This window comes from Dipodomys spectabilis, unplaced genomic scaffold (assembly GCF_019054845.1).
Source record: "Dipodomys spectabilis isolate Male_0828 unplaced genomic scaffold, ASM1905484v1 ptg000080l, whole genome shotgun sequence".
Taxonomy (NCBI): Eukaryota; Metazoa; Chordata; class Mammalia; order Rodentia; family Heteromyidae; genus Dipodomys; species Dipodomys spectabilis.
The window spans coordinates 510,908-650,442 of record NW_024870757.1 but is presented as its reverse complement, the minus strand read 5'-3'; the positions used below and the strand labels follow the sequence as shown (position 1 = coordinate 650,442).

The 139,535-nt window shown below is 49.3% G+C and overlaps 6 protein-coding genes and 2 pseudogenes across 12 annotated transcripts in view; 5 read left to right on the top strand and 3 right to left on the bottom strand.

The window, feature by feature from the left end:
* Positions 1–593, bottom strand: part of Dprx (divergent-paired related homeobox) — a 1,955-nt gene extending 1,362 nt beyond the window's left edge. The window contains exon 1 of the mRNA XM_042683165.1: positions 566–593. Coding sequence (XP_042539099.1) covers positions 566–593 — 28 coding nt within the window. The remainder of the gene's footprint in view (positions 1–565) is intronic.
* Positions 594–6,120: 5,527 nt separating this feature from the next.
* On the top strand, positions 6,121–10,446 carry LOC122110581 (cationic amino acid transporter 3-like). Its single transcript, XM_042683164.1, has 11 exons — positions 6,121–6,490; positions 7,383–7,541; positions 7,689–7,863; positions 7,964–8,076; positions 8,204–8,426; positions 8,520–8,659; positions 8,766–8,868; positions 9,347–9,555; positions 9,766–9,932; positions 10,109–10,217; positions 10,343–10,446. The coding sequence occupies exons 1-11, from the start codon at positions 6,121–6,123 to the stop codon at positions 10,444–10,446; spliced, it is 1,872 nt and encodes a 623-aa protein (XP_042539098.1).
* A 17,671-nt stretch (positions 10,447–28,117) lies between these two features.
* Positions 28,118–72,713, top strand: LOC122110680 (zinc finger protein 665-like). 5 transcript variants are annotated; one of them, XM_042683286.1, is made up of 5 exons: positions 42,264–42,286; positions 45,336–45,434; positions 46,421–46,541; positions 67,883–68,005; positions 70,450–72,713. In XM_042683286.1, exons 2-5 carry the CDS (start codon positions 45,417–45,419, stop codon positions 71,820–71,822), a joined length of 1,635 nt encoding a protein of 544 aa, XP_042539220.1. In that variant the 5' UTR covers positions 42,264–42,286; positions 45,336–45,416; the 3' UTR covers positions 71,823–72,713. The 5 variants fall into 5 exon arrangements, with proteins under 5 accessions (XP_042539223.1, XP_042539222.1, XP_042539220.1 ...); XM_042683285.1 differs by lacking the exons at positions 42,264–42,286; positions 45,336–45,434; positions 46,421–46,541 and adding exons at positions 65,687–65,887; positions 65,964–66,062; positions 66,732–66,852; XM_042683289.1 differs by lacking the exons at positions 42,264–42,286; positions 45,336–45,434; positions 46,421–46,541; positions 67,883–68,005 and adding exons at positions 28,118–29,159; positions 48,466–48,469; positions 50,036–50,183 and having other exon boundaries at positions 71,049–72,713.
* Positions 72,714–74,802: 2,089 nt separating this feature from the next.
* LOC122110677 (zinc finger protein 660-like) lies at positions 74,803–83,910 on the top strand. 2 transcript variants are annotated; one of them, XM_042683281.1, is made up of 5 exons: positions 74,803–74,857; positions 76,652–76,758; positions 78,806–78,926; positions 79,666–79,794; positions 82,439–83,910. In XM_042683281.1, exons 1-5 carry the CDS (start codon positions 74,848–74,850, stop codon positions 83,884–83,886), a joined length of 1,815 nt encoding a protein of 604 aa, XP_042539215.1. In that variant the 5' UTR covers positions 74,803–74,847; the 3' UTR covers positions 83,887–83,910. The 2 variants fall into 2 exon arrangements, with proteins under 2 accessions (XP_042539215.1, XP_042539216.1); XM_042683282.1 differs by lacking the exon at positions 79,666–79,794.
* A 3,241-nt stretch (positions 83,911–87,151) lies between these two features.
* On the top strand, positions 87,152–94,437 carry LOC122110669 (zinc finger protein 2-like). 2 transcript variants are annotated; one of them, XM_042683270.1, is made up of 5 exons: positions 87,152–87,200; positions 88,552–88,634; positions 89,304–89,424; positions 90,385–90,513; positions 92,173–94,437. In XM_042683270.1, the coding sequence occupies exons 2-5, from the start codon at positions 88,617–88,619 to the stop codon at positions 94,053–94,055; spliced, it is 2,151 nt and encodes a 716-aa protein (XP_042539204.1). In that variant the 5' UTR covers positions 87,152–87,200; positions 88,552–88,616; the 3' UTR covers positions 94,056–94,437. The 2 variants fall into 2 exon arrangements, with proteins under 2 accessions (XP_042539204.1, XP_042539205.1); XM_042683271.1 differs by lacking the exon at positions 87,152–87,200 and adding an exon at positions 87,263–87,328.
* Positions 94,438–101,045: 6,608 nt separating this feature from the next.
* On the bottom strand, positions 101,046–104,120 carry LOC122110580 (vomeronasal type-1 receptor 4-like). Its single transcript, XM_042683163.1, has 4 exons — positions 104,048–104,120; positions 103,832–103,860; positions 103,672–103,778; positions 101,046–101,820 (listed from the first exon to the last, which is right to left on the bottom strand). The coding sequence occupies exons 1-4, from the start codon at positions 104,118–104,120 to the stop codon at positions 101,046–101,048; spliced, it is 984 nt and encodes a 327-aa protein (XP_042539097.1).
* Positions 104,121–126,630: 22,510 nt separating this feature from the next.
* On the bottom strand, positions 126,631–127,515 carry LOC122110579 (annotated as a pseudogene).
* Positions 127,516–128,397: 882 nt separating this feature from the next.
* Positions 128,398–129,814, top strand: LOC122110578 (annotated as a pseudogene).
* The last annotated feature ends 9,721 nt before the right edge of the window (positions 129,815–139,535 follow it).

The following is a 139,535-nucleotide window of genomic DNA, read 5'->3' as shown; positions in this document are numbered from 1 at the left end:
GAGGCCATCAATTCCATGCTCAAAACCTGCAACCTGTCAGGCACCCCTGGCTCACGCCTGTCATCCCATCCACTGGGGAGGCTGAGGTCTGAGGATCACCGTTCAAAGCCGGCCTGGGCAGGAAAGTCCGTGAGACTCTGATCTCCATTGAGCCAGACATGAGCAGCAGCAAGCTCCTACTTAAAAGGGAATGGGAACTCCCTCTAGCAGTTAAGGAGGAGGAAGATCTGGGATTTAAAGATGGCTGGCAGCCAGGCGCCCATGGCTCACGCTTGTCATCCTAGCTACTCAGGGGGCTGAGATCTGAGGACCAAGGTTCAAAGCCAGCCTGGGCAGGAAAGTCCCTAAGACTTTTAGCTCCAATGAACCACCAGAAAACTGGAAGTGGTGCTGTGGCTCAAAGTGGTAGAACGCCAGCCTTGAAGAAAAGAGCTGACAGACAGCACACAGGCTCTGAGTTTAAGCCCCTGTATCCACTCTCAGGGCATCACCCTGTCTCTCCGGAGCTTGTATTGGGTTCTGAGGGACCTGATGCACCCTCCCCTGTCTTCAACCCACCGCTCACCTTGAGAAAGAACCAGGGAGCCTGACATGGTGGTGCAGGACAGAGTTGTAGCCCTCAGCTCTGGGAATAAAGCCAGGCTGAGATCATCCTGGATTTATATACTGTACAGGGCAGAGGGAGCCACACCCTTAATCCCACCTCTTTGCTGTCAACCCCTACTTCCAGTTTGATGCCACGCCAGGACCCCCAGATTTTGTAGGTTGATTTCCATGTACTGGTACCACACACAGGGGACCTCTATCCTCACAGGGGGACCGCAGGTTCTTTCACTTTATGCGGGATTACATCCTGGCAAACGGACGGAGCCTTGAGTTAAGAGTACATCTGGTGGGGGGAAGTACCTCACACCTATAATCCAGAGGATCAAGGTTCAAAGCCATCCAGGTCAGGAAAGTACTTGAGACTTTTAACTCCAATTAGGCCACCAAAAACCAAATGTGGAGGTTGCAATTAGAGGATCAAAGTTTGAAGCCAGCCTGTGTGGGAAAGCCTGTGAGTCTCATCTCCAATTAGCCAGCAAAAAGCTAGAAGTGGAGCTGTGCCTAAGTGGTAGAGAGGGGTGGGAATGTGGCTCAGGGGTACAGTGTTTGCCTGGCATGCATGAAGCCCTGGGTTCGATTCCTCAGCACCACATACCAAAAAAAGCCAGAAGTGGCACTGTGGCTCAAGTGGTAGAGTGCTAGCCTTGAGCAGATTGAGTCTCAGGGACAGCGCCTAGGCCCCGAGTTCAAGCCCCAGGACTGGCAAAAAAGCAAAAAATACAATACATGAAGAAGAGGGCCAGCCTTGATTGAAAAAGAAAAAAGAATAAGTTCAAGTCCTTGAACTGACACACGCACACATTATATATATATATATATATATATATATATATATAATGTGTATATTATGCATCTTATAATATATAATATGGGAATATGTATATAATATATGGCATACATATACATTATATCATATACATTATACATACTCTATATAACATAGTATATATACATGGACTGTATCATGTGTATATACATATATGTATATGTATTTTTTGTGTAAATGTGTGCATATGTGTATACACATACGCAGAGCTTTAGGTATTAAATAACTATAATTCAGTATCTACCTTCTCTTTTGTGAAGACCTCAAAACTTACTAAAACATACTTTTTTTTCCTAATTATTTATTTTTGTCCTGGGGCTTGAACTCAGGGTCTGGGCACTGTCCCTGAGCTTCTTTTACTCAAGGCTAATGCTTTACCACTTTGAGACCCAGTGCCACTTCTGATTTTTGAGTGGTACATTGTAGATGAGACTCCCAGGGACTTTCCTGCCTGGGCTGGCTTTGAACCACAATCCTTAGACCTCTGCCTCCTGAGCAGCTAGGAATACAGGTGTGAGCCACCAGGTGCCCTGCTGTGATTTATTTATTCTTGAGTCAAGATCTCATAAACTGAGCCAGTCTGTGCCCAAACTGTGCATCCTTGGGCCTCTTCTGGGATTATAGGCTTGGATCAAGGTACTTAGGTGCTTTTCTTGTGTTAATCAGCTCTTAAATGAGTTTCCAAATCTAGCAAAAGAGCATAGGCCTGTAATCCCAACTAAACAAGAACCAAAATCTGAGGACAAAGTTCTCAGTCAGCCAGGGCTGGGTCCAAATACTTGTGATAAATCTGAATATAACTAGGGCTTATTGTTCTCTCCTGCTGTATTTTGCTTTACATACATACATACATATATATATATATATAGCTATATAGTTACATATATAACTATATGTAGTTATATAGTTATATTATTAGGGAGTGTAACACTTACTAAGGAGTGTATTAGGATATTGGTAACTTTGACCTGGTTGGCCTTGTACTTAAGGACATGCTGCTTCAGCTTCCGTGGCTGTGGTTACAGGCAGACCCACTAGGTCAGGCTGGTCCTCATAATTTCAATCAAATGTCCTCAGAAGTGCTTACCTGCATATGCAAATCACAGCTCTGGGATAAGTCTGCTTCTCAAGAGAGGAAAACCAGAAATGAGCCTGGCGCCGGTGGCTCATGCCTGTCATCCCAGCTACCTAAGAGGCTGAGATCTGAGGATCGTGGTTCAAAGCCAGCCTAGGCAGGAAAGTCTGCGAGACTGTCATCTCCAATTAGCCAGCAAAAAACTGGAAGTGGAGCTGTGGCTCTAGTAGAGTGGCCCACACCCCCACAATACTATTTGGTGCTAGCAGGGATGGGAGCTGGGGAAGAGACCCCCAGGGTGGTATGGAAGGCCCAGGAGGGAAGATGGCTGTAATCTGCAGCCCCAGCCTCAGGAAGACCACCGGGGTGTGCCCAGGGTGGTGGCATCTGGGCTGCAGGGGGTCCGAATGCCAGCTAGTTGGAGAAGCTGTCCTTATAGAGCATTTCTCTAGGGGCTGGGAAGGTGGCTCAGTGGTAGAGTGCTTGCCTAGCATGCGTGAAACCCTGGGTTCGATTCCTCAGCACCACATACACAGAAAAAGCTGGAAGTGGCACTGTGGCTCAGGTGGTAGAGCACTAGCTTTGAGCAAAGAAGCTCCGAGACAGTGCCCAGACCCTGAGTTCAAGCCTCCCTCCCTCCCCCCCAAAAAATATTTCTCTGGTTTTCATTCATTAACTTTATTTGGTGCTAGTCCTGGGCCTTGAACTCAGGAAACGGGGGCGCTGAGTGAGGAGCTGTCAGGTTCCCCTGGGGCCAACCCCTCCCCCGCCCCCCAGGCAAGGCCGCGAGACGGAGCTTGTCTTCCGGGCAGGGTGATAAAGGGGTCTGAGGGAGGAATCCTGGCAGACAGGCCAGCCAGCCTCATTCCGACACGCTTCGCCAGGCCTCTCTGAGGTCCGCCTGTGAGGCCTCCATCCTGCCCCGAGCCGGCTGGGGTCCCCGAGTGTCCGGAGCTGAACACGTGCAGGTGCGCAGGGCAGTAACCCACACATGTTGGGGGCCTCGGGTGGAGCGGGGGGGGGGGGGGGGGGGGGGCGTGGGAGCCTCTCGAACCTGTGCAGACAGATAGAAGCCCCCTTAGCGGGGGCCCCTCCAGATCTTGCCTGTGTGTTCCTTCATTGGGTTTCTTATTCTCAGCCTCTTGTGTAGCCAACGGGGTACAGGCTCAGCAAGGAGTGCCCCCTCTCCCCCAGTGGCTTGGCATAGACCCTACTTCATAGCTTCTTTTGATCTTGTGTGTGCTGGTATTGGGGTTTTTGAACTCAGGTCCTCCTCCCTGGGTGCTTTCTTTTTTGACTTGTTTTCCTCAAAGCTGGTGCTCTATCACTTGAACCATAGCTCCACTTTCACTTTTTTGGTGGTTAATTGAAGCTAAGTGTCTCACAGACATTTCCTGCCTGGGCTGGCTCTGAACTTTTGACCCTTAGATCTCAGCCTCTTGAGTAGCTGGGATGACAGGCATGAGCCACTGGTGCCCAGCCTAAGTTATAGATGTAGCTTGTAGATGAATGACAAATTCTGGGGCCTAGACTTGTTACTGGCTCTGAACTTGGAGGGGGTGGGGGTGTTGGGGCCAGAGGCCTTTGCCTCTTTAGCAGGCGGGTGGATTGCGTTAGAATGGAATTCAGGTTGCTTTCTTCCCAGTGGGGTCACAGGAATGAGGGGCATTACAGGAGGAGAAACAGTTTGACTTGGTTTCCCTCCACTACCGTAGGAGGCTGGGGGCAGGGTTTGGGTGTGTCTGGAGATCTTTAGAATAAGGGCTGCAAGGCTTCTCTGTGTCCTAGTTTCTTTCTTTTTTCCTTTTTTGCCAATTGTGGGGCTTGAACTCAGGGCCTGGACACTGTTGCTGAGCTTCTTTTGCTCAAGACAGGGGCTCTATCACTTGAGCCAAGCACCATTTCTGGCTTTTTGTGTTGTTGTTTTGTTGGTCGTGGGGCTTGAACTCTGGGTCTGGGTGCTGTCCCTCAGTTCTTCAGCTAAAGTTGAGTGCTCTATCACTTGAGCCACAGCAAGTTTTTTAAGTGGTTTATTGGAGATAAGAGTCTCACGAACTTTCCTGCCCAGGCTGGCTTTGAACTCTAATCCTCAGATCTTAGCCTCCTGAGTAGCCAGGATTACAGGTGTGAGACACTGGTGCCTGGCATTTGCTTTTAAGACAGTCTCATTCTGCAGTCCAAGCTGGTTTCACCATCTTCCTCCCTCTGGTCCCCCATTACCAGGATTACAGACTTGTGTTGCTTGAGTAAGGCTGCTTATGAGCATGGATGTTTCCAGTCTCTCATCTCCCTGAACCTGGGAGCGCCCCCCCATCCCAAACTCACCCCATCTCCTTTGGCCCCAGCTCCAAATTCTAATTCCGTTCCATTTCACGGGTAATGGAACAAAGCTCCAATTCCGGGCTGGGGTCTTGGGAATGTGGAGTGTGGAGCCCTGGGTTCCTCAAGCCCCCACCCCCGTGGGGGGGCGGTGAGGGTGAAGAGGGGTGGAGGGAGAGTGTGGCAGATCAACTTGGGAACATAAGCGTTTTCATGTCCCGGCCTCCCACCCTGGAGCTGCCCTGGCCAGGCACTGAGTTGGGCACTGTGCTGATATCTTCAATAATTCCTCCCACAACTTGGAAACGTGTCCAGCTGAGCATCCGTAGCTCCCACCTGTAATCCCAGCCACTCAGGAGGCTGAGATCTGAGGATTGCAGCTCAGATCTGACCTTCGAGGTTCAAAGCCAGCCCAGGCAGGAAAGTGTGAGGTTCTTATTTACAATAAACCACCCAAAAAGCCAAGTGAGCCGGGTGTCCCTGGCTCACGCCTGACATCCTAGCTACTCCGGAGGCTGAGATCTGAGGATCACAGTTTAAAGCCAGCCCAGACTGCACAAGAAAGTCTGTGAGACTCTTATCTCAATAAACTATTCAGAAAAAGCCAGAAGTGGGGGGGCGGCAGGGGGAGGATGGGAAGGGGAAACAAAGGAGGAGGCTACAATGCTTGATAAGAAATGTGCTCATTATCTTGCCCATGTAATTGTAACCCCTCTGTACAGTATTTTCACAATTAAAAAAAAAAAAAGAAAAGAAAAGAAAAAGCCACAAGTGGCGCTATGGCTCAAGTGATAGAGCTCTAGCCTTGAGTACAAAGAGACTCAGGGGCAGCACCCAAGCCCTGGATTCAAACCCCAGGACTTGCACTTTTATTTTTTTTTGAGGGGTCGTGGGTCTTAAACTCTGGGCCTGGGCATTGTCCCTCAGCTCTTCAGCTCAAGGCTAGCACTCTACCACTTGAGCCATAGCACCACTTCCAGTTTTCTGAGTGGTTTATTGGAGATAAGAGTCTCAGGGACTTTCCTGCCCAGGCTGGCCTTGAACCACGATCCTCAGATCTCAGCCTCCTGAGTAGCTAGGATGACAGGAGTGAGCCATCGGTGCCTGGCACTTGAACCCTTTTGGGTTCTGCTGTGCCTGAAGAACCTGAGGTGGACGCTGGGTCTTCAGCCCACAGTGCTGTCCTGACAGCATGAGGACAGCCGTCCCCCAGGGGGCCAGCGCCGTCCACTTTCAGTCAGCACCGTGTCCTGTCGTGTCTCCGCAGACCTCCCCACCCCACCGAGTGCCCAAGATGCCGTTTCAGGCTGTTCGCCACCTGGGCTGGAAGCTGATGCGCCGGCGGCCGCTGCAGCTGTCAGGCACCGAGAGCCCCCTGTCCCGCTGCCTCAACACCCTGGATCTGGTGGCCTTGGGTGTGGGCAGCACACTAGGGGCTGGCGTGTACGTCCTGGCTGGGGAGGTGGCCCGGGAGAAAGCCGGACCTGCCATTGTCATCTGCTTCTTGGTGGCTGCACTGGCATCCGTGCTGTCTGGACTCTGCTATGCCGAGTTTGGGGCCCGCGTGCCAGGCTCTGGCTCCGCCTACCTCTACAGCTACGTAACCGTGGGCCAGCTGCTAGCCTTCATCACAGGCTGGAACCTCATTCTCTCCTACGTCATAGGTGAGGCCTGAGTGTGTGGTGGGAAAGCAGGGGTGGAGGGTGGAGCTCAGGGTGGTCAGTACAGGAGGTCTGGGTCCCCAGGACCCAGGGGCTCCCATACCCCAGGACATGGGGACCCCAGACTCCCATGTCAGCCCACTCAGTGCTGCCTTGTGTTCCTCAGGTCCGCGAGGCCAGGGTTCCAGGTCTCAGCCATACCCTAACCCCAAGAAGAAGTTCTGAGGGGCTAGATATCTGTCCACTGTGTGTATGTGTGTGTGTGTGTGTGTGTGTGTGTGTGTGTGTGTCTGCTGGTCCTGCAGCTTCAACTTTTTGCTCCAGGCTAGTGCTCTACCACTTGAGCCACAGCTCCACTTCCAGCTTTGTGCTCCCTTGGACACAAGTCTCTTGGATTTATCCACTTGGACTGGCTTTAAACCACAATCCTCAGATCTCAGCCTCCTGAGTAGCTGGGAGGACAGAACTCCCAGCTCCTGTTTGTCTTTTTAATTGATGCAAAGGGGTGACACCGATCAAGATGCATGGTACTCACAAACTGTTGGATTGAAACTCCTTTATTTGTACAGCTACTTAAAGATAATTTTTAAAAATTGGAATAACTGCCAGGCTTTGGTGGCTCACGCCTGTAATCTTAGCTACTCTGGAGGGTGAGATCTGAGGATCACATTTCAAAGCCAGCTCAGGCAGGAAAGTCCATGAGACTCTTCAATTAACCACAAGAAAACCAGAAGTGGAGGTATGGCTTCAAAAAGGCTCAGGCACAGCAGTGGCACAGGCCCCGAGTTCAAGCCTTGAAACTGATAAAAAAATAAAAGTAATAACTAGTAACATACCCCATGGCTGCTCTCCTCTTCACTTCTGAGTGATGTGACCTCTTCTACTCCTGCTTCAGGCGCAGCAGGCGTGGCCCGGGCCTGGAGCGCGGCCTTTGACGGCCTTACCGGGAACCACATCTCTGAGGCCCTGGCCAACAAGTTTCCTCTGTCGGCTCCGGGCATCCTGGCCAAGTACCCAGACTTCTTTGCGCTGGGCCTGGTGGTGGTCCTCACTGGTGATGCAGGGGTGGGGATGGGCTGGGGGGGGGGAGAAGGGAGATGGGGATGGGAACTGGGGTGGGGATGGGCCCCACATGGTCCCCTACAGTGTCCCTAGGTACACAGTATCCCCTTCCTGACTGGCCTCTCTCACCTCCCCACAGGGCTGCTGGCGCTGGGGGTGCGGGAATCGGCTCTGGTCACACGCCTGTTCACAGGGGTGAACCTGGCTGTGCTGACATTCATCATCCTCTCCGGCTTCCTGAAGGGCAACCTGCGCCACTGGGGGCTTACCAGCCAGGACTACAAGCAGGCAGAGGCACGCAACAGCTCGTACAGGTGGGGTGGCTGAGGAGGACAGGAGGGGGGGGGATGAGCAGTGGAGGGGGGCAGGCCTGAGCACTGCACACCTCTATGTCCCCCCTGTTTCCCTCCACAGCTTGGGGGACCTGGGCACGGGAGGATTCGCGCCTTTTGGCCTGCCCGGCATCCTCCGAGGTGCAGCCACCTGCTTCTTCGCCTTCATTGGCTTTGACTGCATCGCAACCACAGGTAGCTTGGTAGCCTGGGCTGTGTGGGAGGGGGGAGGCATGGGCTGCCAGAGGCCAGCTGATGCTGGGGGGCAGGCCTTAGCATGCCCAGTGTAGGACCCTCATCCCCCTCCTCCCCCCGCCTGCAGGGGAAGAGGCCCGCCACCCGCAGCGGTCCATCCCGCTGGGCATCGTGCTGTCGCTCTTCATCTGCTTCCTCATGTACTTCGGGGTCTCCGCATCGCTCACTCTCATGGTGCCTTACTACCAGGTCCACACTGAGAGCCCACTGCCCCTTGCCTTTGTCTACGTGGGCTGGGCTCCAGCCCGCTTTGCAGTTGCAGTGGGCACCCTGTGCGCACTCACCTCCAGGTGGGAAGAAGGTGGCTCCCAGCCTCCCCAGGGGGCTGAAAGGGGGGGGGCGCCCCGTTCACTCCTATCCTACACAGCCCTGTCCATCCCCAGCCTGCTAGGCTCCATGTTCCCGGTGCCCCGGGTGATCTACGCCATGGCGGAAGACCGGCTCCTGTTCGGCCTGCTTGCCCGAGTCCACAGCCGGACGCATACCCCCATCCTAGCCACTGTGCTATCTGGGCTCATTGCAGGTGAGGAAGCATGAGTGCCCAGCCTTCTCCACGCGTTCTGGGGCTGGTGATTCCCTAGGTGGGTGTCCGGCCCATGACCCCCGGCCCCACCTCTCTGTCACTGCAGCAATGATGGCTTTCTTGGTGGAGCTCAGCGATCTGGTGGACCTCACCTCCATTGGGACCCTGTTGGCCTACTCCCTGGTGTCCTTCTCTGTGCTGGTCCTCAGGTAAAACCTCCCTCTGCCTGTATCCTGGCTCCTGTGATGTTGGCTTTGAGGATCACAGTTTGAAGCCGGCCCTTGGCAGGAAAGTCCATGAGACTCTTAGTTCCAATGAACCATCGAAAGGCTGGAATGGAGCCACGGCTCAAGGGGTAGAGCACCAGCCTTGGGAAAAAAGCTCAGGGACAGCACCCAGGTCCCTGAGTTCAAGCTCCAGGACCAGCATAAAAAACAAAAAAACAAAAACAAAAAACAAAAAACAGGACTGAGAAGGTGGCTCAGTGGTAGAGTGCTTGCCTTGCATGCATGAGGCCCTGGGTTCGATTCCTCAGCACCATATGCACAGAAAAAGCCAGAAGTGGTGCTGTGGCTCAAGTGGTAGAACACTGGCTTTGAGCTGAAGGGCTGAGGGACAGCGTCCAGGCCCAGAGTTCAGGCCCCACGACCAACAAAAAAGTGAACTTTGCATTTGTAACGGATTTAGGTACCAGCCGGACCAGAAGGCAAGTTCTGAGAAGCGAGAGAGGGACGCCGTGGAGATGAGGCCTGTGTCCCACACAGCCCCCCCAGAAGCAGCATCAGAAGGTGGGAGTGGGGGGTGCATGAGGCTCCTCAAGAGCCTGTGTCTCTCCTCGGACAACACCCCCACTCAGGCATCCGGCCGCGTGGTCTACATCTGTGCCTCACTGCTGGGTAAGCCCTGGCCTTTCTCCCCGCACCTCCTACAGCCTGTGGTGTGGGCTGTGTTTCCCTGAGGGGGGGATCTGGGGAGTGAGGGAAGGGAACCGGCAGTGGACACTGGAGGGGGGGTGGGGGCGGCACAGGCTGGGGGGAAGGGAGAGGGTGCTGGCAGTTGGGATATGGGCCCTGGCCAATCCACTTGGGCCTTGCTTCACCCTTCAGTTCTGTTGCTGACGTCGCTGAGTCTGGTCCTGGCGCAATGGCCCCAACAGCTGCTCTCTGGGGACACAGTAAATGTGGGGGTGGCAGCAGGGCTGCTGGGGCTCATGGCTGTGCTGACCCTCGTTATCTGGAGACAGCCCCAGAGTGGCGCCCATCTGCATTTCAGGGTAGGCCATGCCTGATCCCTCTCTGCCTGAATGTAATCCCGGAGGGGGGAGGGAGGGGAGGAGGAGGGAGGGGTGGGAAGGGTTTCAATCCTCTGCCCAGGCTTCCCACCCCCCCACTTCCCCCCCCCCCCCATGGCACTGAGGGGCCCGGTTTGAGCCCTGTGCCATGCTTGCAGGTCCCGTTCCTGCCCGTCCTGCCCTTGCTCAGCATCTTTGTGAATGTCTACCTCATGATGCAGATGACCGCTGGCACCTGGACCCGGTTTGGGATATGGATGGTGATTGGTGAGTGGCTCTCTGGGGTGGGGGAAGGGAAGGGAGTTTTCTGGACACTGGACCTTCCTGTCCCATGTCCCTCCCCTCCCTCCACGTGCTGGCTTTCCATTGTACTGCCTTGCTTTTCCTGCCAGGATTTACCATCTATTTTGGATATGGGATCCGGCACAGCTTGAAGGATGAGCCGGCCTCCAGCCCGCAGCATACCCAGGACCACCCCAGTGCCGCACTGGTGTAGCTACAGCCTCGGGACTCGCAGGACACACACAGTGCCCTCCTGTCCATCAAGGACGGAGGCTCGTGGGCCAGGCCCTGGAACTCAGGACCCTGCAGTGCCACCCGGAGCATTTTTCTCATTTCTGGGGGCTAGGGATGGAATTAAATGTTCTACCACCAACTGGTGGCACACCCGGCCTTCAACTGCCTTGCAAATGAATGAATAAAGATGGTGTACCTGGTGTTCATGGTGTCCTGGTGTGGCCCCTGGGAGTGGGTGGACGAGGTGGGCCGCTAAGCCCTCCTCCCTTGGGCAGCTCCCTAACCAGTTGCACTGGGCAGATCGTGGCATCACACGCATTTTCCCTTGCATCCCACTCACAAAGGACACGGTTGTTGTAATGCACACACTCTGGTGCATAGCCGGTGGACCCCTGCCGGGCCTGGGTGTGTCCGCCTGTCCGCCTGCTCGCGGTCTGGGGAGGCGTCCCGCCAGCCCTCAGACTCCCCCACTTCCCGGCCCGCGGAAGGCTCTGTGGAGGATTTCCCACTTCACCAGGGTGCCCAGTGAACAGGCAGCCCTTCCTTGTTTTGGCTGCTGGCCGCGCGTGGAGCAGCCGGGCCGTGTTTTACCTCCAGTCCGTGGCCCTGAGTGGCACCCAGGGCGATTGCGCCATGTTCCTGGGGTCCCGGGCAGCGTGGCGCCCCCTTGGGCTGGCGGGCGTGGCCTGGGGCGGGAGTCCCTGGATCCAGGGCGAAGGGATGCGGCGGGGTCGCAGCCCGGCGCCTTTCCCCACCACGTGGGTGAGCGTGTGTGAGCTGTCCCGTCCGTGCCGCGTGGGCACGCGCGTGCCGCGCGAGGTGGGAGCGCCGCCAAGGAAGGCCTGGCCACCGGCCCTGCGCCCTGCATGGGGGCAGGGGGCTCATGGGGATCGTGAGGCAGGGAAAGGTCCGGGCCGTGCGCGCGCGCGCCTTGCCGCGGTCGGGAACGCGGAAGGGCTTCCCAGCGCGTGCCTTGCCGCGGGGCGGCCGCGGCCGAGCGCGCGTGGGGTGCGGATGATCTGATCCCCGCGGGAGCCATGGCATAAGGCCTGCCCGCCATCCCTGTGCGCCCCACCAGGCCCTGTGTTGAAACACCAGGACGGGCGCAAAACACACAGAAACCGCGCTTGGAGGTCAGAGTCCAAACGAGTCCGAACAGAACCGGCACCAGTGCGCTGCTCGTTATCTCGGTAGCGGGCTGGGGTGGAACCAGGGTCTCCGGCCAGGTTCCAGGGCCCCGGGGTCGTCACGTAGACCCTGCCAGCCTGGGACGGCCGTGCTGCCATCCCTCCTGGGGCGGCCCGGCTCACTGGGGAAACTGAGGAAGGCGCTGCCGGGTCTACAGGTGGGTCCTCCATGGCCCAGACCACCGGCAGAAAAAAGCGGCCTGGGCGCCACCAACTCCATGTACTCTATAAACTTAATCTTGGGCGTTCGCGGTGCCCTGTGCCCCAGTCACCCCGGCGCCGTGCGGCGGAGGGGAGGAGGGAGGCAGGCTCCGGCCCGCAGCGCTCCCCACCCCCGCCGGGGGTGCGCTAAGGTCAGGGCGTGACCAGGGCCCCGGACCGGCAGGGCCGCGGGGCCGGGCAGCCCGGGGCGGGCGCCGACCGCGGCAGGCAGGTCAGAGTCACACTCACCCCTCACCCCGGGCGCAGGCCACCGCGAGCCCCGTGTCACGTCCCAGCGCAGGTTTCTGTGCACAGAGGTGAGGCGGGCCAGGGCCGGCTCGTCCAGAGTCGAGGTGGTCACGGCGCCCTGGAGCCGGGGGCAGGCGCGGGCCCCTGCGGGCCCCGCCTGTCCTCCCTGTGCACCCGCAGACCAGGGCAGAGCTCGCACGTAGTCACCCCGGACCCAGCACCAGCCAGAGGGGGGCTTGGGATGGGGATGGGAGGCAAGGTGAACATGCAGGGCGCGGCAGGGTTGCGGCTCTGCTGACAATGGCCGCAGGTTCCCCGCCCGCCCTCCATCCCATGGGGAAGGAATTCCTCTCACCGGGGGGCTTCAGCTTTGGGACGCTCAACTTTATCCGTCCAGAGGCTTTTCCTTTAGAACCCACAAAACCTAAGTGGGAGTGTTGTGTCCCTTCATGCTAATACTCTTGACACCAAACACGTCCACGCGTGTGCACGCTCACAGCCCGACCTGCGCCCTCGGCCTGGGCGGTCCTGCGCCGGGCACTGGGGCTGTCCACAGGTCCACCCACCCTGACCCGGGGTGCGGGCTGGGGTCCCTCAGCCGAAGCCCCCGACAATCGCGCTGTCAGCCGGGTAACTAGGCCGCCTGCGCCACCGTCTGGCCGCAGCCAGCTGTTTTTTAAAGATGAAGGAACCAACTCGAGCATCGAGGGCTTAAACTCGGGGTCCGGGCGCCATACCGGGTTCTTTCTCCCCAGGCTGGCGCTGCACCACTTTGAGCCACCGCAGCACGGCTGGATTTCTGCTGGTTCCTGGGAGATAAAGGCTCTGGGACCGGACGTCCTGCCTGGGCTGCCTTTGAACTCGGATCCTTAGATCTGATTCCCGAGCAGCTGGGACCACAGGCCTGTCCTGCACCACCGGCCGCACATCTGGGTGGTGGTGGTTTTTGGGTGTCGTTAGGGGCAAAACCTGGGGCCTTTCATAAGGACAGACGCTTCAGCATGAAGCCACGTGTCCCGGCCCGTTCAAAGTCTCTGTGTGTGTGTGTTTCCACGCGTGTGTGTGGCCGCGCATGTGCGCCAGCACAGGATGCTTGCCGACTTTGAATCAACAAAAAAGGCCGGAACGAGGCGAATCTTGGTGCAGCGCCAGCCTGGGGCAAAAAGGTAAGAGCCGGAGCCCAGGAACCAGGCCGTGGCTGCCACTGTGCACACGCCAATTTTTAACTTCTAGCTGTCCAAGGGCCGCCAGGGCCGAGCGGTCATCCCGCCTTCCCGGCGGCATTGCCGCGGAGCGCCATCTCGCGGAGACCACGGCTCTCTGCGTCCTCTGGGGAGGAAGTCGTTTATCCCTCGCCCGTGCCCTGCCCCCCAGTCCCTCACACCCCTCGGCCCCCCCCCCCCCCCCCCCCCAGTCCTGGCTGGCGCCGAGGCCACAGCCCCTTTGGAACCACGTGTGCCGCAGGCCGGAAGCTGTCAGGCACTTGCCGCGCAATGCCGCGGCTGGCCAGCGGTGACGTCCGCAGCCTCGGAGGCGGGGCCCAGCGGCCCCTAGTGCGTGTACTCCACTGATGTGGAGACACGTGTCAATGGTGCCCGTGTCACGGCAGGCGCCATTGGTAAGGAGTTACTCAAACCAACAGAGGCCACAAGTGAGGGTCATTGAAACCGCCCATCGGGAGGGGCCGGAAGCCGGCATTGTGGCGGCCGTGTTCTTGGACACCCAAGCCGGAACAAGGCTGTCCCGGATGCGCCGTGTCACAAAGGCTGCGCCCAGGGGCTCCTGGGAAATGCAGTCCAGACACTTGGAGGCGAGCGAGGAGGAAACCTACATTTTGTGTGTGTGTGTGTGTGTGTAAGTCATTTGAGCCAGTGAACCGAAGTGCTTCTAAGTCATTTAATGAATACAAAGTAACAACTGGGCCATGGTGTCTGGATGTGTAAATGTGCTTCCTCTTCAGAGTACAGAACTGGAAGTTACCTGCCTCCACCTGGAATCCATTAACCACATTCTCCAGCCACTCAAGGTCACCAGCAACATCAACAGAGGCCCACTACAAAGATGTCATTGGGTTAAGGAGCCGCCTGGGCCAGGCGCCTGGGCCCCGCTGGGCTCAAGCTGAGTCTGGCCACACGTGGGGTCCTCACCGGACAAACCTCACAGAACTCACAGGGGTGCTGTCCTGCCAAGCAGTCCGCAGGTCCATGCTGACCATACCCCCTCAGGACTCACATTGGTTACCCATCTGCAAGTTCCTCCCAGGCCCATGCTGGCCACACCCCCTCAGGACTCACATTGGTTACCCATCTGCAAGTTCCTCCCAGGCCCATGCTGGCCACACACCCTCAGGACTCACATTGGTTACCCATCTGCAAGCCTCCCAGGCCCACGCTGGCCACACCTCCTAAAGGCTCACATTGGTCACCCCATTGGCCTGCGATGACCACGCCCCCCAAGGCTCACAAAGAGGTGACCCCATTGGCCCAAGCTGGTCAGGTCTCCAAGAGCCCAAGCTAAGTGGGCCCCCTGCACCCCAACACAACTGCACCCATTTCAGAACCCGAGCTGCTCCCCACAGAAGCGCCCGTCGCCCAGCCCACCACCAACGGAAAATGATTGACAGTCATTCACTGCGCACCCTCAGCCATAGCTTAAATCCTCCTAGGCCGAGACCACGGGGATCCTCCTCTCCCCTCCCCAAACACCTGGAAAAGAACCAGTGTGCAGCGGCCTTACCCAGCCCACACCTCAGCTAAGGACAGATGCTGCCAGCCACTCTAGCTTCCATCCCTGCACACAGACCCCTGCCCTCCCATACCACCCCCGCCTTCCAGAGCCCTAAACGCCTGACCTCTCTGATCCGGCCCTCCCTAATGCAGGGAGACCTGTTTTGAGAGCGCCGCCATTGTCTTTCCACCCGCCCGGAAGACCGCGTTCCCAGTAAAAGACTACTGTTCCCAGTAAAAGCCCCAAATGGAGTTCGCTTTTCCGTCCTTTGCCCTCGTGACTCAAGTTTATTCCACCGCTCCACCGATGGTGCTGCCAGTGCTCCCCAGGTCCTCTCCTGCCCTATGGTCCCCTCAACGTTCCTTCCCGCTGCTCCTGTGGGAGAACCAGTCCTCCAACCAGTCCTCCAGCACTGGGTCCTCCAACATTTTCATCCCTCCCTGCCCACCCCCCAACACCGACAGCCACCCACCTCACCCCACACCGCCCACCTCACAACTGCAAGCAAGGTGGCGAGTTCCGGAACTCACTCTCTCCCAGCATGCAATGCTCCGCGGCCTGTGTCAGCCCCAGAGGACTCGGGGAAATGTAGTCCAACGTGCAGAAGTGCGCAGAACCGGAAGCTGTCTCTAGTCGTTCCCAGCATGCAACGATCCACAGGCCTAATGGCGTCGGCCTCAGAGCCCACTGGGAAATATAGTCCAATGCACAAAATACTCGGAACTGCAAGTAGGTCCTCACTTTCCCAGAATGCAACACTCCACAGACCTAATGGCGTCGGCCTCAGAGGCCGCTGGTAAATATAGTCCACTGGAAGGAAATTCATGGAACCGGAAGCGGTCCTTCTATCTTTCCCAGCGTAGAATGCTACACTGCCTCCAGGGGTCGCAGTGGCCCCCACCAGCCTCTTGTCTCCTCTTAAGAGTGTTTCCAGGTCCCGCGCCAGTGGCTCTGACCTGTCAGCTCAGGAGGCTGAGATGTGACAATCACGGTTCAAAGCCAGCCCGGCAGGAAAGTCCATGAGACTCTTCAATAAACCACCAGAGGGGCTGGGAAGGTGTCTCAGTGGTAGAGCGTTTGCCTTGCATGCATGAGGCCCTGGGTTCGATTCCTCAGCACCACATAAGCAAAAAGAAAAAAGCCGGAAGTGGTGCTGTGGCTCAAGTGGTAGAACACTAGCCGGGAGGCTGGGGGGAGGTGGGGGGGGGCAGGGAGAGTGTTTTCTAGGGGCTGGGAAGGTGGCTCAGTGGTAGAGTGCTTGCCTTGCATTCATGAGGCCCTGGGTTGGGTTCCTTAGCACCACATAAACAGAAAAAGCCAGAAGTGGTGCTATGAGAGGGGCGGTTCCTTGCTGAAGCCCAGGTCAGTAGGTGGCTCTGCTGGTGGAGATGGAGTCTCCAGAGCGAGCCCAGCACTCTGGCCTCACCTGGCTTCCAGTGACCAGGCCAGTAGCTGCACCTGCCATGTCTCTCTGCAGTGGAGAAGCCTCTCACTCTGATGCGAGAATTTCTGTCTCTTCACCTACACTTCTTCTAGCCTGGAACCCCCCTGGAACCTGGGGGACCCCAGTTTGTGGGAGAGGGGCCAAATTAGGGGAGACCCTTATTCCTCTTTGTCCCCTAGCATTGTCTGTCTGAAAACAAAAAGTGAGAGGGGACTGTTAGGTTCCTAATTCATTTATTGACATTCAGAGTTCACCCATTAAAAGACATTCTATAATAGATGGAATTAATAAAATTAATTACAATGAACTACATGTTCATACACCCCTAATGTGACACCTCATTAAAACACAGATGATACACACTATAGAACCTTGCAAATCTTCTCACAAAAGTCCTCTCAATCACAAATACTTAAGCTTATTAATTAAGCCTACTTTCCCTGGGCCTTAGAACTCATTGCCCCCAGGTTACATTAGGAAATGCAGGTTTGAAATACATTTAAGCTCTTTGGAAAGGATTTTTTTTCCTATTTTACTAATGACTGAAAAGATTTATTATCCCACAACCAATCTTATTGAAGCCTCAAATTTCCTCCTATGAATCTGCATCCACACTTCACTGGCCAGGCTAGTTTTTCTCCTCAGTGGCACACTGCCCAGAGGCTTCATTTCTTCATGTCAGGGCCTGGGCACTATCCCTGAGCTGCTGCTGCTGCTTCTTTTTTTTTTTTTTGGTTGGTCGTGGGGCTTGAACTCTGGGCTTGGGCACTGTCCTGCACTCCAGCTCCACGCTACTGCTTGAGCCACAGCACCACTTCCGGTTTTCTAGTGGTTTTATTGGAGATAAGAGTCTCTCGGACTTTCCTGCCCGGTTGGCTTTGAACCATGATCCTCAGATCTCATCCTCCTGAGCAGCTAGGATTACAGGCATGAGCCACAAGTGCCTGGCCTGAGCTTCTTTTGATCAAGGCTGGCATTCTACTACTTGAACCTTAGCTTTATTTATTTATTTATTTATTATTCTTTCAGTTGTGGGACTTGAACTCTGGGTTTCCGTGCTGTCCCTGCACTCTTCAGCTCAAGGCTAGTGCTTTACCACTTGAGCCACAGTTCCATTTCCGACTTTTTCTGCTTCTGGAGTGCTGAGGAATTGAACCCAGGGCTTCATGTGCCACTTCCAGTTTTCTGAGTGGTTTATTGGAGATAAGAGTTTCAAGTACTTTCCTGCCCAAGCTGGCTTTGAACTGTGATCCTCAGATCTCAGCCTCCTGAGTTGCTAGGATTACAGGCACGAGCCACCCACACCCAGCTGTCCCTCAGCTCTTCAGCTCAAGGCTATCATTCTACCACTTAAGCCACGGCACTACTTCAAGTTTTCTAGTGATTACTTGGAGATTAGTGTCTCAGGCTTTCCAGCTCAGGCTGGCTTTGAACTGCGATCCTCATATCTCAGCCTCTTGAGTAGCTAGGATTACAACTATGAGCCACTGGCGCCCAGCCTCTACCTTTATTTTTTGGTGATTAATTGGAGATAAGAGTCTCATGGACCTTCCTGCCTTGACTGTCTTCACACCATGATCTTCAGATCTCAGCTTCCTGAGTAGCTAGGATTACAGGCTTGAGCTGCCAGGGCCTGCAAAGTCCTTTCTTCTTGTAGGGTTGGTGTTGAACTAAAGACTCAAGCTTGCTAGGCAAGCATTCTACCACTGGAGCCATGTCCCTCGCAAATCTGAGCCTCCCCCTCCCTTCTTGCTGTTCCTGTGGTTTAAACTCAGGTTCTCATGCCTGCCAAGCCAAATGCCACCCAGTGAGTGGTGTGTATGGATTCTCCTGTACTTGAAGACTGGAGCCGTGGGTGGATGATGTTTATCTCCTTCCTTCCAGTGTTCTCTCTTCTGTAGGTGTTGGGATGGGTTCTAAAGCCCCAGCTGTTGTGGGAGGACTTTCCAAGTTCTCAGCATTTGTAGGTTGTCTTCTGGTGCCAGGGCTGCAGGCATGTCTCCACCAAGGCTTTCCATGCGTGACTCAGTCAGACCGAGACTGTCTTCATGTTTCAAGTTCAGCAGCATTGACAGAAGAGCTAATAATCTATTTGAGGACTAGAAACAAGTGTAAGCGAGTTTTCTACGAGGGAACCCATGTTAAGATTGTATTTGAATTATTACCCACAGGAGCCTCGGGCTACAGCTGGACAGCAGCCGGTGGGTGGGGCAGGGTGCACACTGGCCTCTGGGCTGCAGGAATCATCTACCTGACTGAGTTTCCTCATACTGGAGACCAAATATAAAAACAAGTGCCTTATAGTAATGTTTTAAAAATATCATTTCAGTGTTATGAAGGTGTTGAGTGGTTACCATTTCAGAAGTCAGGTAACTGTGTACATTTGTTTGTTTGTTTTTTGGTCGGTCATGGGGCTTAAACTCTGGGCCTGAGGGCTGTCCTTCAGCTCTTCAGCTCAAGGCAAGTGCTCTACCACTTTTGCTACAGCTCCACTTCTAGTTTTTCTGATGGTTCATTGGAGATAAGAGTCTCATGGACTTTCCTACCTGGGCTGATCCTCAGATCTCAACCTCCTGAATAGCTAGGATAGGATTACAGGCGTGAGCCACTGGCACCCAGCATGAGTACATTTCTTTTAGGACAATGTCACCCTTTCCTTCACTTTCAATAAACATTTTTTTTTGCCTGTCCTGGGGTTTGAACTCAAGGCCTGGGCACTGTCCCTGAGCCACTTTGTGCTCAATGCTAGCGCTCTACCACTTGAGCCACAGCACCACTTCCAGCCTTTTCTGTTTGTGTAGAACTAAGGAATCAGACCCAGGGCTTAATGCATGCTAGGCAAACACTCTACCTCTAAACCACATTCCCAGCCCCTCAATAAGCTTTTAAAAACATTTTTTTTTTGTATGTGGCAGTATTAGGGCTTGAACTCAAGGCCCTGTGCTCTTGCTAAACTTTTTTGCTCATCAGTGTCAGCCCTTCCTGCTTTTTTTTTCTGGCTAATTGGAGATAAGTCTTATCAGATAAATCTTTCAGGCCAAGCTGGCTTTGAATCGTGGTCCTCTGATCTCAGCCTTCTGAGGAGCTAGGATTAATGGAGTGAGCCACCAATGTCTAGTGATCCTATTAAACAAACAATATTAATTTAGACAGAAGACATTACTTCTGAATGTTTGCTGTGATTATATTTTTGCCGAGGTATTTTAAGTTTTCTATGGTGGCATTTTAAACTCCCAAATAAGATGTTTGTTTCAACCTTGTCCACAGAGTGAAGCATCATCATAAGCCCATAAATATAGATATTTTTCAAAACAAGCACATTAAAAATGATGGAACACCAGCCCTGTGGCTGCCATTTCAGTGCACACAGTGCATGAAAACCCAAGGTTTGCCAGAGCTAATTTCCTAAAATTGTCCTCAATTACTATTTGTCCTCCTCACCAGGATGCCAGTGGCTTCGCCTCATTTGTGCATTCCTGGATCATTTTTCCCAGGAAGATCTCACTTCCCAGGCTGCATAGCAGGCGCCTCCTCTTGGGGAAGTTAGGCCTCCAACACCTAGGAAAACACCTAGAGGCTAGAAGAAGCCAAGAGGCGAGGCCCTGGTTCCTAGCTCACCCCCAGAACTCTGGCCCCACCCCTCAGCACCCTAGCCCCAACAGAGAAACACTTGCCCAGCCCCTCCGCACTAGGGCCCACCTCCCCACATCCTCGCCCTAGCTCCGCCCCTCAGCCCTGGCCACGCCCTGGCAGCTAACTTTGGAGGCCTGGATTCTCCTATGGCTCCGCCCCCTTTCCACTGTCACCCCAGGCAGGCCCCGCCCACTCACTCTTTCTTGCCTATGATTGGCTCCTCGCCAAGGCAATTCTTATGAGGCCCCGCCACTTCTACATTCTATATTCCTTCCTCTCATCCCCCTCCCTTCTCTCCTGTCTCCTCTCCCTCTCTCCTCTTAGATCTCCTTTCTCCTCATGCTCTCTCCTCTCTCCTATTTCCTGTCCCTCTCTTCTCCTTACTCTCTGTGCTTTCTTCCTGTCTCCTCTCTCTTTCCCCTCTCCTGTCTTCTCCCTCTCCTCTCTCTTCCTTCCTCTCCCTTCTCCTCTCCCCTGTCTCCTCACTTCTCTCCACTGTTCCTTCTCTCCTCTCCCCTCTCCTCTTCACTTGTCCCTCTCTCTTCTCTCCTCTACACCTCTTCTTTCCCCTCTCTCCTTCCTCCTCTCCCCTCTCTCCCCTCTGTTTTCTGCTCTCCCCTCTCTTGTCACTCCTCTCCTTTCGCTCTGTTCTTTCTTCCATACCTGTCTCCTCTCCATGTCCCCTCTGTCTCCTGTTCTCCCTCTCTCCTCCTTTCCTCCTCCCCTCTCTTCTCCCCCCACACTTGTCTCCTCTGTCCTCTCTCCCCCTCTCCTCTCTTACAGCCTCTCCTCTCTCTCTTTCCTCTCTTCTCCCCCTCTCCTCTCTCCAGGTCTGGAGCCAGCCCCAGGACCAGCACACAGACACACAAGAAGCACCTCCCAGCTCTGGGCCCAGCAGCATGGCCATGGCGGCTGGCTGCTGGGCTGTGGGAATCATCTACCTATCTCAGACCACAGATGGAGTGGTGGGGAATTTCTGTCTTCTCTACCATTTTCTGCGCCTTTCCTTCTGTGGGTGCAGGTTAAGACCCACGGATGTGATCCTGCAGCACCTGCTCGTGGCCAACTCCCTGTTCCCCTCTTTAGAGGGGTCCCACAGACCACGGCAGTCGTGGGGTTTGGACATTGGCCCAGGGACTTTGGAAGCCAGCTGGTTCTGTATGTGCAGAGGGGGGCAGGAGCGCGTCCATATGCCTCCTGAGCGCGGTCCGGGCGATCACTGCCGCCCCCGGGGCCTGCCAGGTGGGCCGAGCTCAGCGCTGCAGCTCTGGATCTCGCCGGCCTTTCCACGGGCCTGTGTTGGCTCGTCCACTCGCTGGTAAATGTCTCTAGACGTGATAGGCAACGGGAGTCACAAAAATGTCACTCATACCAAAGATTTTGGCTACTGTTCCTTTCATTATCGTGATCAAATGGAGCACATGAAAATAGGGAGAAAAGGGCTGGGAAGGTGGCTCAGTGGTAGAGTGCTTGCCTTGCATGGCATGAGGCCCTGGGTTCAATTCCTCAGCAACACATAAGCAAAAAGAAAAAAAGCCAGAAGTGGCGCTGTGGCTCAAGTGGTAGAGCGCTAGCCTTGAGCTGAAAAGCTGAGGGACAGCGCCCAGGCCCAGAGTTCAGGCCCCATAACCGGACCCCCCCAAAAAATAGGGGGAAAAAACAAACAAACCTAAACACAAGCTGGGCACTAGCGGCTCACGCCTGTCATCCTAGCTACTGAGGAGCCTGAGATCCGAGGATCATGGTTCACCGCCAGCCTGGGCAGAACAGTCCATAAAACAGTCATCTCCAGGGCTGGGAAGGTGGCTCAGTGGTAGAGCGCTTGCCTTGCATGCATGAGGCCCTGGGTTCGATTCCTCAGCACCACATAAGCAAAAAGAAAAAAGCCAGAAGTGGCGCTGTGGCTCAAGTGGTAGAGTGCTAGCCTTGAGCTGAAGAGCTGAGGGACAGCACTCAGGCCCAGAGTTCAGGCCCACGAACGGAACCAAAAAAACAAAACAAAACAAACAAACAAAAAAACAAATTGTCATCTCCAATAAACTGCCAAAAAGCGGGAAAAGTGGATTTGTACAAGTGGCTCTGGGTTGAAGACTCTGGACCAGCACCCCCACTCCACCCCCACCCCACACCCCAACACACATGCTGATGCCCAGCTACATCTGCTAACCAGTCTACTGAGCCTGCGTCTCCTTCCCGGCAGGTCAGGAGAGAACCAAGGAAAACACCCAGGGGCAGGGAAGAAGAGAAGATAGACTGGGCCTGGTTCCTGGTCCTGCCCCTCAATCCTAGCCACGCCCACCAACACCACTGACTCACCTCAGGACCTGGCCCCGCCCAGGCGGACACGCCAGTCTTGGAGACTCCCCCTGGCTCCACCCCCTTGTCCGCTGTTACTTTAGGCAGGGTGCCGCCCCCTTGCTCTTTCTTGCCTAGGCCTGGCTCCGCCCCAAGCGACGTTTTTTTCTGGCCCTGCCCAGTCCCCGCCCACTCGCCCTCGCCCGCCCTCGCCGTGCCCCCTTCACGCCCACGCCCACATGTTCAAGTCCAATCCGGTGTTTGTCCCGCCCACGCCCGCGTTTCTCCCTCGCTGAGCGCCGCAGCTACTCTCAGACCGGGAAGCGGCTGGTGTGCTGGCAGGTCGCTGTGCGGACCGCGAGTCTCTTGGGGAAGAGTAAGTCTGCGTCCCGGGTATCCGCAGCCCCCAAGGCGGGATCGGGGGTACCTGGAGCCCCCGCGCGGCCCTCCTGCCCGGCGGCCTGGGTCGCCGGCCGGTCCTCCCTGACCTCCGCCGGCCTTGGCGCGGCCGCGGCGCCCGGACCTCGGCGTCCCCGTCTGGGTGCGCGAGGGGCGAGGGTGGGGTGGGCGCGGCCCCGGCTCCTCGCGGCCCCTTCCGCCCCCGGCCCAGGTCCCGGCCCCTCCCTCTGCCCCTGGCCCGGGTCCCGGACCCCCCCACTCCGTCCCCGGCCCGGGTCCCGGGCCCCCCGCCTCCGTCCCCGGCCCGGGTCCCCCGCCTCCGTCCCCGGCCCGGGTCCCGGGCCCCCCGCCTCCGTCCCCGGCCCGGGTCCCGGGTCCCCCCGCCTCCGTCCCCGGCCCGGGTCCCGGGCCCCCCGCCTCCGTCCCCGGCCCGGATCCCGGGCCCCCCGCCTCCGTCCCCGGCCCGGGTCCCGGCCCCCCCCCCCCCGCCTCCGTCCCCGGCCCGGGTCCCGGGCCCCCCGCCTCCGTCCCCGGCCCGGGTCCCGGGCCCCCCGCCTCCGTCCCCGGCCCGGGTCCCGGGCCCCCCGCCTCCGTCCCCGGCCCGGGTCCCAGTCCCTCACGATCCCCGGCCTCGGCGCGGACCCCCATCCTGGCCCCCGACTCCACCCTGGTCTCCGGGCACGTTCCCGAACCTCGGCCCCAGTCCTGGCCTCAGCCCCAGTCTCATCCTTCCACCGCCTTCCCCCCTACCCTCGGCCCCACCGCTCGGCTCAGGGTCCGAGACCCGACCCCGACTCTGCCCCGCCTCCGGCCGGACCCCCCGGTCTCACCCGGCTGCACCTTGGGAGACCCCGCAGCGCTGATCTGTGCGGGCCATTTTTCTTTTTCTTTTCTTTTTTTTTTTTTTTGTCGGCAGTGGGGTTGAGCTGTGAGGATGGAGGATTGAAGTCAGCCTGGGCAGGAAAATCTGACACTTTTTCTTTTAGGTCACAGACTGGGACTCAAACTGGGTACTTAATGCTTCTTCATTCACTTTTGCTCTTCACCCCCTCCCTGAGACTGTTATAGCCAATTAACCGATAGAAAGCCAGAGAGATGTGGCCCAAGTGGTAGAACACCAGCCTTGAGTGAACTAGCTCAGGCACAGGGTGCAGTGTCAGGCTTCTGGAGGAAGTAGGCAGCAAGGGGGTGGGGGGAGAGGGGGAGGAAACTGGCTGCTGCCTAGAAAGACCAAGTCCCTATCAAAAACACCGTCTGAGTCAACCATTCTTGGAGTGCACTGGCCTAAAACCGCCCGAGCTTGCAAAACAAGGTACATGCTACAAGTGCACACTCACTTAAAAGTTCTGCTTTTACCCCATCTATAGAAGCTCGGCTGCAACTGTACTCAGTGAGACCTCTCTGATACCAACCAGGGAGTTCGCTGGGAGTGTACCCCAATAAACTTTCCTATTAGTCTTTTTTTTTTTTTTTAGGGGGTCCGGTTGTGGGGCCTGAACTCTGGGCCTGGGTGCTGTCCCTCAGCTCTTCAGATCAAGGCTAGCGCTCTACCACTTGAGCCACAGCGCCACTTCTGGCTTTTTTCTTTTTGCTTATGTGGTGCTGAGGATTCGAACCCAGGGCCTCAGGCATGCAAGGCAGGCGCTCTACCACTGAGCCACCTTCCCAGCCCCTATTAACCTTTTTATTCCTCTCTGCGCTCTATTCTCACCTAAAACCTTACACCCAGGTCCTGAGTTCCAGCCCCAGGACCTGCATTCCCCATCACCCCATGAGGGCAGCACAGGACCATCTTCCCCATGGTGAGGTCCTCCCTGGGCTGGGGCTGGGGCACAGGGAGTGTATGTTGGGTGTGAGCATTAAACAGGATTTTTTCAGCACTCAGGACTGACTTCTGGAAAGTGATATCTAAGGAGGAAGCCCAGGGAGGAGGAAGAGGAAAGACGGAAAGACATGGAGCAGGGATGGCGACTGTGACTCAGGTAAAGCCGTGTGGTATCTCCTTCCTATGCACAGAGCTGGCCTGGGCGCTGACTGTGCTGGCGCCTGCCTGCCATGTGTGCTCATGTCTCCCATGCCTTTCCTCAGCCCTGTCCCCTCTGGATGTGGGCACAGGATGGCATCACTCACCAAGTGTTCCTGTGTCCTTCTGAAACCTCTCTGCTGGTTTTGTTGTAAACTTGGGGCTCTCTCTCTGTCTCTCTATCTCTTTCTCTCTCTCTCTCTCTGTAACCCCCAATCCTGGGATTGAATTTAGGGCCTGGGTGCTGTCCTGAGCTATTTTGCTCAAGCCTGGTGCTCTAAAACTTCAGGCATAACTTAACTGGAGATAAGAGTCTCCAGTTGGCTTTGAACCCTGATCCTCAGATCTCAGCCTCTGGAGAGACAATTCTAGGCAAGAGCCACTCATGTTTGTCTGCATTCTTTTAACACAGCTCCTCATATGCCCTCACTTTCTTAGAAGACTGCAGGGTTGTAAAATTCCACATAGTTTTTTTCCTTTTGGTTTCATATCAAAGTCACCATTACAACCTAACATCCTGAAGCTTCCTTCTGTCTCTGCTGTGTTGATTGCTTTGTTATGGTAGGCATCTGCATCAGTTTATAATTCTAATACTTTGAGTCTATGGATTGTGTGTGTGTGTGTGAAATGCTTCTGGATTTTCTCCTTGGGGATAGTTGACATTTGAAGACGTGGCAGTGGATTTCACCTGGGGGAGTGGTGGTGCCTGACCCCGGCTCAGTGCTCTCTGTACAGGGACATCATGCTGGACACCTGCGGGAACCTGGTCTCTGTGGGTGAGCACCCCTCCCTTCCTTGCACAAGTCGAGAGTTTTACTCTTGGCCTTGGTTTCCCCTGAATGCCTGGACAGTCCTCAGTCTCCATGACTAGATGTAAAGCTCTGTGCACTCAGAGATGGGAACGTGCTAACGTCACCTCCAGACTTTCACACCCATCCTTTGTCCTACTCCTATATGCATCTCCGTGTCCCACAGCTTAAGTGAACTTGTGTGCATGTCAGCTATGGCAGGCTTCTCTCTCTTCTGCTTTTTTTTTTTCCCCTTCCCTTTCTTCCCGTCCTTTCTCCACTCTTCCCTTTTTTCTTTGTACATGCTAGGCAGGTCTTCTCATCATTAAGCTATATTTCTAGCACTATGTCAAACTGACCTCCTTCCTTCCCTCTCTTTCTCTTTCCCTTCCTCCCTCCTTCTCTCCCTCCCTAAAGTTCTCTTCCTCTTCTTCATGTTATTTTATTTTTGAGAAAAGGTCCTGCTTTGTAGCCCTGGGTGACCTTGAACTTGCCACTGATCCTCTGAGTCCTGGAATTACACACAGATGATACCACACTCAGCCTATGGCAGACTTTGAACATACGGATTTCCTCGTCCTTCTGACTTGGTAGTTCTTACGTTGCTGTCTGCACATTAGAGTGTGCTCTGAAGTATTCAGATGGAGGCAGTCTGCTGAATGTGTGAGCTGTCTTTTGCATCATGTGTGATGTCCCCTTTTCCCATGAGCATGAGACTGGCGATTCCGGAGAGGCCACAGCACATTGTCTTTCTATAAACAGGAGTCTCCCCTCCCAGCCTGAGTGTGCTTTTGCTGTTGGGGCTCAGGAAAGAGCCCTGGGTGGCACAGAGCCATGTGACAACTCCAGGAGAGCTGAGTGGTTGGGAAGGCCCCAAAGAAAGGTGAGAACACAGATAAGAGCTCAGATGTATAGAGATGGAACTGGGGAACCTGGGCACAACTGGAAGTTTTCTGTAGGAAAACCAAAGTGTCATTGCTGTGAGCCCTAAAGGACTTTAGAATGTCCCCACTTGTGTGCTGTCCTGCAGAGTAATATGTCATTTTGTGTCTCCATTGTATTTCCTGTGTCCATTGAAGTGTTTTAGGTTGGCTCTCCAGCTAATGGTGGGTGTGCAGTACCCCAGCATTTTTTTTGTTTTTGTTGTTGTTTTGTTTTGTTTTGTTTTTGTGGGTCATAGGGCTTGAACTCTGGGCTTGAGCACTGTTCCTGATCTCTTTGGCACAAGGCCAGCACTCTACCAATTGAGCCACAGCGCCACTTGGGGTTTTCCAGTGATTAATTGGAGATAAGAGTACAGACTGTCCAGGCTGGCTTTGAACTGTAATCCTCACTTCTCAGCCTCCTGAGTAGCTAGGATTACAGGTGTGAGCCACCAGCACCTAACCCCAGCCATGAATTTTATTTTTTTAATTTATTTTAATTTATTTTATTGTGATTAAGTGATTACATAATTTCCCAAATTTCACAGTATTGTGGCATAGTGATGCTCAGTTAAAGTCACAAACACTTTCCTGGAGCAAATTGTCTATCACAGTCTGTAACATTTATGAGTTCTATGAGCTTTGCGATAGTTATTTCTTTCACATTGGGTGGTATGTACATTTCTTTTGCTTTGCATAGATAGCATCAGCTGTTCCCTCTTTCCCATTTGTTCCCTCTCTCCCATCGCTGCTATTGAGTTGCTTAGTTTATTTTGGTCAGTGTCTTGTGCAGCTAATGGGTCCTGCTGTTGTATGTTTTTTCCTGATTCCCTCTAGTTTTGTGTCATCTTCCTGGGTCCCCTCTGGTGTACACATATATACCATACATGTGATCAGCAGCATGGGGTTATTTAGTAGTGGTTCAACCAGATGAGTTGGAAGTTCTTTGTTAAGTCCTGTTAATTTTGTTGTATCACCTAACATTTTGGATTTAATATCCACTTATCAGGGAGACCCATGTCTGTTTGTCTCTTTCAGCCATGACTTTTATATGATGACTTCATTTCCTTCAGATGTACACCTAGAGCTAGATGGCTGGACATTGTACTTCGTATATTCTGTGCTTTTTGTGCAACACAAGTTCTTTTGCTTTTTTTTTTTTCTTTTCTTTTTTGGTTGGTTGTGAGGCTTGAACTCTGGGCCTATGTGCTGTCCCTGCGCTCTTCACCAGGCAAAGTTCTACCACTGGAGCCACATCCACTTCCTCTTTTCTGGTGGTTCATTGGAGATAAGAGTCTCATGCACTTTACTCCCTGGGCTGGCTTTGAACTGTGATCCTCAGATCTCTGCCTCCTGAGTAGCTAGGATTACAGGCGTGAGCCACTGGCACTGTTTTTTAAGGGAATTGTTCTATTATGGTTTACTTTTTTGGGTTTTCTTTTGGTAACTTGACTATCATCTAAATATAGTCAGCATGCATTGTACTACACAATTTAACACACATTGTTTTAAAATTTGTTTGCTGTGTGTGGGTGTAGGCAGTTTATTGTATATATTGATATATTGCAGGTGTTTTTGTCTTTTTTTTGCATTGTTGTATTGAGTTCTTACTTTTTCCCCCCTGCCTCTGCTTTGCAATTCAGATTTATCAGTCAATTTATTCTGTAAACTGCTTTTGGCTCTGATCATTATATTGTGTGATATGTAGCATTTTTTTGTGCATAGTCAATATGTTGTAAATAGGCTTTTTTTCTGTTTGCTTATAATATAACATAGGGCTTTTGGCAATTAGGTGTGTTGGGGGGGCGGAAATCCTGTCTTCCTGATGAGATTGGCTCAGGATGCACGTTTTCCTCATAGGTTGTTTGAAACAAGGCTTACCTTCTCTTAGTAATCTACTTTCCAATGAAAGAATGCTATTCCTTTTGTGTTCATAAATATTGTATTTTATGGAGTTCATATGGCTTGGTTCTGTGTGTGTGTGCGAGTTTTGCTGTAGTATTCTCTTTCAGGGTAAAATCCTTAACTCTGATTAATTAGGTGGAAATTTTATATCTTGGAGGTACCTCTCCTGGCTGTGTAATTAAAGAATTACCACCGAAAGCAGGCAGTGGTTGTGGAGAACTATCTCAAAGTCAGCCCTGTTCCCTGATGCATCACAGGTGGATCCACACTGTGGAGAAGCCACACTGCTGTGCTAAGTGTGGGAAGGCTTTCTCCTTGTGTTCCCATCTCATGGATCACGAGCGACGGAGCCATAGCAGCATGGAGCCATATCTCTGTCCACAGCGTGGAAAGGCTTTCTCCAGACGTTACCGTCTCGTGAATCACGTGGGACGCCATAGTGGCGAGAAGCCCTATGTTTGTGCAGAGTGCGGGAAGGCTTTCTCCACACATTCCCAGCTCTTGCATCACGAGTGATGCCATAGCGTCATGAAGCTGTACCTCTGCAAAGTGTGTGGGAAGGCATTCAGACACATGTCCAACCTCTCCGTTCACCGCAGGACGCACAGCGGGGAGAAGCCATACTGGTGTAGTGAGTGCGGCAAGACCTTTGTTGCGCTCTATATACACACCAATCACCACGCTGCGCACAGTGGGACGAAGCTGAAGATGTACCACTGTGCCAAGTGCGGGAAGACATTCAGTTACACCTCTGGCTTTGCCACGCACCTCAGGACGCACACTGGGGAGAAGCCTCACTGCTGTGCTCAGTGCGGGAAGAGGTTCATGCAGAAACATGGCCTTGTGCACCACAACAGGATGCACACCGGGGAGAGGCCGTACCGCTGTGCCGAGTGCGGGAAGAGGTTTACGGAGAAAAGTATCCTTGTAGACCACATCAAGGCACATAATGGGGAGAGGCTGTATGCCTATGATGTGTGCAGCAAGGCCTTCAGCACACGTACCTGCCTCAGAGCACACCAGACTGTGCATACTGGCCTCAAAGCATATAGGTATGACGAGTGTGGGAAGGCATACAGTCATGTCACCGGTCTCGCAGTGCATCGCAGGACACACCGGGGAGAGGCCATACGCATGTGACGCGTGCGGCAAGGCATTCAGCATGCACCAGACCCTCATCCAACACCAAGCTGTGCACAATGGCCACAGACCTTACCAGTGCACGGAGTGTGGAGTGGAGTTCACGCACGCCACACACCTTGCTAGGCACCATAGGATGCACACTCCGGAGAGGCCATAGTTGTGTGGTGAGAGAAGCAGAGCTTGTAATTCCCACTCCAACCTCAGAACCTGCTGTGCCAACCCCACAGAGTGCCAGCCCTGCAATTGTGCCAAAATATGGGAAAGCATTTGTGCAGAACATGCATCTTGAGTGCCACCACCAGATGCATCCTGGGGAGAGGCCTTTCATGTGGCACATGGATCCAGGTGTTCAGCTGAAGTTCCAACCTCACCAGCCATCACAGGGCTCACGCCCAGCAGAAGCTCACAAGTGACTGCAGCAGGGTGTGGTGCAGCCTAACTTGACCTCTTGAGGACTCCTCAACAGAATATAAAGGCAAGGATGACAGAACTGCTTGGTGGGAGTTCAGGGGTGCTGCTGAGTGGGGTGGGTCCTGCTGTCATCCTAGCAGAGGATGGAGAGTTTGAGGGCAGTCTGAGCTCTATAGCTGAGAACTGACTTTCTAAACAGTTTGTGAGAATAGCTGTCACCAAGAGCAGAACACAGGAAATCTTGTCATGCACACAGCAGAGGCTCAAATGTGCACCTCAGTCAGCGGACATGAGAACCAGCTTCTTTGCTGAAACCATCCCGGCAGAGCGCTCACCTCTGCACATGACTGGGAGCCCTTGGTCCCTTGGTTCTACACTGTGGACTTAGAATTCTATCTGCCAAAGAATGCCAAGCCGAGAATTGGTCACAGCAAGATACAGTGTACAGCGATGTCCAGAAGCCATGCGTTCCTGTCTCCCAAGTGTGATGATTCTGGGTACTGTGCCTTTATGGCTGAGCCCTGTTAATGAAATGCTTGCCTGGCAGGTTCTCCCCGGTGGGGTCGATGAAGGGCTGGTCTCACCATCTTGTGAGGATTATTTCTATGCAAACTCTGGGAAAGGTGAGTATTCCTTCTGAAATCCAAGGCTACACAGCGACCTCTAGAAGGGGAGGAGTATGGTGCAGAACAGATATGCAACATCACCCATGCCGCAGGCCTCCCTCCCCAGCCCTCTGTAGGGCGCCCTTTACCTTGACCCCTGCCCTCTGTTGGATGCTCTTCACCTTGACCCCATCTTCATGAGGACACTGCACAGCACCAAATGTGAGCTGAAGGGACCAGTGAGAAGTGAGCACAGCACCATGCTCTTGGAACAAGTGAGCACCAGGCTACACAAGACTCAGAGAAGTGATGGAGGTGAAGCAGGAGAATGGCGGTCCCTGCACAGAATGATGGTGGCTGTCCTGTAGCAGACTGCTGACCGGTCTTCTCATGAGACAAATTCATCTTGCTTTTGAGATGAAAGAAATTTCTAGAGGGGCTGGGAAGGTAGCTCAGTGGTAGAGTGCTTGCCTTGCATACATGAGGCCCTAGGTTCGATTCCTTAGCACCACATAAGCAGAAAAAGTCAGAAGTGGTGCTGTGGCTCACATGGTAGCGTGCTAGCCTATAGCTGAAATGCTAAGGGACAGTGCCCAGGCCCAGAGTTCAGGCCCCACGACTGACCAAAAAAAAAAGTTTCTAGAGTGGAGAATTTAATCAGATCTAGAATGAGGACTTTGGGGTACCTCTGTGTTTGAGCATTTTCCTAGCAGGTGCCTAAATCTCAGGGATACGCATACACACACAACCAGAACAGCATTTTCTTGAGGATAATTATGTAGTACTGCTGTTATTTTGTTACTCTATTCAGAATGTGTCCATGTTTTAGTCAATAAAAATATCCTTTCAAAAAAATACTAAGTGGTGCTGTAGCTCAAGTGGTAGTGTGCTCACCTTGAGCTGAAAAGCTGAGGGACAGTGCTCAGGCCCAGAGTTCAAGCCCCACAACTGCAAGAAAAAATACTGAGTGACTCATGATTTCTATCCAGGTAAGTTTTATTTCATTTCTGTCTAATTCTTCCTGACAGAAAACAATACCATTAAACTATATAAAAGTTCAGTATCTAGGATTGTAATTTGAAATCAAACCTGACAGCTTTGGGAAGCTCTACTCTGTCCCCAGTGCTATTCTCCACATTGTTAGGGTCCCTTGTAGATTAAAAAAAAAAAGCAATAGCACACAAGTGATAAAACCAGTGCCCAGCACATTTTGTATTGTAATGTGTGGTTGCATATCTAAAGTCAGTTTCCCATGAAGCAATAGTGATTAGGGACTGTTAGACACGGTGAGCACCTGTTTGCCCATCAGAGAAAACATAAAGGCTACAGAAACAAACATCATGAGTCTACTCCTGTTTGCTGTTTGGAGATTTATTCTTAAAAGAAGTCTAACGGTTCTGGCCATAAAAGAATTGCAAATCAAAATAAGATTTCATTTCACTTCTGTTCATTAAAAACAACAAAAAAGACTCACCAATGCAGAATATAAGAAACACACTGTGTGGGAATGCCACTGAATGCAGCCACTATGGAAATCAGTATGGAGGTTGTGACCAAAACTCAAAATACAAATTCCATATGATCCACACTTGGTCATATTCCTGAGGAAATGTAGGTCCAAGCTTGAACATCATATCCATTGCAGCACTATTCACCACAGCCAAGAAACAACCCATTTTCTCCATGGTGTCTGCAGAGAAATGAGCGACACTGGACATGGTTGTGTGAAGCAAAGTCAGCCAGGTTCAGAGCAGCAGAGTCACAGGCTCAACTGTGGATGAATGCATAAAGAAGATGTAGCCTATTTCCATCACAAACTACAACTAAACCAGGAACAAGAAGGAAATCCTGTCATCTGCTGCCACATCTGTGAAACTACAGATTGCTGTGGTAACACAAGAAGTCAGACACAGGCAAATACAAGTTCTGGAAATAACAACAGCATTGAGGGATGGTCAGCAAGACCAGAAGGGTCCAGGTGTGAGGAATGGGGTCACATGCAATAAGGTAGACCAGAAACCCATGTTGAGGAATCACTCCTAATCCTCTCCTGAGCACAGTGATGAAATGACCAGTTCAAAATCACCACTGATAACAATGCAAATGACTAGGGAATTAAAGAATGAAGTTACCTCCACTCAAACAACCACGTGTGAAAAATAGCTTGTTACCCTGCTTTGAGGAATATTCATCAAATGCTTACATCCAAGTCTCCAAATGGTGTCAATAGAGATGAAACTACTTTTTAGAAAAAATGATCATTAAGCCGGGTGCCAGTGGCTCATGCCTGTCATCCTAGCTATTCAGGAGGCTGAGATATGAGGGTCACGGTTCAAAGCCAGCCTGGGCAGAAGTCTGTACGACTCTTATCTCCAATAAACTACTGGAAAACGAAGTGGTACTGTGAGTCAAGCGGAACAGCACTGGCCTTGAATTGAAGACCACAGGGACAGTGCCCAGGCCCAGAGTTCAAGCCCCACAACTGACAAAAAAAAAACAAAAATTATTAGCAAAGAAGTCCTTCACAAAAATGTCTCATTCTAGTTTCTTTCTCCTCCCTCTATGTCTCTCTTTGGTGCCAGCCCTGGGATTTGCTTGATCTTCTGTGTTCCAGGTTGGGGCTCCACCATTGAGCCATAGCTTCTCCTCTGGCTTGTTTGGTGTTTAACTGGAGATAGGAGCCTCATGGACTTCCCTGCTCAGGCTGGCTAGGACTGATCTCAGATATCATCCTGAGTAGTGAGGATTAGAAGCATGGGCTACCAGCACGTAAATTAATTTTGTTTTCTAGTAGGGTAAATGATGAGATGAAGAATAGGAAGCAAACTTGGTAGGAAACTTCTGGGAACCATGGCTTACATGGACAGGAGAGACCCCAGGTTCCACACTCTGGGTGAGGAATCACCTTAGGAGCAGGGATTCCCGATTGAACCAGGTTGCATGACAAAGCTCCAGGGGAAGGATAGGAATGAGCTGGGGCAGTGAAAAGATCTGGAATTCTAGTACTCCCATCCTCAAGCCCTGCAGGCTCCCAACTTCCTGTCCTGGTTTATGACGAGGAGGAATCCTGATTGTCCAGGGGCTGGGGATGGTGTGTTCACATCTGAGTCTGTATAGTGACATTTGCCCACTATTTCATGCTGTCTCTGGCCACTTCCTCCTCTCCTCCTTAATCTGCACCATCCCCAGATGAGACCTGTTTCATCTTCCTGGTATATCCTCTGTGAAATGATCTGCTCAGTGTTCAGGAAAAGGTGGCATCCTGGGACCCACTCTGGCAGCCATTGTGTTGGGGTATCAGGGCATAAGAACCTATGTACATGTCACAGATGTTAATAGTTTATTTTTAGTCCATTATGGGACTTGAACCTGAGGCTTGGGTACCGTCCCTGAACCCCATTGGTACTAGGCTAATGTTCTACCAATTTGAGCTACAGCTCTACTCCAGTTTTCTGGTAGTTAACTGGAGATAAGAGTCTCATACATTTTCCTTCTCCAGGCTGGCTTTGAACAGGGAACCTCAGACCTCAGTGGTCTGAATAGTTGGGATTGCAGGCATGAGCCAGTAGTGTCTGGCTTATTCCTAGTTTAGATTTGATCTCACAAAGGAGAGAAATACAGCTGGCTTCATCCCTCAGAGCCTGTCTTACTTTCACTTGTCATTTCTCCAGGTTCACCCAATTTCTCTGAAAATGTCATCTTTTTTTTTCTTTTTTTGCCAGTCCTGGGGCTTGAACTCAGGGCCTGGGCACTGTCCCTGAGCTTCTTTCTTTTTTGGTCCGGTCATGGGGCCTGAACTCTGGGCCTGGGCGCTGTCCCTCAGCTCTTCAGCTCAAGGCTAGCGCTCTACCACTTGAGCCATAGCACCACTTCCAGTTTTTTTCTTTTTGCTTATGTGGTGCTGAGGAATCGAACCCAGGGCCTCAGGCATGCAAGGCAAGCACTCTACCACTGAGCCACCTTCCCAGCCCCTGTCCCTGAGCTTCTTTTGCTCAAGGCTAGCACTCTACCACTGGAGCCACAGTGCTACTTCCAGCTTTTTCTGTGTATGTGGTACTGAGGAATCAAACCAAGGCTTCATGCATGCTAGGCAAGCACTCTACCACTAAGCCACATTCCCAGTTCTTCTTTTTGATGAATAGATTTGGAATCCTCTTATGTCAGAGACAGTAGGACAGTATTTCCAGTGGGCTGAATGATGGATAGAGAATGTTGAGTTCCTTTGGCACCGTGCAGGCCTCAGATTCCATTCCAGAGCCTCTGGATGAGACTCAAGGAACAGAGAGAATGGGAGATGCCCATGTGTCTATGGGGGTGATCCTCTTATCCCAGACTGTGATTTGGGTTTCTGGGTAATCTGTCTCTTCTCTTCCATTATCTATTCCTTTACTACATGGGGAACAGGATGAGAGCCACAGACTTGATTCTTAGGCATTTAATTGTGGCCAACTTCCTAAGTCTTCTGTGTAGGGGTATTCCCTAAACCATGGTGGCTTGGGGCTAGAGAGATTTCCTCAGTGATCTCAGGTTGCAGCCTGGTTTCTTATCCTCAGCCAGTGGGCAGGGGGGTGTTTTCTGCAGGAAAACTAAAGTGTCTCTGCTGTGAGCCCTAAAGGACTTTAGAATGTCCCCACTTGTGCCCTGTCCTGCAGAGTAATATGCCATTCTGTGTCTCCACTTTATTTCCTGTGTTCATTGAAGCGGTTCAGGCTGGTTCTCCAGCTAATGGTGAGTGTGCAGTACCCCAGCGTCTCTTTTGTACACTGACTTCATTTCCTTCAGATACACACCTAGAGCTATGGTTGAACATGCCCCACTTGTATTTTATGCTTTTTCTCCAACACATATTCTTTTGCATTTTTTTTAAAAGAAGAAATACTTGATCATTTTATCATGAGTTACTTTTTTTTTTTTTTTGGTAACTTTACCAGCATCTTAATGTAATCAGCATGTATTGTGCAACATATCTACTAAACCCCTCTTGTTAATATTAAAATCTGTTTGCTATCAATGGGTGTAGGCAGCTTATAATTCATAATCCTGGTGTTTGGGGTTTTGGTTTCTTTTTTAGCATTGTTAAATTCTTTTCCCTTGTCTAACCTCCACTTTGCAATTGAAAATTGCCTGTTGATTCAGTCTGAATACTGCTCTCAGTACAACATATTGTGTGATATGTGGCATTTATTTGTACAAACTCAGTATGTTATAAATAGGTGTTTTTTTCTCTTTGGTTATGATATAACCAACTATATAGCTTTTGGCAGTTAGGGACCCAGTTAGGGTGAGCGGGGCGGGGGGGGAGAGAATCCTCTCTTCTTGTCCATCGACTTGCTCAGGATGCATGCTTTCTTCATAGCTTCTTTGAAATGAGGCTTTCCTTCTCTTCAGTTGGATTCCATATCATCCACTTTCCAATGAAAGAATCCTAATTCCTTTTGTGTTCCTAAATGTTCGATTTGATGTTTCTCAGAGTTCATACGGCTCCTTAGTGTGTGTCTAAGATTTGCTGTGGTATTCTCTCTTTCAGTGTGAAATACTTAATTATGTGATTAATCAGATGGGAACTTTATATCTTGCAGGTACCTCTCCTAGATATATAATTAAAGAATTACCACCCAGCACGGGCAGCGGTAGGAGAGAAATATCCCAAAGTCATGAGGACGGAGGCACTGACAAGTTTTCCTGCGAGGAAATCTAGAAAGTTCCATGGGAGTGGGAGTGGGAGTGGAGTGGCGCTGAAAGATGTGCTAACGGGGTGCTTGTGGTCCACAGAGAAGAGGGCAGTGGTGGAGAGCAGGAGGGTGGGGGGTCACGCAGGGGAGCAGCCCACGAGCCCATCTGTGGCTGGGACAGCCCCTCCAGGAGCACCTGCATGGGCTCCCACCGTTCCTGTGTGAAGGACCAGGGGTGAGGACTGAGGTGGAGATGTCAGTCTTCACCAGGCCCCCCCCATGTCACACCCTCGGGGAGCCCCTCCAGTAGGAACACACACATTGTCTCCACAGGTGATGAGGCCTCCATCTGTTCTCCAATACTCATGCGAACACCCAAAGCACACACTGGGGAGAAGCCTCACAAGTGCAGGGAGTGTGGCAAGGCGTATTGCAACCCCTCGGCCCTGGAGTGTCACTGGCTGAGCCACACTGGGAAGAAGCTGCACCACTGTGCCACGTGCGAGAAGGCTTTCTCCAAACTTTGTGATCTCTTGGTTCATGAGCGAAGACATAGTGGCGAAAAGCCCTACCTGTATTCCGAGTGCAGGAGGGCGTTCAGAGATGCGGTGCCTCAGTGCACACGGCAGGAGGAACAAAGTGGAGAGGCTGCACCAGTTGCAGTGAGTGGGGCAAGGCCTTCGTCATGCTGTCTAGCCTTACCAGGCACCAGGCCGAGTACAAGGGTACAAGCTGCACAGGTGCGCTGAGTGCGGGAAGGCAGTCTGCCAGGCCTCCCAGCTCACTGTGCACCTCCGCACACACACTGGGGGAGGCCGTATGCTTGTGAAAAGTGTGGTAAGGCCTTCTACTCACTTTCTGTCCTTGTAACACCCAGTCTGTGCACACTGGCCTCAGGCCACACAAGTGTGCCATGTGCGGGAAGGCAGCTATGTCTCCTGCCTCTTCCAGCATAGCAGGATGCACACTGGAGACATGTCATTGCAGTGCGTGTGTGGCAAGGCCTTCACCACGCATGCCTCCCTGGACGCACACCAGGCTCTGCACACTGGCTGCAAGTCACATAAGTGTGAGGATTGTGGGAAGTTGTTCTGCTATGCCGTCTCCCTACTCATGGGCTACAGGACACACACTGGGGAGAAGCCACACCACTGCGCCCAGTGCGAGAAGGGGTTTGAACAAAAAAATGATCTCACACACCATTACAGGATGCACAATGAGGAGAGGCCATTTGTGTGCGGTGAGTGCAGGAAAACCTTTAAATCCCATTCAGAATGCCACAGGCACCTTGCCATCCACACAGGACACAAGCCCCACCGGTGCAGAGTGCGGGAAGGCATTTTCTGTTAAGCCAAATCTTATGTGCCACCAACTGACCCACATCAGCAAGGGCCCCTATGCGTGTGACATATGCAGCATGGTGTGTATTTGGCGTTCCAACTTCACATGCCATTGCAGGCTTCACACCCAAAAGAAGCCCTGCCAGAGGGCAGCAAGGTATGATCCATCCACGCACGGCCATTAAAGACTTATTCTCTATGGATCATGAATGCAAGCAAGACCGGATATGACCAAGGTGATGCAGAATGGTAGACCATGCATGCAATGACCACCGTGGCTGTCGTGTAGCAAAGACTACTGACTGGTCTTCCAAGAAGACAAATTCATCTTGCTTTTGAGATGAAACAAGTATTTCAAAAGTAGAGAATTTGCGGCTTGGAATGTGGCTTAGTGACAGAGTGATTGCCTAGTATGCCTGAAGCCCCGGGTTCGATTCCTCACTACCACATACACAGAAAAAGTCGGAACTGTTGCTGTGGCTCAGGTGGTAGAGTGCTAGCCTTGAGCAAAAGAAGCTCAGTGACAGTGCCCAGGCCCTGAGTTCAAGCCTAGGACTGGCAAAAAAAAAAAAGTTGAGAATGTAATCAGATCTGGAATGAGGGGTTGCTCAGTGTTGAAGACTTTCCCAGCAGCCAGGCTCTTGAGTTTAAACCTCAGGACACACACAAGCGGACTAGCGTTTTCTTAATGATGGTTATACAGAACTGCTCCTGTTAAACTTTGCTGCTGCTCTATTCAGAGTGTATCCATGTTTTAGTCCATGAAATAACCTTTTAAAAAGAAAAGAATTACTGAGCAATTGATGATTTCCATCCAGAAGTTTTAATTCATTTCTGTCAAATTCTTCCTGACAGAAAACAATGATTCCATTAAGCTCCATGAAGGTTGAGGAGTTAAGACTTTAATTTGACATGGAGCCTGATACAGTTTTGGGAATTGCAAAACTCTGTCCCCAGTCCTGTTCTCCACACCATTAGGGTCCCATGTAGATAAAATAGTAACAACACATGTAAAACCAGAGCCCAGCACAGTTTTTTTTTTTTTTTTTTGGTTGGTTGTGGGGCTTGAACTCTGGGCCTGAACGCTGGCCCTGCGCTCTTCAGCTCAAGGTGAGCGCTCTACCACTTGAGCCACAGAGCCACTTCCAGTTTTCTAGTGGTTTATTGGAGATAAGAGTCTCATGGACTTTCCTGCCCGGGCTGGCTTTGAACCACAATCCTCAGATCTTAGCCTCCTGAGTAGCTAGGATTACAGGCGTGAGCCACCTGCACCCAGATGTGGTTGTATAGGAATCGTAGACATTTTTCATGATGTTTATAATAATTAGAACAATGACAATCTGGCTATACATTGGGGCTCACATCTGTCACCCCAGCTACTCAGGAGTCTGGTATCTGAGGACCGTGGTTTGAAGACAACCAAGAGAAGGCCGTGAGGACTGGATGCTATTCCTTAGCCATTTTGCTGAAGACTGTCTCTCATTTTTTTCTTTTTGATCATCCCAGGGGGAATGTTTCAGGTTGGATCTGAATTTCTCAGGATGCACTGTCATGGCGGGGACAGGTGACATCCCAAGGCCACACACATACATCTACAGGCCTGGCTCCCACCCTCAGGCCATCAGGATCTGGAGCTGATGCTCCACAGTCATCAGGAGGGCGTGGGTAAGAACCAGGAGCCGAGGTGAGCCGTGGTGTTCCAGCAGCCAGGGAGACATGTGGAGAGCCCAGATGGAGGATGAGGAAACAGAAGAGAGGAGGATTTTTTGAAGCCAGACTTGAGCTAGGTAGGGGTGCTTTGGGTTTGCAGAGCTTCTGCAGAATCTAGGTGTCCTGGATGTAACTCATTCCTGCTGTCAGTCATAAAGACACTGAGCTACAGATAGGAAGGTGTGGAAGTTTGAAACTCACTGTGCATAAGGTGCTGGTGATGGCGATAGTTTCCTGATACTCAGAGACAGAATATAAAGAACAAGTGCCTCTTTAATAATATTTTTTAAAATGCATAATTTGTTATTATGAAGGTATTGTCCTGAGTGGCTACCATTTCAGACATTAAGTAATGAGTACGTTTCTTTTTTTTGACAATGTTGAAATATCCAGCTTCCTGGGACTGGTGGGACTCAAACCCATAATCGGTGAAAGGAGTCATGAGCACTTGATCTGGCTGGAAGGTTTTTATTAGCCACATGGTGTCTGTCTCCAGCTTACAGAGCTTCAGAGAACAGCGCCATTTGCTTTTCGTGGTGGATTTTTATAGGAAGGGTTTTCATGTAGGTGATGTTTGCCAAAGCAAGGTTACTGAAGCAGAACATAGCCTTGAGTTGCAAAAAGCATAGGCAAAATATAATCTTGACTTGGTCAGCATGACTGATACTATCAATGCTATTTTTTTGTTGTTGGTCATGGGGCTTGAACTCTGGGCCTGGGCGCTGTCCCTCAGCTCTTCAGCTCAAGGCTAGCACTCTACCTCTTGAGCCACACCACCACTTCCAGTTTTTTCCGCTTATGTGGTGTTGAGGAATCAAACCCAGGGCCTCGTGCATGCAAGGAAGCACTCTATCACTGAGCTACCTTCCCAGCCCCATCAATGCTATTGACACTATTGATACTTGATTACAAAAGGTCAAAATATATCCTTGGATTGCAGAAGCCAAAATATTACCTTGTCTAGGTATAGTCTATCTTACAGAAATGATTTTTTAATTATAAGCTCCTGACTAACATGGCAACTCAGTTCAGCTAGTGAGAAGTCCCAGGGTTGTCAGTGGCCTTCAGCTAAATTTGTGGTAAACTGCAAAGCTGCCAGCCTGGGAAAGCTGGAGAGAGGGAGAGATGGTCTTTTGCTTTTTAGCTAGGATGACTGCTGGTCAGCCTTAGCCTGGAGTTTTTCTTTACCAAGAGGTTTTACCAATAATTTTTTCTGTTTTCTGATCTCACTTTTTTTTTTGTTGTTGTTGGTCATGGGGCTTGAACTCTGGGCCTTGGCGCTGTCCCTCAGCTTCCTGAGTAGCTAGGATTACACGTGTGAGCCACCAGCGCCCAACTTCACATTTTTTTTGTTCTCATGGATATCCTTCTCTTCCAAGGGAAAGGGGCTCAGGGGAGAGAGTAAGTTTCTTGCAGCTGGAGGGAATGAGACTAGACAATTGAAGGAACTTTTCTGCCAGTGAATAGTAACTCAGATACCTTGAATTTTTGGTGGGGATAATCATCATGTCACCTTGTTCTTCATGTTCAATAAAATATTTGAAACAAATTTTTTTTTTTTGGTTGGTCCTGGGGCTTGAACTCTGGTCTTGGGTGCTGTTCCTCAGCTCTTTAGCTGAAGGCCAGCGCTCTACCACTTAAGCTACAGCACCACTTCAGCTTTCCTAGTGGCTTATTGGGGATAAAAGTCTGGCAGACTTTCCTTCCCCCGGCTGGCTTTGAACTGTGATCCTCAGATATTAGCCTCCTGATTAGGATTACAGGTGTGAGCCACCAACGCCTGGCTTAAAATATTTTTTTGAATGTGCCAGTATTGGGGATTGAACTCAAGGCCTTGTGCTCTTGCTCATCTTCTGTGCTCATCAGCCACAGCTCCCCTTCTAGCTTCTTTTCTGGTTCATTGGAGATAAGTCTTTCAGACAAGCCTCAGCCCAAGCTGGCATCGAACCGCAGATCTCAGCCTTCTGAGGAGCTAGGAGTAGAGGAGTGAGCCAGCGATTCTAGTAAATTAGCCATATTAGACAACAGGTAATTGTCAGTTCTGAATGTTTGTTGTGATTATTTTTTCGGGGCAGAGATTTACAAATTTTTTGTGATCAAGTAAGACGTCCCTGAGGTGATAGGTAAATTCATAGACTTGGTTGTTTGTCTCAACATTGTCTATGGAATGAAGCATCATCTTAAGCCAATAAATACAGACATTATCTGCCAATTAACAACAGCACATTAAAAAAAAATGGAACAAAAGTTCCCTTGGCGGCCACTTCACTGCACACAGTGCAGGAAACCCCAAGATGGGACAGATGTAATTTCCTAAAGTTTTCCTCAGTCTTTGTCACTGTCCTAACCAGCATGCTAGTGACCTTATTTGCGCATTCCTGGATCAGTTTGCCCAGCGAGATCTTTACCTGAGGCTGGGAAGAAGCCTAGAGGAGAGGCAGGACCTGGTTGCTGGCCCCGCCCCTCCGCCCCTTAGCCCCGCCCCCATCACCCTGGCCCAATCCCTCTGTAGCCTGAGCAGGCCCATTGGCATGACCAGGCCACTGCGCATCTAGCCTCAACCCCCCTCCACCCCCCTCCCCCACTGCCCTGCCCCTGCCCCTCTACATCATGACCCTGCCCCTCAGCAGCCGGTTACCAACCAGCAGCCTGTCTTGTCTCTTAGAAACTAGCCCCGCCCCTCCATACTGTGGCCTCGCCCCTCCATGCTGTGACCCTGCCCCTCCCAACTGACTCCACCCCTGAGAATCTTGCCCAACCTCAACACCCAGGCCACGCCCAGGCGGCCACTCTGGTGGCTTCAAATCTCCCCTGGCTCCACCCCTTTGCTACCTCCACTGCAGGCATGGTCCTGCCCACTCCTTTCTTTCCCAGGCCTGGCTCCTCCCAAATCACGGAGCTTCTGGCCCCGCCCCTTCCCCGCCCACTTACACAGCCCGCCGAGGCGGGGATCTCGTTCCTCGCCACGCCCCTTTTTGTCTCTGCCCACTCGCGTACTTTCTTGTCCCAAGATTGGTCCGTTAGCCAGTTTCGCTCTGGCCCCGCCCACCCCCAGCTGCCCAGTAGCTCTTCTACCTTGCTGCGCGCGAAGCTCCCCATAGTCCCGGAAGCGTGCTGCGTGAAGCGGAGGTCGCTGTGCGGATAATGAGTGACCCTTGGGGAAGAGTAAGTCTGCGTCCCTGGTGTCCGCAGCCCCCACGGGCGGGGTCGGGGGTCCCCGGAGCCCCGCGCGGCCCTCCTGCCCGGCGGCGTGGGTCGCTGGCCGGTCCTCCCTGACCTCCACCAGCCCTGGCGAGGCCGCGGCGCCCGGACCCCGGCGTCCTGGCAGGCAAGGGTGGGGTGGGCGAGGCCGCGGCTCTCCCCTGCTCCTCTCGGCGCGGGGCCCTGGTCCCCGGCCCCTGGCCCCTTGGCCCCTTGCCCCAGGCCGGCCTCTGGGTCCCTGAGCCGGCCCCCGACCCCAGCTGGGCTTCCAGGCCACGACCCCGACCCCCAGTTCCGCTTGAAATAAAGTCTCCCAATTTCTCTGGGCCAGTGGGACTCGAACCTACGATCGGCGAGAGGAGTCACCGGCACTCAGCAAATCGGGCTGGGAATCTTTATTCACCATACAGCTAGTACCCCCACTGTGGGGCCAGTGCAGGCTAGCCCCCAACTGGAACAGCCCAGGGAGTGCAAAGACAAACACCACAGCCCCTCCAGGCAGTCAGTGGGCACTTTGCAATCAGCAAGGAAGCAAGTCACAGACACAAAGCTAGCAGTTCATAGTTATAAATGGCGACCACAATTTCAATAATCTCATCCTTGATCTTCCCTTTGCTCTGGGTTTTGGGTTTAACTGATTTGATCAGAATACACTCTCAGATTTCTCTAGTTTTTAATCTATTATTGAATCTCAGTAACCCGTGTTCAGCCCCCTGATTTACTCAAGCTTTTATCTTTATTTACTCAAGCTTTTATCTTAATCAAGCCTTTATCTCCGGTTCTTCCTTGTGGTAACTAACCTGGAGGTTTTCTTGTTATGGGAGAGCCTGCCTTTCAAGTTTGGCCTTATTTTTCTTTCTTTCTTTCTTTTCTTTTCTTTTCTTTCTTTCTCTTCCTTTCTTTCTCTCTTTCTTTCTCTCTTTCTTTCTTTTTCTTTCTTTCTTCCTTCCTTCCTTCCTTCCTTTTCTTTCTTTCTTTCTTTCTTTTTTTCTTTCTTCCTTTCTTTCTTTCTTTTTTTGCTGGTCATGGGGCCTGAATTCAGGGCCTGGGCTCTATCCCTCAGCTCTTCAGCTCAAGGCTAGCACTCTACCATTTGAGCCACAGTGCCACTTCTGGCTTTTTCTGCTTATGTGGTGCTGAGGAATTGAACCCAGGGTCTCATACATGCAAGGCAAGCACTCTACCACGGAGCCACCTTCCCAGCCCCTTGGCCTTATTTCTTATTAATCAATAAAAGGTAACTGCAGTGGGTTGAGTTCCATATTTTAGTATATTTGCTGAGCAAGCCTAATCACAAAAAAAAAACAAAAAACATTGGGACATTGGTGGTCAGCCTTGGTTGGCAATTCTTGGCAAATGTCAAGCCCAAGTTTTGTTCCCCTTTGTAAAGTTCATTTATTATTTTTTTCTTTCTTTCTTTCTTTCTTTTTTTTTGGTCGGTCGTGGGGCTTGAACTCTGGGGCTCTTCAGCTCAAGGTGAGTGCTTTACTGCTTGAGCCACAGCGCCACTTCTGGTTTTCTAGTGGTTTATTGAAGATAAATGTCTCACGGACTTTCCTGCCCAGGCTGGCTTTGAATTGCGATCCTCAGATCTCAGCCTCCTGTGTAGCTAGGATTACAGGCGTGAGCCACCAGCGCCTGGCATGCATTTATTTATTTATTATTTTTTTTTTTGGGGGGGGGGTCTGGTCGGGGGCCTGAACTCTGGGCCTGGGCACTGTCCCTCAGCTCTTCAGCTCAAGGCTAGCACTCTACCACTTGAGCCACAGCACCACTTCCAGCTTTTTTCTTTTTGCTTATGTGTTGCTGAGGAATCGAACCCAGGGCCTCATGCATGCAAGGCAAGCGCTCTACCACTGAGCCACCTTCCCAGCCCGCATTTATTATTTTTAATTATCTTAATTAACTTAATGATCTCAGTTAAATTTCCTTCTTAGTCTAATTAATTAATTAATTTTTTTTTTTTTTTTTGTCTGTGGGGGGCTTGAACTCTAGGCCTAAGCACTGTCCCTGAACTCTTCTCAATGCTCAAAAGCATTCTACCTCTTGAGCCATGACACCACTTCTGGTTTTCAGAGGTTAATTGGAGATAAGGGTCTTACAGACTTTCCTGCCTGGGCTGGCTTTGAAATATGATCCTCAAATCTCAGTCTTCTGCATAGTTAGGATTACAAATGTGAGCCACTGGTGCCCAGCTTCTAATTAATACCTGCTTAATTTCCTGATCCTAACACCAACATCCGGTTCCCAGCCCCTGACTCCCACCCCAGGCCATGGCCCCACTCCTGGCCCTGCTCCTGACCTATTCCCGCTTGACATTATGAGACCCCCTCATCATTGTACGTGTCCACAGACAGGCTCAACCTCCCCTCCCCCCCACCCACTCCTCCCACCCCAACGCAGTCCTACCCTGCTGCTACCCCTTCCGATCCTACACTGTGCCTGAGCCTGCATTGTTACACTTGACCTGTAGGAAGGCTGTGGGAAGATGAGGGCAAAGGATCAGCAGGAAATCAGGAAAACAGGAAGAGAAGAGAGAGCTCCCACATCAGGGGCAAAGTAGTAATGGGGTGCAGGCTTTCCAAACATTCAGTGGCATGAACAGAAAGAAAAGCAAATAGAGAAATTAAGAACCTCCATCTCCAGAAGGATCCAAGACATGACCTAGGTGGCGGGGTACAGGAAGCCAGGGAGCACTCCCGAGTGGGAGAAGAGGAGAAAGATTTGCAGTTGTATACAGCCATTTGGTCCATGGGAAAGAGGGGTCTCTGGTTACAAGGAGAGTAGAGAGAGCAGGGTCCATGGTTGTAACCCTAGCCACTCAGGAGGCTGGGATGTGAGGAAGGAGGATTGAAGTCAGCCTGGGCAGGAAAGTCTGACACTTCCAGCATTCCACATCACCCCACAAGTGGGCAGCACAGGACCATCTTCCCCACAGTGAGGTCCTCCCGGGGCTGGGACGGGGACACAGAAAGTGTGTGTTGTGTGTGAGCATTAAATGGGATATTTTCAGCACTCAGGACTGACTTCTGGAAAGTGATATCATCTAAGAAGGAAGCCCAGGGAGGAGGAAGAGGAAAGACAAGGAACAGGGATGGTGGCTGTGACTCAGGTAAAGCTGTGTGGCGTCTCCTTCCTGTGCACAGAGCTGGCCTGGGCGCTGACTGTGCTGGCACCTGCCATGTGTGGTCACGTCCCCCACACCTTCCCTCAGCCCTGTCCCCTCCACTGGGCATGGGCACAGGAGGACATCACCCACCAAGTGTTCCTGTGTCCTTGCTGAAACCTCTGTGCTGGTTTTCTTTTAAACTTTGTGTTGTCTCTTTTATTCCTCATCAGTCTTTAGGCTTGAATTAAAGATGTGAGTGCTGCCCTGAACTTTTTAGCTTGAGGCTGGGGCTCTACCACTTGAGTCACAGCTCCACTTCTGGATTTTTTGGGTAGTTAATTGGAGATAAGAGTCTCAAGTAAGCCAGGCACTGGTGGCTCACTCCTGTAATCCTAGCTACTCAGGAGGCTGAGATCTGAGAATAGCTGTTCAAAGCCAGCCAGGGCAAGAAATTTCGTGAGACTCTTACCTCTAATAAAGCACCAGAAAACTGGAAGTGGTGCTGTGGCTCAAGTGGTAGAGCGCTTGATTTGAGCTATAGAAGAGCTCAGGGACAGCACCTAGGCCTAAAGAGTTCAAGTTCCACAACCGGGGGGGGGGGGGGGGGGGGGGGAGAAGAAGAAAGAAAGAAAAAAGGTCTCAAGGACTTTCCTGCACTAGTTGGTTTTGAAGCTTTGAATCCTGATGCTCAGATCTCAGCCTCCTGAGTGGCTGAGATTCTAGGTGAGAGTCACTGGTGTATATCTGCGTTCTTTTAACACAGCTCCTCATACGTCCTCACTTTCTTAGAAGAATGCTAGAATGTACCATTGCACATAGCTTTTTTCTTTTTAGTGTCCTATCAAATACAGCATTACAAACTGTAACATCCTGAAGCTTCCTTCTGTCCCTGGTGTGTTGATTGCTGATTATAATAATTTCATGTAATACTTTTTCCGAGTCCCTGCATTTGTGTGTGAAATGCTTTTGGATTTTCTCCTTGGGGACAGTTGACATTTGAGGATGTGGCGGTGTATTTCACCCGGGAGGAGTGGCGGTGCCTGACCCCGGCTCAGCGCGCTCTGTACAGGGACGTCATGCTGGACACCTACAGGAACCTGGTCTCCGTGGGTGAGCACCCCTCCCTCCCTGCACAAGTTGGGAGTTTTTCGTCTTTGCTTTCTTTTCCCCCAAATGCCTAGAGAGCCTCAAGTTCCATAGATATTTGTTCCTTTTTTCCCTTCCCCTTCTTCCCTTCCTTTTTCCACTCTTCTCCTTTTCCTTCCCTCTCTAGGGATTTATATATGTTAGACAGGTCCTCTCATCACTGAGCTACATCTCAAGCACTATGGCAGACCTTCCTTCGCCCCATTTTTTAAATTTTTTATTTTTTTTATTTTTGTCGGTTGTGGGTCTCAGCTCTTCAGCTCCAGGCTAGCACTCTACCACTTGAGCCACAGTGCCACTTCCAGCTTTTTCTGTGTATGTGGTGCTGAGGAATTGAACCCAGGGCCTCATGCATGCAAGGTGAGCACTCTACCACTGAGCCAGCTTCCCAGCCCCCCCCCCCCTTTTTTTTAAGACAAGGTCCTCCTTTGTAGTCCTGGGTGGCCTTGAACTTGCCCCTGATCTTCTGAGTGGTGGAATTACACAGAAATGACACCACAGTCAGCCCATGGAAGACTTTGAGTAGATGGATTTCCTTGTGCTTCTGACTCAGTAGTTCTTGTGTTGCTGTCTGCACATTAGAGTGTGCTCTGAAGTGTTTAGATGGAGGCAGTCTGCTGAATGTGTGAACTGTCTTTTGCATCCGTGTGTGATGTCCCTTTTTCCCGTAAGTGTAGAACTGGGGATTCCGGAAAGGCCACAGAGCATTGTCTGTCTGTCTTTCTTTCTTTCCCTCCCTCCCTCCCTCCCCCCCCTCCCTCCCTCCCTTCCTCCCTCCCTCCCTCCCTCCCTTCCTTCCTTCTTTCTTTCTTTCTTTCTTTGTTGTGGGGCTTGAATTCTGGGCCTGGGCGCTTTCCCTGTGCTCTTCAGCTCAAGGCGAGCGAGCCCTCTACCACTTGAGCCACAGCACCACTTTTGGTTTCTGGTGGTTTATTGGAGATAAGAGTCTCACGGACTTTCCTGCCCCCGGCTGGCTTTGAACCATGATCCTTAGAGCTCAGCCTCCTGAGTAGCTAGGATGACAGGCGTGAGCCACCGGCACCCAGCCGCATTGTCTTTCTATCAACAGGAGTCTCTCCTCCCAGCGTGAGTGTGCTTTTGCCACTGGAGCTCCAGGAAGAGCCCTGGGTAGCACAGAGCCATGTGACAACTCCAGGAGAGCTGAATGGTTGGGAAGGCGCCAAAGGTGAGAACACAGGTAAGAGCTCAGATGTGCAGAGTTGGAGCTGGGGAACTTGGGCATGAGTGGAAGTTTTCTGTAGGAAAACCAAAGTGTCTCTGCTGTGAGCCCTAAAGGACTTTAGAATGTCTCTCCTTGTGCCCTGTCCTGCAGAGTAATATGCTATTCTGTGTCCCCACTGCATATCCTGTGTCCATTGAAGCACGCTAGGCTGACTCTCCAGCTAATGGTGGGTGTGCAGTACCCCCCCCCCCCCCCACTTTTTTTTTTTTTTTTGGCCAGTTGTGGGGCCTGAACTCTGGGCCTCAGCGCAGTCCCTCAGCGCTTCAGCTCAAGGTTAGCACTCCACCACTTGAACCACAGCCCTACTTCTGGCTTTTTCTGCTTATGTGGAATCGAACCCAGGGCCTCATGCATACAAGGCAAGCACTCTACCACTGAGCCACTTTCCCAGCCCAGTACCCCATTTTTATATGCTGACTTCATTTCCTTCAGATACACACCTAGAGCTATGGCTGTACATTCCATCACTTGTATTTTTTTTTGTTTTTTTTTTGTTTTTTCTCCAACACACATTTTTTTTTTTGGAGTTGGTCATGGGTCTTGAACTCTGGACCTGGGTGCTGTCCCGTAGCTCTTCAGCTTAAGGTGAGCACTCTACCACTTGAGCCACAGCACCACCTCCAGTTTTCTGGTGGTTCACTGGAGATGAGTCTCACGGACTTTCTTGCCTGGGCTGGCTTTGAACCACAATCCTCAGATCTCAGCCTCCTGAATAGCTAGGATTACAGGCGTGAGCCACTGGTGCCTGGGTATAAATAGGCATTTTTTTCTCTTTGTTTATGATATAACCAACCATATAGCTTTTGGTAGTTAGGTGTGCCCTGGGACCCGGGGTGGGTGAGGGAGGTGTAGAATCCTCTCTTATACATCGACTTGCTCAGGGTGCATGTTTTCCTCATAGGTTGTTTGAAATGAGGCCTTCCTTCTCTTAATTTGGATTCCATATTGTCCATTTTCCAATGAAAGAGTCCTATTCCTTTTGTGTTCCTAAATGTTGGATTTTTTTTTTTTTTTTGGGTCCAGTCGTGGGGCCTGAACTCTGGGCCTGGGCGCTGTCCCTCAGCTCTTCAGCTCAAGGCTAGCACTCTACCACTTGAGCCACAGCGCCACTTCCGGCTTTTTTTTCTTTTTGCTTATGTGGTGCTGTGAAATCGAACCCAGGGCCTCTGGCATGCAAGGCAAGCGCTCTACCACTGAGCCAACTTCCCAGCCCCTAAATGTTGGATTTTATGTTTCTCAGAGTAAATACGGCTCCTCAGTGTGTCTGATATTTGCTGTGATATTCTCTCAGTGTGAAATACTTAATTATGTGATTAATCAGATGGGAACTTTGAATCTTGCAGGTACCTGTCCTAGATATGTAATTAAAGAATTACCACCCAGTGCGAGCAGCGGTAGGGCAGAAATATCCCAAAGTCATGAGGACGGAGGCACTGGCGAGTTTTCTTGCGAGGAAGTCCAGAAAGTTCCACGTGAGTGGGAGTGGGAGTGGAGCGGCACTGAAGGCAGTGCAGAAGGGGTGCTTGTGGTCCACAGAGAAGAGGGCAGTTGGTGGAGGAGAGCAGGAGGGTGGGGGTCATGCGGGGAAGCAGCCCACGAGCCCATGGCTGGGACGGCCCCTCCAGGAGCACCTGTGTGGCCTCCTGCCATTCTTGTGTGAAAGGCCAGGGAGGAGGACCGAGGTGGAGAGTCCACCCTCACTGGGGGCCCCCACATCACACCTTCGGAGGAGACCCTCCAGTGGGAACACACACATTGTCCCCACAGGTGACGACGCCTCCATCTGTTCTCTGATACTCACGCGAACACCCAAATCATTCACTGGGGGAAAGTGTCACAAGTGTGAGGAGTGTGGCAAGTTGTTCGGCTACCCCTCGGCCCTGGAGCTTCATCAGCTGAGCCACACCGGGGAGAAGCTGCACCATTGCGCCACGTGCGGGAAGGCTTTCTCCACACGTTCCTATCTCGTGGTTCATGAGCGAAGCCATTGCGGTGAGAAGTCCTACCCATGTTCTGAGTGCGGGAAGGCATTCAGACAGATTTCGAACCTCAAGGAGCAATGCAGGGGGCACACGGGGGAGAGGCCGCACCGCTGTGGGGAGTGCAGCAAGGCCTTCGTCATGCCCTCTAGCCTCACCAGGCACCAGGTCGTGCACACCAGGCAGAGGCAGTATGTGTGTGACACATGTGGGAAGGCGTTCAGCCAGATGTACAGCCTCACCGTGCACCGCAGGACACACACTGGGGAGCGGCCGTACGTGTGTGACGTGTGTGGCAAGGCCTTCAGCATGCGTGCCATTCTCACCAACCACCAGGTCGTGCACACTGGAGAAAAGCCACACAAGTGTACCGAGTGCGGGAAGGTCTTTAGCCAGGCCTCCAGCCTTTCTGTGCACCGCAGGACGCACACCGGGAATCGGCCCTACCTCTGCACCCAGTGCGGGAAGGCATACACCCAGCAAATTAGCCTGGAGCGCCACCAGAGCACGCACACCGGGGCGAGGCCTTACACGTGCGGGGCATGCGGCAAGGCCTTCAAACAGCGCAGCAGCCTTGTCACACACCACAGTGTGCACACTGGCCAGAAGCCTTACAGGTGTTCTGAGTGTGGGAAGGCCTTCAGACTGGCGCATGGCCTCACATTGCATCGCAGGATGCACACTGGGGAGAGGCTGTATGTGTGTGACACATGCGGGAAGGCATTCGCCCAGAGAACTAGTCTGGTGCGCCACTCCAGGAAGCACACCGGGGAGAGGCCATTCCTGTGTGACACGTGCGGGAAGGTGTTCACCCAGAGAAGTAGCCTGGTGCAACACTGCAGGAAGCACACTGGAGAGAGGCCGTATGTATGTGAGGTGTGCGGAAAGACGTTCATCCGAAATTCGGGCCTCACCAGGCACCACCAGGCCGTACACTCCAGCCAGAAAGCCGCACAGGTGTGCCAAGTGCGGGAAGGCCTTCAGCCAGGCCTGCAGCCTTGCTGCACACCGCAGGACACACACCCGGGAGAGGTGTGACACACATGGCCAGGTGTTCAGCCAAAGTTCCAACCTCACAAGCCATCTCAGGCTTCATGCCCAACAGAAGTCCCTTCAGTGTGGGCAGTGGGGCCTGATCCATCCACCCATGGCCACCAAGATGTCCTCGACAGAAAACCAACTCCAGGACCACAGAAAACTCACCGGGAGTTCAGGGGTACTGCTGAGTGGGCTGGGTCCTGCTGTCATCCCAGCAGAGGATGGAGAGTTCAAGGGCAGTCTGAGCTCTATAGCAAGACCTGACTTTCTAAACAGTTTGTAAGAATAGCTGTCAGCAAGAGCAGAACACAGGATATCTGGTTATGCACACAACAAGCAGAGGCTTGAATGCACGCCTCAGACAGCGGACATGAGAACAGACTTCATTGCTGAAACCATCCAGGCAGAGCGCTCACCTCTGCGCATGGTGACTGGGATCCATCGGCCCTCCTCATTCTCTACTGTGGACTTAGGAATGCCAAGCAGAGAATAGGTCACAGCGAGATACACACAGTGTGCAGGGACGTCCAGAAGCCACACTTTCCAGTCCCCAAGTGCCATTATTCCCGCTGCTGTTCCTTTATGGCTGAGCCCTGCTGATGAAATGCCCACCTGGCAAGTTCTCCCCTGTGGGGTCGGTGAAGGGCTGGTCTCACTATCTCGTGAGGATTATTTCTATGCAAACTCTGGGAAAGGTGAATGTTCTTTCTGAAATCCAAGGCTACACAGCAGCCTCTAGAAGGGGAGGAGAATGGTGCGGAACAGAGGCGTGATGGTGCCCCGCACTGAACCCTCTGCACCTTGACCCTGCCCAGCATAGGAATGCATCTCACCACACTGACTCACTGTGAGCTACAGCAGCCAGGAAGAACTGAGCACACTGTGGTGCTCCTGGGATGAGCCAGTGCTAAGCTGCCCGAGACTCGGGGATGTGAAGGAGACAGTGCAGGAGGATGGTGGCCCCTGCACTGAATGACCGTGGCTCTAGTGTAGCAAAGACTGCTGACCAGTCTTGCTTTTGAGATGAAAGAACTTTCTAGTGTGGAGAATTGTATCAGATCTGCAATGAGGACTTTGGAATGGCTCCATGTTCAATCATTTTCCTAGCAGATGCCTAAACCTCAGGGATACACACACACACACACATGCCGACCCACGGTGTCGGTCAACAAGAGCTCGAAGAGGAACTGACCTGAATGAGAGGCAAACCAGACACGAGGAAGGAGACAGGGTTCTGATCAAGGTCTCAAAAACTTTATTTTTTACACAGCAGTATATATAGCACGCTGAGCAGGGTAATTAGCATCAGCAGGTCAATAGGGTTGCTAGGCACCAAAACTGCAAAGTATATCTTGCAAAAGGTCATAGGTAGGGAATCTTCAGAAGGCACCAAGCAATGTTGTCAAACAGGGTATCAATAGGCTCCGAGGCTTAACATCTCTTATCGAAGGTAGTATTTGTGTTTTCCTAGCAAACAGTACTTGGTTGAAGGTAGTAGCTGTATTTTCTAGCAAACAGCACTTGGTTCCCGGCATCTCCTCCCTTTTTATTTTATTAAATGGGGCCAATTATTTACAGGGAACGGGTGACAAGGTCTTGACCGGAGTCTTGCAGAGGTCTGGTAGTATAAGGGCCTTAACCAGTGGAAGGAAGTAGAGACCCATCCCCCTAGAACGTTTTAACGATCCTTTTTGAGGGGAGAGGATTACAGACGAATCCAACCTCTATGCAGATGGGTTTGCTTCTATGAGCCCGAACGGTGAGTTTTTGGTCACCCTCATTGGCGGATACCGTTAGGTTCCACCCTTCCATAGGTGCCCACGGCATGTGTGTCTAGCCGATTCGGGTTTTGGCCACCAAGGAGGCCTAAGCTCTGCCGTTTGACTTGCCTGTATAGCAAGAGGCAATGGCTTCATGACAGTCACCCTGTTCCTGATCAGCGAAATCTAGCCTGCGGTAATGAATTTGCAGGGGTATGGATGCCAGGGAGTCAATTTGCTGCCTTACGAAACTATCCTGTTAAAAATACATGGCCCCACAATAACAATTAGCAGGATAGCACTAAGGGGTCCAAGCAGAGGAAGAACAGGAGAGTATGCTGTCATCCGGTGGATGAGTCACCTTGCCGTCTTTTTTCTAAGTTTTCTTGAAGTTGTCTAATTTGATCCCGAACCATGCCACTCTGGTTAACATAAAAGCAACATTCCTCCTGTAAGAAAACACAGAGACCACCCTGCCTGGCAGTAAGAAGGTCGAGGCCTTGCCTGTTTTGAAGCACAACTTGTGCAAGGGAGTTTAGCTGTTCTTGAATGGTCAAGATAATTCGAGTTACTGCTTGAATATCGTTAACCAATTTTTTTTTTTTTTTTTTGGCCAATCATGGGGCCTGAGCTCTGGGCCTGGGCACTGTCCCTCAGCTCTTCAGCTCAAGGGCTAGCACTCTACCACAGCGCCACTTCTGGCTTTTTCTGCTTATGTGGTGCTGAGGAATTGAACCCAGGGCCTCATGCATGCAAGGCAAGCACTCTACCACTGAGCCACCTTCCCAGGCCAACCAATTGGTTTTGTAAGGAGTTATGAAGTGAAATGGAAGTGGCAATGCCAGCAGCACGTGCAGCCACGCCAGTGGTGACTCCCAAGCCTACCATAAAGGGAATAAATGCGGGCATTCTTTTGGCGTATGCAAACTCAGTCAAATAAATGGGAACCAGTTCTGACCTGGGAAGAATATCAATATTGGGGAACAAAAAAACAATTATACAGGCGTTAGTCCAGTTTCCTCTAAAAAAGGGATATAAGCCGTCTTGCATTAAAAAGGAGGTATTTGTGGGGGGACAATATGTCTTTAACTTCTGTAGGCCAGAAGTGTTAAAAAATCTTCGGCAATCTAAAAAATACTTGGTTTGATTAGAGGTAATATAGTTAATACATGTGGAATTTTCTGGTAGGACCTCCAGCAGAACCTGGGGAGAATACGTATACGGGGAGGCATTGCAAGAGGTGATAACTTCTAACAATTTAGCATTGGGGAGGGGGCAAATACTCAGCCGTAGCTAAAGGTATCTCATAGGAGGGACATATACACAGCCAGCAGCCTTGTGAAAATTCTGGGTGTGGGGTATTAAGCAGCAAAAAGGACCTTTTTTTTTTTTTCTGGTCGTGGGGCCTGAACTCTGGGCCTGGACACTGTCCCTCAACTCTTCAGCTCAAGGCTAGCGCTCTACCACTTGAGCCTCAGTCCCACTTCCAGCTTTTTCTGCTTATAGTGGTGCTGAGGAATCGAACCTAGGGTCTCATGCATGCAAGGCAAGCACTCTACCACTGAGCCACCTTCTCAAACCCAAAAAGGACCTCTTAAGGATATCTAGTATTAAGGAGAAGGTCCAAGAACGCACCGGATCCAATTGGGCAACAATAGAGGAAAAAACTTGGGAGGAATTAACAACTTGGGGGAGGCAGTAGGTTTGGGTATCCAAACCTTTTTAATTTGTAAGAACCCATAAGGGTCTTGCCCTCGGCCATCCACCCGTATTCCTGCTATTAGTCCTGATATCCACTTGTGATTCAGTGGGTCAGTAATTGTATACTAGACCAGGTTACATTCACCTGTAAAACATTTTTTGCCCGTAGGACGCAACAACTCCAAATTGGAGCTGAGGGACCCAGAATGTTCATGGGGGCAGGACAAATAGGGGCAATATCCTTCATTAACATTATCACAATCGTCTGCTTGACTGGCCAGATGCTTCCAGCAAATATACTTATGATTTGTGGCGTAATTCTGTTCCCAGCTGCCACAAGTTTCCCAAATATATGGGTCAGTGGGTTGGCAGGCATCAAAGTATAATTCTACTTGGCTATTTTTAAAGCAGGTCTTATTCAACAGTTGTGGGGGGGTCAAACCCTATTGCAAAAACTTGAAATTCCCATTGACCAGAGTCAGCTTCAATGATGGCATCTGGAACCAGCATCAGCAGGTGGAGGATCATCAAATTTTTCGGTGGCAACAGCATCTGAAATAAACAAGGGTGGATTCTCAGGGTTCTGTTTTTCCCTGGAAGATGGAGGGTTAGTCAGTCTTGGTATCAACAAGGCGTTCTGGAAGCCATCGAGCTGCACCCTCTTTATTGTCAAATATACGGGCAGACCCACAGCCCCAAATTAGTATGGGATCAGGACCTTTCCATTGATGGGTTAGGGGATCTTTCCAAAAAACAGTAGCATAATTTTGACTTGTTTGTGGATGCTAGAGCCTATCAGCTGCAGATTTTCCGTTAATGTCCAAGATTAGGAAATTAATAACAAACAAGGCATGATGACGCTTGGAGCTCTTTTTATAGGGTAAAGGTTCCCCGTTTTTAATTTTTGAAGTGTATTTTTTAAAGTTTGGTGAGCCCGTTCAAAATTGCCCTGACCTTGAAGGTTATAAGGGATCCCAGTAATATGTTTAATTTGTAACTGGTGGCAAAATTGTTGAACGTTATTTCCAGTATATCCAGGGCCATTATCGGTCTTGATAACTTTGGGTTTTCCCATAACAGTTAAGCAGGCAAGTACGTGGGCAATAACATTTTTAGAGGCTTCCCCGGTGTGAAGGCTGGCAAAAATAAAGCCACTAAAGGTATCAATGGTAACATGAAGATATTTAAGACTGCCAAATAATGGAACATGGGTAACATCCATTTGCCAAATTTTGTTGGGCACTAAACCACTAGGGTTAACACCTAAATGGGGAATAGGCAAAAAGGTGACACAATTATGACATTGTTTTACAATTTGCCTCGCCTGTTCTCTGGTAATATAAAGAAGGCGCAGGGTTTGAGCATTAAGGTGGTGTAAAGAGTGAGCCTCTTTTGCCTAAGATACAGGATCGTGTTCCACCAGAAAAACAAGCTGAGTTGCTTGGTCTGTTACATTATTGCTTTTTGTTAAAGGTCCAGGGAGGCCTGAATGAGCACGAATGTGTCCAATAAAAAAGGGGCAATGTCTGGCTAAAATATACTGTTGAATCAAAGAAAACAGTGGAGTGGTATTAGTGGTTGGTTTAATATAAGGAACTGTTTCAAGTAAGGGGATGGAATGAGCAATATAAGAACTATCAGTATACAGGTTAAAAGGAACAGTAGATAGTTGAATAAACACTTGTAAAACTGCAAAAAGCTCAACCAATTGTGCCGAACGGTAAGGGGACTGAAGGGAAACAATCTGAGAATCAATGGTAAAAGCTACTATCCCATTGGAGGAACCATCAGTAAAAGCCAGGGAAGCATGAGATAAGGGTTAAGGGGAAGTTTGTGTGGGGAAAACAAAGGACTGATATCTTAAAAACTGGAGAAGTTTGTTAGCAGGGTAATGATTATCAAAGGTTCCTTGGAAGGAAATGCAAGACACAGCCCAATCATCATCATATTAACCACTGAATTTGAGTGGGGGAATAGGGCAGTATTATTTTATCAGGATCTTTGCCAAACATTTTTTTACTATGTTCTCTTCCCATTTTGATAATTCTGTTACCCAGAAGGTGTATGGTGTAAGGACCTTAGGAGGAGAGGCAGGCAAATGTACCCAAAACAAAGATCCCTCTTGCCAAAAAACTCCAGTGGGTGTAAAGCTGGTGGCACATATAATGTACTGAAGGGGTTTATTATAGGAAATAAAAGTAATTTGTTGATTTGTAATGGCGTTTTCTACCAATCTCAACGCTTCTTGGGCTTGGGGGGGTTAATGATCGGCTGGAGGTCGGATTTGGGTCCCCTTTAAGGATATCAAATAGAGGTTTAAGTTTGCCAGTGGTTAGTTTAAGGTATGGCTGCAGCCAGTTAATGTCTCCGAGAAACCTCTGAAAATCATTTAAAATTTGTAATTGGGCTGTTCCAAGTTGAATTTTTTGTGGAAAACTCGTTTTATAAAAAAGCTCAAAGCCCAGAAAGGTATAGGGAGGACCCAGCTGGATCTTATCTGGTACAATTTGAAGGCCAGCGTCAGTAAGGGCTTTAGAAAGTCTTTGGGAGCAGTAAAGAAGCTGATCAGGGTCAGGGCCCGCTAAAAGTAAATCATCCATATAGTGAATTAAATATATGGAGGGCCACTGTTGCCTAAATGGATCTACCACCTGGGCTGCAAACTTTTGGCATAATGTGGGACTATTTGCCATGCCCTGGGGTAAAACCTTCCACTGAAATCTTGGCATAGGGCCTTTAAAATTAGTTACTGGTAAACTAAATGCAAAATATTCACGGTCCTCAGGGTGTAAAGGAATAGTAAAAAGGCAATCCTTTTAAATCAATATGTTGATTTGTAATGGTACCCCATGGGAATAGCCACGGGTGTGGGAAGGCCTGGTTGAAGGGCTCCCATGGGCACCATGGCCTTATTCTCTAAGATCCTGAAGTAATCTCCATTTTCCTGATTTCTTTTTAATTACAAAAATGGAGTGTTCCACGGAGAGGTGGTGGGTTCAAGGTGGCCTGCGGCAAGCTGTTCCTGTACCAACGTAGTAGCCGCAGCCAGTTTTTCAGAGGACAAAGGCCATTGATCAATCCATACAGGCTCAGTCCTTTTCCAGGATATTTTGTCTGCATGGAGTACAGGCATGTCAACGGCCCCTAGGATAATTTTTTATAGCCCACACCGAAACGATTGGTTTTTATCTCCACCTGAATGGGTTCTTTAGGGCCTTGAGAATGTTTTCCTAAGCCTTGTCCAGGGCGAAAGCCCTGGTTAAGCATCTGTTGAGTAACCAATTGATTTGGACTACACATTATAAGCTTCATTTGGGATAAAATATCACATCCCCACAAGTTAACCGGGAGGGTCTCAACCACATACGGCTGGACGGTGCCCTTATTTTTTTCTTCATCTTCCCAGTTTAAAATTTTGGAGCTCTATAATGGGTTAGAGGTTTGTCCAATGCCTTTAAGGTGAGTCATGGAAGGGGTAAGGGGCCAGGATGGGGGCCAGTCTTTTTTAGAAATAATTGTAGCATCAGCACCCATATCCATAAGGCCTTCAAATTTTTTCCCATCCTCCAATTTTAGCTTGAGGAGAGGCCGGTCCTGAGTAATCTCCTGGACCCAGTAAGCGTCCGAAGTCCCAAAGCTTCTGGATCCGCTTTTTTGTGTAAGGCTAGGGTTTGTCTTATCAAGGGGAAACAATATCAATTGAGCAATTCTTTGTCCAGTAAAAACTGTGACTGGCCCCTGAGGAGCAGTAGCCAGTAACTTAATCTCTCCCTCATAGTCATTGTCAATAACCCCAGGGGAAATACTAAGGCCCTGAAAAACTGCACTACCACGCCCCAGAATGAGACCAAAGGTGTTTGGGAGTGGTGGGCCAAACACTCCTGTGGAAAGAATCTGATTTCCTAACTCTGGGGTCAATTTTGTGTGGGAGGAGGCACAGAGGTCCAATCCTGCGCTTCCTGCGATGGCCGTACGAGGGCGCTGATGGTGCGTGAGGGGTCACTTGGGGGATGAAACTGACAGCCCCAGGGTTCTGTCCTGTTTGGTTTTTGGGGCCCTGGAGTGGACCCCGGACAAAGTTTCCCTGTTTGGATTGTAGGAGATTGCCCTGGATATCCGTTTTGGAGCGACATTCAGAGGCCCAATGTATGCTTGGCAAGCAAAATTGGCATTTTCAAAAGCAAGATGTTTAATAAGCTCATTATCAGTTTCTTCCTTTCCCATAAGGCGCTCGGCAGCCTCTGTAAGGCGTCCAATGAACTCACTGTAGGATTCATGGGATCCCTGTCGAACTTTGGCCAAGGAGGTAACAGCGGACCCTTGAGAAGGGAGGCTTTTCCAGGCCTTAAGGGCAGCATGTTGAATCTGAACAAGCAATCCTGAGGGAAATTTAGCCTGTTTTTCATTAGTATCAAATGGCTTATTGCCCATCAATTTTTCTATGGTCCAGGACTTAGAGTGACCGCCAGCAGATGTGTTACGGCGAGCTATATTCTGGCATCTTTCACCATAATCAGCCTTCCATAAAAGAAAATCGCCTCGTGTTAAAGTAGCCTTGGTTAGCATGGCCCAGTCATTTACTGTAAGCCAGTCCTCGCTCAATGATTCCAAAAGAGAAATGGTAAAAGGAGTGGTAGGACTGTACAAGGAAACAGCATTTTTAAATTCTTTAATATGTCTAAATTTAAGGCGATGATATTTTTGAGCTCTAATAACCAGATGCTCTCCTCCTTCCTCCTCCCCATTTGAGTCATCAGACTTGGGCCCTCCCTCTGGCTCTTCCTCTCTGTCCTCTGCTTCAGTCTCTTGATCATCAGATTCTCCTAGATTTTCCGCAGTGGCTCTAATTTGAGACTGAGTGACTGGAAAAGCATGAAGGATCTTTTTCTTTTTTGTCGTTAATTTTTGTAAATTTGGGTTCCTAATTTCTAGGTCCAATTTATATAGTTGTAATAGTTGGGCCTTTTCCTTCTTGACCTGAAGTAGGGCCCTTAAGGACTGGGCTTCCTGGGAAAGCTTAACTGTGGCTTGTCTGGTGACCTCCTCAAGGTCTGTTGAGGAGGCCAAGGCAGGGACACAGAAGGGAGAGGCTATTTTATAGGAGGGAGGTTGCATGCCCAAGGGGTTTAGAGGGGGCCAATCTGAGGCGTGTTATTTAGCAGCCTCCTCTTCCAAAGTGGCCTCGTCCTCCAGAGGAAGGACATCATCATTGGGCCTTTGGGATCTGAGGTTAGAAAGAACCGGGTATATAGATTTTGGTTTTTGTAATTGTGAGTCGCTGTTAGCGTCAGGCATCGGTATGGAAACCGAGGGACAATGAGACACGACTGAGGGGGGACGGGAGAGGGGTTTTTGGGCAAGGGAGGCCTGACTCCCTGTACATTTATGTTTTAAAAATTCTTCACCTTCCTTAACCACTCTAGACACATCTTTGTGTTAGTGGCGAACTTGGAGGATCTCATTTATGAGGTTCCAATATGAAAAAGCCTGAACAAGAATCTTTTTGGGGCCAAAAGTTTCATAATAATCCTTAAGACAGTCTCCAACACGACCCCACCTTCTTTTGTCTATAGTACCTTCCCGAGGAAACCAAGGGTAAATATCCTCCAGGAGCATAAAAAATTGAGTTAAATCTTTTTTCTTAACCCGTGTTCTTCGTGCCTTGAGTGAGGCCTTTAGGCCTTGAACAAAAAGTTCATGCTTACTAAGTGTTTGTCCCATGATTGCATTGCCTCCCTTACCTTACGGATCTGTATCGCAGTTGGGCATTTCTGCGGTGATCAAGATGCGGATCTTCACTCACCAGCTGGGTGGCGATCCAAGAAGAGAGCAGCTGCTCAATCGGGCGACGTTCAGACCAGGATCCGTGCTTTGAGCCCCACGTTGGGTGCCACCTGCCCCGTCCCGCGGGGTCGGTCAACAAGGACTCAAAGAGGAACTGACCTGAATGAGAGACAAACCAGACACGAGGAAGGAGACCAAGACAGGGTTCTGATCAAGGTCTGAAACTTTATTTTTTACACAGCAGTATATATAGCACGCTGAGCAGGGTAATTAGCATCAGCAGGTCAATAGGGTTGCTAGGCACCAAAACTGCAGAGTATATCTTGCAAAAGGTCATAGGTAGGGAATCTTCAGAAGGCACCAAGCAATGTTGTCAAACAGGGTATCAATAGGCTCCAAGGCTTAACAGCTCTTATCGAAGGTAGTAGCTGTGTTTTCTTAGCAAACAGTACTTGGTTGAAGGTAGTAGCTGTATTTTCTAGCAAACAGCACTTGGTTCCCTGCACACACACACACCTGTGTGTGCATGTGACCAGAATACCATTTATTTTTGTTGTTGTTGTTGGTCATGGGGCTTGAACTCGGCCTGAGCACTGTCCCTGCATTCTTCAGCTCAAGGCGAGCGCTCTACCACTTGAGCCACAGCACCACTTCAAGTTTTCTGGTGGTTAATTGGAGATAAAATTCTCACAGACTTTCTTTTTTTTTTTTGGGGGGGGGGGGTCCGGTGATGGGGCCTGAACTCTAGGGCCTGGGCACTGTCCCTCAGCTCTTCAGCTGAGTCCTCTACCACTTGACTCACAGTACCACTTCAGTTTTCTGGTGGTTCATTGAAGGTAAGAGTCTCATCGAGGGGCTGGGAAGGTGGCTCAGTGGTAGAGTGCTTGCCTTGTATGCATGAAGCCCTGGGTTCGATTCCTCAGCATCACATAAACAGAAAAATCCAGAAGTGGCACTGTGGCTCAAGTGGTAGAGTGCTAGCCTTTAGCTGAAGAGCTGAAGGACAGCGCCCAGGCTCAGAGTTCAGGCTCCATAATCGACAAAATAAATAAAATAATTAAAAAATATATGAAGACATAACTAATGGCCCTAACGGTAAAAGAAATACGAATCAAAGTAATGTTGAACTTTCATTTCATTCCTCTGTGAGAACAACAATGCAGAATATAAGGAACTCACATGGGGTGGGAATGCCATCGAATGCAGTCACTATGGAAATCAGTATGGAAGTTCATGACCAAAACTCAAAATACAAAATACAAATGATCCACTCTTGGGCATATTCTCAAGGAAATGTAGGTCAGCAGGGCAGCTCTGCTGGAGGAGATGGAGTCTCCGGAGCCAGCCCATTGCTCCTGGCTTCACCTGGCTCCCAGAGCCCAGGCCTGCGGCTGTGGGCCTGCCATGTCTCTCTGCAGTGGAGAAGACTGTGTTGGTCCATGAAGCCTCTCACTCTGATGCAAGAATTTCTGCCTTCTCACCCATACTTCTTCCAGCTTGGAACCCTGAGACTAGAGGTTACCCTCTGGGGGACCCCAGCTTGTGGGAGAAGGGCCAAACTAGGGAGACCCTGCTTCCTCTTTGTTCCCTAGCATTGTCTGTCTGAAAACAAAAAGTGAGAGGGGACTGCTAGGTTCCTAATTCATTTATTGACATTCAGAGTTCACACATTAAAAGCTATACTGTTGTTGTTGGTTGTGGGCTTGAACTCTGGGTCTAGGCACTGTCCCTCAGCTCTTCAGCTCAAAGCTAGCGCTCTACCACTTGAGCCACAGCGCCACTTGAGGCTTTTTCTGCTTATGTGATGCAGAGGAATAGAACCCAGAGCCTCATCCATGCAAGGCAAGCACTCTACCTCTAAGCCACCTTTCCAGCCTGCCATTCTATAATAAATGGAATTAATAAAATTAATTACAATGGATTAAGTGTTCCTACACTCCTAATATGATACCTCATTAAAACACAGATTATGCACACTCAAGAGCCTTGCAAGTCTTCTCACAAAAGTCCTATCAATCACAGCTAATTAAGCATTAATTAAGCCTTTTTTCCCCCGGGGCTTAGAACTCAGTTCCCTCAGTTATAATTAGGAAATGCAGGTTTGAGATACAAACTTGGAAAGAGGATTTTTTTTCCAGTTTTCTTTTTTACTGAAGACTAAAAAGATTACCCACAACCAATCTTTTTAAAGCCTCAAACTATTCCTCCTGTGAATATGCATCCACACTTCACAGCCAGGCTAGTTTTTCTTTAGTGAACCACTGCTCAAAGGCATCATTTCTTCATGTCAGGGCCTGGGCACTATCCCCAAGCTTCTTTCACTCAAGGCTGGTGTTCTACCACTATGAGCTATAGCTCCACTTCAGGATCTTTGCTGATTCATTGGAGTTAAGAGTCTTGTAAACCTTCCTGCCCTGGCTGTCTTCTGATCCTCAGATCTCAAGCTTCCTAAGTAGCTAGAATTACCCTTGAGCTGCCAGGGCCTGCCAAGGCCTTTCTTCTTGTAGAGTTGGTGTTGAAAAGACTCAAGCTTGGTAGGCAAGCATTCTACCACTGGAGCTATGTCCCCCTCAAATCTGAGCCTCCCCCTCTCCTCTTGCTATTCCTGGAGTTTAAACTCAGGATCTCTTGCCTGCCAAGCCAAGTGCCATCCAGTGAGTGGCGTGTATGAATGGATTCTCCTGTACTTGAAGAATGGAGCTGAGGTTGGATGATGTAGTTTATCTCCTTCCTTCTCGTGTTCTCTCCTCTGTGGGTGTTGAGATGGGTTCTAAAGCCCCAGCTGTCGTGGGAGGCTTTTCTGAACTCTCAGTATTTGTAGGTTTTCTCATGGCCTGGCTTCCTCATGTTTCTTCAGGCTTGAGTAGTGTTGAAGGCTGCCCTGCATTCCTTTTTTTTTGGGGGGGGGGGAGTTTGGTCGTGGGGCTGAACTCTGGGCCTGGCGCTGTCCCTCAGCTCTTCAGCTCAAGGCTAGCGCTCTACCACTTAAGCCACAGCGCCACTTCTGGCTTTTTTCTTTTTGCTTATGTGTTGCTGAGGAATCGAACCCAGGGCCTCAGGCATGCAAGGCAAGCCACTCTACCACTGAACCACCTTCCCAGCCCCTCCTGCATTCCTTTAACTTGTAGGTTCCTGTAGAGTATGGATTTTCTCATGGCTCCTCAGGTGTGAGCTCCTTGTAAAGATTTGCCACAAGTATGGCATTTGTATGCTCTGTCTGTAGTGTGGTTTCTATGGTGATTCATGGCAACTGCCACATAGCTCTGGTAGAGGGCAGCAGGCAGGTATGGCAGAGGAGGAGGTCAGATCCTTCCCACCTCACCCGGGTGGGATCAGTACAGCCACAAACTTGAGTCCCTGTGATTTTTGCTCATTGTACCAGAGATGCCTCCTGCAGGAAAACACACACAAGCGCAGAGAATGGTCTGTTTGTGTGTTTGTGCATTATCGCAGGGATGAACAGAATAATACACGACATGATATTCTAGTCCATCAATTCTCTAAACATTTTTTTTTCCTTTTGTCAGCTGTGGGGCTTGAACTACGGGCCTGGTGCTGTGTCTGAGTTTTTTTTGCACAAGGTTAGCACTTTACCACCATGAGCCACAGCTCCACTTCCAGTTTTCTGGTCATTTATTGGAGATGAGTTTCACAGACTTTCCTGCCTGGGCTGGGTTTGAACCGGGATCCTCAGATCTCAGCTTCCTGAGCTGTGAGGACTAAAGGCGCCAGGCACCAGCGTTATCTGCTCTTCTCTTCAGCATCTGAACCCAAGATGACCAGAAACTGTTCCTTTACACGCACGCACACTGTGGGACTAGAAACGCGTGTGAGCCGCTGTCTAAAGATCTCAATGTGCACGTGAGGCCAGGACCCGGAGGCCTGCACGCAGAGAAAGTCCAGGGACGCCAGTTACCCAGCACAAACGCAGCCTCCTCGGAGGCCTGGAGTCTTCTCTGGCTCCACCCACTTTGCACTGTCACTAAGGCAGGCCCCGCCCACTCGGCCTCCGCCTGGCTCCGCCCCAAACCACGTGATGTCTCTGGAGTCGCCCCTTCCCGCCCTTTCGCCTCATCCCCTCTCAGGCGAGTCTCGTTCCTCGCTCCACCCCCTATGGCCCCGCCCCCAGAGCGCGTTCTCTCCAGTGTTTGCCCCGCCTCCCACGCTCGCCCTCTTCCCTTGCTGCGCGCCCAGCTCCCCGCAAATCCGGAAGCAGCTGCCGTGAGGGAGAGAGAGTTCGTGGGGTGGACCTCGAGTCTCGGGGAAGAGTAAGTCTGCGTCCCGGGGGTCGGGGTGCCTGGAGCCCCCGCGCGGCCCTCCTGCCCGGCGGCCTGGGTCGTCGGCCGGTCCTCCTTGACCTCCGTCGGCCCTAGCGCGGCCCCGGCGCCCGGACCCCGGCTCGGTGCGCGCGCGCCGAGGGTGAGGCGGGCGCGGCCTCGGCCCCTCCGTGCCCCTCCCGGCCCCCGGCTTCTGCGGGCTCAGGCGCCCGACCCCTGACCCCGGCCCTCCCCCCCAGTCCTCGGATCCTGGCCCGGTCTGCAGCCTAACTCCGTCCCTGGTCTGCTCCTGGCCCCTCTCCGAGGACATTGGGAGAGCCTCCATCACTGAGCACTGCGGACCTTAGACTAGGCCCACCCACCCCTACCCACCCCACCCCACCCCACCTCTACCCACTCCCCCTTACCTCCTATCGCCTCACCCCCCACTCACCTCACCCCTACCCACCTCACCTCACCCCTACCCACCCCACCTCACCTCTACCCACTCCCCCTCACCTCATATCACCTTACCCCTACTCACCCCCACTCACCTCACCCCTACCCACTTCACCTCACCCAACTCACCTCACCTCTACTCACCTGACCCTCCTACCCCATCTCACCTCACCTCTACTATCTCACCTCACTCCCTAACCTCACCTCTATCCACCTTACCCCTACCCATGTTAGGCCTACCCACCCCATCTCTACCCCACCTTAAATCACCCCTACCCCACCTCACCTCACCCCTACCCATCTCACCTCTACCCACCTCACCTCCCCCTCTACTCTGCCCTGTGCTGCACTGCCGCTCCTCCCCATCCTATCCTGGGGGGATGAGGGGTACAGGGGAACCTGGGGCCGGTCTTGTTACACTGGACCTGTAGGTGGGGCTGTGGGAAAGTGAGGGCAAAGGATCATCAGGAGAAAGACTGAGAGGAAATCAGGAAAACAGGAAGAGAAGAGAGAGCCTCCACAGCAGGGGGCAAAGGAGTAATGGGGTGCAGGCTTTGCAAAGAATTGGTGGAAAGAGCAGAGAAGAAAGCAAATAGAAAAATGCAGAATTTATCTTCTGAAGGATTCAAGACATCACATAGGTGGCAGGGTGCAGGAAATGAGGGAGCACTCCCGAGTGGGAGGAGAGGAAAACAATTTGCAGTTATGCACACCATTTGTCAGTTGGAAAGTAGGGTCTCTGATTAAAAGGAGAGTAGAGGGAGCAGGGCCCCTGGTTGTAACCCTAGACACTCAGGAGGCTGAGGTGTGAGTTTGGAGGATTGAAGTCAGCCTGAACAGGAAAGATTGTTTTTTTTTGGGTGGGTACTTGATGTTTTTTCATTCAGTGGCTTTGGCTCTTCAACCCTCCCTGAGACTTATACTTCTAATTAACCCAACAGAAAGCAAGAGTGGAGCTATGGCTCAAGTGGTAGAGCACCAGCCTTGAGGAAACAAGTTCAGGCACAGGGCCCAGGTCCTGAGTTCCAGCCCCAGGACCAGCATTTCCCATCACCCCATGAGTGGGCAGCACAGGACCATCTTCCCCACGGTGAGGTCCTCCCTGGGCTGGGGCTGGGGCACAGAAAGTGCGTGTTGTGTGTGAGCATTAAATGGGATATTTTCAGTTCTCAGGACTGACTTCTGGAAAGTGATATCATCTAAGGAGGAAGCCCAGGGAGGAGGAAGAGGAAAGACAAGGAGCAGGGATGGCGGCTGTGACTCAGGTAAAGCTGTGTGGCGTCTCCTTCTTGTACAAAGAGCTAGCCTGGGTGCTGACTGTGCTGGTGCCTGCTTGCCATGTGTGGTCACGTCCTCTACGTCTTCCCTCAGTCCTGTTCCCTCCACTGGGCATGGGCACAGGAGGACATCACCCACCAAGTGTACCTATGTCCTTGATGAAACCTTTCTGCTGGTTTTCTTTGCAGCTTTGGATTCTCTCTCTTGTATTTCCTCCCCAATCCTGGGGCTTGAATTTAGGGCCTGGGTGCTGTCCTGAGCTTTTTTGCTCAAAGCTGTTGCTCTACCACTTGAGTCCTATCCCCACTTATGTCTTTTTTGGTAGTTTAGTTAATTGGAGATAAGAGTCTCTTAGACTTTCCTGCTCTTCTTGGTTTTGAACTGTGATCCTCAGATCTCAGCCTCCTAGTGACTAAGATTCTAGGTGTGAGCCACTGGTGCCTGGCTAGGTTCTTTTTTAACCCAGTGGGTCATATTTCTTCACTTTCTTAGAAGGATGTTTGGATGTGCAATTCCATGTAGGTTTTCCCATTTGATATCATATCAAAGACAACAATACAAACTGTAACATCCTGAAGCTTCCTTCTGTCCCTGGTATGTTGATTGCTGTGCTTATGTGTGTGTGAAATGCTGTTGAATTTTCTCCTTTGGGACAGTTGACATTCAGGGATGTGGCAGTGGATTTCACCCGTGAGGAGTGGTGGTGCCTGACCCAGGCTCAGCGTGCTCTGTACAGGGACGTCATGCTGGACACCTACAGGAACCTAGACTCTGTTGGTGAGGACCCCTCCCTGCACAAGTTTTAGTCTTCACCCAGTTTTCTCCTGAATGCCTGGACAGCTCCCCAGTCTCCATGACTAGACATAAAGCTCTGTGGACTCAGAGATGGGAATGAGCTAACATGGCCTCTGGATTTTCACATCCATCCTTTGTCCTGCTCTAGTGGTGCATCTCCGTGTCCCACAGCTTAAGTGAACTTGTGTGCATGTCAGCTATGGCAGGCTTCTCTCTCATTCTGCTTTGTGCCTTTTTTCCCTTCACCTTTTTCCCTTCCTTTCTCTACTCTTCTCCTTTTCTTTCCTTTCCTTCTCTGGGACTTTGTGCATGTTAGGCAGATCCTCTCATCACGAAATAAATCTCAAGTACTATGGCAAACCCACCAATAAACTTACTTTCCCTCTCTCCCTCCCTCCCTCCCTCCCTCCCTCCCTCCCTCCCTCCCTCCCTCCCTTCTTTCCTTCCTTCCTTCCTTTCCTTCTCTCCCTCCCTCTCTCTCTTTTTTTTTTTTTTTAAGAAAAGGTTCCACTTTGTAGTCCTGGCTCGCCATGAATTTGCCCCTGATCTTCAGAGTGCTGGGATTACACACAGCTGACACCACACTCAGCCCATGGCAGACTTTGAACGGATTTCCTTATGCTTCTGACTCGGTAGTTTTTGCGTTGCTGTCTGCACATTAAAGTGTCCTCTGAAGTGTTCAGATAGAGGCAGTCTGGTGAATGTGTGAACTGTCTTTTGCAACCATGTGTGATGTACCCCCTTTCTTGCTAGTCCTGGGGCTTGAACTCTGGGCCTGGGTGCTATCCCTGAACTTCTTTTGCTCAAGCCTAGTGTTTTACCATTTGAGCCACAGCACCACTTCCAGCTTTTTCTGTTTATGTACTAAGGAATTGAACCCCTGGATTCATGCATGCTAGGCAAGCACTCTACCCCTAAGCCACATTCCCAGTCCCAGTGATGTCTCCTTTTCCCATAATGGTGGGACTGGAGATTCCGGAAAGGCCACAGCACATTGTCTTTCTATAAACAGGAGTCTCCCCTCCCAGCATGAGTGTGATTTCGCTGTTCGAGGAAGAGCCCTGGGTGGCACAGAGCCGTGTGACAACTCCAGGAGAGCTGAATGGTTGGGAAGGCGCCAAAGGTGTGTGCGCAGGTAAGAGCTCAGATGTGCAGAGATGGAGCTGGGGAACCTGGGCACAAATGGACGTTTTCTGTAGGAAAACCGAAGTGTCACTGCTGTGAGCCCTAAAGGACTTTAGAATGTCCTCACTTGTGCCCTGTCCTGCAGAGTAATATGCCATTCTGTGTCTCCACTATATTTCCCTGCGGCCCAGGCTGGCTCTCCAGCTAATGGTTGGTGTGAGGTACCCCAGCATCTGTTTTCTATGTTGACTTCATTTCCTTCAGATGCACACCTAAAGCTATGGCTGGACATTCCACTTCTCATATTTTGTGCTTTTTCTCTAACACAAGTTCTTTTGCTTTTTGTTTTTTGTTTTTTTTGCCAGTCCTGGAATTCAATGCCTGGGCACTGTCCCTGAGCTTCTTTTGCTCAAGACTAGCACTCTACCACTTGAGCCACAGCACCACTTCTGGCTTTTTCTGTTTATATGTTACTGAGGAATTGAACCCAGGAATTCATGCTAGGCAAGCACACTACCACTAAGCCACATTCATAGCCCTTTTTCCTTTTTCTTTTCTTTTTTTTGTCTGTCATGGGCCTGAACTCTGGGCCTGGGTGCTGTCCCTCAGCTCTTCAGCTCAAGGCTAGTGCTCTACCACTTGAGCCACAACACCACTTCTGGCTTTTTTCTGCTTATATGGTGCTGAGGAATTGAATCCAGGGCCTCATGCATGCGAGGCAAGCGCTCTACCACTGAGCCACCTTCCAGCCCCCTTGTTTGCTTTATCCTGGGTTACTATTCTCTGTTAACTTGCCTAGCATCTAAATGTCATCAGCCTGTATTGTGCAGCATAAGTGCCAGATATCTCCTGTTCATGTTACATTCTGCTATGAGTGCCCGTAGGCAGTTTAGAGCACATACTCCAGGTGTTTTGTTTATTCTTTTTTTTTCCTCCCTCCCTCCCTTCCTCCTTCCCCTCTCTCTCTTTCTCTCTCTCTCTCTCTCTCTCTTTGTTTGTTGTTGGTCCTGGGTGCTGTCCTTTAGCTTTTCAGCTCAAGACTAGCTACCACTTGAGCTAGAAAGCCACTTCCGGTTTTCTGAGTGGTTTACTGGAATAAGAGTCTCAGGACCTTTCCTGCCTGGGCTGGCTTTGAACCTCAATCTTCAGATCTCAGCCTCCTGACTAGCTAGGATTACAGGCATAAGCCACTATGCTCTGCTGTTTCTTTTCTTTATTGTATTGCATTCTAAGTCTTCCCCCACCCCCCTCTGCTTTGTAATTGGATATTGCCTGTTAATTCAGGCTGTAAAGTGCTATGGGTTCTGAATCATTACAACATGTTGTGTGAGACGTGGCGTTTATTTGTACATAATCAGTATGGTATAAGTAGCTTTTTTTCTCTTTGGTTATGATATCACCATATGGTTTTTGGTAGTTAGGTGTTCCATGGGACCCAAGGGGCAATATCCTGTGTTCCTGTCCACCCAGACTTGCTCAGGATGCATATTTCCTCATTAGTTGACAAGAAGCTTACATTTTCTGTTTTTCTTTTTGGTTGGTTGTAGGGCTTGAACTCTGGGCCTGGGTGCTGTCCCTCAGCTCTTCAGCTCAAGGCTAGTGTTCTACCACTTGAGCCACAGTGCCACTTCTGGTTTTCTGGTGGTTTATTGGAGATAAGAGTCTCTGGTACTTTTGCTGGCTTTGAACCATGATCCTCAGATGTCAGGCACCTGAGTAGCTAGGATTACAGGTGTGAGCCACCATTGCCCAGCTTACCTTCTCTTAATTTGGATTCCATATGATCAACTTTCCAATGAAAGAATCCTATTCCTTTTTTTTTTTGGGTCCGATCGTGGGGCTTGAACTCTGGGCTTGGGCGTTGTCCCTCAGCTCTTTAGCTCAAGGCTAGCGCTCTACCACTTGAGCTATAGGGCCACTTCTGGTTTTCTGGTGGTTTATTGGAGATAAGAGCTTCAGGGACTTTCCTGCCCAGGCTGGCTTTGGGCCATGATCCTCAGATCTCAGCCTCCAGAGTAGGTAGGATTACAGGCGTGAGCCACAGGTGCCCCGCAAAGCTGCATTTCTTTTTTTTTTTTTTTTTTTTTTGGGGGGGGGGGGGTCTGGTCGTGGGCCTGAACTCTGGGCCTTGGCGCTGTCACAGCCTCAGCTCTTCAGCTCAAGGCTAGCACTCTACCACTTGAGCCACAGTGTCACTTCCGGCTTTTTTTTTCCTGCTTATGTGGTGCTGAGGAATCGAACCCAGGGCCTCATGCGTGCAAGGCAAGCGCTCTACCACTGAGCCACCTTCCCAGCCCCTCCTATTCCTTTTGTGTTCTTAAAATGTTGGATTTTATGTTTCTCAGAGTTCATACGGCTCCTCAGTGTGTGTCTGATATTTGCTGTGGTATTCTCTCTTTGAGTGTGAAATACTTAAATGCGTGATTAATCAGATGGGAACTTTATATCTTGCAGATACCTCTCCTGCATATGTAATTAAAGAATTACCATCCAGTGCCGGCAGCGGTAGGGGAAAAATATCCCAAAGTCATGAGGACGGAGGCACTGATGAGTTTTCCTACAAGAAAATCCAGAAAGCTCCCCATGAATGGGAGTGGGAGTGGAGCTACACTGAAGGCCGTGCTAAAGGGGTACTTGTGGTCTACAAAGAAGAGGGCAGTGGTGGAGGAGAGCAGGAGGGTGGTGGTCATATGGGGAAGCAGCCCACGAGCCTGTGCCTAGGACAGCCCCTCCAAGAGCACCTGCTTGGGCTCCCGCCGTACCTGTGTGAAGGGCCAGGGGTGAGGACTGAGGTGGAGATGTCCACCCTGGCTGCAGCCCCTATGTTGCCCCCTCAGGGAAGTCCTTCCAGTGGGAACACACACATCATCCCTGCAGGTGACAACGCCTCCATCTGTTCTCCCTTGCACTCACAAACACCCAAAGCACACACTGGGGAAAAGCGTCACAAGTGCGAGGAGTGTGGCAAGGTATTCGACTACCCCTCGGTCCTGGAGCGTCACCGGCTGACCCACACTGGGGAGAAGCTACACCGCTGCGCCACGTGCAGGAAGGCTTTCTCCACACGTTCTTATCTCTTGGTTCACGAGCAAAGCCATAGCAGCGAGAGGCCCTACCCATGTTCTGAGTGTGGGAGGGCATTCAGACGGACCTTCAAGCTCACTGAGCACTTCAGGACACTAAATGGGGAGAGGCCCTATGCGTGTGAAACGTGTGGCAAGGCCTTCCGCGTGCGTGGTACTCTTGTAGCACACCAGGCTGTGCACACTGGCCTCGGGCCACACAGGTGCAGCAAATGTGGAATTGCGTTCAGCCAGGCCTATAGCCTCCTCCAACACAGCAGTGTGGACACTGAAGACAGGCCGTTCCAGTGTGTGTGTGGTAAGGCCTTCAGCACACTTGCCTCCTTCTATGGACACCAGGCTGTGCACAGTGGCTGTGCATATAAGTGTGATAATTGTGGGAAGGTGTTCAGCCAGGCCAGCGATCTACTCATACACCGCAAGACACACACTGGGGAGAAGCTGTTTGTGTGTAGTGAGTGCGGGAAAGCCTTTAAATCCCACTCAGAACTCCACAGCCACCATGCCATCCACACACAACGCAAGTCCCATCTGTGCACAGAGTGCGGGAAGGCATTTTCCCGGAAGGTGAATCTAGTGCGCCACCAACGGATGCACATCAGAGGAGAGGGCCCCTACGTGTGTGACGTATGCGGCAAGGTGTGCAGCAGGCGCTCCAACCTCACGTGCCATCGCAGGCTTCACACCCAAAAGAAGCCCTGCCAGACAGCAACAAGGCGTGATCCACCCATGTGTGGCCTTTAAGGACTTATTCTCCACAGATCATGAAGCCCTGAACCAGAGTACCTCAGGGACAGTGCCCAGGCCCTGAATTCAAGCCCTTGGACTGGCACTGAAAAATGATGTAAGTTTAGCTACTGTTGAGGCTCTCATAATCCCTATGGCCCTGTATTCTGCAGTAACCCTGTTGCATAGGGTGATTGTATCTCCACTTTTTTCTTTTTGATCATCCCAGGGGGAATGTTTCAGGTTGGATCTGAATTTCCCAGGACGCACTGCCATGGAGGGGACAGGTGACATGGAGGTGGTGGCTCCTGGGGAGGTGGCATCCTGAGGTCACACATCCACAGGCCTGGCTCCCACCCTCAGGCCATCAGGACCTGGTGCTGATGCTCCGCAGTTGTTGGGAGGGGGTGGGAGAGAACCAGTACAGGTGCAAGGCACATCAGGAGCCAGGGCAAGCTGTGGTGTCCCAGCAGCCAGAGAGACATGTGGAGAGCCCAGATGGAGGATGAGGAAACAAGGGAGAGGATTTTCTGAAGCCAGGCTTGAGCTAGGTATGGGTGCTTTGGGTTTGCAGAGCTTCTGCAGAATCTAGGTGTCCCGGATGTAACTCATTCCTGCTGTCAGTCATAAAGACACTGGGCTGCAGATGGGAAGGTGTGGGAGTTTGAAACTCTGAAATCAGGGGGCCATGTTTGTCCTGAGCTCCGTCCCAGCAGGATGTGCTGAGTGTGGCTGTCCCCTCTCCTTGACCACACACTGGGAGGAAGCGAGAAGTCTGTAGGGCTCTGCCCCACCAATGGACCTGGATTCAGTGGGGAGATGTGCATGAGGCACTGGTGATGGTGATAGTTTCCTGATAGAATATAAAGAACAAGTGCCTTTTTTTTTTGGTCCGGTCGTGGGGCCTGAACTCTGGGCTTGGGTGCTGTCCCTCAGCTCTTCAACTCAAGGCTAGAGCTCTACTACTTGAGCCACAGTGCCACTTCTGGCTTTTTTCTTATGTGGTGCTGAGGAATCGAACCCAGGGCCTCAGGCATGCAAGGCAAGCGCTCTACCACTGAGCCAACTTCCCAGCCCAAGAACAAGTGCCTTTTTAAAAATATTTTTATTTTTATTTTTTGTCAGTTGTGGGGCTTGAACTGTCTGGACAGGACTTGGGTCCTGTCCCCGTGCTGTTCAGCTCAAAGTGAGTACTCTACCACTTGAGCCACAGCACCACTTCTGGTTTTCTGGTGGTTTATTGGAGCTAAGAGTCTCATGGACTTTCCTGCCCGGGCTGGCTTTGAACCATGATCCTCAGCTTCCTGAGTAGCTAGGATTACAGGCGTGAGCCACTAGTGCCCAACTATAATAATATTTTTTTTTTTTTTGTCGGTTGTGGGGCTTGAACTCTGGGCCTGGGCGCTGTCCCTCAGCTCTTCAGCTCAAGGCGAGCGCTCTACCACTTGAGCTACAGCGCCACTTCCTATAATAATATTTTTAAAAATACATAATTGTTATTATGAAGGTGTTATCCTGAGTGGTTGTGGTTACCATTTCAGAAGTCAGGTAATGAGTACATTTCTTTTTGGACACTCACCTTTTCCTTCCCTTCCAGTAAGGTTTGAAAACTTTTTTTGTATGTGCCAGTATTGGAGCTTGAACCCAAGGCCCTGTGCTCTTGCTCATCTTTTTGCTCATCAGCCACAGCTCTACTTCTAGTTTCTTTTCTGACTCATTAGTGATAAGTCTTTCAACCAGGCTGCCTTCCTCAGATCTGCAGTCCTCAGATCTCAGCCTTCTGAGAAGCTATGATTAGAATGAGCCATCAGTGTCCAGTGGTTCTATTAAACTAGTGTTATTAGTTTTGACAGCAGATAGTCCTTAGTTCTGAACATTTGTTGTGATTATTCTTTGGCGGTAGTGGGGGATTTTAAATTTTCTTTTTTTCTTTTTTCTTTTATTTTTGTCGGTCGTGGGGCTTGAATTCTGGGCCTGGGTGCTATCCCTCAGCTCTTCAGCTCAAGGCGAGTGCTTTACCACTTGAACTACAGTGCCACTTCCGGTTTTCTAGTGGTTTATTAGAGATAGGAGTTTCACGGAGTTTCCTGCCAGGGCTGGCTTTGAACCACAATCCTCAGATCTCAGCCTCCTGAGTAGCTAGGATTACAGGTGTGAGCCACCGGCACCCGGCTTTAAATTTTCTATGGTGACATTTTAAATTCCCAATAAAAAGTTTCTGAGGTGATACTTTCATAGGCTTGGTTGTTTGTCTCAGTAATATCCATGGAGTAAATAATCTTAAGCCAATCAGCATATACATTTTCTGTCCACTGAAAACAAGCACATTAAATATAAACTTCGATCGCCAGTCCTCCCAGCTGCCACTTCACTGCCCACAGTGGGTGAATCCGGTACCTTTTCTCTCCCCTCGCCACAATGCTGGTGGCTTCGTGGATTGTTTTCCCCAGTGAGATATGGGTTCCTAGGCTCCATCATCCAGGTACCCTTGGGAGGTCAGGTCTTCCAAAACTAGGAAAACACCCAGAGGCTGGGAAGAAACCAAAAGGAGAAGGCAGGCCTGGCTCCTGGCCCCTGACCCCATCCCTCAGTGCCCTGGCCCTGCCCCTTAGTGCTCTGGCCCTGCCCCGGTGTCCACTGGAGTCTCCCATCCCTGCTCCCCTTTGGCCACTGTTACTCTGTGCAAGGCACCCCACCTAGTTCTCTCTTCCTAGGCCTGGCTCCTCCCAGGCCGCCATCTCTTCAGGACCGCCTTCCCCAACTCACTCCAGGTATCCCCCATAGGCCAGGGTGTTGCCCCTCCCTTTCGTGGTCCTGCCCACTCGGGTTATTCCCACACATACCACTGGTCCCTTGGACCTGTGTATGGTTCTGGCCCTGCCCACCGGGCTTTCCCCTGGGCCTGGGCCTCTGCCCCGCCCCGTCGTCCTCGCCCCGCCTACCTGCTCGCTTCCTCCTCTTGCTCAGCCCCACGCCCTTTTCCCTGGCTGCGCGCGCAGCTCCCCTCAGACCAGGACGCGGCTGTTGTGAAGAGCAGTTCTCCATGGGCAAGAGTAAGTCTGCGTCGCGGTGTCCACAGCCCCCACTGCGGGGTCGGGGTGCCCGGAGCCCCCGCGCGGCCCTCCTGCCCGGCGGCCTGGGTCGCCGGCCGGTCCTCCCTGACCTCCGCCGGCCCTGGCGCGGCCGCGGCGCCCGGACCCCAGCGTCCCCGCGTCGATGCCCGCGGAGCGAGGGTGGGGCGGGCGCAGCCTCTGCTCCGCCGGGCTCTCCCGGCTCCTCGGGGCTCCCAACCCGAACCCGCACCTGGACCTGGGCTGCGACCACTGCCTCGGAGCCCCGACCCCGGGTCTCTCGCCCTACCCCGCCATCTGGCCCGGACCCTGTCCTAGACCCCGAACTGGGCACCCAGGCCAACCCCTGACCCTAGCCGTCACCCCACCACCGCCTCCACTCCAACATTGGGCCCAGATCTCTGGTTCCCATTCCAGGCCGGGCCCCCAGGGCAGATCAGTGCGGTCTTAGAACAGCAACCCGCTCTACCCCAACCCTCCCCACCCTAGCCCGCCGAGCTCTGCCCCGCCCCACCCATCCTACCCCTAGGCAAAGCCGGGGTTGGGGCAACCTGGAGCATGCCTTGTTACACTGCATCTGCAAAGGTGAGAGCAAAGTATCATCTGGAGAACGACTGAGATGAAATGGGGAAAAGGAAGAGATAACGGGGTCTCAACAGCATGGGGAAAAGAGAGAGTGGGGCGCAGGCTTTGCACGCAATCGATAGCAATAGCAGAAGAAGCCAAAAAGAAATCAAGAGGAAAGCAAATAGAGAAATTAAGAATTTTCATCTCTTGGGGCTCAGTGGTAGAGTGCTTGCCTTGCATGCCTGAGGCCCTGGGTTCGATTCCTCAGCAACACATAAGCAAAAAGAAAAAAGCCAGAAGTGGCACTGTGGCTCAAGTGGTAGAGCGCTAGCCTTGAGCTGAAGAGCTGAGGGACAGCGCCCAGGCCGAGTTCAGGCCCCACGGTCGGACCCCCCCCCCCAAAATTTTTTTTTCATCTCCATGGGGCTGGGAAGGTGGCTCAGTGGTAGAGTGCTTGCCTTGGATCCACAAGGCCCTGGGTTCCATTCCTCAGGATCATATAAGCAGAAAAAGCTGGAAGTGGTGCTGTGGCTCAAGTGATAGCTGAAGAGCTGAGGGATAGCGCCCAGGTCCAGAGTTCAGGCCCCACGGCGCCCCCCAAAAGATAATAATAATTTTCATCTCTAGAAGGACCCAAGACAATCACATAGGTGGCGGGGTGCAGGAAACGGGGAGGGGGGTGGGAACAGCAAGTCGGAGTGGGATAGATGAGAATGATTTGCAATTGTGCAGAGCCATTTGGGCCGAGTGAAAGAGAGGTCATAGGTTACAAAGAGAGTAGAGGGAACAGGGCCCATGGTTGTAACCTAGCCACTCAGGAGGCTAAGATGTGAGGATGGAGGGTTGAAGTCAGCCTGGGCAGGAAAAGCTGACACTTTTTTTTAGGTCACAGACTGGGACTCAAACTGTGTACTTGATATTTTTTTCACTCAGTGACTTTGGCTCTTCAACCTTCCCTGAGACTCTTATTTCCAATTAACCAACAGAAAGCCAGAGTGGAGTTGTGGCTCAAGTGGTAGAGCACCAGCTTTGAGTAAACAAGCTCAGGCACAGTGGCCAGGGCCTGAGTTTGAGCCCCAGGACCGGTATTTCCCATCACCCCATGAGGGCAGCACAGGATCATCTTCCCCAGTGTGAGGTCCTCCCTGGGCTGGGGCTGGGGCACAGGGAGTGTATGTTGGGTGTGAGCATTAAACAGGATTTTTTCAGCACTCAGGACTGACTTCTGGAAAGTGATATCATCTAAGGAGGAAGCCCAGGGAGGAGGAAGAGGAAAGACGGAAAGACATGGAGCAGGGATGGCGGCTGTGACTCAGGTAAAGCCATGTGGCGTCTCCTTCTTGTGCTGGCCTGGGCTCTGACTGTGCTGGCCCCTGCCTGCCAGGTGTGCTCACCTTCCCCACACCTTTCCTCAGCCCTGTCCCCTCCACTGGGCATGGGCTCAGGAGGGCATTGCCCAACAAGTAAGTGTTCCTGTGTCCTTGCTGAAACCTCTCTGCTGGATTTCTTTTTGGATTCTCTCTTTTATTTTCTCCCTAGTCCTGGGGCTTGAATTCAGGGCCTGGGTCTATCTTTAGCTTATTTGCTCAGGGCTGCTGTTCTATCACTTGAATCACAGCTCCACTTTTGGCTTTTTTTTTTTTTTGGGTCCGGTTGTGGGGCCTGAACTCTGGGCCTGGGCTCTGTCTCTCAGCCCTGGGCCTGGGCGCTGTCCCTCAGCCCTTCAGCTCAAGGCGAGTGCTCTACCACTTGAACCATAGCACCACTTCCGGCCCTTTTTTTTCTTCTGCTTATGTGGTGCTGAGGAATAGAACCCAGGGCCTAATGTATTCAAGGCAAGCGCTCTACCACTGAGCCACCTTCCCAGTCCCACTTTTGGCTTTTTTGTAGTTAATTGGAGATAAGAGACTCATGGACTATCCTGCTCCAGTTGGTTTTGAACCTTGATCCTCATATTTCAGCCTCCTGTATGGCTAACATTCTAGGAGTGAGCCATTTGTATCTAGTTGGGTTCTTTTAACACAGCTTTTTTTTTTTTTTTTGGGTCCGATCGTGGGGCCTGAACTCTGGGCCTGGACGCTGTCCCTCAGCTCTTCAGCTCAAGGCTAGCGCTCTACCACTTGAGCCACAGCGCCACTTCTGGCTTTTTTCTTTTTGCTTATGTGGTGCTGAGGAATCTGTGTCTGAACTCTGTATTTTGCATAATGCTTTTGCTTCAGGGACTCATTTAAAAAATAATTAGTATTTTTCTGGTACTAGGTTTTGAACTCAGGGCTTCACACTACTTGCTTGCTTGGTGAATCCTCTGCCACTTGGGCCACACCTCCTGCCCCACTTTTGCTGGTTATTTTGGAGACGAAGTCTTTTGAATTCTTCTCAAGCTGGCTTTGAAACTCAGTCCTCCAGATATCAGCCTCCTGAGTAGCTAGGGTTACAGGTAGAAGCTATTCTTTTTTTTTTTTTTTTTTATTATCGCTTTGTAGAATTCTACAGCTTGACTCTATCACAGTTTATCTATTTATCTGTTTTGGGGTTGGTTACTTCCAGCTTAGATGAAAGAATAAAGCTACTATGAATGTTCAAGAATATGATTCTATATGAACATGTTTTCATTTCCAATGGTAAATGTATAGAAGTGGAATTGTTAGATCACATGATATTTTATTAATTAATTAATTAACTCTATTTATTACTGGTACCTGGACTTATACTTAGGGCCTCATGTTCTCGAACCAAGGGCCTCGAGCATGCAAAGCAAGCGCTCTACCACTGAGCCACCTTCCCAGCCCTTAACACAGCTTGTTAGAGTAAATTAGACTGTCAGAAAACCAAGGGGACATCCAAGTACAAAGAACAAAGGACAGGTTTATTGCCAGTAAAGGGACCAGCAACCCCTTCTCACCAGGTGGGAGGAAGTGAGAAGTGGAGCCAGGTCTTATTTCAGGTGACCTTTTATAATCTCTGGGATTTGTGGGATCTCGATGCCTTATTTGGTCTTAGCTGTCCCACAGCGTGAGCTCTCAGGACCGGGGGTAGGGGCTGATCATATGCTGCCTTTACTGCATGGGCCGAGTGTTGCCAAGGGAAAGAGCATGTTAAACCATGAGGGAGGAGGCTTCTGGGCCAACATAGCTCTGCATATATCCTTTCTCAGAAGAATGCTGGGATGTACAATTCCACATAGTTTTCCTTTTGGTGTCATGTCAAAGATACCATTATAAACTAACATCCTGAAGCTTCCTTCTGTCCCTGGTGTGTTGATTGCTTTGTCATGGTAGGCATTGATTATAATTCCATGTAATACTTTTTCTGAGTCCCTGCATGTGTGTGTGAAATGCTTTTGGATTTTCTCCTTGGGGACAGTTGACATTTGAGGATGTGGTGGTGGATTTCACCCAGGAGGAGTGGCGGTGCCTGACCCCGGCTCAGCGTGCTCTGTACAGGGACGTCATGCTGGACACCTACAGGAACCTGGTCTCCGTGGGTGAGTACCCCTCCCTGTGCAAGTTGGGAGTTTTAGTCTTTGCTTTCTTTTCCCCTGAATGACTAGAGAGACCTCAGTTCCATGACTAGATGTAAAGCTCTGTGGACTCCAAGACAGAAACGTACTAAAGTAGCCTACGGACTTTCACACCCATCCTTTTGTCCTGCCTCCTATGGTGCAACTCTGTGTCCCACAACTTAAATGAGCTCATGTGCATGTCAGCTATGCAGGCTTCTCTCTTCTCCTTTGTTCCTTTTTTCCCTTCCCCTTCTTCCCTTCCTTTTCTCTACTCTTCTCCTTTTCCTTTCCCTTCCCTCTCTAGAGCTTTGTAAATGTTAGGCAGGTCCTCTCATCACTGAGATACATCTCAAGCAGCATGGCAGGCCTTCCTCCTTCCTTCCTTCTTTCCTTCCTTCCTTTTTATTTATTTTATTTCTTGCGAAAAGGTCCCACTTTGTAGCCCTGGCTGGCCTTGAACTTGCCCCTGATCCTCTGAGTGCTGCGATTACACACACATGACACCACACTCAGCCCATGGCAGACTTTGTATCCGTTTCCTTGTGCTTCTGACTCGGTAGTTGTTGTGTTGCTGTCTGCACATTAGAGTGTCCTCTGAAGTGTTCAGATGGAGGCAGTCTGCTGAATGTGTGAACTGTCTTTTCCATCCATGTGTGATGTCTCTTTTTCTGGAATCTGGAGATTCCAGAAAGGTCACAGCATATTGTCTTTCTATAAACAGGAGTCTCCCCTCCCAGAATGAGTGTGATTTTGCCATTGGAGTTCCAGGAAGAGCCCTGGGTGGCACAGAGCCACGTGACAACTCTAGGAGGGCTGAATGGTTGGGAAGGTGCCAGAGGGGTGAGTGCAGGTAAGAGCTCAGATATGCAGAGAGGGAGCTGGGGAACTTGGGCACAAGTGGAAGTTTTCTGTAGGAAAATGAAAGTGTCACTGCTGTGAGCCCTAAAGGACTAAAGAATGTCCCCACTTGTGCACTGTCCTGCAGAGTAATATGCCATTCTGTGTCTCCACTGCATTTTCTGTGTCCATTGAAGTGCTCCAGGATGGCTCTCTCTAGCTAGTGATGGGTGTGCAGTACCCTGGTGTCTCTTCTGAGTAGTTTATTGGAGATAAGATTCTCAAAGACTTTCCTGTCCAGGGTAGCTTTGAACTGCAATTCTCAGATCTCAGTCTCCTGAGTAGCTAGAATTAAACTGGCCAGCTTGGGCACTTTATACACACACACACACACACACACACACACACACACACACACACACACACACACTAAACTGGCCAGCTTGGGTACTTTATATACACAAACACACACACGCGCACACACACATGCTATCTTAATTTCCTTCAGCCAGCTTGGGCACTTTATACACACATACACACACACTAAACTGGCCAGCTTGGGCACTTTACACACACACACACACACACACACATGCTGTCTTAATTTCCTTCAGGTGCATCCCTACACACACACACACACACACACACACACACACACACACACACACACACACACGCTGTCTTAATTTCCTTCAGGTGCATCCCTACACACACACACACACACACACACACAACACACACACACACACACACGCTGTCTTAATTTCCTTCAAGTGCGCACACACACACACACACACACACACACACACACACACACACACACACACACTATCTTAATTTCCTTCAGGTGCATCCCTAGAAGTAGATGGATATATAGAGCTAGACATTCCACTTCTTATATTCTGTGCTTTTTCTGCAACACAGTTCTTTTGGGGTTTTTTGTTTGTTTTCTTTTTTTAAATTTTTTTTGTCTTTTTTTTTTATTGTAAAGATACTATACAGAGGGTTACAGTTACATGAGTAAGGTAATAAGTACACTTCCTATTGAGCATTGTTACCCCCTCCATTGTTTTCCCCCTGCTATCCCTTCCCTCCCTACCTTCCCCAAGGTTCTTTTTTTTTTTTTAAATTGTGATTAAGTGATTACATAATTTCCCAAATTTCACAGTATTGTGGAATAATGATGCTCATTTAAAGTCACAAGTTCATTCTAACTTTCCTGGAGCAAATTGTCTATCATGGTCTATAACATATATTGTTTATCATGGGTTACTATTTTTTTGATTACTTGACTAGCATCTAAATGTAATTAGCATGTATTGTGCAACATAACTGCTAGACAGCTCTTGTTCATGTTAAAATCTGTTGGCTGTGAGTGGGTGAAAGCAGTTTATAGCACATATCCCAGGTGGTTTTGCTTTTCTTTGCTTTTCTGGCAGTGCTGTATTGGATTCTTCCCCCTTTTCCTGCCTCTGCTTTGCAATTCAAAATTACAAGTTAATGCATTCTGTAAACTGCTTTGGGCTCTGAATCATTACAACACATTGTGTGATGTGTGGCACTAATTGTACACAGTATGTTTAAACAGGCATTTTTGCTCTTTGGTTATGATGTCACCATATGGCTTTTGTGAGTTAGGTGTGCTGTGGGACCTGTGCATTCCTGTCAGATTTGCTCAGGATGCATGTTTTCCTCATAGGTTTCTTTTTTTGGCTGGTCCTGTCCTTGAACTCCTGACCTAGGCACTGTCTCTTGTCCTCTTTGTGCTCAAGGCCAGCACTCTACCATTTGAGCCACAGCTCCACTTCTGGCTTTTTTGCATAGTTTACTGGAGATAAGAGTCTCATAGGGATTTTCTGCCCTGGTTGACTTTGAATCACAATCCTCAGGTCTCAGCCTCCTGAGTAGCTAATACTACAGGCATGAGCCACCATCACCTGGCTCTTAGGTTGTTTAAAATGAGGTTTACTTTCTCTTAAGTTGAATTCCATATGATTCACTTTCTAATGAAAGAATCATATTGCTTTTGTGTTTGTAAATACTGGATTGTAGGGTTCTCTGTGTAATTTTTGCTATGATATTGTCTTTTTTTTTTTTTTCTTTTGGTTGGTCATGGGGCTTGAACTCTGGGCTTGCACGCTGTCCCTCAGCTCTTCAGCTCTACCACTTGAGCCACAGCACCACTTCCGGTTTTCTAGTAGTTTATTGGAGATAAGAGCCTCACGGAGCCGGGCGCTGGTGGCTCACGCCTGTAATCCTAGCTACTCAGGAGGCTGAGATCTGAGGATCGTGGTTCAAAGCCAGCCAGGGCAGGAGAGACCGTGAGACTCCTATCTCCAATAAAACCACCAGAAAACCGGAAGTGGCGCTGTAGCTCAAGTGGTAGAGCGCTCGCCTTGAGCTGAAGAGCTGAGGGACAGCGCCCAAGCCCAGACAGAGTTCAAGCCCCACGACTGACCCCCCCCCCCAAAAAAAAAAAAAAAAAAAAAAGAGTCTCACGGAGTTTCCTACCTGGGCTGGCTTTGAACCGCGATCTTCAGATCTTAGCCTCCTGAGTAGCTAGGATTACAGGTGTGAGCCACTGGCGCCCGGCTGATATTCTGTCTTTCAGCATGAAATAACTGTGTAATTAATCAGATGTAAACTTTGTCTCACAGGTACCTCTCTTGGATATATAATTAAAGAACCACCCAGTATGGGCAGCGGTAGGGGAGAAATATCCCAAAGTCATGAGGACGGAGGCACTGATGAGTTTTCCTGCGAGGAAATCCAGAAAGCTCCTCGTGAGTGGGAGTGGGAGTGGAGCTACACTGAAGGCTGTGCTAAAGGGGTGCTTGTGGTCCACAGAGAAGAGGGCAGTGGTGGAGGAGAGCAGGAGGGTGGGGGCCTCATGGGGAAGCAGCCCAAAAGCCCGTGCCTGGGACGGCCCCTCCAGGAGCACCTGCGTGGGCTCCCGCAATACCTGTGTGAAGGGCCAGGGGTGAAGACTGAGGTGGAGAAATCTGCCCTTGCCAAGGGCTCACATGTTGCACCCACGGGGAGTCCCTCCAGTGGGAACACACACATCATCCCTGCAAGTGATGACGCCTCCATCTCTTCTCCCTTGCGCTCACAAACACCCAAAGCACGCGTTCGGGAAAAGCGTCACAAATGCGGGGAGTGTGGCAAGGCGTTCAGCTTCCCCTGGGCCCTGGAGCGGCACCGGCTGAGCCACACCGGGGAGAAGCCGCACCCCTGTGCCACATGCGGGAAGGCTTTCAACACACGTTCTCATCTCTCGGTTCATGAGCAAAGACATAGCGGTGTGAAGCGCCACCTCTGCACAGAGTGCGGGAAGGCTTTGTTCTCACATTCCGAACTCGTGGCTCATAAGCGATTCCATACTGGCGAGAAGCCCTACCTGTGTGGAGAGTGTGGGAAGGCATTCAGCCAGATGTACAGCCTCACCGCGCACCGCCGGACGCACACTGGGGAGAGGCCACACCGCTGCGGAGTGTGTGGCAAGGCTTTCGCCTCACGCTGCAGCCTCAAGGAGCACCAGGCTATGCAGCACGGCGGGGAGAAGCGGTACATGTGCGACACGTGCGGGAAGACGTTTGGTGGTCGAAGGAGCCTCGCCTCGCACCTGATTATGCACACTAGCCACAAGCGGCACATGTGTGCCGAGTGTGGGAAGGCATTCACCCGTGCCTCCAGTCTCACCAAGCACCACAGGACGCACACCGGGGAGAAGCCCTATGCATGCAAGGTGTGTGGGAAGACCTTTAGCCAGTGTGGCGGCCTCATTCACCACCAGACTGTGCACACTGGGCTGAAGTCGCACACGTGCACCGAGTGTGGGAAGGCGTTCAGCCGCACCTGCTACCTCATCAGGCACCGCAGGACGCACACCGGGGAGAGGCCCTATGCATGCCATTTGTGCGGCAAAGCCTTTGCCCAGAATTGCACCCTTACCAAACACCAGGCCGTGCACATGCGTCAGAAAGGCACACCGGTGCACCGAGTGTCGGGCAGTGTCCAGCCAGACCTGCAGCCTAGCCATGCACAGCCACCTCAAGAAGGAGTAAAGTGCGGAGAGCCAAGTGTTGGTGGCTCATGCCTGTAATCCTAGCTACTGAGGAGGCTGAGATTTGAGGATCACGGTTCAAAGCCAGCCAGAGCAAGGAAAGTCAGTGAGACTCTTATCTCCAATAAACCACTAGAAAACCCGAAGTGGCGCTCTGGCTCAAAGGGTAGAGTGCTCGCCTTGACCTGAAGAGCCCAAGGACAGCACCCGAGCCCAGAGTTCAAGCCCCACGACCGACTCCCACCCAAAAAAAAAAAAGTGCAGAACCAGGATGTGACGTTGCCCAGAGTAGGGCGCCCTTCACTTTGACCCCGATTTTTATGAGGAAACATGCACAGAACCAAATGTGAGCTGAAGGGGCCCATGGGAAGTGAGCACAGCGTGGGGCTCTGGGAAAACGGTGGAGGTAAAGCAGAACAGCTGTCCCTACATGGAATACTGTGGCTGCTGTGTAGCAAAGCCTGCTGACTGGTCTTCTGATGAGACGAATTCATCTTGTTTTTGAGATGAAAGAGGTTTCTAGAGTAGAGAATTTAATCAGATCTGGAATGAGGATTTTGGGGTAACTTAATACTTGAGCACTTTCCTATCACATGCTAGTTCAAACCTCAGAAATACACATCACCAGCATAGCATTTCCTTCCTTCCTTCCTTTTTTTTTTTTTTTTGCCAGTCCTGGGGCTTGAACTCAGGGCCTGGACACTGTCCCTGAGCTGCTTTTCCTCAAGGCTGCCACTCTTACCACTGGAGCCACAATGCTACTTCCCTCTTTTTCTGTTTATGTGGTACTGAGGAATCAAACTAGGGTTTCATGCATGCAAGACAAGCATTTTACCAACTACATTGCCAGCCCCAGTAGAACATTTTCCAGAGAATGTTTAAATACTGCTACTTCTCTACTCAGAATGTATCTATGTTTTTGTTAATAAACTATCCCTTTTGAAAAATTACTGAGTGATTTATGATTTCTATCCAGGTAAGTTTAATTTAATTTCTTTTTCTTTTTTTTTTTTTTTTGGGTCCGGTCATGGGGCCTGAACTCTGGGCCTGGGCGCTGTCCCTCAGCTCTTCAGCTCAAAGCTAGCGCTCTACCACTTGAGCCACAGTGCCACTTCCGGCTTTTTTTTTCTTTTTGCTTACGTGGTGCTGAGGAATCGAACCCAGGGCCTAATGTATGCAAGGCAAGCGCTCTACCACTGAGCCACCTTCCCAGCCCAAGTTTAATTTAATTTCTAATTCTTCCTAACAGAAACCAATGATATCATTAAACTCTAGGAAGGTTAAGGATCTAGGATTTTAATTTGGAATGAAAACTGACACAGCTTTGGGAAGCTCTAAACTCTGTCCCCAGTGCCGTTCTCCACACTGTTAGGGTCTCATGTAGATAAAACAGCAATGGCACACATGGTAAAACCAGAGCCCAGTGCATTTTTATGTTGTAATGTGTGGTTGTACCTCCCAGCTCGGCCCAGCAGCATGGCCATGGCAGCCAGTTGCTGGGCCGTGGGAATCATCTACCTATCTCAGACCACAGGTGGAGTGGTGGGGAATTTCTCTACTGTCTTCTGCACCTTTCTCCTGTGAGTGCTAGTTAAGACCCACGGATGCGATCCTGCAGCACCTGCTCGTGGCCAACTCCCTGCTCCCCTCTTTAGAGGGGTCCCGCAGACCATGGCAGTTGTGGGGTTTGGACTCCCCGAGGGACTCTGGAAGCCAGCTGGTTCTGTATGTGTAGAGAGGGGCAGGAGTACATCCATGAGCAGCACGTGCCTCCTGAGCGAGGTCCAGGCGATCACCACCGCCCCCGCGCTTGCCAGGTGGGCCTAGCTCAGGGCCGCAATTCTGGGTCTCGCCGGCTTGTCCACGGGCCTGAGTTGGCTTGTTCACTCACTGCTAAATGTCACTGGACGTGATTGGCAATAGAAGGGACAAAAATGTCACTAATACCAAAGATTTTGGCTACTGTTCCTTTTACTATCCTGATCAAGTGGGACACATGCTCTGTGAGGTCAGAGGACTAAAAGTGATGATGAAATTGTAGTTTGCAAGTACAAATGAAGGGCAGAACTTTTTGGATGGTGGGGCCTGAACTCAGGGCCTGTGCACTGCCCCTGAGCTCTTCAGCTCAAGGCAAGCACTTTACCACTGAGCCAACTTCCCAGCTCAATATCTGTTTATTTTTCTGCTCCTGGCCTTGAATTCTGGGTCTGAGCACTATCTCTAAGCTCTTTTTGTTCAAGGCTAGCTCAATACCACTTCAGCCATTATGTACCACTCACTATACTTGGCCATAAGAGTCCCATGAGCTTTCCAGCCCAGGCTGGCTTCCACAATCCTCAGACCTCAGCCTTCGACTAACTAGGATGATGCATGAGCCACCAAAGCCAGGCTGACATCTATTTAATAAAACTTTCTTACAGCACCTATTGGTGACTTCACATCCCATGTGATAGCCCTCCACACCCCAGCACCCCACACCTTGTCCACAGGACCATCTCTAGAGTGGAGCTTCGGTCAGAAAGGAAAACCATTTTTATTTGGTACTGACCGGTGTCTGCAAGAGCCTGCACCCCGTCCCTGGGAGTCCAGCCTTTGTGTGCCCTCCCCATGGACGATTCCAGCTTCTGATTCAATGCCTTCAGTGGATTTCAGGGCCTAGGCCCAATGGCCTCCCACTTTCACCCCATTTCCCCAAAAGAGATCTGGGTTCCCAGGCTGGGTAGCCCAGGCCTCCTCCGTGGGAGGTCAGGCCTCCAACACCTGGGAAAACACTGGGAGGCTGGGGAGAAGCCACAGAGAGAGGCCAGGCCTGGCTCCTGGCCCCGCCCCCATAGCCCTGGCCCCGCCCCCATGGCCCTGGGGCCGCCAAAGGCCCATAGTCTCCCGTGGCTCCACCCCTTTGTCACTGTGGTCACTCCAGGCACGGCCCAGCCCACTCAATCTTCCTTGCCTTGACCTGGCTCCTCCCCAACCATGTTCTTTTCTTCTCCGCCTCTTTCCCGCCTACTTGCCCTATCCCTCTGAAGACAGTTTTGTTCCCCCCGCCCCCCCGCTTGCCACGCCTCATTGTGGCCCCGCCCACCGTGTTTCCCTGCCCAAGACTGGTCCTTTAGACTCAATTTTGTTCTTGCCCCGCCCATCCGCTGCTTTCCGTTGGTCTCCTGTCGTCGCCCCGCCCCTTTGTCAAAGCCCCGCCCACTCGCTCGCATTTCCCCCCCCCCCCCCCTGCCGTGTACATCCCGCACCCCCGCGGGCTTTCTCCCTTGCTGCGCGCGCAGTTCCCAGCAGACCCGGAAGCGGATGGCGCGGAGGTTAGGTCGCTATGCTGCTTGTGAGTCTCCCTGGATGTCAGAGTAAGTCGGCATTTCCGGGTGTCCCCAGCCTCCACGGGCGGGGGCGGGGTCCCTGCGCGGCCCTCCTGCCAGAGAGCCTGTGTCGCCGGCCTGTCCTCACTTCCTGTCCTGGGGTCCCTCCACACAGGGTGAGCTGAGCGTGGGGGCGTGGGCGCGGCCCGGCTCAGCCCCGACCCGACCCGGGCTCAGGCCGCTGACCCCAGCCTCCCGCCCCAGCCCCGAGTCCCTAGTCACGCCCCTCCCGCGATCCTCCCTCCACCCGCAGCCCTGCCGGGCCCTGCCCCCCCCCCCCCCGACAGTGCTCCCCCCCCTCCGTTTCCACGTGTGTCCAACCCCAGGTCCCCATCCCAAGGCCCCTGCCCCAATCTGCAGCCTGGCTACTCCCTGGCCCTGCTTCTGGCCTCGCTCCAGACAGACATTGCTAGACCCACAGAGCCAATTGCTGCAGCCCAGAGGCCAGGACCCACCTCTCCACCCACCCCACCTCAACCCTACCCTAGGCAGTGCTGGCTCCCTCCCCATCCTACGCCTGCCAGGCTAGGGTGTAGGTGGAAACCTCACACCTTGACTGTACTGGGGCTGTGGGAAGGTGAGGGCAAAGGATCATCAGGAGAAAGACTGAGAGGAAATCAGGAAAACAGGAAGAGAAGAGAGAACCCCCACAGCAGGTGGCAAAGTAGCATTAGGGTGCAGGCTTTACAAAGGATCAGTGGCATGAGCAGAGAGGAAAGCACATAGAGAAATGCAGAATCTCCATCTCCAGAAGGACCCAAGACATCACAAAGGTGGCAGGGTGCAGAAAATGGGGGAGCATTTCCGAAAGGGAGGAGAGGAGAATGATGCAGTTGTGCAGAGCCATTTGTTCCATGGGAAAGAGGGGTCATGGTTACAAGGAGAGCAGAGTGAGCAGGGCCCCTGGTTGTAACTGTAGCCACTCAGGAGGCTGAGATGTGAGGGAGGTTTGAAGTCATCAGACAGGAAAGTCCAGGGCTTTTTTTTTATTTTTAAGGTCCCAAAAGTGGTCTGAAATGGTAGCTGATGCTTTTTCTTTCATTGGCTTTACTGCTTCAACCCCTCCACATTTCCAACCCCACCCTGAGACTCTTAACTCCCAAGTAGCCACCAAAAAGCCAGAATAGAGCTATGGCTCAAGTGGTAGAGCACCAGCCTTGAGGAAACAAGTTCAGGGGCAGTGCCCAGGTCCTAAGTTCAAGCCCCAGGACCGGCATTTCCCATCACCCCATGAGTGGGCAGCATAGGATCATCTTCCTCACGGTGAGGTCCTCCCTGGGCTAGGGCGGGGGCACAGGGAGTGTGTGTTTGGTGTGAGCATTAAATGGGATATTTTCAGCACTCAGGACTGACTTCTGAAAAGTGATATTACCTGAGGAGGAAGAGGAAAGACAAGGAGCAGGGATGGCGGCTGTGACTCAGGTAAAGCCATGTGGTGTCTCCTTCCCATGCACAGAGCTGGCCTGGGTTCTGATTGTGCTGGCGTCTGCCTGCCACTTGTGCTCATGTCCCCCATGCCTTCCCTCAGCTCTGTCCCCTCCACTGGGCATGGGCTCAGGAGGACATCACTCACCAAGTGTTCCTGTGTGCTTGCTGAAACCTCTCTGCTGGTTTTCTTTTTAGCGTTGGGCATTTTCTCTCTTATTTCTTCCCCAGTCCTGGGGCTTGAACTCAGAGCCTGTGTGCTGTCCTGAGCTCTTTTTCTCAAGGCCTTTATCACTTGAGGCACAGCTCCACATCTGGCTCTTTGGGTAGTTCAGTTAATTGGAGGAAAGAGTCCCATGGACTTTCCTGTTCCAGTTGGCTTTGAACTGTGATTCCCCAATCTCAGCCTCATGGACATACAGGTGAGAACCACTGGTGCCCTGCTGGGTTCTTTTAACTCAGCTCATTATACGTGCTTACTTTCTCAGAAGAATGCAGGGTTGTACAATTCTACAAAGTGTCATATCAAACTGTTATAAACGGTAACACTCTGAAGCTTCCTTCTGTCCCTGGTGTGTTGATTGCTGATTATAATTTCATGTAATACTTTTTCTGAGTCCCTGCATGTGTGTGTGAAATGCTTTTGGATTTTCTCCTTGGGGACAGTTGACATTTGAGGATGTGGCGCTGTATTTCACCCGGGAGGAGTGGCGGTGCCTGACCCCGGCTCAGCGCGCTCTGTACAGGGACGTCATGCTGGACACCTACGGGAACCTGGTCTCTGTGGGTGAGCACCCTTCCCTGTGCAAGTCAGGAGTTTACAGTTTTCTTTGTTTTCCCGAGAGCCTGGAGAGCCCCAAATTGCACGATTAGATGAAAAGTTCTACCAGGTCAGAGATGGAAATATGCTAACGTGGCCTACAGACTTTAATAACCTTCTTTTTCCTCCCTCCTGTGTCCTACAGCATAAGTGAGCATGTGTGCATGTCAGCTGCAGCATGCTTGTCTCCTGTTCTCCTTTGTTCCTTTTTCCCCTTTACCCTTCTTTCCTCTCCCTTTCTTCACTATTTTCCATTTCTTTCCTTTCCCTCTCTGGTACTTTGTACACACTAGGCTAGTTCTCTCATCATTGAGCTACATCTCAAGCACTCTGGCAGACCAACCTTCCTTTCTTCCTTCCTTTTCTTCCTCTTTCTCCTTCTCAAATTTTTTTATTGAGACAAGTTCCCATTTTGTAGCCCTGGCTGGCCTTGAATTTGCCCCTGAACTTCTGAGTTCTGGGATTACATACAGCTGACACCACACTCAGCCCACGGCAGACTTTGAAAATATGGATTTCCTTGTCCTTCTGACTCAGTAGTTCTTTTTTTTTTTTTTTTGCGGGTCATAGGCCTGAACTCTGGGCCTGGGCACTGTCCCTCAGCTCTTCAGCTCAAGGCTAGCGCTCTACCACTTGAGCCACAGTGCCACTTCCAGCTTTTTCTGTTTATGTGGTGCTGAGGAATGGAACCCAGGGCCTCATGCATGCAAGGCAAGCACTCTACCACAGAGCCACCATCCCAGCCACTGACTCAGTAGTTCTTGTATTGCTGTCTGCACATTAAAGTGTTTTCTGAAGTGTTCAGATGGAGGTAGTCTGCTGAATGTGTGAAGTGTCTTTTGCATCCATGTGTGATGTCCCCTTTTCCCATGAACATGGGACTGGGGATTCTGGAAAGGCCACAGCGCATTGTCTTTCTATAAACAGGAATCTCCCCTCCCAGCGTGAGTGTAATTTTGCCGTTGAAGCTCGAGGAAGAGCCCTGGGTGGCACAGAGCCATGTGACAATTCCAGGAGAGCTGAATGGTTGGGAAGGCGCCAAAGGTGTGTGTGCAGGTAAGAGCTCAGATGTGCAGAGAGGGAGCTGGGGAACCTGGGCACAAGTGGAAATTTTCTGTAGGAAAACTAGAGTCTCTGCTGTGAGCCCTAAAGGACTTTAGAATGTCCCCACTTGTGCCCTGCCCTGTGGAGTAATATGCCATTCTGTGTCTCCACTGCATTTTCTGTGTCCATTGAAGTGCTCCAGGCTGGCTCTCCAGCTAACGGTGAGTGTGCAGTACCCGGTGTCTCTTCTGTTATTTTTTTGGGGGTGGGGGGACGGTCCAATCATGGGGCCTGAACTCTGGGCCTGGGCGCTGTCCCTCAGCTCTTCAGCTTAAGGCTAGTGCTCTATCACTTGAGCCATAGCGCCACTTCCGGCTTTTTTCTTTTTGCTTATGTGGTGCTAAGGAATCGAACCCAGGGCCTCATGCATGCAAGGCAAACACTCTACCACTGAGCCATCTCCCCCCATTCCCACTCCGTGTCTCTTCTGAGTAGTTTATTGGAGATAAGAGTTTCATGGACTTTCCTTCCTGAGCTGGCTTTGAACTGTGATTCTCGGAACTCAGCCTCCTGCTTAGCTAGGATTACAGGCGTGAGCCCCCAGCACCTAGCCCCAGCCATGTCTTTTATATGCTGGCTTCATTTCCTTCAGATGCACACCTAGAGCTATTGGCTGGATATTCTACTTCTTATATTTTTGTGCTTTTTCTGTAACACAAGTTCTCTTCTTTTATTTATTTTTTTGCCATTCCTAGAGTTTGAACTCAGGGACTGGGCACTGTTCTCAGCTCTTCAGCTCAAGGTGAGTGCTCTACCACTTGAGCCACAATGCCACTTCTGGTTTTCTGTGGTTTGTTGGAGATAAGAGTCTCATGGACTTTCCTGCCCCAGCTGGCTTTGAACGCGCTCCTCAGATCTCAGCCTCCTGAGTAGCTGGGATTATAGGCGTGAGCCACTCGTGCCAAGTTTTCTGTTTTAAAAGAGGATATAATTTGTTTATTTTACCATAGATTACAATTTTTTTTTGTAACTTGAATCTCAATGTAGTCAGGATGTATTGTCCAACATAACTACTAGACTTCTCTTGTTAAAGTCTGCTCACTATAAATGGGTGTAGGCAGTTTATAGCACATATTCCAGGTATTTTTGTTTTTGATTGCTTCTCTGGCCTTGTTGTATTGAATTCTTCCCTCTTGTCCTCATTCTGCTTTGCAATTCAAACTTGCCAGTTATTTCATTCTGTAAACTCCTTTGATCTGTGAACCTTTACAACATGTCGTGTGATATGTGGCATTTATTTGTACATTCTTAGTATGTTATAAACAGTCATTTTTTTCTCTTCAGTCATGATATCACCATATGGTTTTGCTAGGTGTGTGGGTGGTGGGGAGGGAGGGGACTCCTGCCTTCCTGTCAATCACATTTGCTCAGGATGCATCTCTTCCTCATACAATGTTTGAAATGAGTCTTATTTCCTCATAATATAGATTCCATGTGAACCACTTGCAATAAAGAATCCTATTCCTTTTCTGTTCCTAAGTAATGGATTTTATGATTCTCAGAGTTCACATGGCTCCTCAGTGTGTGTATAATAAGTGCTGTGGTATTCTCTCTTTCAGTGTGAAATACTTAACTGTGTGATTAATCAAATGGGAACTTTATATCTTGCAGGTACCTCTTCTGGATACATAATTAAAGAATTATCACCCAATGCAGGCAGCGGTAGGGGAGAAATATCCCAAAGTCATGAGGACGGAGGCACTGATGAGTTTTCCTGCAAGGAAATCCAGAAAGCTCCACATGAGTGGGAATGGGAGTGGAGCAGCACTGAAGGCCGTGCAGAAGGAGTGCTTGTGGTCCACAGAGAAGAGGGCAGTGGTGGAGGAAAGCAGGAGGGTGGGGGTCACGTGGGGAAGCAGCCCACGAGCACTTGGCTCGGACGGCCCCTCCAGGAGCATCTGCGTGGGCTCCCTCCATACCTGTGTGAAGGACCAGAGGTGAGGACTGAGGTGAAGTCTGCCCTCTCTGAGGCCCCCATGTCACGCTCTCGGGGGAGCCCCTCTAGTGGGAACACACACATCGTCCCCGGAGTGGATGATGTCTCCATCTGTTCTCCGATACTCACGCGAACACCCAAAGTACACATTCAGGAAAAGCCTTACCAGTGCGGAGAGTGCGGCAAGGCGTTCGGCTACCCCTCAGCCCTGGTGCTTCACAGGCGGATCCACACTGGGGAGAAGCTGCACCGCTGCGCTGAGTGCGGGAAGGCCTTCAGCCAAACCTCTGGCCTTGCTGTGCACCGCCGGACGCACACCGGCGAGCGGCCATTCACGTGTGGCGTGTGTGGCAAGGCCTTCAGCGTGCGTGCCAACCTCGCCGCACACCAGTCGGTGCACACCGGCCGCAAGCCGCACCACTGCGCCGAGTGCGGGAAGGTGTTCAGCCAAGCATCCAGCCTGGCCGCGCACCGCAGGACACACACCGGGGAGCGGCCATACGCATGCGGGGAATGTGGCAAAGCCTTTAACTCCCACTCCCACCTCAACACGCACCGCGCCATCCATGCGGGACACAGGCCTTACCAGTGTACCGAGTGTGGCAAGGCATTTGCACAGAACTCCCATCTCGCCAATCACCGCCGCACGCACACTGGGGAGCGGCCGTTCCCGTGCGACACATGTGGCAAGGCGTTCAGCCTGCGCTCCAGCCTCGCCACACACCAGGCAGTGCACACCGGCGCCCGGCCACACCGCTGCACGGAGTGCGGGAAGGCATTCACGCAGAACTCGCACCTCGCACGCCATCGCAGGACGCACACTGGGGAGAGGCCCTACGTGTGCAGTGAGTGTGGCAAAGCCTTTAATTCCCACTCCCACCTCAACACGCACCGGGCCATACACGCGGGACACAAGCCTTACCAGTGCGCTGAGTGTGGCAAGGCCTTTGCGAGGAACGCACACCTCGCCAGCCACCGTAGGACACACACTGGGGAGAAGCCGTACCCATGCGATACATGTGGCAAAGCATTTAGCATGCGCTCGAGCCTCGCTGAACACCAGACCTTGCACACTGGCGCCCGGCCACACCGCTGCACGGAGTGTGGGAAGGCATTCACCCAGAACTCACACCTTATCAGCCACCACCGGACGCACACCGGGGAGAAGCCGTACACGTGTGACACGTGTGGCAAGGCGTTCAGTGTGCGCTCCAGCCTTGCCACACACCAGGCTGTGCACACTGGGGAAAAGCCATATGTGTGCGATACCTGTGGCAAGGCGTTTGGCCGAAGGTCTAACCTCACAAGCCATCGCAGACTTCACGCCAGACAGAAGCTCAGCCAGGCAGGGCAGCTGGGTGTGATCCGTCCATGCGTGGCCACCAATGACTTGTTCTCCACAGAATATAAAGGCCAGGATGACACAAAACCACTCGCTGAGAGTTCAGACATACTGCTGAAAGGGGAGGTTTCCCCTGTAATCCCGGCAGAGGGGGATGAGTTCGATTGCAGCCTGAGCTATATCCAAGACCTTGACATTTTTGTAAAGTGTGTGTGAGAATAGTCATCACCAAGAGCAGAATACAAGAAATCTCATCATGTGCACGGCAGAGGCTCACAAGCAGGCATTAGTCAGTGGACATCAGAGCAGACTAATGTGCCAAAACCATCCAAGCCGAGCGCTTACCTCATCGCAGGACAACTGGGATCCATCGGCCCCTTCATTCTCCACCGTGGACTTCTCTTTTCCACCTGAAAAAGAATGCTAAGCCAAGAATAGGTTACAGCGAGACACACAAAGTGTGCAGGGACATCCAGAAGCCATGAGTGCTGCAGTTTCAGATGTTGTGCCTTCATGGTTGAACCCTGCTGGTGAAAAGTCAGTCATGGGACATGGAGGCTGTCCCTGAGCTCTTTTGTCTCAAGGCTAGTGCTCTAGCACTCTGAGCCACAGCTCCACTTCTGGTTTTCAGGTGGTTGACTGCTTATAATAGTCTCATGGACTTTCCTTCTCAAGGGTGGCTTTGAACTGCAAATCGAAGATCTCAGTGGTCTGAGTAGCTAGGATTACAGGCATGAGTCACTAGTGGCCTACTTGTTTATAGTTTTAGATCTGATTTCAAAGGGAAGAAACACAGCTGCCTTCATCTCAGAAACTGACTCAGCTTCACTTGTTCATTTCATATGTTCATTTCCCTGAACATGCCATCTTCCTCTTCCTGATGGATGAATAGAATTGGATTTTTCCCAATACATGAGAGTCAGTAGGACAGCATTTCCAGTGGGCTGAAAGCTGGATGGAGAATGTTGAGTTCCCTTGGCACCATACAGGCCTCAGTTTCCCAGGCCAGAGCCTCAGGATGAGACTCAAGGAATAGAGAGGATGGGAGACGCCCATGTGTCTATGGGGGTGATCCTCTTAGCCCAGACTGGTTGGGTTTCTGGATAATTTGTCCCTTCTCTTCCATTATCTATTCCTTTCCTGCATGGGGAACAGGATGAGAGCCACAGACTTGATTCTTAGGCACTTAATTGTGGCCAACTTCCTAAGTCTTCTGTGTAGGGGTATTCCCCAAACCATGGTGGCTTGGGGCTGGAGAAATTTCTTCAATGATGTGGGGTGCAAAATGGTCTTCTATCTTCACCGAGTGGGCAGGGGGGTGTCGATCGGTAGCACTTGCTCCCTGAGCATCTTCCTTGCTGTCAGCATCAGCCAGGGGGACTCCAAGTGGGCAGGGCTGAGGGGGAGAGCCCACAAGCACATTGTCTCCACCCTCTACCTCAACTAGGGCGGCGGGGGGGGGGGGGGAGGGGTGTCTTCCTCCTGGTGAGCATTGTTTTTCTCATGTACATGACTGGACCCAAAGTGCACAACAACATTATACTGTTTCTCTGTGCGTCGCGATCCAGCTGCTGAAGTGCTGTACGTGGCCATGCTCTCGGTGCCTGATGTTCTGTGTCTGGGGCTCATGCTCTGGGCCAGCACCTCCATGCTTTTCGTCCTGTATAGACACAAGCAGAGAATGTGACACATCCAGAGGACCAGTGTCTCCACCAGAGCCTCTCCCAAGTCCAGAGCTACCATAATCCTCCTCCTCCTGGTGAGCGCCTTTGTCTCCTTTTACACCCTGTCCTGCATCTGTCAGACTTGCTTGACTGTGATTTACAACCCCAGCCCTGTGCTGCACCATATGGGGGCGTTTGCTATGGGCTGTTTCCCAGCCCTCAGCCCTTTCCTTCTCATGAGCGGACACTCCACTTCCTGCAGCCTCCTCTTCACCTGCACAAAGAAGAAGAAAGTGGTCCTCCCCTGAGGACCACCAAGCTTGCATCTCTGCTGAACTTTGCTTGGCCATTCAACAATCTCCACACCTTGAAGAAAATCATCTGATGCAAGATAGTGGTGTGTGTATATGTACATGCCCCGTGCCTTTGTGCACTCTTATTATATCTGTGTGTTCACTTGTCTATATTTTGATGGCCCGCAAAATGATATGAGAAGTGACAGTGTTAGATTTTGAAATAGTGTTTATTACCACATGTCACCTTCCACTATGGAATCTATGCCACTAACCACTAAGTGGTGGTTGTGTCACTTTACAAGATGAACTGGTTAAACTCATCCAATGTGTGTTTTTCTAATTCCATTTTGATTCTTTTAGTCTTTCTTTCTGGCTTAGATAGTTTCCTGTGAAATCAAGCAAATCATTCTTGAAGCCCTTTCTGTTCATGAGCAGAAAGTAGTTAGAAGAAAATAGCGGCTGGGTCCTGGTAGCTGATGCCTGTCTTCTTTAGATGCAAGAGCTAAGGGTCACAGTTCAAAGCCAGCCTAGGCAGCAAAATCTGTTAGACTTTTTTTTTTTTTTTGGTCGGTAGTGGGGCTTGAACTCGGCTTGGGTGCTGTCCCTGTGCTCTTCAGCACAAGATGAACACTCTACCACTTGAGCCACAGCGCCATTTCTGGTTTTCTAGTGATTCATTGGAGATAAGAGTCTCACGGACTTTCCTGCCCAGGCTGGCTTTGAATCACGATCCTCAGATCTCAGCTAGGATTACAGGTGTGAGCTACCGGTGTCTGGCTGTTAGACTCTTTATCTCCAATAAACTACAAAAAAAAAAAAAAAAAGCTGGGCTGGGAAGGTGGCTCAGTGGTAGAGTGCTTTCCTTGCATGCATGAAGCCCTGGGCTCAATTCCTTAACACCACATAAGCAGAAAAAGCTGTAAGTGGCACTGTGGCTTAAGTGGTAGAGCGCTAGCCTTGAGCTGAAGAGCTGAAGGACAGCGCCCAGGCCCAGAGTTCAAACCCCATGACTAACAACAACAACAAACAGCTGCAAGTGGAGCTGGGGCTCAAGTGGTAGAGTGCTAGCCTTTAGCAAAAAAAGCTCAGGAACAGAACCAAAGCCCTGAGTTCAAGCCCAAGGACTGGCACAAAGAAAAGAGAGATAGCCAGACAGCTGGCCAGCAACAATCAAGAAGGAAAGAAAAAATCAGAGAACAATGGAAAAAAACGGTCCTGTTGGCCCCTACTCCCTTTCAGACAGGGACTTGCTGTGCCCCAGCTGGGTTAAACTCTCCCTTCTTCTGCCTCAGCCTCCTAAGGGCTGGGACTGCAGGTACGTGCTACCACACCAGCTGTTCTTTTTTTTTTTGTTGTTGGTCGTGGGTCTTGACCTCTGTGCCTGGGCGCTGTTCCTCAGTTCTTCAGCTCAAGGCAAGCACTCTACCCCTTGAGCCACAGCGCCACTTCCGATTTCCTGGTGGTTAATTGGAGACAAGAGTCTCACGGACTTTCTTCCCTGGGCTGCCTTTGAACCTTGATCCTCAGATCTCAGCCTCCTGAGTAGCTAGGATGACAGGCGTGAGCCACCCGTGTCTGGCTTCTGCCTGTTTTTGAATTTCAGGTCAACAATTCTTTCCTTGAGTCTGGCCTCTCGCTCAGTAAGATGAGTGTGAATCACCCAGGCTGCTGTCTTTTCTCGAGGCTGAACCCATTTCTGTTTTGTGAATAAACCACAGTTTATCTTCCATACCACTGTGGGCAGGCCCTTGAATTCCGTTATATATATGCCCACCAGGTACCTTTGTGACAGAATGAGTATGGACACAGTAGTGCGAGAGCCGGTGTGGGCTCCTACATGGCCTCCAGCTCCCAGCAGCAGGAGGCTCCATGCCACCTGAAAGGCAGGGGCCTGGCCACGCATAGCGTGTGCCCACCCCAGTGAGAATCTTGCTTTTATTGCTGGGGGGAGAGGGTTAGGGGGACAAGTGCTGGAGATCAAATCCAGGCCCTTATACGTGCTTACAGGTACACTACCACTAAGCTACATCTTCAGGCCTCAAATGATGATCTTTGATCTCTGAAATGACTGCTAACCCTTATAGCATGAATGAATGTCCAGTAAGCTCCCTACAGGCTTCCCTCATTCTCTCTCTCCCTCTCTCTCCTCCTTCCTTTTCTCTTTCCCTCCCTCCCTCCCTTCTTCCTTCCCTCCTTCCTGGTAGGGTCTTGTTATATTGCCCAGGCTGGCCTTCGACCCCTGGCTTAGCCTTTCAAGTAGCAGTGGCTATAGGTGTGAGCTACCGTGCCCATTTAGAAAACTTACATCTGTTTTAATATCTTTGCCAGTCCTGGGGATTGAACTGAGGGCCTGGGCACTGTCCCTGAGCTTAGTTTGCTCAAGAATTGCATGCTGCCACTTGAGCCACAGTACCACTTCTGGCTTTTTGGTGGTTCACTAGAGATGACAATCCAACAGACTTTCCTGCCTGGGCTGGCTTTGAACTGTGATCCTCAGATCTCAGCCTCCTGAGTAGCTGGGATTACAGATGTGAGTCACCAGTGCCTGGCTTAATGTCTGCTTTTCAACATTTTTCTCTCTCATTCTCTGTCTCCTCTCCTCTCTCTGTCCCCCTCGCCCTCTGAGACTTAAAATTCATCTGCTCTACTTCCTTAGGCAGTCGATTAAATATCTAGTAAATGAGTTCTGACCCAAACTTACCTCCATAGTTCCATCAACTATTTCAAAATAACTATATATAACCACACAGTACATGGAATGAGTTTATTTCACTGCTTGTCTATATTTTGGGGTGAAGTTGAGGGTGCCCTGTATATCATACAATTCAATATCCATTCGGGCCTTGTCATACAAACATCTTTGAAATCATTGTGTTGTTCGTATCCTAGACAGCCATACATCATTGCTTCATTAACTAAATGACTGTGGTGAGGAGAGCCACCTGGATTTGGGGGTTCTTTCTATCTATCTATCTATCTATCTATCTATCTATCTATCTATCTATCTATCTATCTATCTATCTATCTATCTATCTATCTATCTCTTTATTTTTGTCCATTGTGGAGCTTGAAATCTGAGCCACCTGCATTTGGGGATTCTATCTATCTATCTGTCTGTCTGTCTGTCTGTCTGTCTATATATCTATCTATATTTATTTTTGTTGATTGTGGAGCCTGAAATCTGGGCCTGGGTGCTGTCCCTCAGCTCTTCAGCTCAAAGCTAGCTACCACTTGAGCCACAGCATCACTTCTGGCTTTTTCTGCTTATGGCATGCTGAGGAACTGAACCCAGGGCCTCATGTATGCAAGGCAAGCACTCTACCACTGAGCCACCTTCCCAGCCCAATTTTGGATTTCTTAAAGAGATTCATTCACATTTTGACTTTTTTAAAGAGATGCATTCACAGCTGGGCACTGGTGGCTCATGCCTATAAACCTAGCTTCTCAGGAGGCTAAGATCTGAAGGTTGAGGTTTGAAGCCAGCCCAGGCAGGAAAGTCCATGAGACTCGTCTCTGATTAATCACCAAAAAAATTTTTAAAAAATTTAAAAAAATCCAGAAGTGGTGCTGTGGCTCAAGCAAGTAGAGTGCTAGCCTTGAGCAAAAGCTCAGGACATCCCCCAGGCCCTGAGTTCAAGCCCTAGGACCAACACCAAAATAAAAGAAAAAAAAAGAAGAGATACATTCACATGCATTGGTTGTACAGGAGCGGGACTCATGGTGACATTTCCAGACACACATAGAATGTGTCTCCACCAAACACATTTCCTTCCCCATTCTCCCTTACAACCCCCTCCAAAAATACTTTCAACAGGTTTTATTGTTCTCTTTTCATATGTGCAAATAAAGTACGCAATCAGGGGGCTGGGAAGATGGCTCAGTGGTAGAGCGCGTGCCTTGCATGCCTGAGGCCCTGGGTTTGATTCCTCAGCACCACATAAGCAAAAAGAAAAAAGCCAGAAGTGGCGCTGTGGCTCCAGTGGTAGAGCACTAGCCTTGAGCTGAAGAGCTGAGGGACAGTGCCCAGGCCCAGAGTTTAGGCCCCATGACCGGAACCCCCCCCCCAAAAAAAAAATATATAAAGTACGCAATCATATCCATCCTCATCCACCCTCCTCCTCTTCCTGGCACCCACTCCAACACAACCTGCCTTAGTTTCCTCTCAGCCATGTTTAAGTGCGTATTTGTAGCAGGCAGTTTCACCATGGTATTTCAGACGTGTGAATGTTACATTTAAATCAGATGAGCCCTTTCTAGTGTTTGCTCTTTCCCCGTGCTCCCACCCTTAGGGGTCCTCAGTCTTCACCGAGAGTTCTCATGACCTCCTCACACATCACCGCAATGTCTTTCACTGTTTCTCAACCTCCATCATTCCCTCTCCCTCCTTGCCTCCCGCCATGTACCTGGAAAGTCTCATAGTTAAAAACCACATAATAGGGGCTGGGAAGGTGGCTCAGTGGTAGAGTGCTTTCTTTAAAGGCCCTGGGTTCGATTCCTAAGCACCACATAAACAGCAAAAGCCGGAAGTAGCTCAAGTGGTAGAGTGCTTGCCTTGAGCTGAAGAGCTGAGGGACAGCGCCCAGGCCCAGAGTTCAAGATCCACAACTGACAAAAAAAAAAAAATCGGGGCTGGGAAGGTGGCTCAGTGGTAGAGCACTTGCCTTGCATGCCTGAGGCCCTGGGTTCTATTCCTCAGCACCACATAAGCAAAAAGAAAAAAGCCGGAAGTGGCGCTGTGGCTCAAGTGGTAGAGCGCTAGCCTTGAACTGAAGAGCTGAGGGACAGTGCCCAGGCCCAGAGTTCAGGCCCCACGACTGGACCCAAAAAAAAAAAAATCACATAATATACATGGCGCCTTCCGGAAGCTATGTGTCTCTTAGGTCTTCCTTCCACAAGCAAGTGAGCACATGGACCAGTTGGCTTTTGTTGTTGTTGTTGATGGTGGTTGTGGGGCCTGAACTCTGGGCCTGAGTGCTGTCCCTGAGCTCTTCAGCTAGTGCTCTACCACCTGAGCCACAATGCCACTTCTGGCTTTTTCTGCTTATGTGGTGCTGAGGAATCAAACCCAGGGCCTCATGCATGCAAGGCAAGCACTCTACCACTGAGCCACCTTCCCAGCCCCCCAGTTGGCTTTTTGAGCTTGTCTCGTTCAATATGATAATCTCCATTTCCATCCACTTTCCTGCAAATGACACGATTTTTTTTCCTGTTACAGCTGTGTCACGTTGGATTGTTTTTATCACCATTTATGAGCAGAAAGGCGGTGTTCGGGGATCTCGAAACATCAGTATCAATGGGCTGAGGGCGGGATAGGTGGCCGCTAGTAAACTTGTAGTATACTGCTTCCAGACAGGAGGCTTGGACATAACAGTATTATAAATTGACATTGCACAATTGGCAAAATAAAACAAAATGAAAGCACCTGCCAGAAGCAGGATGGTTTGAGTGGCCCTGGCCTCCGGAGAGAGTCTGCGGGTATCTCGGAGGGCATGGATGTACCTCACTTGTCGCTGATGTCTGCGTAGGACAAGAAGCATGTAGATACTTGTCCCAGCCATGAGGCCCAGGAATATAATGTCGGGAAACACTAACACAATTGTGCCTTTGGTAGCCTTTGATACAGGAGGAGTTTTGTACGAGCAAATTCCATAGTCCTTTCTCTGGGTGGCATTGTGGCTGTGCTGAACACTCTCGATGTTTTGAAGGACAAGGTGATTGGCCATCAAGTTGAAAGCCCAACACAGAAGGCAGGAGATACGGACATTCTTGCTAGCTTGCTCTTTGAGCCGTATCCATGCCACCGCTTTGGGGCTGATGGTGATGGCCTGAAAGCTGCTCAGCAGGCAGGTGGTGCAGAGAGAAAGGCCCCTGCCCACCCTGTGGACATAGTAGATGAGTTTGCACCCAGTGCTGTCCAGGAGAATGATTTTACCCCACATAAATATCACCTGGGGAATCCCTTTAACCAGAAGAACCAAGAAGTTGGCCACAGACATGTTGGTGAAGATCAGGTGCGTGGGCCTCGGGGCAGGGCCCATACAGGATGTAGGGGCATAAATTGTGAAAAGAAACAGATTCCCCAGGACTCCAACCCCAGCCTGGGCCAGGAAAAGTAGCCAGAGGATGAAATCACCAAAAGGCATTGTCATGGGATCAGGGGGTGACATTCTGCCCGAAGGTCTGAAGGGTATAAAGTTAGGACTCAGTGTAGATTTGTTCCAGTACCCTAAGTTCTGATAGGAACTCTTGCTCCCCCAGAAACTCCCTCTTGCGAGGACAAACTGTATTTGTGGGAGGTCAGAGTAGCCACTCAGATTTCCCAGCATGGTGTGTTTATTGTATACTCATGAAGCCAAAGCCAAGCCAGATAGCCTTATCTTCCAATTTTCATTCACATGTTCACCACATTATCCACAAAGCCTGGTCTTTCGTATGACAGTTGGGTGGCAAAGATGGCAGCTAAGACCTGCTGTCCACCACTTAGACTCCATGAAGGAGCAGAGTCAGGAGACAATATACTCTGAAGAGAGAGAGAGGGAGAGAGAGAGGGAGAGCATTGAAGATCATAAAAGAAGTTGCAATGGGGCTGGGAAGGTGGCTCAGTGGTAGAGCGCTTGCCTTGCATGCCTGAGGCCCTGCGTTTGATTCCTCAGCACCACATAAGCAAAAAGAAAAAAGCCGGAAGTGGCTCTGTGGCTCAAGTGGTAGAGCGCTAGCCTTGAGCTAAAGAGTTGAGGGACAGCGCCCAGGCTCAGAGTTCAGGCCCCACGACCGGATCCCCTCCCCCCGCCAAAAAAAAAGGAGTTGCAGGAGAAAAGAAAGGGTGGAGAAAGAGAAGTAGCAGAGGAAAAAAAGCAGCAAACAGTTCCATGCCTCATCACCAGGAAGGGAGGGACAGAGATGGAGAGAGACAGAGATAGAGAGCGGTAAAGTCAGAGACAGAGGGATGGAAAAAGACAGAAACAGAGAGACAGCCAAAGACACACAGAGAGACAGAGAGGAAGCTGAAGACCATCACAAAGTGGCCTCGTATGTGGAAAAAATAAACCAATGCAGAAACACAGAAACATGAGAAATCAAGGCAACATGATACCTTCGAAGTGAACAACTCTACCTTCACAAGCACTAACTGAGGATGCTCACTCTATAAATGAGGCAAAAGAGATGATACTGTTATTTTCTAGGGGACAGCTATGTGGAGGCCTATCACCCTACTTATCAGTCAGGGTGATAGTGCCTTCTACTCCTTCCTCAGTGGTGGAAAGGCGGAGACACCCTGTTTGGAACTCCCAGACCCTCAAGTTTGTCGGAAGAGTCAGCAAAGGACCATAGCTTTCCTGGCTCCAGAGACTGGAGTCTTCATCAATGGTGATTTTAAGTCATGCCTTTCAGAAGTGAACCGAAGAAAGAAAACAGTACAACTTCAAAGCCATCCACATAATGACCGTATTTGTGAAATGAAGACCTGAGCTGTGCGTGTGTGTATGCGCATGTGTGCACACGTGTACACACTCATAAAGAGAAGAGGGACAAAAGCTGAAGATTAGAAACATCTACCTAGAATGTGTCACCTCTCTGATTAGCTCCCCCACTTAGGTGCAGAGCGAGTAAGATCAGCAGCCTTCAGGTTCAGACTCAAAATGGCATCTCTCCCCCTCTTCCTGGCACCCATTTTCCTGCCTGTTGTGTGTTGCACTCCCTATCAATCTCTCAGACCAGAACAAGTCCAGCACTTTTTGGACATGGTTTCCTGAAGCCCAAAGGAAATTTGTATCCCATCCCAGTCCTCACCTGCCCTCCAAGTTTACCAACTTAGTGATTGGAACCCAATCCCCCAAATAAGCCAGGAGTGCATGTCACAAGGAGACTCACCATGGTGGATCTCTGCCTTTGGAACAGGCACAGAGCTGTCGCCACTGATGAACGCAGGCTGTCTGGATCTCACAGTTATAGATTGTGAGGTTTATGGAGTTGGTTCCCTGAGGAAGGAGGAAGATGATGAGCTCATCTCCCCATCCAGAGCCGCCATTACCCTGTCACCAGCCAGGGCACTGACAAGTCCTACAGAGGGACCATGGAGGAAGCAGCAGCTGTAAAAGTTAGGCCCAAGACAGTCACAAGGTCCCATGGGTCATTAAGCCAGGAGCTAATTAGCACCAACTGAAAACTCCACTGAGGTCATAACAGAGAACACCCAGGGGTGAGAAGTGTAGACAAGGCGCTCAGCGCTGGGCTGAGACATCCCCACCAGGGTCTTCAAAGCGGATCTTTGCCTCCATGCCCTGTTGCTCCCCTAAAAGACCCAGGATAAGTTCTGTCATGCCCCTGCTAGACGCTGGGCTCCCTGATGAGGTCAGAGCTCCAGTGGGCACTGGGCAGAGTTCAGTCAACTGCTACGATCACACTGTTCAGTGAGCACTGTAAGTTCTCACCCAGCCACTGCTCAGAATGTCCCCAGATTCCTTCCTTGACCTGGACCAGGGCCAAGGCAGCACTGAGAACAAAAGTAACCCTACTTGCCACTCCTGGAGCCATGTTAAGTACATGTTAAGTAAGAAAACTTGGCAGAGCTTTATTAAATAAACAAGCAAATGGGACAAAAAAGCAAACAGAAGGGCAGGGGCACACTCTAGCAGAGTGTGGGTGCTCTCATAGGGACACAAAGACACAGACACAAACAAGAAGATAGCCAAAGACACACACAGCTCCTTGTGCTGTTGGGTATTTATAGTGAAGGACTAATCTAACTCCATTCTAAAAACAAGCCATCATCTCCTGTAAAACTGACCTCAGGTTAAACTTAAGGGACAAAACAATGATTGGAAACACCAGTTCTTGGAAGGTTCTCAGAAAGCTCGCAATTGAAACTGCAATTATACTCATTATACCCCTAGCAGCCCCAGTTAGATAAGAGTTGAGAAACACAACCCCAGTTACTGGAAAATGGACGGGATGGTCAGTTGGGAGAAGCAGCTGCAGGGTCAGGGCTTCTCAAAACTTGCCCGCGAAATGCTGACCAATGATGTAGAAGTCCATGAACCTTAACCCCCCTCCTATTTGCTGGAACCCTATAAGAACCCTACTGAACATGTGGTTGGGCCTCACAACTCTGACCCTCTGCGTCAGTGATGATTATGAGTCCAGGCTCAAGCTTGCAAATAAAGACTCTTTTGCTGTTTGCATTGGTCGTGGTCTCCGAGGGTTGCTCAGGGGTCTCCAATTTGAGTCGAACAATAGGGTAAAGGCAGGGGGGTTGGCTTTAAGTTATACAAAGCTAAGTGCTTTGTCTTTGCTTTAACTATACCTGGTGTTATTCTCTGAGTTTCTAAGTAAGAATGCATTCTGCCATAAAACAGATCCTTATCCTTGAAACAAAGAGTCACCCTGCTATCTGCATTTTGGGGGCATCCTGTCAGGCAGTTGTGAATCCTTGGGTGAGAAATGCATAGCTCAGGAAAGAATGCACTCAGTTGCCTCTCTTTCAAGCAAGGATAGAACTTCTAAGTTTTTAGATACCGCATTTCTGAGTTGCCTACGCCAGGCCTCAGTTTCCATAAGTTATCCTGCTTCATTTCCCCCCACAATGACTTTTGTTCCCTTAATCTTTTTTTTTTTTTTTGTCATGGAGCTTGAACTCTGGGCCTGAATGCTGTCCCTCAGCTCTTCAGCTCAAGGCGAGTGCTCTACTGCTTGAGCCACAGCACCACTTCCAGTTTTCTAGTGGTTTTTATTGGAGATAAGAATCTCATGGACTTTCCTGCCCACATTGGCTTTGAACACAGATCCTCAGATCTCAGCCCCTGAGTAGCTAGGATTACAGGCGTGAGCCACCAGCGCCTGGCTGTTCCCTTAATCTAAGGAAAGTACATGAAGGAATATCTCCTGTATTTGCTATTAACTGACCATACCTCATTTTTCCTAGTCTATCTGGTTTCATTTTCCCCAAAATTACTTTGTTCCCTTAATCCCAAGGGAAGTAGATGGACAAACTTTAAGCTTGAATCTTTGAATCCCTGGCATTCATTTACCATGCTTCATTTTTCCTAGTCTATCTGGCTTCACTTCTAGAATCCCTTTTATGAATAATTATTCACAAATAGAATCAAGAAAAGACAACTCTTAACATTGCACTTGCTCTTTTTTTTTTTTTTTTTTGGTCAGTCAAGGGGCCTGAACTCTGGTTCTGGGCACTGTCCCTCAGCTCTTCAGCTCAAGGTGAGCACTCTACCACTTGAGCCGCAGCACCACTTCCAGCCTTTTCTGCTTATTTGATGCTGAGGAATCGAACCCAGGGCCTCAGGCATACAAGGCAAGCACTCGACCACTGAGCCACCTTCCCAGCCTAGGCCTGGGAATACAATATGTAAGGTCTGCTCCTGGATGGCGAGCAGACTCCACCCTCCTCGCAGCAAAGTCTCTGCCCAGTACCTGCATTACCTAGGCAACTGGCATACCTGGAAGAGGGCACATCTGCACTTGCTGAGGTCATATCTGGATTTGATTGGCCACACCTTTCCCCATCCCTACCCTAGATAAGGCCTAGCCCAGGGCTAGACGACTTCTTTCTCAGGCCTTTCCCAGCCGCTTGGAGTGCCAACATGGCCTAGTGCCAGCCGGAACGATGAATAAACCTACCCCTTATCTGAATTCCACGTGCATGGTGTGGTTCTTACTCGGCAACCTCTTTTAAAAACATAACATAAATGATACCGTGACTTGGATTGGAACCGAGGACCCAGGAAGGGCTTAAAGTCAGGATAGGTGTGATTCCTATCCCTTTTTTTTCTTGTTCCCCCCCCCCCTTTTTTTTTTTGCTCTGAGGAATACCCACAGTTCTGATGGCCTTTTTGCAAATCAGTCTGTCTGCTGTGGACACAGGGCATCAATACCTGCTGCGGACCGGCTCTGTCGGGACGACAGAGGACACCTAGTGGAGGAACTGGAATAGATGGGAAGATGGCAAACAGACAACCCACACACATGAGTGAATGCTGAGTGTGATTTATTGCAGAGGATAACAAGCTTTTATAGCAAAACTTTCCATGAGAAAGGGCAAAAGGTTACACAATCTTGCTGCAAGGCTTCATTCTTGGGTGGTCACCATTTGGTTGCCTGATCTTGTTTTTTTGGATGACGAGCTATGACGACAGGCACTTGTTTTCAGCTTTACTTCTATTTTTAAGAAATACAATTGGTTTTGATGTTTATCACCTATTAACCATTAACTAGAGCATATGGGCAAGGTGCTGGACAGAAAGGCATGAACTCTAGTACTTTATTATTACTTTTGTTTAGTTTTGTACTTTATACATTTTAAATCTTTTCTAAGCAATTGTGTTTCTTTGCCATTCTTTAGAGGGTCCCCAATTTGTGGCCAAAAATCATGATATTCAGTATACTTAGTTAAATCTGGCCATATATCAAATTCAAGCTCATAGTGTCTTTTCTGTAACCCTTTCACATAATCGTTTACTCTACTCTATAGAGGCCTTAACTGTATCATAAGATCTTTCTTGTTCCTTCTTTAATAGCAAGCACCAAGGAGGCCTAGATCTAGCAAGTCTCTCAGTAAATGAAAGAGAGTAATAGGAAGTTCTTTCTCCTAAGTAGTTTACCCAACGGTTGCCATCCTTATCATACACACCTGTAAAAGGCTGTGGATCTGGGGGAAGTCTTTGGGGTCCTCTAGATAATAGAGGATCCCACCATTTTCCTCTGATAAGCCATTGCCACCTTTCATCTACCAACGTTTTAGGAATCTTATTTAGCTTTTGGTCTAAATATCCCTCTACATCTTTCTTATCTACAGGATATCTATATGAGTCTATTGTATATGCTTCAGGATTAAAGGGAAGTCTCCAATAGCCATACACTCTTTTTGCTCTAGCCATGCCTACAGCTTCTTGTAAATCTCTTACAATTCCTTCTGCTGAAGTGACGTCATGAAACCCCCAATACTTTTATATTTACTTATGACTTGTCTACTAGCCTCCATAAGAGGGGCTTTCAGGGTAGCACTTAACTCTGGTGAGTTAGTCATATTTTCAAGACACTCATCAGATGTTGGAGTCATCAACACTTCCAAGAAAGAGCCTTGAATAAGGGAACATTGAGCATGAGTAAGTAGAACAAGCAGCAGGAGCAGTAAAAGATTGATAGGCACTCCTACACAGTGAAGAAAAGAAAAACAGGAACAGAAACACATCTTTCCCAGGGGCTTGCCAGCCTTTCCAGGAGGTAGGCCTCTTTGAAGCCCCATCCTCAGATCTGAAAGCAGGTTTCCCATGTTAAGTAGACTCCACCGGAGTAGGCGTGGCAAATACCATTGCTGGCCTCTGCGTCCACCTCCACGCTTCTACATTTTGGTGAGTCAACTACTCTTTAAGGGTTCTCTGTCACTCAGTCTCTCTCCAGATGTGGTACCACACCAGAGAACCTACTAGGTCTTTAACTGAAAGGCTGGTCACGTCTGGAGCAGAGGATGCTTGACTCTGGTTGCTTGGCAACTTCTTTTTAAAAACCTAACACAATAGAAGGGCAGGGAGGTGGCTTAGTACCTAGCATGCACAAAGCCCTGGGTTTGATACCTGAGTATCACCTACATAGAAAAAGCCAGACGTGGTGCTGTGGCTCAGGTGGTAAAACGCTAGCCTTGTGCAAAAGCAGCTCAGGGACAGCGCCCAGGCCCTGAGTTCAAGATCCAGGACTGGCACAAAAACAAAAACGGTGTCATTCTGCCACCAAAGTGAGTGCCATCTACAGTGACAGAAGTCCCTCGGGTTTTTTGTTTGTTTTTGCTTGTGTTTTTTTTTTTTTGGGGAGGGGGGTCCGGTCGTGGGGCCTGAACTCTGGGCCTGGGGGCTGTCCTTCAGCTCTTCAGCTCAAGGCTAGCGCTCTACCACTTGAGCCACAGCGCCACTTCCAGCTTTTTTTTCTTTTTTCTTATGTGGTGCTGAGGAATCGAACCCAGGGCCTCAGGCATGCAAGGCAAGCGCTCTACCACTGAGCCACCTTCCCAGCCCCATGTTTTTTTTTTTGGTACTTGGAATAACGGTCGGGTTTGGGAATGACCTTGGCCGTGATCACGGCCGTGGACGTGGGGTAACCACGTCCCTCAAACTGTCTCCTTCGTGTTCCACGCGCCGCGTCCCCTCGCAGCTCCCCAGGAAATGGAGATTTTTGTTGTTGTTGTTGTTTTGTTTTTCCTCTTCGCAGTGCCCTCCAAGAAGACCATTCAGCTGCGCGTCGCGTCCCGTGGCTCCTGCCGCTTTCCGTAGGTCACAGGCCGCGCAGAGCTGTCCCAGGATGGCGGCCTCCAGGGAGCCGGCGACGAGCTGTGACATCACCAAAGAGAGCCGGAAGTCTGCCTTCGGTCTCCACCGAAACGCAGCGGGCTCCCTGCGGCCCGTCCTTGGTTGCTGGGGACGGCTGAGCGCGGGAACCGGACGCGGGAGACGTTCGAATAGTAAATTTTCTGCCCCGACGAGGTTTCGGCATCCATGCCGTCCCGGCCGCCGCCGTGGCAGGCTGTTGCTCCCAGTGCTGGCGGGCGCGCGGGCAGCGCTGAGCGGGAGGAGCACGCGGGGGCCACACGTCAGGGCCTGGCGGGCCCTGGAGGGCTCCGAGCTCTCCACCCTCGCGAGCCGCGGTGATGCACGTGAACAACGCCTAGAAGCTTCAGGCTCCACTCCCTCCTCCTCTGTCCCTGGCTTCCACAGGGTCCCATCTTTTTGGGAGAAGAGACGGGTTTTACGTATCCGAAATGAACAAGCTTTCTGTTTACACGTGTTCTGTTTAAGGCTGCATTGAAGGCTGCTCAAGCTACTCAGGAGGCTGAGATCTGAGGATCAGGGTTCAAAGCCAGCCTAGATGTGAGACTCCAATTAACCATCAAAAAAAGAAACTTGTGGGCTGGGAAGGTGGCTCAGTGGTAGAGCGCTTGCCTAGCATGCCTGAGGCCCTGGGTTCGATTCCTCAGCACCACATAAGCAAAAAGAAAAAAAAGCCGGAAGTGGCGCTGTGGCTCAAGTGGTAGAGCGCTAGCCTTGAGCTGAAGAGCTGAGGGACAGCGTCCAGGCCCAGAGTTCAGGCCCACGACCGGACCCCCCAAAAAAACAAAAAAAAACCCCAAACAAACTTGTGGCTCAAGTGTTTAGAGCTCCAGGCATGAGTAAAATTGCTAAGGAATAATGCCCTGGCCCTTAGTTTAAGCCCCAGTACTGGCAAACACACACACACACTGACAACTGAATATTTACTTTGTACGTATACCTTCAGAATTTATGTGGGAGTATAAAAGAACTAATGTTCCAGAACTCATACTTTAGAATTATTATTTTTATTAGTTTATTTTGTCGGTTGTGGGGCTTGAACTCTGGACCTGAATGCTGTCCCTCAGCTCTTCAGCTCAAGGTTAGCCCTCTACCACTTGAGCCACAGTGCTGCTTCCGGTTTTCTGGTGGTTTATTGGAGATAAGAGTTTCATGGGACTTTCCTGCCCAGGCTGGCTTTGAACCTCGATCCTCATATCTCAGCCTCCTGAGTAGCTAGGACTACAGGCGTGAGCCACCGGCCCCTGGCTAGAATTATTTTTTTAATTTTCCTTGTGACTCATATGTTCCTCTTTTACTTTTTTTTTTTTTTTTTGTCAGTTGTGAGGCTTGAACTCTGGGCCTAGGCGCTGTCCCTGAGGGATTCAGCTCAAGGATAGCGCTCTATCACTTGAGCCCCAGCACCACTTCTGGTTTTCTGGTGGTTCATTGGAGATAAGAGTCTTAGACTTTCCTGCCCAGCCTGGCTTTGAACCATGATCCTCAGATCTCAGCCTCTTGAGTAGCTGTGTATGAACCACAAGTACCCAGCTTATCTTTTTTTTTTTAACTGAAGTGTGTATACAAACAATATGTAAAGATATTTAAAGAGATGAGGGTATGAAGGGTAAACAAAGGAGGAGGCTGCAATGCTTGATAAGAAATGTACTCATCTTGCCCATGTAATTGTAACCCCTCTGTACAGTATATTCACAAAAAATAAAAAAAAATTTAAAAAAAGAGATGAGGGTAACATAGCTTAAAGGAAAACTTTATAGCATCTTACTGTTCATAAGGACCTATTTCTAAAATCGATCTGAGAGTCGCCTGTGGATGAGGTACCAGGCAGATTTCCCATTGCCATCTCCTGTTTTACATTCACATCAATCCCACACATCACAGAAGAAAGACATTCTTCCCACATTGTCAGGGCATTGGTCGCTGGCCTGAGGCCTGAGATCCTCCAAGAACCCAAATAAAGAGGCAAAATTACTGAGGGTCATGCATCAAAGGTGAGTGCGCACTGCAAGGGGGACTGAACCCTGAGATTGCTGTGCTTTTGAGCTTACAGGTCTTGCCCACCTTGGAGAAAGAAGTGAATGAAGAATCTGTTGGTCCCAGGATCTAGATACCACTTTTGAAACCCCCTTCACTGGTGATGGTGATTTGACTAGAACACTAACTAGGGTGTGTCTAGAAGACAAAAGGAATACCCCAAACTGGTGGCCATTTCTTTAAGCAGAAGAAAATGATCAATGCTCAGGTGGTTTCTGGTCTTGTTTTATTCTCTCCTTTATTTGCTAATGAATTTGTAAGTGCTTGTTAAAAGAAAATGACTTCAGTGTCTAGAGAGAAATGAACTTCGTTTTTAACTCCAAGATCCTGGTAAAATAGGATCGGCAGTATGGTGTTGCTCACTGCACAATTACAAAGTACCTGGAGATTCATTCTGTGACACTGAATTCAAAAGATAATCTGTTTAGAGACAGTCTTTGTGTTCCCTGCTGCCAGAGCCTGCCCGCAATGAAAGGGAATCCTGAATTAGGGGGCAAGGATGAGAAAAAAAAAAAGACACAAGACAAGGGATGGGGTCCGGAGGTTTGCAGCTCACTCCGTTTATTTTTAACTTTCCCTGATATAAACTGTTAGAAGTCAAGAAGTAGCCTAAGGTTACTATAGTCCGGAAAAACAAGGAATGTTTAGGCTTAGTAAAAACAGTGCAATAAAAACAAGATAAGCAAGCCGGGCGCTGGTGGCTCTCGCCTGTAATCCTAGCTACTCAGGAGGCTGAGATCTGAGGATCACGGTTCAAAGCCAGCCCGGGCAGGAGAGACCGTGAGACTCCTATCTCCAATAAACCACCAGAAAACTGGAAGTGGCGCTGTAGCTCAAGTGGTAGAGCGCTCGCCTTGAGCTGAAGAGCTGAGGGACAGCGCCCAGGCCCAGAGTTCAAGCCCCACGACCGACAAAAAAAAAACAAGATAAGCTCAACTAGTCAAATGTAAAACAGACTCTACAGACATAGCAAAACAATCCCGGGCACCCAATGTTTATCAACTAAGCCAGTTTCTTGTATGTGCCTTCAAGCAAGCACAAGGGTCAAGATGACCTTTATTGTGGTCAGACCTTTACGGTCTGCTCCCAACATCTCCCCTGTCTTTGTTTAAAGAAGTGGATTGCTTTGTCTGCCTTACCCACCATGGGGAACTTAAGAGCGAAGCTGAAGGCCCTGGCTTCGGTTGGTCAGACTGGCACCCCCTCTTACCTGTCTCTGGCTGAAGTTCCTCTTGGGGGAAATTCATTCACTTGGAGCTTGATCTTATGTAACTGGCTGGCTAAACTCATAAGAGTTTTGCAGTGCATGTATAATGCAAGGAAGGCATAGAAAAGCCATCAGTAAAAGCATTCCCGAGCCAAGCAATGTCATTAGCAGTCCTTTAACATCAGTCAGGGAAGGGATATAGCATTGAAATTGTTCAAACAGTTCTTTAGCAGTTTTTGCCACTTCAGAGTCCAGAGGTGGGGCTTGTTCGAATCCAGCTATTTGCCTGTGGAGTTGAAAACAGTCTAAAGACAAGTTATATGGTGCCAAATACCATTGAGATGTGTTACAACTTTTCCCCATGAATAATTTGATTTCATTATATAAATGATAGGTCACACAAATAAAATCAAACCTGGCATGACAGTGCACTCACTGTAAAGTTTGTAGAGCGTGGACTTGTTCTAAAGATAACACTAACTGATACAATGCCTCTAGTTTTTGCTCTACCTTGTCATCAACCTGGCCTTGAAAGTGCAGAGCCTGTGTAGTATTATGAGCAATCTGATTAACATAATGGGCAGTTTGTACATTCTGTGTTAGTGCCACAGCAGCTGCCGCTGCAGAGGCAGCTAACGAAATAAAAGCCAAATACCAGGTATAAGTAGCCCAACAAATCGACGAGGGCATATTAGTTCTTTCAATTATCTTAACACCTGAATACCAGATTCTTCATACCAAGTTTCAGACATGTTTACAGGAAGCAGAACAAAAGGTTTAACAATAAGCATGGAGGGCTGGGAAGGTGGTTCAGTGGTAGAGCGCTTGCCTTGCATGCCTGAGGCCCTGGGTTCGATTCCTCAGCACCACATAATCAAAAAGAAAAAAGCTGGAAGTGGCGCTGTGGCTCAAGTGGTAGAGTGCTAGCCTTGAGCTGAAGAGCTGAGGGACAGCGCCCAGGCCCAGAGTTCAGGCCCCATAACCGGACCCCCCCCCAAAAAAAAATAAGCATGGATTCAGTAATTTTGCTATACAAGCAATTAGTAAAAGAACAATTAGAGCAGGTAACATTAAAATAATTAGCTCTTACAGAAATATTGAACGGTCCATACATAATGACGTAGGGTGGTGATACATAACTCATAATATGTTTCAAAAAGAATAAACTGGGCCAGGTTATGTTGCTGAGTGCAGTCACCAGCATCCAAACATGATGTTGAGGATGCCCATTCATCCACCACAGTCCAGGATTGTACTTATTAGTAAGATTAGCTCCAGACCAGTCCATTAATTGAGAATTAGTTCCTGAAATAATGGTAACAAATGGTTGTTCATGCCTGCACCTTATTGGATGAAGTTCTCCTATAGATTATACTATAATCTAAAATTAATGCAACGGTGTATTGCCAGAGCCTGCCAGCAACGAAAGGGAATCCTGAATTGGGGGCAAGGATGCGGAAAAATAAAGACATAAGACAAAGGATGGGGTCCAGAGGTCTGCAGCTCAAGACTGCAGCACCGTTTATTTTTAACTTTCCCTATTATATACTATTAGAAGTCAAGAGGTAACATAAGGTTACAATAGTCCAGAAAAACAAAGAAAATTTCAGTAAAAACAGAGTACAGTAAAAACAAGACAAGGTCAACTGGTAGAAAGTAAAACAAACTCTGCAGACATAGCAAAGCAATCCTGGGCACCTGGTGTTTTTTAAGTAAGCCAGTTCCTTGTACGTGCCCTATGTTGAGCACCAGGGTCAAGATGACCTTTAAACTTTACTGTTGGCTCCCAACATCTCCTCCGTCTTTGTTTAAAGAAGTGAACCCACCTGTCTTAGGTTGGGTGGATTGCCTTGTCTGTCTTACCTGACATCAGGAATTTCTTCAGAGCGAAACTGAAGGCCCTGTCTTAGGTTGGTCAGACTGGCACCCCCTCTTACCCGTCTCTGGCAGCAGTTCCTCTCGGGGGGAATTCATTTATATGGAGCTTGATCTTATGTAGCTGGCTGGCTAAACTCATAAGAGAGTTTTGCAGTGCACGTATAATACAAGGAAGGCATAGAAAAACCATCAGCAAAAGCATTCCCAGGCAAAGCAATGACATTAGCAAGCAGGGAAGGGATATAGCGTTGAAATTGTTTAAACAGTTTTTTAGCAGTTTTTCCCACTTTAGAGTCCAGATTAATGAGTCTTATAAAAGGCCACTTTACTCTAATTAAAAGCAACAAGGTGGTCAACATAGAAGTAGCTTTTAAGCATGCTCTTACCTGAAACTTATTAAGAGCCAAAGTTACATCTGACAAACTTGTAAAAATCCTCTGTGCTTTGCTCTTGGCTTGCTGGAAACTTAAAAAAAAAAAAAAAAACCTATAAGAGCAAACTGGAATAGCAATTAAGCAATTATTTTGCTAATCCTCATTTTTCCACTATGAGGCAAATGTTAAGAACAATTTTATTTTTAAACTTTATATCCAGAAATCCATTCCTATTTTTTTTTTTTTAATGTGGGTCGTGGGGCTTGAACTCTGGGCCTGGGCGCTGTCTCTCAGCTCTTCAGCTCAAGGCGAGCGCTCTACCACTTGAGCTACAGCGCCACTTCCCATTCCTAATTTTTTAAGCCTCCTATTAATCTCTTTTATTATTTTATATTTTAGTTACATTTAAAAAATCCCTTAAAATCTTGAGGCCAAGTGTCACTCATTGTCTCTTGTCTGTTTGTTTTAAAACAGATACACATTAAAACTTTTAAACTCAAAAGACAGCTTTTCTTTAATGCAAGAATTACAATCACCATCACTGTACCAAGAAGTAAAACTTAACACATTTATGACTTTTAAAAGCATATCCTAATTGTAGAATATCATCGAAAACAAGTCACTTTATACAAATACATTTTTAACCCTCTTTTTAAGTCCAAGTGGCAGTTTTAGCAATACTAATCAGATCATCACATCACTAATTTTTACCATCACGTTACTAGTATTTATCTGTAGAGAAAAAGGACAGAACAAAGTTGGGCCACTTGGCCCCTCCTGTGGAATGGGCAGGCACCTAATCTCACTCTTTAGGGTAAGATGGACTGCATTTCTGCCAACTTGTCCTCTTTCACCATGCGTGGACTCCTCCCATGGCCTATCACACCATGTATGACCTGTTTACTCCTTACCCCTAAAGATAGGTCTTTTGTTTACTTTTAAGTTTTATCCTTTTCTTTTCTCTTGGTTTTTGAATGAAATATATAGTTTTAGACAAACAGAACAGCTAATGTCTTTGACAGTGTTAAACAAACCTTTATATTTAAACTTTTAATATTTATCCCCAAATTTTAGCCAAGAGAACTAAATTCCAAACAGCCAATGCATTACTGTTAAGCCAGATAACTTGATTACAGTGTAAACAGCCTTATGCATTTTAAAATACCAGATTTTAAATTTTTTTTTAAGTTAAAAAATCCTTAAAAGGTCACTTAAAACAATGTGAAAATTCTTTAAAATTTTTGGTAATGTCTAAACCTCATAATCTTTTAGATTTTAAACTTAAGCTAACCCAATTGTTACAGCATGCTGATAATTCTTATCTTAAACATGTTCACAAACACATACAAAACACACACAGATCTTTTTTTTTTTTTTTTTTGGTCCGGTCGTGGGGCCTGAACTCTGGGCCTCGGTGCTGTCCCTCAGCTCTTCAGCTCAAGGCTAGCGCTCTACCACTTGAGCCACAGCGCCACTTCCGGCTTTTTTTTTTGTTTTGCTTATGTGGTGCTGAGGAATCAAACCCAGGGCCTCATGCATGCAAGGCAAGTGCTATACTGAGCCACCTTCCCAGCCCCACACACAGATCTTAAAGCGCACAAAAAAATCAAAATCAGTTGTATGTACATTTAAAACTGGTACCAATTTTAAAACAGAACTAGACAAGACAACAACCAAAGGCTGAGTTGGGGGCTAATGGGCCCCCAGTTTATCGCTACCTCAGAAAACATAACAGAAAACACTCCGAAGTAAACAAGACAAACAAGTGGCCACAAAGACAAAATCAGGTCTCAGTTAATGGGACAACATCTCACCACCATTCACAAGTGGGACTCAAATCCACTTACCAGGGAACTCGAACAACCCCCTTTTCTCACCTCCAGAGGATTTTTCTTTTAGATTCCTGCAAACGTTGACCCAGGGGCCTTCCAAGGTGGAGGAGATTTCCCAGTCATCTTGGGGCAAGGGAAAGAAGTCCTTAGCGGAAGTTCCCTCAGACTGACAAGTTCTCCCCCATACTCAGACCCCCTGGGCCAAGGCCCTAGGCTAAGATCTTGCAGGTGTCACTTGCAGGTGGTCAGTGGCATTTTCATCTGGCTGCAAGTTCTCCCTGCCAGCCCTTTCAAGTTATTGTTAGATCCTCCAGGTTTTTCACCCCCACCCCCCTATTTCTGGATCCAGAGAGGGTGGAGGAGGTGGCAGTGAAGGGTAGAAAGAGGGGTCAGTTTAAAGTGCAAATAAAAAAGAAGGAGCTAGAGAGAAACAGATATTGAGGGGATGTTAGCCAGTCTCCTCCGGGCTCTGGCATCAGGATGAATCTGAGAGGAGAAACATTACAAGAATTTCAGAATCCATACACACAAACATTGAGACAAAACACATTTAAGCATGAGCGTTGTAGACTGTCAGACAGAAAATGCCGGATTACAGATTGGCCCAAATGTCCCCACTAGTGGATAGTTTTCCTTGATGGGAATCCGGGGGACATCTCCCACCGGCCCCGTTGGCTGTGTTATAGCATATCCGCCAAGACTCTTGTCAACCCCAATACAGAACCTGCAGGCTACACAGATACCAGACAATCACAAAGCAGCAATATTTTAACTTACAGGCCATTTTCATCATAGTGTCCCTGAATCCTTTTTTCCTTTTTTTTTTTTTTTGTTTGTTTTTTGCTAAGGTTTTAAACTAATGGTTCCTTTCTCCGGGAACCAGGGGTATACTTCCTCAACAAAGTGAAAGAAACATTCTAACTGTCTAATTTTCACTCCTTGAGTGTGAAGCATACCCTTGAGAGCCTGCACATATAGCATGCGGCTGTTACCTTGCCCCATAATTTCTTACTCCCGACTATACTCTCTCCTGCTCTCTATTTCTGGATGTCCTCTTACCTTAGCGGGGTCCTCTGCCGTGATCCCAGGTTTTCAGTTCCCTGTTCGGGTGCCACTTGCCAGAGCCTGCTGGCAACGGAAGGGAATCCTGAATTAGGGGGCAAGGACCAGAAAAATAAAGACATAAGACAAAGGATGGGGTCGGGAGGTCTGCAGCTCAAGACTGCAGCACTGTTTATTTTTAACTTTCCCTAATATACACTATTAGAAGTCAAGAGGTAACATAAGGTTGCAATAGTCCAGAAAAACAAGGAAATTTTCAGTAAAAGCAGAGTGTAGTAAAAACAAGACAAGGTCAACTGGTAGAAAGTAAAACAAACTCTGCAGACATAGCAAAGCAATCCTGGGCACCTGGTGTTTTTTAAGTAAGCCAGTTCCTTGTACATGCCCCATGTTGAGCACCAGGGTCAAGATGACCTTTAAACTTTACTGTTGGCTCTCAACAGGGTATCATATAGGATGGTGTATAATTTGCATGTACTGGGTGTCCAGTTGGCAAAGATGTCATCTGTATATTTTACATTTGATTTTTGTCTGGGATCCAAATTTTATGAGTCATGGATCGCATTATAATACAGCCTAGAATGGAACCTTTAGAGCTGGTGGTAAAGCATAAAGGAGTTCCAATGCCTGAAGCTGAGAAATCTCCCATCTCGGTGTGCTGGATGAAGGGATAGGGGGTTTTCCATAAGCTGATCTATTGACGTGAATGAGTACTTTGTGAATGAGTACTTCAACTCTCTCCCAAGTCGCAGGGAGTACAATTGGGGGATCCAGCACGTAAGCCCAGTGTGTCAGGTTTTGTACCATTTGGATAAGCCTCCACAATCCTAGTACAATTCTCAGGCAACTAGCGGGCTTCATTTTCTTCCTGTGAAAAAACACAGACATGTCCTCGACCCTATGTTAAAACTGGATGGGGCCGTGCCAAGCACTTGTTAAAGGATCCTTCCACTTAACTTGGGCAAAAGCTCTTTGCTCTCTCCTTTCCCAAAATCACTGTGCTGGGGAAAGGCCATTACAATCTAAGCTTAAAAAATTTAGTACAAATAAAGCGTGAGAAAGAATATTAACAGGACAGAAGGGATATAATCCCCCCTTTTAATTTAAAAATTTGGTGTTTAACAGCCCGTTGGCTCATTCAACAATTCCTTGTCCTTGAGGATTATAGGGAATATCTGTAGAGTGAACAATCTGGTAAGATTTACAAAAAGTTTGAAAAGCTTGTCCAACATATCCCCGACCATTATCAGTTTTAATATATTTAGGAAGTCTCATAGTGGCAAAGCAGCGTAGGGAAGGAGCAATACAATGTTTGCTAGTCTTCCCGGCAAGAGGAGTAGCCATAATAAAATTAGAGTAGGTATCTATGGTAACATGGACAAAGCGAAGCCGTCCAAAAGATAGAATCAGGCAGGAGTTCAGTCTACTTTTCCCACAGTGGAGGTGGTCAGGGTAACAATGTAGATTTTTTCCAGGTGACTATCAGGCTGTCAGGGTGTGGAGCAGCAGCAGCAGGGTCTCTCAGTGGCTCCAAGGGACTGTCACACCTGGTGCTGGACTGCAAATTCCTACACAGATTGGTTAAGGATAAAAGTAATATCTAGGCTTGGCAGGCTGTGGCCCCACTAATTTTTAAGACTATTTAGACAATAGCCCAGGACAATTTAGCAAGATGACAACTTTTTAAACTGGATAGTTTTTTAATAATAAGGCTAGGATTTTCTAGGCATATATAGAGGGCTCAGGCCTGTACTACTATTTTCCATGCCTTTTTCTTCTGTCTATTTTGCCACATTTTTTAAATTTTTTAAAATTTATTTTTTTTTTATGACTCTGGTCCCTTTTTCTTAAAAGGGGATGATGGGTGAAGATTCGTCTTCTGTAACTTCTTCAAGCTGGCTCCTCCATGGCTTTTGTCCCAGGAGTGTCTTTTCACTCTGGGATAAATGTCTCATTTGCATTTCCATTAGCTGGTCACTGGACTTGAGCTCAGGGCTTGAAGGCTATCCCTCAGCTCTCCAGCTTAAGGCCAGCACTCTGCCACTTTGAGTCCTAAAGCAACTTTGCTTGCTTGCTCTTTTAGCACTCTGCTGGCCCAGTAGAGGTGACAGTCTCACAGGGACCTTTTTTTTTTTTTTTTGCCTGGGCTGGCTTTGAACCTTTTTGCAGATCAATGAGTCTTATAGAAGGCCACTTTACTCCAATTAAAAGCAACAAAGTGGTCAACATAGCTCTTAAGCATGCTCTTACCTGGAACTTAGTAAGAGCTAGAGTTACAAACAAACAACTTGTAAGAATCCTCTGTGTTTTGCTCTGGTATTACTGGAAACTGTTAAAAAAAACAAACCTATAAGCACAAACTGGAATAGCAATTAAGCAATTATTTTGGTAGTCCTAATTTTTCCTTTGTGCACTTTGAGGCAAATCTTAAGAACAATTTTACTTTTAAATTTTATATCCAAAAATCCATTTCTAATTTTTAAGCCTCTTATTAATCTCTTTTATTATTTTATACTTTAGTTTTCACTTGTGTTTTGAAAAGATCCCTTGAACTCTTGAGGCCAAGTGTCAGTCATTGTCTCTTGGCTGCTTGTTTTAAAATAGATACACATTTTAAACTCAAATGATAATTTTTCTTTAATGCAAGAATTACAATCATCATCATTGTACCAAGAAGCTAGACTTAACACCTTTATGACTTTTAAAAACATCCTACTTGTAGAACACCATTGAAAGCAACTCACATTATACAAACAAACTTTTTTTTTTTTTTTGGGTCCAGTCGTGGGGCCTGAACTCTGGGCCTGGGCGCTGTCCCTCAGCTCTTCAGCTCAAGGCTAGCGCTCTACCACTTGAGCCACAGCGCCACTTCCGGCTTTTTCTTTTTGCTTATGTGGTGCTGAGGAATCGAACCCAGGGCCTTGAGCATGCAAGGCAAGTGCTCTACCACTGAGCCACCTTCCCAGCCCCTATAAACAAACTTTTTAACCCTCTTTTTAAGGCCTTTTTAATTTTAATTTTAATACATCCAAGGGGCAGTTTTAGCAATACTAATCAGATCATCACATCACTCATTTTTACCATGTTTCCAGTGTCTATCTGCAGGGAAAAAGGGCAGAACAAAGATGGGCCATCCGGCCCCTCCTATGGAATGGGCTCGCACTCAATCAGACTCTTTAAGGTTAGATGAGCTGCATTTGTGCCAGCTTGCCCTCTTTTACCATGCATGGACTCCTCCCAGGGCCTGTCCCACCATGTATGATTAGCTGAACTGCACTTCCGCCTGTTCACCCCTTACCCCTAAAGATAGGTCTGTTGTTGGCTTCTAAGTTTTTCCCTTTTCTTATCTCTTGGTTTTTGAATGAAATACACAGCTTTAAACAGACAGAGTAGGTAATGTCTTTGGCAGTGTTAAACTAACCTTTACATTTAAACTTCTAATATTTATCCCCAAATTTTAGCCACAGGAACTAAATCCCAAACAGCCAATGCCTTTTTGTTAAGCCAGATAACTTGATTACAGTGTAAACAGCCTTATGCATTTTAAAATACCAGATTTTCTATTTTTTAAGTTAAAGAATCCTTAAAAAGTCATTTAAAACAATGCAAAATTAAAAAAATTTTGGTAATGTCCAAACCTCATAACTTTTTGAATTTTAAACTTAAACTCACCCAATTGTTACAGCATACTGACAATTCTTATCTTGAACATGTTTACAAACACATAAAAAACACACACAGGGGCTGGGAAGGGGGCTCAGTGGTAGAGCCCTTACCTTGCATGCATGAGGCCCTGGGTTCGATTCCTCAGCATCACATAAGCAAAAAGAAAAAAGCCAGAAGTGGCATTGTGGCTCAAGTGGTAGAGTGCTAGCCTTGAGCTGAAGAGCTGAGGGACAGTGCCCAGGCCCAGAGTTCAGGCCCCACGATGGGACCCCCCCAAAATAAAAAAAACACAGATCTTAAAGTGCGCAAATATCAAAATCAGTTGTATGTATATTTAAAACTGGTACCATAATAGGAAGTGTACTCATTACCTTACTCATGTAACTGTAACCCTCTGTATAGTATCTTTACAATAAAAAAATATTAAAAAAACTGGTACCAATTCTAAAACAGAACTAGACAAGACAACAACCAAAGGCTGAGTTGGGGACTGATGGGCCGCCAGTTAATCCCTACCAGAACTCTGTGCCATTCTCAAGCTGAATCCAGAGTTTGCTAAGTGAGTCTGCCACTCTCACCCAGAACTTCCCTATCTCAGAAAACATAGAACAGAAAACACACTGAAGTAAACAAAACAAACAAGTGACCACAAAGACAAAATCAGGTCTCAGTGAATGGGGCAATATCTCACCACCATTCACAAGTGGGACTCAAATCCACTTACCAGGGGACTCGAACCCCCTTTACTCACCTCCGGAGGATTTTTCTTTTAGATTCCTGCAAACGTTGACCCAGGGGCCTTCCAAGGTGGAGGAGATTTCCCAGTCATCTTGGGGCAAGGGAAAGAAGTCCCTAGCAGCCGTCCCCTCAGACTGACAGGTTCTCCCCTATACTCAGACCTCCTGGGCCAAGGCCCTAGGCTAAGATCTTGCTGGTGACACTTGCAGGTGGTCAGTGGCAGTTTCATCCAGCCTCCCTGCTGGCCCTTCCAAGTTATTGTTAGATCCTCCAGGTTCCTCGCCTACTGCCCCCTCTACTTCTGGGTCCAGAGAGGGTGGAGGAAGTGGCAGTGAAGGGTAGGGAGGGAGGTCAGTTTAAAGTGTAAGTAAAAAAGGAGAGAAACAGACATTAAGAGGGTGTTAGCCAGTCTCCTCCGGGCTCTGGCATCAGGATGAATCTGAGAGAAGAAACATTCCAAGAATTCCAGAATACATACACACAAACATTGAGACAAAACACATTTACAGAATTGCATTGTAGACTGTCAGACAGACAGTGCTGGACTACAGATGGGCCCAAATGCCCCCACTAGTGGATAGTTTACACTGATGAGGATCCGGGGGACGTCTCCCACCGGCCCCATTGGCTGTCTTATAGCGCATCCGCCAAGACCTCTTGCCAACCCCAATACAGAACCTGCAGGCTACACAGATACCAGACAATTATAAAGTGGCAATGTCTTAACTTACTGACCATTTGTGTCATAGTGTCCCTGAATCCTTTTTCCAATTTTTTTTGCCAAGTTCCTAAATTGATGGTTCCTTCCTCCGGGAACCAGGGGCATACTTCCTCAAGAAAGTGAAAGAAACGTTTTAACTGACTCTGTCCAACTTTCACTCCTCGGGTGTGAAGCATGTCCTTGAGATCCTGCACATACAGTGTGCGGCTGTTACCTTGCCCCATAATTTCTTACTCCTGTCTATACTCTCTCTCACTCTCTATCTCAAGTTTCTGGACATCCTCTTACCTTAGCAGGGTCCTCTGCTGTGATCCCAGGTTTTCAGGTCCCTGTTCGGGTGCCACTTGCTGGAGCCTGCTGGCAATGAAAAGGATTCCTGATTTAGGGGGCGAGGATGAGGGGAAAAAAAGACACAAGACAAAGGATGGGGTTGGGAGGTCTGCAGCTCAAGACTGCAGAACCGTTTATTTTTAACTTTCCCTAATATATACTGTTAGAAGTCAAGAAGTAAGCCGGGTGCCCGTGGCTCACGCCTGTAGTCCTGGCTACTCAGGAGGCTGAGATCTGAGGATCATGGTTCAAAGCCAGCCAGGGCAGGAAATTCTGTGGGACTCTTATCTCCAATAAACCACTAAAAAACTGGAAGTAGCGCTGTGGCTCAAGCGGTAGTGCTCTCGCCTGGAGCTGAAGAGTGCAAGGACAGCACTCAAGCTCAGAGTTCAGCCCCATGACCAACAACAACAACAACAAAAGTCAAGAAGTAGAATAAGGTTACTATAGTCCAGAAAAACAAGGAATGTTTAGGCTTTGTAAAAACAGAGTGCAATAAAAACAAGACAAGGTCAACTAGTCAAATGTAAAACAGACTCTACATACATAGCAAAACAATCCCGGGCACCTGGTGTTTATCAAGGAAGCCAGTTTCTTGTATGTGCCTTTAAGCAAGCACAAGGACCAAGATGACCTTTACTGTGGAGCTTTACCATCGGTTCCCAACACCCTGCGAGCAGGAGAAAGTCCTTTATGTTCCTTATGAACCAATAGTGGGAAGAGTCACATTAGGAGGACTGTGCTGTTCTAGGCGCCAGTTGACCCTAGAGAACGTGGCTGTGGCGTTCAGCTGGGAGGAGTGGCAGCTCCTGAACCCAGCCCAGAAGGACCTGCACCGGGATGTGATGCTGGAGAACTACAGCAGCTGGTGTCAGTGCCTGAGGATGAGGCCCCAGGTCACAGGGGACCCCAGACAGTGGCTTTTCCTTAAGAGCTGCTGAAGGGGTGAGAATCTTGGAAGAGCTTTTAAGTGGTAGCTTTTTGGCTTCAGACAAGCATGGATAATGTGCTCTCTCCTGAGAGAAAAGCTTCTGCTCTCACATGCAAGCACTGTCTAATTCTTTTTTTTTTTTTTTGGAAATGAAATTTATTTCACATTTGCATGTCAGATCATCCTAGAATTTAAAGTATTACCAATGACTTTCTTTTAGAAAGAAACCAAGATACCCAGATCTTAGGTTTTATACCAATTCCTCCTATATTAAGTTGGAACTTACTAAACAGACTTTCACAATATTATTTGAAGTGTAATTTCAATCAAATACTCAATAGTACTCGTGGTTAAATGGTAAAAGGCTCAGAAGAAAGGTTTTTGCAGGCTAATTGTCAGTCTTTTATGTTACATTTGTCCTATAGATGTTCACCTATCACATTTCTCTCACTCATCCCATTATATTAATTATAGTGAATTTTACGTGCCCCTTGTGTGCCTCTGAAGCACAGAATAGAGTTGTGAGTTATCATTTTTTTACACTACTAAAGATAGTATATAAGAAAAGTAGAGCTTAATTCTCACCTGAAAACCTACTTGATAAAAATTGCACTTCATCTTCATTCCCACTACCTCCAAACTACATGGCATCTATCTAGTTTAAATATACTAAAATCCATGGAGAAAGATAATTTGAAATTTGAAAACACATTGATTGATTGGCTGGTGCTGGGAGTCACACCTGGGGCCTTGCTAGCCTTGCCAGGCAAGTGCTAACCTCTGAACTTACAGCCCAGCCCTGAATAGCCATCTATCCATCCATCTATCCCACGCTCCCTCCCTCTCTGCCCTATCTTTGTCAGGTTCAGTATATAACCACTTTCTTCTTGTGATGTTTTACACATTTCTCATTGACACACAATAAAAATCTTCAATTTAAAAGTATTCTGAACAATAACAGAAAGTACCTATGAACTCAAGAGTTACAGGTCCTTTGAATTCATGATGAAAGATGAACTACTCCACTTAATAAAAGATGGTGTGGACTATGAATAGTTGTGCTTGACTCTCCTTGGAGAATAAACAAGTCTTAAAAAGAATGACAGCTTCCCACTACAGTGATGTTTCTGGGATGTGCACTAGCTGTTATGTGGGCTAGCTAGTCCACTTTGCTGAGCCCATAGCAAACAAATCTAAGAAAATCTCATGCCACAAAATATGAACCTTTTTCATTTATCACTATATAATTGAAGACTAAAGATTATTCTTTTCCTTGCTAACTTTGAGGAGCAAGTTTGCTTACCTCTATACAGTGATGACTATTGTCTTAAAACAAAGTGACTACTATTCTGAGAATATCTGAAGCATTTGAAATAACTATGCCAACACTTCCACACCTGGGAACAGCAGTTATACTGCACTATGCTATAAACCTTGTTTGGTAAGCTGATAAGCACCAGATAGAACACGCTCTAGGCTTTCCAGGACAGATCCTGTAGCAGCCCCTCAAATCTCATTGTAGCATAATGGAAGCCATATACAGTAAGTAGAATTAGCATGGCTGTGGTTCAGCTGTGTTCCCATAAAACTCTAACACACAGGGTACAAAAAATAGGCAGTGGGCTGAGCCCATATACAATAGTTGGCTGTCTTTTATATAAAGCTTTACATGTTATGCATAATGCTTCAATTTTTTTTTTTTTTTTGCCGGTCATAGGGCCTGAACTCTGGGCCTGGGCGCTGTCCCTCAGTTCTTCAGCTCAAGGCTAACGCTCTACCACTTGAGCCAGAGCACCACTTCTGGCTTTTTCTGCTTATGTGTGCTGAGGAATCAAACCCAGGGCCTCATGCATGCAAGGCAAGCACTCTACCACTGAGCCACCTTCCCAGCCCAATGCTTCAAATTTTTGACCTTGGAGATTTCTGTTTTTTAGACTCCTCAATTAAAAATCTCTACCACACATTATTCTGTGACTATATTACATGAAAGAAGAAATAATTCAGAAAAAAATAAAATTCTCTACTATAAAATAGGACATTAAACAAATACTTCATTCTTAAATAGATTCAGAAACATGAAAAATGAAATATTAGAATTTTTATTCTATGCTATATAAAATATGCATAGATTTAGTACATAATTCGTTTTCCCTTTGGTAAAAGAAAAAGACAATGAGAAAATGGTTTATAAATCTCTCAGTCCCTTTTATAAAAGATTGTTACTGAAACTAACCAGTACTTACATGTACAGCTATCAACTCTGAATATGTACTAATTACATCTAGGAATTAGAGTTTACCCAGATATGAGTTCTGGCTGCATTTTTTTAACGGCACAATTATATCAAGAGAACACTGTGGCTTCCACAGTATTGAAAAGTTTGAAAACAAGTCCCTGCCTCCATAGGGAGGCAAGAATATCCATCAGCATCCAGTATAAAAAAAAAAACTTCACAGTCTGATTTACCTTTATCAATGGTAAAATGATTCCCTGCTAAATTTGCATGAAAGATTTTGACCCTCTGTGGTTCTTATGAACACAAAAATTTTCATGACCTTCATCTGTTTTACAAATACTAATACAAAATATGTTCAACTGGCAGAAGTCCATGGGCTAAAGAAAAAGGAATTGAATATAAAATGTTTACCAACTTTATCTATTCTGATGTTACAATGCCAGGTATTGAGACCTAATTGGTTTCTTGTGCCCAACCATCATGAACACAACTCAATCTTCTTTGAGGTTTAGTTTCTCAGTAGCAGCTTTGGGTTGTAGTTTCTTGTTTTGACCAACTTCTATCATCCGTTCTTCCCAAGATTTCATTTCATTCTCGTAACGAATTTTATCATCTTTAGAAAGTTGATAATAAACCTGCTTTTGAAAAGCAGGCATATTTTTCCATTTTTCATTTAAAGTCTTCAAGTTTTCCTTAGATGATGACTCTGTGGTTTCTGGAAATTTTTCAGCTATAAAAATGTTGTATGCTGAACGAGTTTTTTTGGTTTTCCAAGAGATGTTAACTCTCTCTTTTTAATTAATGCTTTCCTTTTCAAACGTCTTTGTATGATTTCTTTTTCCAAAGACAGCAACTGACTTGGAGTAAGCTGTTCTTGAATTCTGTTTATTTCTTCTTTGTATATTTTCCAGTCTGCCTTATAAGCATCTTCATATATTTTTTTCTTTGACTCAGGAAGTCCTCTCCATACCTCTGCAATTTGTCTAATTAGTTCTTTATTTTTCACATCTGGGTTCTGAGCTCTAAATACTGGTAGCTGTTCTTTAGAAAAATCAAAGGTAGGAAGTCATAGGTTTTTTCGGATAACTACTCAAGGTGGATGAAAACCATTTTGGAAAATACACAAAACTGAAAGGTGAACACAGGCGACTCCCACAGCCAGTGCACAGCTCCGCTCCAGATCTTCCCAGCACCCTCAGCGCGCCACACATGCCCCGGGAGGAGCTACATGGCACCGCCCCCGGACCAGACAGCAGCCGGTACCTCACCAGCGCGGAGCCCCCACTGGGGCGACCCGAACACCCACTGTCTAATTCTTAATGCAACCCTCTTCTATATTAACACAGCTCAGTCCCTGTATCCAAGTCCTCTCTCATTTGTACAAACAGGGTGTCAGGTCACGAAGCCTGTTGTCCTCTCAAAGCTGGAATGAGGTGAAGAGCCTTGGACAGGGAGAAAAAGCCCAGGTGCATCTGCCCAGGTGAGCGAGTGGGAGCCGGTGAGATGCATAAGCGCACACACTGTGTCCTCTTTGGAGAGAGCACTGCCTGGCATCTTGGGGCACAGAATCCACCTCCAGGCATCCTCCCCCTTTCTCACAAGGAAATGTACCCCATTTGTTCTTTGGAGATCTGGTCCCTCTTACTTCTTGTTCTCCACTTAATTTTCTTTTCCTTTTGATTCTATCACTTTTATCAGATTTATTTTAGATCAGTTCTATCAGTTTCTGCCTGTTCCTTCTACCCTTCCCTGAGTGACATTTCACCTTCCTGACCTACACTCCCTGTAGACATGTATTTCTCACTCTCTCTGACTGGGGGGGTCTTCTGTCCCATTGGGAGAGGCTCATCCCTCTCCCATGTCTATTCTTACCTAGCCTGATCTTATTCTGCACTCGCTACTTTTCCCTCTACTTGGGGACTCTTTAGTAGTTGTGCTTCCTCTTTGCTCTGTTGTTTTCCAAATAGTCTTCAGACGAACTACAGTTACCTGAGGAGATGTTTTTATACTGTTAATAGAAATGTAACTAAAAAACTTTTCCCTTGTGGTGCTGGGGATCGAACCCAGGACCTCTTATATGCTAAGCATGCACTATACCACTAAGCTGTATATCCCCAGCTCTAAAGTCATTTTGACAAACACCAATGAATTGTAAGAGTTTTCTTCTGCACATACTAGCAAATGGCAGAACTGAAAAGGATCAAAGGATACTGAAGAGCATGAGACTCCACCAGGAAGCTCATGGGAACACAGTTCCTTCAGGCAACAGTCACTCACCTTCCAGGGAAAATCGAAATATGTTTGGGTTATATGCAAAAACTTTGAGACCAAATTTAAGTGTAATCAACCAGAAGAAAAACTGAAAGAATTCTCCTAAATTTAAGGAAGATCTGAAATCTCATAGGAATGAGAAATGTGAGGTCGTCCAATCTGAAGTTAATTTCCCTGTGAGTGGAAAACCCAGTAACCACAAGTCACAAGTCATCGGGCATCGGAGAACCCGTGAAGTTGAGAAAACTCATACTTGTGAATGTGGCAAAGCCTTTGTCAAGAAGTCTCAGCTTCTTGATCATGAGCGAGTTCACACAGGACAGAAGCCGTATGGGTGGGTGCAGTGTCTGTGAGAAACTATTCTCCAGGAAGTCCAGGCTCAACGAACACCAGAGAATCCGTGAAACAGAGAATTCACTTACATGCAGTGACTATGGAAAAGTCTTCACCCTGAAGAGCGGTCTGGCTGAACACCGGCAAGCTCATACTGGAGAAAAACCCTTCGTGTGTGGCAAATGTGGGAAAAGGTTCCCATTCCAGCAGAATCTCCTGATCCATCAGGAATCATACTGGAGAGAAGTCCCATGTATGCGGCTTGTACAGGAAAGGCTTCACTGGGAAGAGCATGCCGGTCATCCATCAGTGCACTCACATGGGAGAGAAGCCCTTTGTGTGTGCAGAGTGTGGGAAGGGCTTCACCACCAAACACCTCTCCATCGTCCATCAATGAAACCATACTGGTGAGAAGCCTTATGTGTGCCGTGAGTGTGGACAAGGCCTCTCCATGGAGAGTCACCACCAAACCCACACAAGAGAAAGAACCCTATGCATTCAGTGAATGTAGAAAAGCCTTCCCCAGGAAGAATAACCTTATGGTCTATGAGAAATACCATACAGTAGGGAAGCTGCGCCCTTGTACTGAGTGCTGGAAGAGCATGCACATCCTGCATCAGCTTACTCACATGAGGGAAAAGCCCTGCATCTGCAGTGTATGTGGGAAAGGTTTTGCCTTTAAGAGCAGCCTTGCTGTACACCAATATACCCACTGGAAAGAAGCCCTTGGTGTGCGGAGAATGTGGGAAAGGCATCACTATGAAGTGCTATTTCATCAGACACCAGCAGATGCATGCCAGGGAGAAATCCTACGTCTGTGTGGAGTGTGGGAAAGGCTGTGCTAAGGAAACAGACCTCACTCTACATAAGCAAGTTCACACAGGAGAGAAGCCATAGGCTTGTGACAAATGTTGGAAAGGGGTCACTGTGAAAACCTACCCGAGAGTTCACCACCAAACTCACAAGGTTGAGAAGCCCTGTATGTGAGGTGAATGTGGAAAAAGGTTCTCCTGAAAGAGAAATCTCATTGCACATTGGCGAAGCCATAATGGAGATAAACCCTAACCACGCAAAGAACAGGGCCGTTGCGAGGACTTTGTATGTTGACTGGAAATTTTACTCACACACATGCAGTCTTGTTATCTCCTGGGAATTTATACGAGACAAACTATGAGTGTGATCAGTAAGGGAAACCACCCTCCAATATGCAAGTAATTCTTTTTTTTTTTTTTTTAAACAGCAATTATTTATTTATTTATTTATTTTTTTTGGGGTCTGGTCGTGGGGCCTGAATTCTGGGCCTGGGCGCTGTCCCTCAGCTCTTCAGCTCAAGGCTAGTGCTCTACCACTTGAGCCACAGCGCCACTTCCAGGTTTTTTCTTTTTGCTTATGTGGTGCTGAGGAATCGAACCCAGGGCCTCCGGCATGCAAGGCAAGCGTTCTACCACTGAGCCACCTTCCCAGCCCTGCAAGTAATTCTTAAATTCCTTGAACAACTCAATGAAGAGAGAAAAGATACTAGACTTAGCAGTTGGGGTTAACTTCCCAGTCATTTGTCAGGATTCATTAGAAACACAAAAGTGCATACAAACAATAAGTCCAGGTACATAAATCCTTGGCACTGAATCTGAACTCAACAGACAAATGTTGTGAGGGAGGAAACCAATGAGTACTTGGTTCTCATTGTGTGGAAGTATTCTCCTCCCACTTATAAATGTAGTTGGCATGCAGTGTCTCCATACCAGAGGGTGTACCCTGGGGAAAATGAGGGAATTTGCATAGGAATGAAATTTAATACAGAGAATACTAGTGCCTTCAGTGACTACTTCACATTGTCTGCCAAATGTAGAAAAGTCCTTCAGATATAGTTAAGACCAGAAAATCTTGAAGGAATAAAGTCTGTATTGAGGTAAATATAAATGAAGAAAGCCGATGGGGAGAAAGGCCAACAGATCAGTGGTGAACACATACGCAGAGGTGATGTGATGATCGTAGAAGCTCCTGTGCCCAGGAACTTGTTGTCAAAAATAGTTCACACTGGAGAAGAAACTTTCAAGTTCACAATATATATAAACCAATTTTTTTTAAGATTCCAATTAGTATGGTTAAAAAAAATGTTTAGTGTTCAGTGATTGAACCCAGGGCCTTGTAAAGATAAGCATGTGGGCTATCACAGAGCCTGGGGTCCTGCCCATACAATTAGCTGTTCTTTGTTTTCTTTCAATACGAGGGTCGAAACTCCAAGCTTTATGCTTGCTCATGAGACCACTCTGGCACTCGATCCACACCCCATTCCCTTTGCTTTTTAGTTTATTCTTCTGAAGATAGAGTCTCACATATGGGGGGGGGGGAGCAGGCTTGGCTTACTATCCTAATTCTGACTCTCATATCACTGAGATGACAAATATACCACCATGCTGGATGTGGTTTTGAGAGGGAAGCCTCAGAGTTAACTGTATTGTCTGGCTTTAAACTTTGATCCTCTATTCTTAGCCTCTTGCGTAGCTAGGGCCACTAGTACCTGGCTTACAAGTCTCAATAACAAGATCATATTATGTAAACTACTAGAAGAATATAGTTACCTATGCTCAGGACAATTGTTACAATACATTTTAATCACTAGTATTCTTACATTGGGGTGGGTGTTCCGAAATTTACCAAACTATTCACCTATTATAATCCACCTCTCCCCTCCTTTTAAGTTACAAATAAATTTTTAAAGAATTATTTATAGCCATGTGCTGGTGCTTCACACTGTAATCCTGTCTATTCAGGAAGCTGAGACCTGAGAATTGAGGTTCAAAACCAGCACAGGCAGGAAAGTCCATGAGCAAAAAGAAAAAAGACTCATGTCCAGTTAACCATCAAAAAGCCTGGTGAGCAAGCCACTGGCTCACGCCTGTAATCCTAGATACTCAGGAGGTTGAGATCTGAGGATCATGGTTCAAAGCCAGCCCTAGCGGGAAAGTCCATGAGACTCTTTTTTTTTTTTTTGGTCAGTTGTGGGGCTTGAACTCTGGGCCTGGTCGCTGTCCCTGCGCTCTTGAGCTCAAGGCGAGCGCTCTACCACTTGAGCCACAGCGCCACTTCCGGTTTTCTAATGGTGTATTGGAGATAGAGTCTCACAGACTTTCCTGCCCGGGCTGGCTTTGAACCATGATTCTCAGATCTCAGCCTCCCGAGTAGCTAGGATTACAAGCGTGAGCCACCAGCGCCAAGCTAGATTTCCTTTTCTACCATGGAGGCCTCACTGTGTTGCCCAGGCTTGTCTGTTCTGTCTCCTACGTAGACAAGGCTGCTGACCCCACCTCTGCCTCTGCCACATCATCTAGCAAGCACACAGACCCGTCTGCCTGGTGCATGCATACACACGCACCACATAAGGACAATTTCAACCAACAGTGCACCCGTGCACTGCAGTGATCCCATAGGATTATATTGCTTAGTGATGTCATAGCTGTCTTAGTTGATATAAGACAACATCTAAGAGTCCATGAGACTCATGTCCAGTTAACCATCAAAAAGCCTGGTGAGCAAGCCACTGGCTCACGCCTGTAATCTTAGATACTCAGGAGGATGAAATCTGAGGATCATGGTTCAAAGCCAGCCCTGGCAGGAAAGTCCATGAGACTCTTTTTTTTTTTTTTTTTTTGGTCCAGTCGTGGGACCTGAACTCTGGGCCTGGGCGCTGTCCCTCAGCTCTTCAGCTCAAGGCTAGCACTCTACCACTTGAGCCACAGTGCCACTTCCGGCTTTTTTCTTTTTGCTTATGTGGTGCTGAGGAATTGAACCCAGGGCCTCAGGCATGCAAGGCAAGCGCTCTACCACTGAGCCAGCTTCCCAGCCCCCATGAGACTCTTATCTCCAATAAACCACCAGAAAACTGGAAGTGGTGGTGTGGCTCAAGTAGTAGAGTGCTAGCCTTGAGCTGAAGAGCACAGGGACAGCGGCCAGGCCCAGAGTTCAAGCCCCACAATTGACCAAATAAAATGCCTAGTGGTTAATTGGAGATGAGAGTCTCACCATCTTTCCTGCTGGGGCTGGCTTGGAACCTCAATCCTCCCATCTCAGCCTCCTGAGTAGCTAGGATTACAGAGGTGAGTCACTAGTACCAAGCTTGCACAGTATTTGTAGTAGCATATTATTGCACAAGGTATTAAATAACCACTAGGCCTATAGATCCAGCCCTAGCAAGTGGAAATGACCAGAAGAAATACCATTTCCTCTGTGTACTATCACAAAGACCATCCTACTAAAAGAATTTGTACTGTCTGGGCATGGATGGCTCTTGCCTGTCATCCTAGCTACTTAGGAGGCAGATATTTGAGGATCACAGTTCAAAGCCAGCCTGGGCAGGGAAGTCCGTGAGACTCTTATCTCTAATGAACCACCAGAAAACTGGAAGTGGCGCTGTGGCTCAAATGGTAGAGCATTTGCCTTGAGCCTGAAGAGCGCAAGGACGGCACCTAGGCCCAGAGTTCAAGCTCATGATGGACAAAAAAATTAAAAAAGAATTGTGCTGTTCCAGGCATCACTGACCCCGGAGCTCATGGTCCTGGCATTCAGCTGGGAGACGTGGCGGCTCCTCCGTCCTGCGCACCGGTACGTACGGGAGTGATGCTGGAGAACTACAGAAGCTGTTGTCAGTGGGTGAGGATGCGTCCCTGGGCAGCTCTGTGGGGGCCTCGGCCAGGGCCCTGCTCTTCTCAGCATGGAAGGTGTGTGGTTCCCTGAGTCCCAGAGAAGTGGGTATAATGTGCATTCTTCTAAGAAGAGCATTGGTGTGGCAGATATAAGCTGTGCCATTCCTACATCAGAGTCTTCTCCCATGTGGATGGATCATAACCTAAGGTATCTGTTATTTTCCGTGCCAGGGTACCACCAGCCAGACGCTCTCGCTGTGTTGCTCTGAGGAGAACCATGAACAGGGTGATGAGACCCACTGTGGACGTCAGTCAGGTGAGCGGAAGAACCAGAGGGGGTGAAGGGGGACCGTGGGCAGCCAGCATCAGTGGGCATTGCAGCATGCATGGGTTTGAGACCTGTAATCAGAGCCTCTGCCCTGCTTTCAGTGGGAGAGCCATTGCTTTGTAGCAGTCGAGAGAAAAACAGACCCTTACGTTGCCTCTGATACAATCCCTTTCCTGTTGGTGAGGTGCCACTTGCTGTGCACACAGAGGGGAAGGCTCACTTTGCATTTCACTGAGACAATCCTCCCCTGCCCCACAACTAAAACAGTCCATGAGAGGCTTCCATAGAGCTGGGTGCCAGTGACTCACACCGGTCATCCTAACTACTCAGGAGGCTGAGATCGGAGGATCATGGTTTAAAGCCAGGCTGGGCAGGAAAGTTTGTGAGATTCTTATCTCCCAATTGATCAGTTTTTTTTTTTGGGGGGGGGTCCGGTCGTGGGGCCTGAACTCTGGGCCTGGGCGCTGTCCCTCAGCTCGTCAGCTCAAGGCTAGCACTCTACCACTTGAGCCACAGCGCCACTTCCGGCTTTTTTCTTTTTGCTTATGTGGTGCTGAGGAATCGAACCCAGGGCCTCAGGCATGCAAGGTAAGCGCTCTACCACTGAGCAACCTTCCCAGGCCCACCAGTTTTGTTTTGTTTGAAAAAAAAAAAAGCCAGAAGTGGAGCTGTGGCTCAACTGGTACAGCACCAGCCTTGAGCCAAAAAGTTCAGGGTTAGTCTCCAGGCCTTCAATTCAAGTGCCTGTACTGGCCCAAGAAGAATAAAACAAAAACAAAAACAAAAACAAAAACAAAACCTATAGCCAGGTGGGTTCATGTGGATCTGGGGTCCCCACAAGCCACTTGAGAAACAGGGGCTTCAGGATTTTTTGAGCCCCACCTGAGAAACACAGCAATACCGTGTGTGTGTGTGTGTGTGTGTGTGTGTGTGTGTGTGTGTGTGTGAGTGATTGTGTGATGGTGATCCTGGGCTTGAATTCAAGGCTTGGGCACTGTCCCTGGGCTTTTTTCCCCCTCAAGACTGGTGCTCTATCACTTCAGCTGTAGCTGAGGCTGGTGGTTAATAGAAGAGTCTCTCACTTTCCTACCCAGGCTGGCTTTGAACCACAATCCTTAGATCACAGCCTCCTGAGTAGCTGAGATTGCAGGCCTGAGCCTCTACTGCCCAGTTTTAGTCTCCAAACTTTTTTTTTTTTTTGGTCCGGTCATGGGGCCTGAACTCTGGGCCTGGGCGCTATCTCTCAGCTCTTCAGCTCAAGGCTAGCGCTCTGCCACTTGAGCCACAGCGCCACTTCCAGCTTTTTTCTTTTTGCTTATGTGGTGCTGAGGAATTGAACCCAGGGCCTCATGCATGCAAGGCAAGTGCTCTACCACTGAGCTACCTTCCCAGCCCCAGTCTCCAAACTTTTTGACAGGAGTATCTTCTTTCGTTGTACGTTCTGATGAGAGCGGAAAAGATCCCTAGATATGCAGAGGGAGGGAGAGAAAGGCTGTTCTGTTTCCTAGAAAAGTCTGCATTATGGATGAGTTGAGGCAAGCCTGGAGAAGCAGCGGGAAGAGTGAGGGGGGAAGCGCAGATCCACATTTCTAGAATAAACTGCTCTGAGTCACATTGGTAGGCGAGAGAGAGAGAGACAGAGATCTCCACCCCCATGCTGTGCAATCATTTATGGATGGATTTACATTCTAAAATTTAAAGGCAACTAATGGAATTTTTATACCAGTGAGAATATTGCTGTGGTCTTAGATAAGAAAGAAGTGTTTTTTTTTTTTTTTGGTCAGTCATGGAGCTTGAACTCTGGGCCTGGGCGCTGTCCCTGTGCTCTTCAGCTCAAGGCGAGCCCTCTATCGCTTGAGCCACAGCACCACTTCCAGTTTTCTGATGGTTTATTGGAGATAAGAGTCTCCTGGACTTTTCTTCCCGGGCTAGCTTTGAACTGTGATCCTCAGATCTCAGCCTCTTTAGTAGCTAGGATTACAGGCGTGAGCCACTGGCGCCCGGTGAAAGAAGTATTTATTAAACAGCACAAAATGGTTAAGGATTTAGCTAAGTGGAAGAACATTAGCTACCCAAGTGCAGGGCCCTGAGTTTGTTCTTCGGCTGTGCAAAAAAAATAAATAGAAATAAGCTAAGTAGACAATGTGCATATAAATTCAATAAGTGCTCCTTTTAAAAAAAAGGATAGTAATTTCATGATTTAAATGACAAATTATATCATTTTAAATTGCCATAAGGTCAGAGATACTCCCATCTTTGGCTCACCTATTCAAGGTCTTGCATTTCTCCCTGAGCTCCATCCCTTAAGCCACAAGTCCACTTTTAGATTTTTAGTAGTTCATCAGAGATAAGAGTTTCATGGGGCTGGGCGCTGGTGGCTCTCGCCTGTAATCCTAGCTACTCAAGAGGCTGAGATCTGAGGATCACTGTTCAAAGCCAGCCCGGGCAAGAAACTCTGAGAGACTCTTATCGCCAATAAACCACTAGAAAACCGGAAGTGGTGCTGCGGCTCAAGTGGTAGAGTGCTCATCTTGAGCTGAAGAGCGCAAGGATAGCACCCAAGCCCAGACTTCAAGCCCCATGACTGACATAAAAAAGGAGTTTCATGGACTTCTCTGCCTGGGCCGGCGCCCGTCAGTACAATCAGAATGTGCTGACCAACTGCCCAGTGCTCACGGTAATAGCATCTGTCCTGTGTGCACTGGGAAACTGATCTCACCTCACTATAGCTCTTTCAGATGAGGCACAGCGACTGTCCACCAAGAGAGTCATGGGGTGGAGGGACATAAGAACGGACAGATTCGGATCCCGGTTTCTTCAGAAGCCTACAGGAGCCTCTCACTATAGACCTGAAGCCATTGTACATGCAACTATACACACACGCTGAGATTCATCCCTGCTGGGTGTGGGGTAGCATGGAGAGTGGCCACTTTAACCAGAGTCATCTTCCAGCTCGCTCAAGTTTAAGTTCAGGTCTCCTCCCTTCTCCGGGAATCTCACTGGAGTGCTCCGCAGGGCTTCTAGAAAATGACACCTGGGGTCCGTCAGATTGCCTGAGGTGGGGGGGGGGGGGAGCGGGGAGTCTCCCTCCCCTCCCACAGCTTGTTACTGAGTCCTGAGTCCTTTCCCTACTTGCTCTGGATCTTTTTCTGTCCCAGAATACCTTGTCCTGACACAAGCACTTACTCAACTCTGCTTGCCTCCCAGTGGGGTCTTCAGACTTAAGAGCAAACAGCTCAGCGGAGGCCTGGTAGGCTGGGCTGGATCTCTGGAGGGAGATAAAAGTCAGGGTGCATGACCTCACCTCCCTTGGCAACCGCAGTCAGCACCTCAGCCTGTGTGGCTGTGACAGGGCTGGCCCTAAGATCTGAGAAAGTTTCCCCGAATCCTTTTCCCAATGGCTAATTACCAAAACCGATTATGCATCTCCTGCTGCTTTCATGAGTGGATGTCAGCTGCACCTGGGGTTTCCTAGCATTTCTACCTGCATCAATGCCACCGTGTTGACAAGTTCAAGCCCTCTCGCTCCCCCTTCTCCTCCTCCTCTTTAAACACTTTCAACAGATAGCCTAAGAACTGGTTCTCTCTGTGCATATTGTGTGAAGCTGTTTTTGTTTTCTTCTTTCTTTTTGTTTTCTGTCAGGTGTGAGGCTTGAACTCAGGACCGGGGCACTGTCTTTGAGCTTTTATGCTCGAGTAGTACTCTACTACTTTGTACTACAGCGCCACTTCTGGAGAAGTTTCTGGCTGTTCACTGGAGATTGGATCCCATAGACTTTCCTGCCTGGGCTGGCTTTGAATCACAACTCTCAGATCTTAGTCTCCTGAGTAGCTAGGATTACAGGCATGTGCCACCGGCGCCCAGCTGAAGCGATCAAGCATGAGATGCATTGTGGTCACACCTGTCCTCCTTGCCCTCTCTTACCTACCCACTGTCCAACCCCATGAGCAACAAGGCTAGGGAGCCTTTCTCCCCTAAGACTATGAAGCAAGAATCATGCTCCCCAGAGAAACAGAATGTGTACATTTTACAGACGGAGATGGAAGAGAGGATGTTGAGTAAAATATCTACCCTGTTTGGTTTTTCTAGCAGGGCTGCAGGCAGTGAGGCACACTAGTGAGCCGAAGGTCTGGTGGGAAGGCCTGCTCACCAGCAAGGAGCCTTGGTGTTGGAAGGGGCGCCAGGCCCTGCCTCTTCTCAGTTGTTATGAATTGGGGGCTTGAAGTCTAGTCTCTACCACCTGAGCCATCTCTAGCCTTGCTTTTTTCCCTCCTATTTGAGGATGGAGTCTAGTGAGTGTGTCTGCCTGGGCTGGCCTCAAACCTCAGTCCTCTAGATGTTAGCCTCCTGAGAAGCTAGGATTACAGGGAGCAGGGATGCAGGATACGGTGTAAAGGAGATACAGGCGATCACCAGGAGGAGGATGCTTTTGGTAGCTCTGGACTCAGGAGAGGCTCTGGTGGAGATGCTGGTCCTCTGTATGTGTCTCATTCTCTGCGTGTGTCTGTACAGGACGAAGAGCATGGAGGTGCTGGCCCAGAGCCTGAGCCCCAGACACAGAACATCAGGAAAACCACAGGAGCGCCACTCCGAGCCAGTCTAAAACTCATCTGCCTGACCAACAGCAGAACAGGATCCAAAGCCTTTTGTGTTTGTGATGAGTGTGCTGTTCAACTTGACAGAGAGAGGAGGGCACAAGAAAATAGAGGTACCCGTGTTGCTAAGAGCTGTGCCTGCCTGGAATCTACTCCGGAGGCCCATGCTCCCTGACAGATACACCCCTGCCACCCCGGAAACAGAGACAGAGAAACAGCACCTGTAAGACCATTATGCCCACCTTGGGTCCTCAGCTCCACTCAGACCTGGCTCCTCCCTACCCTGTAATTCCTGCCCTGCAGCTGGCCACTCACTCTTTCCACCCAGACCCACCTGAGCTCCCACCTACCTTCCTTCCTATCCCCAGACTTGCAGAAGGATGGGCGCCATGTGCTCCCTCTCCAGGGAAACATGGCCCCTAGAATAATCTTTCTCCTGTGCCTGTCTGCCTCCGGGTGGTCCCCTGGGATGGACGTGAAGGATCCTTTCAGCACCCACAAATCAGTGATGACATGATGCCCCTTAAAGATGCCTCCGTCCTCTACGAGAGATGCTAGCATGCTAGGGAGTCCTCACAAGAAAATGCCCAATAGTGGGCTGCCAGCAGCGGCTCCCTAGCCAGATCTGTGCCCTCAGTGAAACAGGGGAACACAACATTGCAGAGAAGAGAGAGAACACACGGGATTCCGCTTGCAGTCTGTGACAGGCAGATGGTACAGCCGCCACGGCCCAGCGGTCATGAGCTTAGTCCTCTGTTATTGGCTGTTGTCTTCTGCATGGGAAATACTCAGGACAGAGGAGGGGGAAACAAGGTATAGGGACCCTACAGCACACACAAGAGAAATACATTCATCTGCTCCCCTTTAGATTAAGGGACCAGAGTCGTGTAGGGGGAAATGAGGCCTGGTGGAGGCAACTCCAAGACATTGGTATTGAGAAACACAGGAGCCCTAGCTTTGCTTCAGAAAGAGAAGCAACAGGTGTACTGCCTTCCTGGGAGATGCATTTCTCACCCTCAAGAATTAACATTTGTCTGGCAGGATGTATGCCTTCCTGAGAAAAATGTTCCTCCCAAATGTAAGCCACCTCCTGCCCCAAATGCAGATCACAGGGCACCTCCTTATCTCAAGGATAAGGATCTGTTTCCTGGCAGGATGCTCTCTTTCCTGGAAAGAATGACTCAAACATCCAGAAACTCAGAAAGCATAACACCAGGAGTAGTTA

Excerpts from the sequence above, each read along its gene's own strand:
- LOC122110581 (XM_042683164.1), top strand. The coding sequence starts at position 6,121 with ATGCCGTTTCAGGCTGTTCGCCACCTGGGCTGGAAGCTGATGCGCCGG. Across the intron at positions 7,542-7,688 it reads CCTGGTGGTGGTCCTCACTG|GGCTGCTGGCGCTGGGGGTG; the intron begins GTGATGCAGGGG and ends ACCTCCCCACAG. Across the intron at positions 8,427-8,519 it reads CTGTGCGCACTCACCTCCAG|CCTGCTAGGCTCCATGTTCC; the intron begins GTGGGAAGAAGG and ends GTCCATCCCCAG.
- LOC122110680 (XM_042683286.1), top strand. Across the intron at positions 46,542-67,882 it reads CAGGAACCTGGTCTCCGTGG|GAGTCTCCCCTCCCAGCATG; the intron begins GTGAGCACCCCT and ends TTCTATAAACAG. Across the intron at positions 68,006-70,449 it reads CGCCAAAGGTGTGTGCGCAG|ATACCTCTCCTGCATATGTA; the intron begins GTAAGAGCTCAG and ends TATATCTTGCAG.
- LOC122110677 (XM_042683281.1), top strand. Across the intron at positions 78,927-79,665 it reads CAGGAACCTGGTCTCCGTGG|GAGTCTCCCCTCCCAGAATG; the intron begins GTGAGTACCCCT and ends TTCTATAAACAG. Across the intron at positions 79,795-82,438 it reads TGCCAGAGGGGTGAGTGCAG|GTACCTCTCTTGGATATATA; the intron begins GTAAGAGCTCAG and ends TTTGTCTCACAG.
- LOC122110669 (XM_042683270.1), top strand. Across the intron at positions 89,425-90,384 it reads CGGGAACCTGGTCTCTGTGG|GAATCTCCCCTCCCAGCGTG; the intron begins GTGAGCACCCTT and ends TTCTATAAACAG. Across the intron at positions 90,514-92,172 it reads CGCCAAAGGTGTGTGTGCAG|GTACCTCTTCTGGATACATA; the intron begins GTAAGAGCTCAG and ends TATATCTTGCAG.
- LOC122110580 (XM_042683163.1), bottom strand. The coding sequence starts at position 104,120 with ATGACAGAACTTATCCTGGGTCTTTTAGGGGAGCAACAGGGCATGGAG. Across the intron at positions 103,861-104,047 it reads GATCCGCTTTGAAGACCCTG|GACTTGTCAGTGCCCTGGCT; the intron begins GTGGGGATGTCT and ends GTCCCTCTGTAG. Across the intron at positions 101,821-103,671 it reads AAAGGCAGAGATCCACCATG|GCCCACGCACCTGATCTTCA; the intron begins GTGAGTCTCCTT and ends CCCTGCCCCGAG.